Source organism: Aethalodelphis obliquidens, unplaced genomic scaffold (assembly GCF_003676395.1).
Source record: "Aethalodelphis obliquidens isolate GAN/ISIS:26980383/991018 unplaced genomic scaffold, ASM367639v1 scaffold51, whole genome shotgun sequence".
Taxonomy (NCBI): domain Eukaryota; kingdom Metazoa; phylum Chordata; class Mammalia; order Artiodactyla; family Delphinidae; genus Aethalodelphis; species Aethalodelphis obliquidens.
In genome coordinates, this window is record NW_020837995.1 from 2,646,736 (window position 1) to 2,790,914 (window position 144,179).

General features: G+C 40.8%; 2 protein-coding genes across 5 annotated transcripts; both read right to left on the bottom strand.

Moving 5' to 3' along the window:
- Positions 1-19,843: 19,843 nt before the first annotated feature.
- On the bottom strand, positions 19,844-75,009 carry SCG5 (secretogranin V). 2 transcript variants are annotated; one of them, XM_027083798.1, is made up of 5 exons: positions 72,407-75,009; positions 34,578-34,727; positions 30,779-30,888; positions 24,263-24,316; positions 19,844-20,418 (listed from the first exon to the last, which is right to left on the bottom strand). In XM_027083798.1, the coding sequence occupies exons 1-5, from the start codon at positions 72,630-72,632 to the stop codon at positions 20,323-20,325; spliced, it is 636 nt and encodes a 211-aa protein (XP_026939599.1). In that variant the 5' UTR covers positions 72,633-75,009; the 3' UTR covers positions 19,844-20,322. The 2 variants fall into 2 exon arrangements, with proteins under 2 accessions (XP_026939599.1, XP_026939598.1); XM_027083797.1 differs by having other exon boundaries at positions 30,779-30,891; positions 72,407-75,008.
- Positions 75,010-76,873: 1,864 nt separating this feature from the next.
- On the bottom strand, positions 76,874-103,710 carry ARHGAP11A (Rho GTPase activating protein 11A). 3 transcript variants are annotated; one of them, XM_027083800.1, is made up of 12 exons: positions 102,880-103,710; positions 99,091-99,161; positions 97,201-97,297; positions 96,415-96,668; positions 95,578-95,735; positions 95,265-95,411; positions 86,840-86,914; positions 85,878-86,042; positions 83,170-83,299; positions 82,586-82,694; positions 79,809-79,947; positions 76,874-79,405 (listed from the first exon to the last, which is right to left on the bottom strand). In XM_027083800.1, exons 1-12 carry the CDS (start codon positions 103,006-103,008, stop codon positions 77,820-77,822), a joined length of 3,060 nt encoding a protein of 1,019 aa, XP_026939601.1. In that variant the 5' UTR covers positions 103,009-103,710; the 3' UTR covers positions 76,874-77,819. The 3 variants fall into 3 exon arrangements, with proteins under 3 accessions (XP_026939601.1, XP_026939602.1, XP_026939600.1); XM_027083801.1 differs by having other exon boundaries at positions 85,914-86,042; positions 95,578-95,741; XM_027083799.1 differs by having other exon boundaries at positions 95,578-95,741.
- Between the last annotated feature and the right edge of the window lie 40,469 nt (positions 103,711-144,179).

Below are 144,179 nucleotides of genomic sequence, written 5' to 3' on the forward strand. Positions count from 1 at the left end.
CAGGGCATCCATATTTCCAAATGCCTCTTCCTTTACTCTTTTTTTTTTTTTTTTTTGGCTGCATTGGGTCTTTGTTGCTGCACGCAGGCTTCCTTTAGTTGTGGAGAGTGGGGGCTGCTCTTCGTTGTGGTACGCGGGCTTCTCATTCCGGTGGCTACTCTTGTTGCGGAGCACGGGCCCTAGGTCGCGTGGGCTTCAGTCGTTGTGGCGCGTGGGCTCAGTATTTGTGGCAAAATACTCAGTGGCTCAGTAGTTGTGGCGCATGGGCTTAGTTGCTCCACGGCACATGGGATCTTCCTGGACCAGGGCTTGAACCCGTGTCCCCTGCACTGGTAGGCGGATTCTTAACCACTGCACCACCAGGGAAGCCCCCTAATTCATCTTGAGGAGACAGGATATAGTGACAGCATTTTATCATGGTTTCTGTGGCTTCTGAAAGCACAATTCCAAACCACAGGAGTATCCAATTGCCATTTGGAAGGAAGTGGGCTAGTTAGAAAGGCCTGGGGTCTCAGAAATAAATTCAGGTGATGCTAAGGCATACTTTTCAGATCTGGTAGAATTTTGTGAGACTGACTGTGGTTGGGTGTAGTTTTGCTCACTGCTCACACAGCGGTGGAGTGCCTATATTCCACCCCCTCCTCTCCTGGTCTCTTATCTTCAACCATTCTCACACTATCTCTGGTCATAATTGTGGGCATTGTTTCCCCAAATGGAACATGCAGCAGAGTCATTGGAGGGACTTACTTTTTTTTTTTTTTTTTTGATTCTCAGAGCTTGCTCTAGACTATTGAATCAAAATTTCCTGGGCTAAGGCCCAAGAATCTGTATTTTTACAACACTCTTCAATGATTCTGACAAGTAACCTGGGTTGGAAATCACTGGTGTGGCAGAAAGAATTCTATTTGCCCCTAAACCCAACCACCAACTGCCTGACCAACTTCAGACAAGTCACCTCTAGGACTATCAGGAAAACAGAAGAAATGACACCTACATAACCAGGATGCTCAGAATTAAAGGAAATTACAGACGGGATCAATCCTCATGGGTATTTAATAGGCCAAGTTAGTTAATACTCTGCTGGTGACCTAGAGGCTTCCCAGAATCTTTTTTTTGAAATAGTGTTCAGCTTCCTCTTCTGTGTTTAATTCCTTATGGAACTTCATTTCTCCCTTTGTCAGTCACCAAGAATAAGGCCATATGTAGATGAATCATAAGACCATTATGCCATGTGTTCTAAGAGCCTTCCAATTTCATTGATGCAAGAAATGCTCAACATTTAATGCATATTGCTTCTCGCTATCTCTTTCCAAATTGCCACTACAGTTTCCATTTCTGGGAAATTACATAGACATGTCTGGATCCAACTCTTTTATCTTTGCATTTCCAACTGCTCTGTTTTCCTTCTTTCTTCCCATCAAATTCTCATATTTTGACAGTTTTAAGACCAGCTCTTCCTTGATCTTTTCCTTCCTATAATATATTGAATTGAAATGAGCCCATTCTCCTTGGTGTGCATTCTCTCCAAACACAAAATATTCTGAAGTTCAGACTCTCTGTCCGTGAGTGGGTTAACATCACAAAAAGTGTGGTTTCCTCCATCATAAACAAGAGTGTTTTAAATGAACTCTGTTTCTTTCCTTCCAAACATCACAAAAAGGTTGGGACAAAATGAAATGAAGTTTCAGTAAGAAATGTTATGTGTTAAAAATAGTGACAAGAAAAGTATGTAAATTGATTCAGGAGAAAGAATTTGTAAAATGCTTTAACTTAAAAGGAAATACTCTGGTAGACATTCACAATGAATCAGGAGGAAAACACTCTAGCCTCTTGAAAAAAGCTGTTACACTGTTTAGTATTGACAAAATGTATCAAAAAAAAAAAGCCCTTTCCTCTAATGATGTGAGGGAAGAAGACAAACTGCATGTGAGAGCATCTGATCATACATACTTCATTTGGGAACATGTACGCATTTGATCTGAGCATATTAACAAGCATAGTATTAGCTGCTGACAGTGTTTTGTATTGAACACACCCATTTGTAAAAATAAAAGCAATACTCTATTCACATTTTCAATTCTCCTCTTTATTAAAAAAAAAAACTGCAATGTGGTTTGAGTTGTGAATCTATTGAAGACAGCTTTGATGAATCAACAGTCAAGGCATATGTAAAAAGTGATTTGGAAAATTTCTTCTGGGTTATGGGGGGATGGGTAGGACATGGGGGCATCTCTCCACACTCTTTCTGGCTTTTCCATTGGCCCCTTTCACTCTGTAAGTTCATCTGCTGTTACAATAAAAATAACTCCCTCCGATGCTAAACTCAGAGTTTTCTGGGGGTATGATTGACTAATGGAAAAGTAATCTGAGCATTTTGGATAATGGGTGTCACCTGGATATGACGATATTCCCCATCAGGCACTCTAAAATAGCATCATCCAATTTGAAAGCTTCCCAAAGCTGTGGAGGACAAATAAGGTAACAGCCCAATCCAAACCTCAATCAAAAAAAGGACAAAGTATAGTGAAAAATGAAAAAGAAAACCCTCCATTTTTCACTTTTTTTCATTCATACCATTGTACAAATGGGGGAGATAGCTCTTACATCAATACCAATGATAGAGCTTGAGTCTGATTACATCTTTGCTGCAATTACTTATCTTCTTTAGAATACATTTTTAAATTTTATCAAACAAGAATGTTGTTTAAAAAAAAAAGTAGTTGAAAATTCTATGGGCTTCCCTGGTGGCGCAGTGGTTGAGAGTCCGCCTGCCGATGCAGGGTACACGGGTTCGTGCCCTGGTCCGGGAAGATCCCACATGCCACGGAGTGGCTGGGCCCGTGAGCCATGGCCGCTGAGCCTGCGCGTCCAGAGCCTGTGCTCCGCAACGGGAGAGGCCACAACAGGGAGAGGCCCGCGTACCGCCAAAAAAAAAAAAAAAAGAAAAGAAAATTCCACAGTCTACTATTTGGCCAGACTTTCTCCTATGGAGCTATTATAAAATGATGAACTGATGGCTAAACTGAGATCAGATCAATGGGCTCTACTTGGACCTTTGACAGAGCATTCAACAGACCTGTGCTTCAGCCACTCCTAGATGGACAATATAGATTTCCTGATGATTTACTTGACAGAGTGGAACAAGGAAGTGTGATGTGGACTACCTTCACTTCTAAGAATAATAGCTTATGAATGCTGGCCTAAATTTGTATATCTATTAATCATGATGATTAACATTTAAGATCTCTTATGTCAACACTGTGCTAAGTAGTTGAAACATTGGATGTGGTCAACTGGCACACGGTATTTAGTCCCATCACCTTCCATGCGCCTTCTTGTATAGCAGGCACTGGAAAACTCAAAACTGTATTTGCTAACTTGTGGGCAGTGAGAATTCTGGAAGCAAAACAGAACACCAGGTAGATGCACTCCCACAAGTTTTGGAAGACAAGAGAGAACAACTATTTTTCTGCTGCTATTCTACTATGAGAGACAGTAGCTGAAGGCAAACTCGGCACACCTGTGTCAAGACAATTGCTTTGGGGGTGTCATAGCAGGGTGGTGTCGGCAGTTACAACAGTCACCATTCCTGACCTCTGGATCCAGGTTATGCTGTTAACCTTGAACTGGCTAAGCCCAGCCATGGGCTCCTGCCTGGTCCTCCATATCTTCAAATAATTTTGTAAGCACCTAATTCTTTTCATTAAATTGCTTTCATCTGGAGATATCCAGAGTGAGGAATTCCCTGGTGGTCCAGTGATTAGGACTCCATGCTCTCACTGCTGAGGGCCTGGGTTTAATCCCTGGTCAGGGAACAAAGATCCCACAAGCTGCATGGCATGGCCAAAAATAAAAAAAAAAAAAAAAAAGAAAATTAAAAAAATGGAAACATCCAGAGTAAATTCTTTGTTTCTCATACTTTAATCTCACTAATTCTGAATTTGGCACCCAAATCAAGGTTTAATACAGGTGTGGTATCACAAGGAATTTATCCTCACATCAGTTTAATGATCTAAGTATTATATTTCCCATTTGACAGATGAAAGAATTAAAATTCGGTGAGATAAAATAACTTGGTCAAGATTGGTTCAAGACGGCGGAGTAGAAAGATGTGCTCTCACTCCCTCTTGTGTGAGCACGAGAATCACAGCTAACTGCTGAAAAATCATCGACAGGAAGACACTGGAACTCACCAAAAAAATATACCCCACATCCAAAGACAAAGGAGAAGCCACAATGAGACGGTAGGATGGGCACAATCACAGTAAAATCAAATTTCATAACTGCTGGGTGGGTGACTCACAAAATGGAGAACATTTACGTCACAGAAGTCCACCCATGGGAGGGGAGTGAAGGTTCTGAGCCCCACGTCTGGCTTCCCAACCTGGGGCTCTGGCAACAGGAGGAGGAATTCCCAGAGAATCAGACTTTGAAGGCTAGCGGGATTTGATTGCAGGACTTTGACAGGACTGGGGGAAACAGAGACTCCACTCTTAGAGGGCACACACAAAGTAGTATAGCATCGGGACCCAGGGGAAGGAGCAGTGACCCCATAGGAGACTGAACCAGACCTACCTGCTAGTGTCAGAGGGTCTCCTGCAGAGGTGGGGGCGGGGGCTGTGGCTCACCATGGGGACAAGGACACTGGCAGCAGAAGTTCTGGGAAATACTCCTTGGCGTGAGCCCTCCCTGAGTCTGCCATTAGCCCCACCAAAGAGCCCAGGTAGGCTCCAGTGTTGGGTCACCTCAGGCCAAACAACCAACAGGGAGGGAACCCAGCCCCACCCATCAGCAGGCAAGCGGATTAAAGTTTTGCTGAGCTCTGCCCACCAGAGCAACAGCCAGCTCTACCCACCACCAGACCCTCCTATCAGGAAGCTTGCACAAATCTCTTAGGTGGCCTAATCCACCAGAGGGCAGAAAGCAGAAGAACTACAATCCTGCAGCCTGTGGAACAAAAACCACATTCACAGAAAGACAGACAAGATGAAAAGGCAGAGGGCTATGTACCAGATGAAGAAACAAGATAAAACCCCAGAAAAACAACTAAATGAAATGGAGATAGGCAACCTTCCAGAAAAAGAATTCATAATAATGATAGTGAAGATGATCCAGGACCTTGGAAAAAGAATGGAGGCAAAGATTGAGAAGATGCAAGAAATGTTTAGCAAAGACCTAGAAGAATGAAAGAACAAACACCTAGAAGAATGAAAGACAAACACCTAGAAGAATTAAAGAACAAGCAAACAGAGATGAACAATACACTAACTGAAATGAAAACTACACTAGAAGGAATCAATAGCAGAATAACTGAGGCAGAAGAATGGATAAGTGACCTGGAAGACAGAATGGTGGAATTCACTGCCACCGAACAGAATTAAGAAAAAAGAATGGAAAGAAATGAAGACAGCATAAGAGACCATTGGGATAACATTAAACGCAACAACATTTGCATTATAGGGGTCCCAGAAGGAGAAGAGAGAGAGAAAGGACCCAAGAAAATATTTGAAGAGATTATAGTTGAAAACTTCCCTAACATGGGAAAGGAAAGAGCCACCCAAGTTCAGGAAGTGCAGAGAGTCCCAGGCAGGATACACCCAAGGAGAAACATGGCAAGACACATAGTAATCAAATTGACAAAAATTAAAGACAAGCAAAAATTATTGAAAGCAATAAGGGAAAAATGACAACATACACGAGAACTCCCATAATGTTAATAGCTGATTTCTCAGCAGAAACTCTGCAAGCCAGAAAGATGTGGCAGGACATGTTTAAAGTGATGAAAGGGAAGAACCTACAATCAAGGTTACTCTACCTGGCAAGGATCTCATTCAGATTCAACAGAGAAATCAAAAGCTTTACAGACAAGCAAAAGCTAAGAGAATTCAACACCACCAAACCAGCTCTACAACAAATGCTAAAGGAATTTCTCTAGGCAGGAAACACAAGAGAAGAAAAGGACCTACAAAAACAAACACAAAACAATTAAGAAAATGGTAATAGGAACATACATATTGATAATTACCTTAAACGTGAATGCATTAAATGCTCCAGCCAAAAGACACAGGCTCGCTGAATGGATACAAAAACAGGACCCATGTATATGCTGTCTACAAGAGACCCACATCAGACCTAGGGACACATTCAGACTGAAAGTGAGGGGATGGAAAGAGATATTCCATGCAAATGGAAATCAAAAGAAAGCTGGAGTAGCAATACTCATATCAGATAAAATAGACTTTAAAAGAATTTTACAAGAGACAACGAAGGAAACTACATAATGATCAAGGGATCAATCCAAGGAGAAGATATAAGAATTGTAAATATATATGTACCCAACATAGGAGCACCGCAATACATAAGGCAACTGCTAACAGCTATAAAAGAAGAAATTGACAGTAACACAATAATAGTGGGGGACTTTAACATCTCACTTACACCAACGGACAAATCATCCAGAGAGAAAATTAATAAGGAAACAGAAGCTTTAAATGACACAATAGACCAGATAGATTTAATTGATATTTATAGGACATTACATCCAAAAACAGCAGATTACACTTTCTTCCCAAGTGCGCATGGAACGTTCTCCAGGATAGGTCACATCCTGGGTCACAAGTCAAGCCTCAGTAAATTTAAGAAAATTGAAATCATATCAAGCATCTTTTCTGACCACAACGCTATGAGATTAGAAATTAATTAGAGGGAAAAAAAACGTAAGAAACACAAACACATGGAGGCTAAGCAATACATTACTAAATAACCAAGAGATCACTGAAGAAATCAAAGGGGAAATAAAAAAATACCTAGAGAAAAATGACAGTGAAAACACGACAATCCAAAACCTATGGGATGCAGCAAAAGGAGTTCTAAGAGGGAAGTTTATAGCAATACAAGCCTACCTCAAGAAACAAGAAAAATCTCAAATAAACAATCTAACCTTACACCTAAAGGAACTAGAGAGAGAAGAACAAACAAAACCCAAAGTTAGCAGAAGGAAAGAAGTCATAAAGATCAGAGCAGAAATAAATGAAATAGAAACAAAGAAAACAATAGCAAAGATCAATAAAACTAAAAGCTGGTTCTTTGAGAAGATAAACAAAATTGATAAACCATTAACCAGACTCATCAAGAAAAAAAGGGTCAAGACTCAAATCAATAGAATTAGAAATGAAAAAGGAGAAGTAACAACTGACACTGCAGAAATACAAACGATCATGAGAGATTACTACAAGCAACTATATGCCAATAAAATGGACAATCTGGAAGAAATGGACAAATTCTTAGAAAAGCACAACCTTCCAAGACTGAACCAGGAAGAAATAGAAAATATAAACAGACAAATCACAAGCACTGAAATTGAGACTGCGATTAAAAATCTTCCAACAGGGCTTCCCTGGTGGCGCAGTGGTTGAGAGTCCGCCTGCCGATGCAGGGGACACGGGTTCGTGCCCTGGTCCGAGAAGATCCCACATGCCACAGAGCAGCTGGGCCCATGATCCATAGCCGCTGGGCCTGTGCGTCCGGAGCCTGTGCTCCACAACGGGAGAGGCCACAACAGTGAGAGGCCCGCGTACCGCCAAAAAAAAAAAATCTTCCAACAAGCAAAAGCCCAGGACCAGCTGCCTTCACAGGCGAATTCTATCAAACATTTGGAGAAGAGCTAACACCTATCCTTCTCAAACTCTTCCAAAATATAGCAGAGGGAGGAACACTCCCAAACTCATTCTACAAGACCACCATCACCCTGATAAAAACACCACACAAAGATGCCACAAAAAGAAAACTACAGGCCAATATCACTGATGAAAATAGATGCAAAAATCCTCAACAAAATACTAGCAAACAGAATCCAACAACACATGAAAAGGATCATACACCATGATCAAGTGGGATTTATCCCAGGGATGCAAGGATTCTTCAGTATACACAAATCAATCAATGGGATACACCATATTAAAAAATTGAAGAATAAAAACCATATGAGTATCTTAATAGATGCAGAAAAAGCTTCTGACAACATTCAACACTGATTTATGATAAAAACTCTTGGGAAAGTGGGCACAGAGGGAACCTACCTCAACATAATAAATGCCATATATGACAAACCCACAGCAAACATCGTTCTCAATGGTGGAAAAACTGAAAGCATTTCCTCTAAGGTCAGGAACAAGACAAGGATGTCCACTATTATTCAACATAGTTTTGGAAGTCCTAGCCATGGCAATCAGAGAAGAAAAAGGAATATAGATCGGAAAAGAAGAAGTAAAACGGTCACTGTTTGCAGATGACATGATACTCTACATAGAGAATCCTAAAGATGCCACCAGAAAACTTGTAGAGCTAATCAATGAATCTGGTAAAGTTGCAGAATACAAAATTAATGCACAGAAATCTCTTGCATTCCTATACACTAATGATGAAAAATCTGAAAGAGAAATTAAGGAAACACTCCCATTTACCACTGCAACAAAAAGAATAAAGTACCTAGGAATAAACCAACCTAAGGAGACAAAAGACCTGTATGCAGAAAACTATAAGACACTGATGAAAGAAATTAAAGATGATACAAACAGATGGAGAGATATACCATGTTCTTGGATTGGAAGAATCAATATTGTGAAAATGACTATACTACCCAAAGCAATCTACAGATTCAATGCAATCCCTATCAAATTACCAACGGCATTTTTTACAGAACTAGACAAAAAATCTTAAAATTTGTATGGTGACACAAAAAATCCTGAATAGCCAAAGCAGTCTTGAGGGAAAAAAACGGAGCTGTAGGAATCAGACTCCCTGACTTCAGACTATACTACAAAGCTACAGTAATCAAGACAGTATGGTACTGGCACAAAAACAAAAATATAGATCAATGGAACAGGATAGAAAGCCCAGAGATAAACCCATGCACCTTTGGTCAACTAATCTATGACAAAGGAGGCAAGGATATATAATGGAGAAAAGACAGTCTCTTCAATAAGTGGTGCTGGGAAAACTGTATAGCTACATGTAAAAGAATGAAATTAGAACACTCCATAACACCATACACAAAAATAAACTCAGAATGGATTAGAGACCTAAATGTAAGACTGGACACTATAAAACTCTTAGAGGAAACATAGGCAGAACACTCTTTGACATAAATCACAGCAAGATCTTTTTGATCTACCTCCAGTGTAAAAAATAAACAAATGGGACCTAATGAAACTTAAAAGCTTTTGCAAAGCAAAGGAAACTACAAACAAGACAAAAGGCAACCCTCAGAATGGGAGAAAATATTTGCAAACAAATCAATGGACAAAGGATTAATCTCCAAGATATATAAACAGCTCCTGCAGCTCAATATCCAAAAAACAAACAACCCAATCCTAAAATGGGCAGAAAACCTAAATAGACATTTCTCCAAAGAAGACATACAGATGGCCAGGAAGCACATGAAAACCTGCTCAACATCACTAATTATTAGAGAAATGCAAATCAAAACTACAATGAGGTATCACCTCACACCAGTTAGAATGGGCTTCATCAGAAAATCTACAAACAACAAATGCTGGAGAAGGTGTGGAGAAAAGGGAACCCTCCTGCACTGTTGGTGGGAATGTAAATTGTTACAGCCACCATGGAGAACAGTATGGAAGCTCCTTAAAAAACTAAAAATAGAATTACCATATGACTCAGCAATCCCACTACTGAGCATATACCCAGAGAAAACCATAATTCAAAAAGACACATGTACCCCAATGTTCATTGCAGCACTATTTACAATAGCCAGGTCATGGAAGCAACATAAATGCCCATCAACAGATGAATGGATAAAGAAGATGTGGTACATATATACAATGGAATATTACTCAGCCATAAAAAGGAATGAAATTGGGTCATTTGTAGAGTCGTGGATGGATCTAGAGACTGTCATACAGAGTGAACTAAGTCAGAAAGAGTAAGACAAATATCGTATATTTACGCATATATGTGGAACCTAGCAAAATGGTACAGATGAACCAGTTTGCAGGGCAGAAATAGAGACACAGATGTGGAGAACAAACATATGGACACCAAGGGGGGAAAGCGGCGGGGGGTGGGGGTGGTGTGATGAATTGGGAGATTGGGATTGACATGTATACACTGATGTGTATAAAATGGATGACTAATAAGAAGCTGCTGTATAAAAAAGTAAATAAAATAAAATTCAAAAAATAAATAACTTGGTCAAGGTCACTCAATATGGAAGTAGCAGAACCCAAGGTCAAATGTAAATTTAATTACAAAATTTTTGTGCCTAACTACTCTGATGAACTCTGATGGTACAGGGTCAAATACATAGCTGAAGATTTTTTATTATCTGTTTATTTTGCTACAAAGTACGTGAGGGAAGAGTCTACATCTTATACATCTTTGTATAAGAAGACTCCCAAATCCCAGAGTATGGCTCAGTATTTGGCACCTAGAATAGTTCCTTGATAAGTTACTGCTGAAAGAATAAATGAATTAATAAATGAACGGTATTGTGATGAATACTACCAAGGAAAGTGATACTAAAAGATGACATTCATATGATGGCCTGCTTGTGGTTTTATTAAATTGTCAGACTGGTTTTATTAAGATGTTTCTCACTCCTCATGTGTTCAATTGCCTCTACTAAGAGCTATTACAAATATTTTTCTCTTTCCTGTGTGTATATTTTTAGTTTCTGTTGGGAGGGATAGCTAATCGACAAGCTCTCCTGCCTCATCAAAGGCATCAAACAATAGAACATTCAGTCTGTTAGGATGGACTTCCAGGTCTATTTATCTCACCCCATCTTGTAGCAGTTCTTTCCTAAAAAACCTCTTTTCAAGGACCTGTTTCTACTAGAACCTTTGCAAACACCTTGCCTTTGCTTCCGAAGCCAAAGGGTGACATCCACAAATCTCTTGCTAGTTTTCTCCAGTGTTTCCTCTGTGCCCATTAGCAATACAGTTTTCTTTCACTAGTTATGATAATTTTCTGCCTTCTTTTAGGGCTGAGAGCTCCCAGATCTGCTATCTTCTATACATTTTCTTTTCATTGCCAAACCCATGTGTATTGTAGGAGGAAATTTGATCCATCTCTTTCTGATTCATCTACAACTCAGTCACCAAACTGGGGAGAGCAGCCTGACAGCCACGAAGTCCTGGTAGAGTCTCTTTTTTCCTTTAGAAACAGGAAGTTATGGATGTGAAGAGCGAGCACTCCTACTAGGCTCAGGCTGTTGGTAAAACCAAGGTTTCGGGAGGCTTCAGGGAATGATACTTTCTCAAAATATATTCCTCTTTAAGTAGGGCTGGCTTTCATTATTTTTTGTGATGAATGTCTTGGGAGTTGCTTTTGAGGGGTGATGGAACTGACCCACCCTCCTGACTTCACCTTGGGGCTCCTCTGTGTGCTAAGCAAGCTTCCATGGATTGGCCAATGTTTCCCAAGGTCTCACTGTTCTAATTCCAAAAGCAGTTACCGTAGCACTTGATATAGTTAAAGGCTGACATATGCTCTGTGTGCTGTCCACATGGCTACTGGATCTTCCCCTGGTCAGAGGAGCCCTGGCAGTTGAAAGGCCATGGCACAACCTGATGCTGAGGCTGCCCAGAGACCTGCCCTGTGGTAAGCAGGACCACTACACTGGTGTGGTCTATCTCCCTGATGATTAAGCCATGCACAGCCATCGTTTGAGGACAGCAAATAAAGGTGCCTGACGCTCCTCAGCTGTCAACATTTGGGCGGTGACTCAGGGAAGTAGGGAGCAGTCGTATCAGATGATTTTTAAAAGGACCTGACAATCGTATACACAGCTTATTGTCAATCTGTCAACCAATGCAAAGTAAGAGGTAACGCCAGTAATAGCTTTCCTTCTTTTTTTTTTTTTTTTTTTTTTGGCTGTACCAAGCAGCTTGCAGGATTTTAGTTCCCCGACCAGGGATTGAACCTGGGCCCCAGCAGTAAAAGCGCCGAGTCCCAATGACTGGACCACCAGGGAATTCCACCCCCCTTTCCTTCTTTATACATAGTCTAAGATATTCAAACCTATATGAATTTTAAACACATTCCATTATATCCATTCATTCAGCAGTTATTACATTTGTCAACACCTGGGTAAGTACTATGATAGAATGAAAAATAAGACATAGTCCGTGGCCTCAAGGAGTTTATAACCCTGTAGAGTGAGGCAGACACATAATAAGCAAACAAGTATTGGGTAGCCGTGTGGTACAAGGAAAAGAGTGTTAACTGCAGAGATGAAGAGACTAAAATTCAATTTCCAACTCTGTCACTTACTAGTTGTAGAGCTTTGGCTAAGTGATGTAACCTCTCTGCCTCAATTGCTTCATCTAGAAAATGTAAAGCAGAAGAATTAAATGAACCGCGTATACATAAACTGCTCTACATATATAGTAACTCTTACTATTATTATGCCCTGTTATAGGGACTGAGTGGAAGTATGTGTGGGGTCTCCTAGGAACACAAAGGGTTATAAAAGGGTCAATACTACTTGATGTTGGGGGGGAAGAGTGACCTCTGACCTGACTGTATTTCCAGGTGAAAGTTGCTGGGAAGAATAGCTACCCAGTATGTTGGAGTTCATATCCTCTTAGAATGAGCCTTAACTATTCTGACACAGTGAGGTGGAGATGGTACACTAGCCCAGCCCGGAGTCCGCTTAGCTTTACAAATAGCTCCCAGGCATCACAAGACCTGGAATTTCTATTTGCCCTGACATTTCAGTATTTCTAGTTCCCTTACCCCCTTCTCCTGTTTTTTCTTGTCTAGATTATAAACTTGAACAGCCTTTGGCCTGGTCCATACACTATCACAAGTGATCTTTCTAAAACATGAACGTGGTAATGTCCCTACCGCTTATGAAATCCTCCTGGGACTTTTCATCCTTCGGGATGAAATCCATACTCTTTAGTGTGGCCCATATGGCTCTTCATGACTGGCTCTTCCTCCTCACCAGACTCCTCTCTTAGATTTCCCCTCCATGTTACCCTTAAAACTATCAGCAGACTGGGCTCCCTCCACACGCTATTGCCTCTCTCTCCTCTGGAGTTTTGAACATGCGCTCCCTTGCCTGAAATATTCTGCCTTCCATCTCCTTCCTGGTTTGAAGAACTCTTTTGAGACTCAGCTCGGGTGTGACCTTCTGGCTTCCTTTCCCAGTAGCCCACCAGGTGCCCCTTGCAGTTCTGATGCTCTGATGGAGCATCTTTCCCTCTGAAATAGGTGTTCACTGACTCCCAAAGGGCTCCAGGTGAGGTCTGGCTAAACAGGATATAGCTAAACTTAGAGTTCTTAGGTGTCAGAGGAAGCGCAGTATCTATTTTCTTTTGGTTTGCTTTAATTTTGTGGGAATCATGAGATTACTAGAGTCTAGAAGTGAGGGCTTTTGCAGATATGGAATAAACTAGGCTCTGAACTGCAGCTGCTACAACATCCTGCCCAATCTCCCCGCTCCACCCCCAGCCCCAGCTCGGCTCCAAGACTCCATCATCTTTATTCACTATTCCACTTGACTCTGCAATGTCACCCCAATAGGTGGGTGTGGGCTTATCTGAACCTTTGCATTGGCAAACCATGCCTTTGCACTCTGCATTGGCTTTATTGCTTTAGTTTTACTGCTGCTACCTTCCCATCTTTTAGTAGTGTTCCTCTCCACCCCACACACGTTATACCTAGATCGGTATTTTCTGTAAGTCATTTAATGGAGAATCCCCAGAAACAGGGCTTCTCAATCTTTTTCAACCCACACCCACTCCTATGTTTTCTCACTCTTTCTTCTGTGCATGCCCGCCTGCCAAGTAGTAGGTATCTTGCTCTCCTTGTGAGTGTGTAGGGGGAGAGGGTGGGGGTATAAAACCACCTTCCTTTTTATTAAGATCCTTGGTTGAAGCATTGTGGAAAAATTGATAGACCCCAGAGGTGAGGTAAAGACCCTTCCAGCACCCAGAAAATTTAGTATTTCTGCTGTAGATGCAGCCCAAACTCCACCAGGAGGAAATGGCCTTTCTGAGTCTGTCTTTCTGATGGAGGGTCCCTTTCTTTCCTGCCTCAAGTCGTCATCCTCTTTCCAGGAGGATCTCTTCTCCTTCCAGGGACTCTGAGCCCTCACCACCCAGCTCACCGCCACCACCAGATTCTGACTCCTAGGAAACCCCCTGCTACTTCCTTCCCCAGCACCCCAGGAAAACATCAGTCTCTGTTTTTGCTTCCCCACATTTTCCACAGCCTTACCCAGTAAAGCTTTATACCTTGTCTGACATTGCTATTTTACCATTAATTGTGGTTTTATTGTGGAAAATTTCAAATATACCCAAATGTAGAGACAGAAGTTCAATGAACCGCCATGTGCCCATGACCCAGCTTCAACAATTATCAATTTATGGCCAATCTTGATTTATCTATACCCCCAATTCCCTCCTTCACTACCACTATCATTGGATTATTTTAAAGCAACTCCAAGATATCTTATCATTTTATCTGTAAATAATTCAATATTTATCCCTAAGAGAATTATTTTAAAAAAAATATAGCCATATACAGAAGCAGACACATGGAGCAATGGAACAGAGTAGAGAGCCTAGAAAAAAACCCACACACCTACAGTCAATTAATCTATGACAAAGGTGGCAAGAATATACAATGGAGAAAAGACAGCCTCTCTAGCAAGCGGTGTTGGAAAAAGTGGACAGTCACATGTAAATTAATGAAGTTAGAACACTCCTTCTCACTATACACAAAAATAAACTCAAAGTGGCTTAAAGATATGACATGATACCATAAAACTTCTAGAAGAGAACTTAGGCAAAACATTCTATGACGTAAATCGTAGTAATGTTTTCTTAGGTCAGTCTCCCAAGGCAAAAGAAATAAAAGCAAAAATACATTAATGGGACCTAATCAAACTTAAAAGCTTTTTTTACAGCAAAGGAAACCATAAACAAAATGAAAAGACAACCTACAAAATGGGAGAAAATATTTGCAAATGATGTGACCGACAAGGGCTTAATTTCCCAAATATACAAACAGCTCATACAGCTCAATATCAAAAAAACAAACAACCCAATCAAAAAATGGGCAAAAGGCCTAAACAGACATTTCACCAAAGGAGACATACAGATGGCCAACAGGCACATGAAGAAGTGCTCAACATTGCTAATTATATGAGAAATGCAAATCAAAACTACAATGAAGTATGGTATCACCTCACACCAGTCAGAAGGGCTATCATCAAAAAATCTACAAACTGGGCTTCCCTGGTGGCGCAGTGGTTGAGAATCTGCCTGCCAATGCAGGGGACACGGGTTTGAGCCCTGGTCTGGGAAGATCCCACATGCCGCGGAGCAACTGGGCCCGTGAGCCACAACTACTGAGCCTGCGCGTCTGGAGCCTGTGCTCCTCAACAAGAGAGGCCACGACAGTGGGAGGCCCACGCACCACAATGAAGAGTGGCCCGCCCTCGCTGCAACTAGAGAAAGCCCTCACACAGAAACGACGACCCAACACAGCCAAAAATAAAAATTAATTAATTAATTAATTTTAAAAAATCTACAAACAATAAATGCTGGACAGGGTGTGGAGAAAAGGGAACCCTCCTACACTGTTGGTGGGAATGTAAATTTGTACAGCCACTGTGGAGAACAATATGGACGTTCTTTAAAAAACTAAAAATAGAGCTATCATGTGATCCAGCAATTCCACTATTAGGCATATATCCGGAGAAAACCATACTTCGAAAGGATATATGCACCCCAGTGTTCATTGTAGAACTACTTATTATACAATAGCCAAGACATGGAAGCAACCTAAATGTCCATCGACAGACAAATGGATAAAGAAGATGTGGTATACATATACAATGGAATATTATTCAGCCATAAAAAAGAATGCAGTAATGTCATTTGCAGCAACATGAATGGACCTAGAGATTGTCATACTAAGTGAAGTCAGATAGAGAAAGACAAATGTCATATGATTTCACTTATATGTGGAAACTAAAAAAAATGATACAAGTGAACTTATTTGCAAAACAGAAACAGACTCACAAACATAGAAAACAAACATGGTTTCCAAAGTGGGAAAATTAGGGATAATTTTAGGGATAATGAGAGATAATAAAAATTAGGGATAATGAGAGGGATAAATTAGGAGTTTGGGATTAACAGATACACACTATTATATATAAAATAAACCACAAGTTCCTACTGTATAGCCCAGGGAACTATATTCAATACCTTGGAATAACTTATAATGGAAAAGAATCTGAAAAAGAATATATATATATATATATGTATAACCAAATCACTTTGCTGTATACCAGAAAGTAACACAACATTGTAACTCAACTGTACTTCAATAAAATAAATAATAAAAAATTAAAATCTCATAATATCTCATAGCACCTAAATACCACCAAATATCCAGTCATTACTCAAATTTCCCCAGTTGTCTGATCAGTGTCTTTTTCATTTGAGTCAGGATACAATTAAGACTCACACACAGTATTTGGATTGTACGTCTCTTAAGTCTTTCTAAATCTATAATAGTAGTTCCCCATCTATGTTTTTATTCCTGCCATTTATTTGTTGAAAAATGCTGGGTCGCTGGTCCTGTAGAGTCTCTCCGATTCTGGATCTTGGTGATTGCCTCCTAGTGGTGTGTTTAACCTGTTTCTATTAGCAGGGAGTTAAACCCAGTGGTTCAGGTAAGATTGTTTGGGCAAGAGTATTTCATTGACAGTGCTTCATATTAATCACACCAGGAGGCACATAATATTTGTCTCTTGTTTGATCTGATTGACTAGTGGGTTCAGGTGCTGCTGGCCTGGTTGATCTATTAGCAATTAACTCTTTGGTCTTTCACCTGGTGGTTAGAAGCCATTGACGATTATTGGCCACGACAATTTTCTTTTGAAATCCACGTAAGAGAAGTTACTCTACCCTCTTCTTTCTTTCTCAAGGGTCCCTCACGACAAACTTTGCTGTTCCTTGGTGATGACCAACGTGGCTCACACAACTGCTCTCAGCAGTGATTTCTAAACTTTTGTGAGGTCACAGATCCCTTTAAGAATCTGGAACTTCTAAAGAAAAAAAACCCCACCAGGTATGCATGGGTATGCATAGGCACGCAGAATGCCAGTGTCAGAGGCTCTTGGACCTCAGATTCGCCTGCACTCTACAAGCTTGTGGGCAGCTTTGACCTCATACGTAATCTTACTCCCCTGAGCTCCCCCTCTAACTCGAAGACTTTACCTCTCACATTTAAGTGATCCTGTCTTTTGTTCTCTGACTTTACAATTTTTCTACTGCCTCAAGCCCATTGATCTTCAGCTCCACTCAACTATATTTCCTGTAATTGTCACAAAGGAGATGTCATTCATTGTCGCTCGAAATTTTTCCTTTGCCGAGAATCCAGACTCAGCTTCCCTCAGGTAACCAACGCTTTACCTTTCCCTCTTGTTTTCTTTTGTACCTATTGAAGCTTATTTCAAGCCACATCATTTCCGCTAATCTTTTGACCTTTCTCAGATCATTGATCCAACCCGACCCATTACAGAGCCTCATGTCTATAATGGGGCATCTCAGGGTTGCTTTCCCTCATGTTTTAGAATCTTGACTCCTTGGTGTTCTACCATGTGCCAATCTGTGGGGCCCACTCTCACGTCTGCCCTATCTGCCTTTCCTCCCAACATGCTGACAGTGGCTGGAGAAGGTTACTCAACAATGTTGGCAGGGTCCTTACGAATTCAGACTAAGTTATTAACTGGGCTCTCAGAGCAGTTCATGCACTTTCATTCATCCTCTCCTAATTCCCTATTTCTCTGCAACTCAAGATGTTGCCCATGGGCTTCCCTGGTGGCGCGGTGGTTGAGAGTCTGCCTGCCGATGCAGGGGACACGGGTTCGTGCCCCGGTCCGGGAGGATCCCATGTGCCGCGGAGCGGCTGGGCCCGTGAGCCATGGCCGCTGAGCCTTTGCGTCCGGAGCCTGTGCTCCGCAACGGGAGAGGCCACAACAGTGAGAGGCCCGCGTACCGCAAAAAAAAAAAAAAAAAAAGATGTTGCCCACGGACCAGCATCACCAGCATCACCTATGTACTTATAAGAAATGCAAAATCTAAGGCCCTTCCTGGAACTACTGCCTCAGAGCGTGCATGTTTAACAATACCCCCATGTGAATCCTATGACATTAATGATTGAGGACCACTGTCCTCTTTGTTCTCCACAATGCTTGTTCTAAATTTTTCTCAGAATACTTCAACTTATTCCTGATTTCCCCTATGGGTGACGGCATCAGTCAGGGACCAACCAGGAAAACAGAAAACACTCTAAAGATTTCAAACAGAAAAAATTCAATGTAGAAAATGGCTTATACAGGTGATAGAAAGGCCAGGAAGCCAAACAGGAGTTGGTGAGATAACCCAGAAATTAACAATATGACAGAGGCCATGGCCTCCTTAGGCTGCAGGGACCAGTGGAAGAGGTGACACGACTGGGGCCCAGGGGCCAGGCTTACCTGGCAGGAGATGGAGCCTCAGAGAAGATGCAGCTACCGGGAGCGAAAATGAATTACCTTGTTTTCTCCCATTTTCTCACCTTCTACTCCGCCCTCAGGGACCTCACATTAAACCCAGCCAGAAGTCAGCTGACAAGGCAGCCTGTGAAACAGGGGAGGGCAGAAAAGGCATTGGATGGCGAACAGGCCTAACCCAGGCACAATGACCTCCCCTTCTCCTGCTTCACTTCTACTTCCTTCCTCTTGACCTCAAAGCATGTCTTTAGCCATTTTCCTTCCTTCTGTCCAATCTTGGAGAAAGAGATGTCCTTTGTCCTTCTTCTAAGAGGACTGGAACTGGTATAAAATGTAATTAAAATGCCTACAAAACACAGAATCCATAAAGGAGACCCTCGCAGCTCTATACGTCTCTAGGACGTGAGGGAACTCTCTCTTAAAATCAGGTGATAATGATGCTTCTGAAATGACACTACGGGTTGTGGAGAAATTGCCTGGTGAAGCCCTCTAGGAAACATGCCTCCTGCCGTAAAACAGGGGCCAATACCTTTCTTGATTTGTATAAGTAATAACAGACTCACATGCTAACTAAATATGGACAAGCTATTTCTATTAGACAAGTCACTGACATTTGGATTTAATATGCAGTTATTAAAATTAAAATCAAGAATGATCTTTCTTCCCTGAGTCCTTTCTCACTGCTGTCTCCCTCTTACAGACAACGAAATTGAGGCCAATGATATCAAAGCCTGAAACCATCACCTCTTTTACAGTGAGGAGGTATAAAGAGCACGAGAATAATCTCACCAGTGAACCGATTCCTGCCAGCCTTTCACTGATTTTTCTGACTCGGGAGGACTCGGCTGAAAGAAAATTGCCTGCCTCTTCAGAAGCATGCAGGAGAGCACGTCTGCATCTGCCATTCCAAGCTTTGAAAGCAGCATGGAGCTGACTGACCTACTCAGAGCTCATGGATTGGATGCTTTGCTGCCTGAGGACCTGGCTGGTGTCAGTGTGAGTCCCCAGTGTGCCCCCCGCCAGAGCCCAGCCCTGTGCCTGGCACATGGTAGAAACAATGTTTGCTGAATAAAAACTCAGAGTCAGCAGACCTTAGTCCCCGAATACTGACTGTGCCATTTTCAGCTTTTCGTGGAAGCTGAGTCTCAGTCCCACCATCTGTAAAATGGGAATAATAATACCCCCCGCCATTTACTTCACCGTATTATTGTTAAGATCAGATAAGATCATATCTGTGAGTTTGTTCTAGTAAGCAGAGAGTTTTTAGAATGCTCTAAATGAAAAAGAAATGCACATACTCACGCTTGCATACACATTTATTAAGATGCGGCCAAGTGAAATGTGTCAGCTCCTCCTGGGTACAATCTTCTTTATTGGTGTGTAATAATGCCCAAGGGCTGGATTAACTACATAATCAAAATCAAATGCCAGCCTTTTACAGACTTGGCCAAAACAGTGCCACCCGAAACACCATTTTAAACTGTAAGAAATCGGAGGACATTTCATTCATTTGCTTTTTATTGTTATTGACACATACGTTTTAATTTTAATGCTCACTGCAGCTCCACATCTAAAGGAAAAAAGCTCTTATCCTAATTTAGCAGAAAGCAGAGCTATCAGTGTGAAGGACAATAGGATATCAAAATACAGCTGCTTTTCATCCATACTTGTCTAAATTAGAAACATGCTGCCATTCACAGGGGCTCTGACAACGAGTGCACATAAGCAACAAGGAGGTCTGACGGGTCAGGTCGTGTGGGTTTCCACTCAACATCTTCGCTTTACTCTGGGTCCTTATCCTCACCTGAAAAATGAGGGACTGACTTCTTTGCCACAACATTGTCCAGTCTCTGTCCTTGCAGATATGGATTGACACTCTGAAAAAAAATACACGGAGTCATATGTGGACATCGGATACAGACATCGCACAGAAGAAGTGAACAAGAATTGTTTCTGGCCTATTGGGTTAACAAGGTAACAGTGGTGCCTACTACCTACCAGATAATTACTCCGGTGCACTAATCAATACCTCAGTGGCCAGAGAAACATTGACTGACAGAGGTGTCTCTGTCTTTCACACAACTATTTCACACAGCTAAGTAACACATACAATTGGGTTCCATCCCCTGTTTTGGCATAAAGATTTGAAGTGAACCAGCTAAGAAACCCTCACTATTAACTTAGATACAAAGCCTCACGTGAAACAGAATTATTATCCTATGGCCTTATTTTAGGGGAGAGAGAATGTGAACTGCATTAAATCATTTTACAAGAAGAATGTTCTAAAGACGATGACAGAGCAGGGCCAGATGGGAATTAGTATCTGCAGAGTGGTCACAGATCACCTGTTGCTGTGACTGATTCTTTCAAAGCAGTATTCTACTTAAAGAGGACGCATCAGGGGCTCTAGCAATCATTTTCACCTTCCCTCAGTCAAATTCAAAACACGAAGAAAAGAAGGAAGTTACGCAGAAAGCTCCTTTAGTTTTGACTCAAGACTCCACCACCTGAAATCCTTTTCAGCTGTTGGTATTCTGCATCAGTCAAGGTTTTTCCATTCCTTCTCTAATCCGTATCTATGTTTTGAGGTTTGGATTTGAACTAGTAATTGGAGCTTTACAGCACAGTATTTAGCAAGCAGAAAAAATTCAGAAGTTTTGGAAGACATTTGTTTATTGAAGTTGCCTGCCAATAACTGAACAAAAACATAAGAAAGAAGCTGTAGTTACAAATAATCAGCAATCCCATCACACCTCTAGTCCCCATGGATGCATGGAGGCATTTTGCAGGGGCTCTCTCTTGCCCACGGGACATTGTCTGCCATAACTTTCGAAGGGTGAGCAGACATTCTCCAAAAGACAAGGCCTGGAATCTGAGTTTAGTATTTAATGAATGTCCTTCCACATTCTGACAGGTAAAAGCATGAATGATGAAAGGTCCCACACATTGTGCAAAAATGCATCACCAACAAGCTGAGAATTACAAAGTATGCCATGTCCTCATATATCTGAAAAGTGAGATGTCACCAAATAACAGTACTTTGCTGGGAAGCATCTTTAAAATATTTTAAATAACTAAAATACCTTTTTATATCAGGAATTGTCAACTGGAATGGCCTGGCCTATCCCAGGGAATCGTATCAGAATCTCTGGCTAGGTGGAGCATGTGTGAACTGAAAAAGTGTATTCAGGATTATATTTTGATTGTTTTTTCGTAAAAATATATTTTACTAAAAATTCTAATATATTTTAAAAGGATATGAGATATTCATGTTATCAAATATGGGAATAAAGGGTTGATAAACTCTTTAAATAATACTAGATCTCAAATATCAACAAGATACATCTTAAGAGTTAGTTTGCAAAGTCATTTAAAAGGTGAATTGACCTTTTACTCTGAAGCAACTAGGAATTCAACCAGATGTGAGCAAGTATAGAAATTTGCATAAAACCACCTGAGGCTCTGTTGTAACTCTGGGGAGAATCCCTCCTGGCAAGGGACTGTCATGGCAGCAAGTCCTTTGGCCCAGACCCGGAACATGCCAAATGATAGAGGGCAGGGGAAAGTGAAGTAATGAGGAAGTAACAGGAGCAATCACTTGAGCTTTTTTTTTTTTTTTAATTTAAACTACAGTAGTATTTTTTTTTTTAATATTTATTTATTTATTTGGCTGCACTGGGTCTTCGTTGCAGCACACGGGGCTTGAACTTTCTTGATAAATGTCTATGAGTATTGAATCCTACACATAAGAGTAATAATAATGACAAGGCACTTAGATATTTACCTTCTCCCTTGGGTGAGAGACTGTCTAGGTTACACAGAGAACATTATTGCCACTTCACAACCGCAGAACCATTAGGATGGGATCCCTGCTTCTAGTGACCTCTGGAAACCACAGCAGATGCTGAGCTCAGTTGGAGAAAGCCTTGATTTTTCACAAAAGCCCATAATTTCTTTATATTGATTCGCACACTTGAGGGAGTCGTTTCAAATCTTCAGTCAAGGTGGGAACACCACCTGAGGCCTGATGACAGGGGAGGCAAGTTCTGTTTCTCCACCAGACCTGAAAGGCCCCTGGTTAACGGCATGAGCATGGATCTTTGTATCAATAGACGCCTGAGAGTAGGAAGAACTTGGTACCTCTGGGTCAAAGTGATCGTCATTTTCATAAACTCTAAGCCTTTCCTATGTGGAGGAAGTTGAAGCCAAAGTAAAATCCTTTATAACATGTGTTCTAGCCAGAGTCCTGAGGTTTGGTAGTCACTGGTCTCATGGAAAAATGACCTAAATCATGACCCACAGTCATTAACTGAGTCAGGGCAGAAGGAATAGTGAGCGAGGAAGGAGAGGCGATTAAAGCTTCATGCTAAGTTACTCATTTTGGTACGGTCATTGGTCTGATTTGGAAATATCCTTGCTGTGCCATGGGGAGATGCTCAAGCCATCTTACTGGTAAATTACGGGTATCCTGAGCTCTTGGAATAGAATTTCTTGATGTTCTCTCAAGACCGCATTATACCTTTCGGATCCTTCCTGCCATCATCTGCCACTAGAAACTGTAATCACCGAAGAAAAACCCCTAATAACACCGTTAACTTTCTGAAGATCTGCTTACAAGCAAAACTTTGCTTCTCAAATAGACAATTGGCCACGCGTCTTCTGTATTTTGTCAGGCAGCACAGGGGCTTGGAACTTTCTGTTTCAGGGACCTGAGGAATTAATGTTGAGTCCAGAAAATCCACCCCTCTTAAAGCATTCTCTGCCTGGATTCGGCAAAACTATTCAGAATGACCACAGTTACCACTGTCCAGATTCCCAAATTTTGCCAGGATCCAGGCACTTGCTATTCTACATAAACAGTCAGTAGCCTTGGGTATACAGTTTGGTTTGTATATTTGAACTAAAACGGTTACTCCCTGGTAGCACTTTGCTATGTAATAAGCAGGACTTTAACTTTTTCCTCCATCTGATCCAAAACAAATGGCAGGTGGTTTTGTCTAGTAAGGCACCAGCCACCGACCACTTGTTCAGTCTCAACACCATAAAATGCATCGTAAACCCAAAGCAAATTGACATCAGCTTTACAAGAGGCATCACTGTAGTGGGTAAATGCACAGCACCTTGGGCAGCCCAGAGACGGTTAATAACTAAGCCTGCAGTAAATTCACCAGTCAGCGAACAAATAAAATGGATCTAGTGAATTTTTACATCAATCTGGCTAGAGCAAGGGAAAAAAGTATGTAGAAGGAATGAGGTTTGTTCATCTCATTTTCTGCCCCTACATTCCTTCAAAATTACTGCCTGGAGCAGGCAGTTCAACACTTCCTGGCTCCTGTCTCGAGTTTTTATATAATTGATGCAGAGGTGTGAGCAGTTTCCCCCAGTGGCCTACAGACCCTTTGAGGAAAGACATACCCTCCTGTACTCCCCGCGTCCCTATACCCATGGTAGGGATGCAATTGACATTTTGTGAGTGCAATGGAGCTGGTAGAATTGCCACAAAACTTAGCATGCCACTAAAAATCACATGCTAAAGCTTGGGGAGGACATCGCAGAAACCAAGGGCAGACTTTTTAGGCATGGCCCTTGTCACTTGGGACCACTGTTCAGCACGTGAAAGGATTCTGCTACCTTCCAACCACTGAGGCTAACGGCCTGTCAACTGCCCCCGCTCAGAAAGCTCCAGGCATCCCCACAGCCCGCCAGCCAGCCAGGCATTACCCTCCGCTTGCGTCTCTGTCCTCCTTTCATCTTCTCATAAAGGAGCTTCTTGTTCTACAGTGGGGAGAAAAGAAAACACAAATGCAGAAGTATGGATCACATTTGGTCAATGTCTATTTTACACCTGGTGTGTCCCCCTGGATATTTGCATATACATATTTTGGAAACGAAGCCAGATGAAAGGAATGTTGTGGCAGAAAGATAGACCACAAGAGAAAAGCCAGTGGTTGTACAGTTTTTAATAAAGTGCTCTGCAATGCCCCGAGGCACACCAGTGTCATCAACAGTCACATAAACAAGAAAATACGACATTCTAACACACAAGGGGCACTGGAGACCCATCTCCTCACTTTGAACAGGCTTTGTTTAAAACAAACAATTTTATCTTATTTTACTTTGGTATCTAACTCCCTTTTTATGAACTGTACACATAAATCGTTCTCTAGAGTAGGGTCTGACTATTAGTAACAATCCTCTGTGTAAGCAAACGAGACACCTGACTTCTGTGACCCTTCCTCTTGTGGCTTGAGTCAGTGCCCCCAGTCAAGGCAATCGGAAAACCATTCGGTCTATAACATTTTTAATAGAGTGAACCTTTTAAAAACTGCCAAAAAACTTCTTGGCAGAAGGAAAGTTGTGTTGGGGCTGGGCGGTGGGGACAGGCTCCGTTACCACAGTTTGTGTAAGTGTTGCCTCATATTACCAGATTTCAAACACGTAGTGGACTTACATGAGCTCTAGAATATCAGACGCACGCTGAACAGATTTCCATTCTGTTGGGATTACAAGAGACAGAACACTTAACCTGAGGGAGAACGGGAGAAGGGGAATTGGGGGCTTCCTTAGGTGGTTGTTTTATTTGATTTTTTAATCAGAAGGGAGATAATGTATAAAAGAGGTGATTCATCTTACTCTAAATAAAATACCCTGACATTGATTGGAAAAAAAAAAAAAAGGAGACGACAGAGTTCTGGTAAGGAACAAGTTTCTACAATCCTAGTATCTCCTGAGCTGTCTGGATATCAAATTTTTTTTCATGATAGATTTGCAAATGAAAATGACAAACGCCAAGAATGAGCTTCATAGTTTTCATGTTCATTAAAATCTACTCCACCCACAATTTACAACGTGCATCTCTTGCCCAACCTCAGCTATGCACGGAGGCCGTGCCAGGGCGTCAAGGAGCCTCCACAGCCCCAAAGGCCGGCCCTGGCCACAGCCGCCATCTCATGCTCATTTGGAGAACTGATCAGTTTAATCTCAGAAGGGAGAAAAGACGGACTTGCAGATCATTCACTCGAGGAATGAGGATATTGCTGTGAAGCTCATTCCCATTGTCTGGACTTGCCTTTCTGTGGATGAAACAATTCCTGATGCAAGAGAATGTCCTGGGAGTTCGTGCTAAAGCTGGGGAAGGGGGTTGGGAGATAGGGGGCCAGGAAAGAGGCTTCTTCATGTGTAGCACCGGGATCAGCTGCCTGAGCGGGAGGGAGGGCACAGGGGCCCACGAGCTGGTACCATGGGGTGGGACAGACAATCGGCCATGGCAGAGGTCCACTGTGCCGCCAGCAGGGTTAAAGACAGCAGCATTTTAGTTACTCCCCTTTAGAAGGTCGTGGGACAGGTTATACTCATAAGAGGCTTCATTCAAAAAGAAATGCAAAGGTCTGTCAAGTCTTCCTCTCAAAGATGGTCCCTGTGATTCCCTAAGAGCACAGGTTAGGATTAGCAGGATGCTTTCCAACCCCCGCCTGACAGTGGCCTTGGCATTGCCGATTAGCCCCGCTATCATATGGATTTAAAGGCAGGGACTGGCAGGTGGGTGCAAGAAGTATACAAAAACGAATGAGAAGAAACCAGCCCCTCTCCTCACACCCATTCCCTATAGGTGGGGTGGGGAGGGGGGAGCAGTGAGCCTGTTTTCCAGGTGAGTAGCAGGTTTGAGTTCATGGAGAGAGCTTTCCATGGCGTCATCAAGATTTTGGACAACTGCCCAGATCTTGGCTTCAAATTCCATTCCTAAATGGAACCAGAGAGGCTTCTTAGAGAAATGTCTGATTCTAGGGCTAGGGCAGGGAAAGTACAAGGATGAATGAAGTTGGGATATCTAATTGGGCCAGAAAGTACTCAAAAAATTGATGAGACATAGTGAAAGGAAAGAAAAGCCAGCCTGCAGAGACTCCCACTGGCTAAATCTAGGACAGTTTGCACAGCAAAATAAATAATAATAGGAAACAATGAATCTATACTGATAATAAATTTTAAAACAAATAAATAAATGGGGGGAGCAGGGAAAAAATCTTGCTTAGAAGAGAATGCCAACCAAGAAATGCCGAAAGAATAGTAGAGTTTTAAAAAAATCACCATTTACGACTACCATAGTTATCATTGATTCTGGTGAGCGTCATCAATGGATTCTAAAATTGTTAGTTGAAAGTTTAATGGGTACAGAATATTTATACAGTCTTGAAGTAAATCCCCATAGATCAACGATTAATTTCGAAGGGAAAGATACTGATTTTACACTGGAGAAACTTGACAGACACCACGTTGCCCAAGTCACCACCAATTCTGGGACAAACTGGCTTCATGGGCCTCCCGAGGGAAACACTAAGAACACATCAGAAAGGCATAGCTCATGTCTAATGACACGGAAGCATGAGAGAAAGCCAAACTGAAGAGCAGGCGACTCTTCAGACACATTGAGGGCATGAAAGATAAAGAAAGGCAGAGGGTCCTGTGTCTCATTTCTCCCATGGCTCAGGTTCATGGCTCCGTTCAACTGCATCCGATTAAAGACCTGAGCTGCTGATGAAAAGATGTGGAAAGCACTTGGAAAGGAGAAACATTTGCTTTCGAGACAACTTTTTCCTAAGCGAGTAACACTCAGCAATGAATGTGTGGAGGGGGAGATGGCTGACACCTATGGTAGCCAGCCTTTGATATGGCTGCTCAATGCTGTGGATACACACGTCGTCTGAAAGACAACCAGTCCTAGATAGGACTCGACAGGACCACTGTACAGGACACACTATGAAGGATGAGCCAAGAAAAGATAAGGAATGTATCCAGTTTTTACAGAACTCTCAGAGTTGAATGGTCTGGTTCAAATCCCAGCTCTGCCAATCACCAGCTGTTTGGTATTGGGCAGGCTATTCAAACTCCCTAAGCCTGTATTTTCTCATCTATAAAACGAGCATGATAGGGAAGGGCAGACTGAATGAAATAATTCATGTAAAGTATTTAGCATAGTGTCTGCCTCACAGTATGGTGCTCAACAAATAGGACTATTTACTATCTTAGTATAAAATACAATGACTATTATCATCATCTTTGTATTTCCATCACCTAACACAGGGCCTGGAAGGCATATGATGTGCATTTAATAAATGTATCCTGATGTATTAACAAAGAGAGAGGAATGCAGGAAATTAGACAGACACTGATATTTATAATATGTGAATCACTGCTCAAAACCCAGCTGAGCTCCAGCTAATATCGAAGACAGGGAAACATTACTAGCAACTAAGGAATAAGGGTCTTGTGTGCAGGTCTCTTGTGAAAGATAATTCCTTTGTTAACTTAAAGGGTAGTGGAGCTTAAGACAAGCTTGAGACCATCATTCTTTATAAACACTAAGGAAAGCTTCGGGACCCCAGCTTGCAAAAGCAAGACATAGTCAATTCACACTTCCATGCGAAGATCAAGCAAAATCATGTTTGACTGCTGGGTGGTAATGAGAAAATAAATGAAGGAAACTTAAGTTTAAACAGACACATAATTACAGATGAGAAAGGTGTGTAAACATTGTTCCTGGTCATTGATCTGTAATAGTCCTAACTTCTAGTCTTTAGCTCTGATGTAGACAAAGAATGGGAGTGACTGAGAGAAAACAAATCAGTATTTAGAGAAGGAAGCAAGAAAAGAATGAGAGATGGTGGCTGGCCTTGTACTGGAGTGCTGGGAGTGAGTGGAACGTGATGAGGGAAATCTGTAAAGGTTTTCAAGAAGAGATGAGGAAAGTTGGCAACAGAGAAGTTTCCATCTCTCCCACTTCCTCAGTTGGGCTCTCTGCCCTCACTCAGACTGTTCTCCATTTCCCCCTTGCATCTTTTCCCTCATTTCCGGCCTATCAGTCATGCAAGGTAGACATGTCACCCTAGGATTCAGTGCTGCCCTTTTTTAGTGTCTTTGACGTCCTCAATTGTTATCATACAATTGACCACGTGAGTCCTCAGTCCTGGGTCTTCCTCTACCCTTTTATTCCATTTTCCCCCAGTAATTTAACCTGGTATACTCATGGTATAGCTGGATCAGGAAGCTGAACAGTGCTAAGTTGGGTTCATTTTATTTTCATGCAATTCATCACAAGATGGTAAGCTCATCGAAGACCACTACCATGTTGATGACTACTGTATATCAAGCGCCTAGCACAGTGCCTGGAACAAAGCAGGCTCCATCCTGGCCCTTGCTTCAGTTTGGCAATACTTCTGCTCATCTCTTATGGATTGCTTCCCAGTGCTCTGCTGTGGTCTTCTACTTTTTCCTACCCTGTCTCTGCTTCCTTCTTTCTCTGCTACCTCCCTCTCTTCTTCCTTTCTTTTTTTTTTTTTAAATTCCCTCAGAGGAAAAGTTCATACCTTCCATTTCTTATAAACCTGATATAGCTCTTTTTTCCTCCTCATGCTATGTATATGCCATATACCAATTCTAGTCAGTTCCCTGGCCCCCTTTGAAATGTCTTGGATTCTCATTGTGTTGGTGAGATTCACTTAAATTCTCTATGTTCACAGCCTTCATAACTAGAATTACCTTTTCTATTTTTTTCCTGCCTTTAGTCTCTTCTCTATATACTTCATCATTCTCTATGCCACCCTAGTAACTTTTATAGAAGACTTTCATGATTTCAGTCTCCTATTCAAGAACCTATAGATGATTGCCTATGTAACGCAACATATTTAAACACTGCTAGTAAGCTTCAGGATGGCTCTACAAATTCTCCCTAACAGAACTGCTTATGAAAAAGAAGAGAAATAGAATAATGCATAATGGAAAAAGCAAAATTAACTTAGAGCATATTGTTGCTTTGTTGTTTTAAGACAGGAAACATGTGCATGTTGACAGGAGAGGGAATCAAACTGCTTCGATGATGGAAAAATGAAAGTGGTTATTAATGAGGAAGGACTTCTCTCTCTGAAACAATGTAAAAGGAAGTGAGAGAATTTAGTTCTGAGATCACAGTATTCCTAGTAAAGTAGGCAGCAAGCCGGCTGCCAGTAATGAGCTGAGAAGAGACCTATAATTTTAGAGGGGCTTAGGCAATTAGGAGTATCTCCTCATTCCTCATTCACTCACTCCTTCCACAGACGTAATGACCACCTATGTATATGTGAACTAACACTTCTTAGTATTTTTCCACTTTGCTCACATGGCTTCAGCATTTGATTACATCATCCAAGCCACAGGAAGACAGATCTCTCTCCACTCAATTGTGATCTTGTTCAATTCATTGTTCCAGCTTGTTAGGATCTTCTTGAATCCCAACTCTGTCATTCAGTGCTCTCCCTTCCAACTTCGTGTCTTTCTGAAGAATCTGATAAGTTCACGTTCTATAGTTTTTATTACAAACATTTATAAAAATGTGGAGTGCGATAGCGCTAAGACACACAGGATACCATGTGAAATCGCTCTCCCTCTTGACACAGACTCTTTAAGAAACCCCCTTCTGATAATGTTCTCCTGCCTAGGTTGTATCCCTCCACTTCTTCAAACAGGAGATCATGAAAGAGCTGATCAAACACTTTGCTGAAGTCCAATTGCACCATGCTCACTTCATTTCCCTCATCAAGCTGGCAAGTAAATGAATAATGCTGGCAAGTAGAAGAATACAATTAGATTGACAAACCTTGTTTTTTAGCAAACCTACTCCAAATGGTCATGATTTCTCTTCTAAGTGCTTATAAACAATTTCCTTAACTGACAGTTACAGATTCTTGCCTGGTATTGACAGCAAGTCCACTGCTACACATTTTGGAATTTATCTTCTCTTTCCATAGAGCAGGATTACACGTCTGTTTCTCAGCTTCTGGCATGGTCTTCCCTTATTTCTGCAGAGATCACCTCCCTCAGTCTAGAGATAAAACTTGCAAATTTTCTTAGTATCCTTTTTCTTTAAAACAAAAATATCATATACTTCCTATAAGAGCTGCAGGAAACACTGATGAGACTTTAGGACATGTTGTGACACAGGCTATGGAGTAGACCAGAGTAGAAGCCTCTGGGACTACAGCTGATGAGACTGGTTCAGGTCCCTGACTCTTTGGATGGATTGGTGTATTGAGCCCTAGACAGTGAGTGTGGTTTGGAATTAAAGTCCCTCTCAACCAGAGATTTCTGGAAAAAATCAGCTTCTAAGCAATTTTCCTTCTTTCTCCCCACCCATGTTGCTCATCTCTACCATCAGTACCTTCAGAGTACCAGAGTATAAGACCTATTAGCAATTAAGATTGGACTTACCCACTTGCCCAAGCCTGGATAGTCATGTTCTGGATCAAAAAGGTGCTGGTGTAACTGGAATTCTCGACTGAACTCTGCTGTGTCAGGGGTGTTTTCTAGACATCCATCATCTACTGCAAACAACAAAAGGTTTTTGAGGAACAGCCACGACATCTATTGTTATTCTAAGAGTTAATTTATTAAAAACAACTAGGCACCCAAAGGTCAGAATCTATTCACATCAGTCACTCTAAGTCACTTTCCTTCTGGGATTTGCTCATCCCAGACTCCCACTCCTCTCCTACCCATGGCAGAGACTGGTTGGCTGCTCCCCAAACCCGCTTCCTATTCCCTGTTGGCACATGGCTAATTTCCCAGCCTTGCTATGCAATCAGGTGGAGTCATATGCCTGGGTTTGGGCCAATGGAATGTGGGCAGAAGTGATGTACTCCACCTCCAGGCCTGGCCCATAGAAACCTTCTATATGACCCCCTCTCCTTCTCTCCCCAACCCCCCACCTTCTGTCGGTCTGCTTGCTACATGTTGCTGACCAGGGTAACTGTAGATGTCAAGTGCAAAGATGAAAGATGGCAGTCTGCATTGCTGAACCATCCACCCCTACCACACCCTCACCCACCTTTGGCAGGACTTCACACAAACGAGAAATAAACTTCTATTGTGTTAAGCCACTATTATTTTTTAACTGTCATAACGGCAAGTATTTCCTTCACTGGTATACTTCCATTCCACATGACTCACTCTGTTTTCTCTTGGGTGGGCTCTTTAGAAATGATTCTGGCTTCTTGGCAAAAGTCCATTATATAAGAACAATAATTATTAGACAGTACTTGATGTTGTGTGTTGTAGTGGTAACAGGGTAAGCTTGGAGTCAGAAAGCTAGACCCAAGCTCAGGGTTCAAATCCTAACTCATCAGTGATAGATGGGTTTAGTTTCTTGGGAAAGTTAACTTAGTCTAAGTCCATTTATTCATCTATGAGATGGGAATAATCAAATCCTTACCTTATAGGGTAGCTATGAGGAATAGAGATGATCATATATAGAGCATCTGGCACATAATAGGTTTCCTCCATGTTTTAGTTCCCTCCTCACCATCTTTCTTTAAATGACAGTTCATATTATCAATGCTCTTTGAAATAAAGCAGGTCTTCCATTCAAACCCAAGAAAGGTTATCCCTCTTGGCTGCTGCTTTTACCTAAGCCCTATCATTAATAGACACAATACTCTGAAAATAAGCCATTTTTTTTTCTGTCTCTAATGTGTTTTAGACAACAGCTTTAAAAAGGGGGGCTGGGGGGCTTCCCTGGTGGCGCAGTGGTTGAGAGTCCACCTGTCGATGCAGGGGACGCAGGTTCGTGCCCTGGTCCGGGAGGATCCCACATGCCACGGAGCGGCTGGGCCCGTGAGCCATGGCCGCTGAGCCTGCGCGTCCAGAGCCTGTGCTCTGCAGCGGGAGAGGCCTCAACAGTGAGAGGCCCGCGTACCGCAAAAAAAAAAAAGGGGGGGGGGGCGCTGGAGAGGGATGTGAATTTTGTGCAGGACTAGAATGAAAGAGACTTCCTTTCGAAGGGATAGGGAGGCATCAAAGTCAGTACTAAAGGGGGTCTAATACAATCAGTCAGGTAGTCTGGTCTCTTGAGACTGCTCTGACACCTTCCAGCAGCTTTAAGCATCCAGTCTCTCAGCCCTTAACAGCATGAAGCTCCTGAGGAAGGCAGTAGCATTTGGAACAAATCCCAGTGTGGCTCTGGCGTGGCTCCCCACTTCTCACTGAACTATTTATCTAACTTCATCTAGAGCAATTAACATGGAGGAAAGGGATAGCAAAGCAAGAGCGGTCAGGCAGTCTGCACATGGCAGCGTGTGTTAGCTTAATGAAAAGACAGGGAAGGAAATGGCAGGTAATCTCAGACAAGAAAGGTCCTGGGAGCTGGGTCCTTTTATCCAACTCTATCAAACCGCCCTGATTGCTCCATCTCGGAGCTCCTAAGTGCTCCTAATTATTGCTTGATCACATAGATCTACATATTGCTTTTCTTTCAGGATAAGCTAGGACTACACTGAATTTTTTTTAAGGCACTGACTATGTCTTCATTTTACAGATGAAGAAACTGAGGTCCAGGGAAGTAAACTGACATACTATGATTAGGACAAAAACTCAGATCTCTTGGCTCAACCTCTGGTTCTCTTTCCATTCACCAACAACAGTTCTCAAAACTTTGGTATGCTCCAGAATCACATGAAAGGCAGGTTAGAATAAGAATTTCTGGGTCCTATCCCCGGAGCTTTTGATCTAATATGTCTGGAGTAGGGCCTGAAAATCTGCATTTCCAGTAAGTTTCAGGTAATGCTGATATTGCTGGGACTATATATTAAGAACCACTGTATCATATGATATGGAATCAATTTAACCAAATCCCCATGGAGCCTGAACTGGCCTTTCTTCCTTCCCATCCAAAGTCCCACAAGCAAGTAAAAGGTGGCTGATTCAGATTTTCCTGTGGTCCTGGGCCAGCGTCCCTGCACTAGCTTGGCCACATCCAAATACTCTGGTTGTTCCATCCCAGGTTGAAGCCTCTGTCCCGCATGGAAAACAGAGATCTCGCCCTAAATGAAAAGAGGAATATCTTTCAGAGAGAGCCTGTATTGTGTTTTAGAAAAGCTGAGGGGCCAATACTGACAGAATTTTCAGAGCAAGACATCATGACATGGTGGTTGCATGCACAGTCCTGAATCAGGTAGATCCGGGTTTGAGCCTTGGCTCAACTACTTGCTACATGGATAACCTTGGTGAAGTTACTTTCTAAGTTTCCTTATATGTAAAGTAGGGATAATAAATACTACCTAGTATTACTATTAGGTTGTGGGGAAAAGACTACTCTGTTGCTGGAAGCGAGTACAAGCCCAAGGAAAGAGATTCATTTCTTACTAGTGGCAAAGCTATTTATAATCAGGATGGCATTTAATGAGTCCTTACTCTGTGCTGGGTGCTGTACCAAGTGTTTAACATGGATAATTTCATGTAATTCCCCAATAACCCCCATTTTGCAAATAAGGAAACTGAGGTGCAAGTGGTTCACTAACTTGTTCGAGGTCACATATCTTGACCTTGGGTTTGAATTCCAGTAGTCGCCAGTCTAGAGCCACTACTCTGAACCACCAAGGTAAACCGCTCAAAGCCCAGCATAAGTGTAGCACACTCACCATTCATTCTCTTTGGAATTGGGTGGTAGGAAAGTGGGAGCGATACATGAGGAGCAAGGAAAGTTTCAACCTTCTCCCTTAACCAACTTCTTCCCTTCCAGGGCCCCCTCTCTCTCATGCCGCCTCCCAGCCCCCAAAGAAATATTTCAGGATAGATGCTCACTGGTTACAACATAGTTGAGATATCGATTGTCAAGAGAAGGTAAGGAAAACAAATGAGCATGGATCATCCACATACTAAAAAGTTCCAGACACTAAAAGTGGGCAGCGATTGTATCATAGAAGAGGCAAAAAAAGAAAATCCGTCTCCCTTTTTATTAAAATTGGAGCCAGTGCAGAAAAGAGCATCAACTCCCAAAGAGGGAGAGAGACAGAAGATAAAGCCTTGGCTAGGGGAGTCCTCTGTGGGTGTATCGGAACACCAGAACTCACCAAGGGTTCTAGAATCAACTTCCCTTTCCAACCCACATACAGATACACAGGGGCTCATCGGAATAGAAATACTATTTCTCTGAACGTGTGCAGCCAATGTTAGAATTTTTAATTTCCTCCCAAAGGCTCTACCTTTCATGAGAACCCAAGGGCATGCCCACTACCTGTTTTTCCAACTGGACAGGGATTTGGAGGGTCTGGGTAGCCCTGGTCTTCACTGAAGTCCTTGGGAATGTTGTCACCGGTCAACTCTGCCACAATGTTTGGGATGTTGCCAAAGGGACCCAAGTGCTGAAGACCTTCATGAGCTCCACCTGCCAGGGAATCAGAAGTAGTTCATTTCAGTGCAATGACATTCATTTCAACTAACATTTATTCGCGCATACCATACAGACAAAGCACTGTGCCCTATGCTGTGGAGAGAAAAAAGGAAATCCAACAGTTCCTACCCTCTAGGGGGTTAAAATTTTAGTTGTGGAAACAGACACATACTGCACATATATCATTTCCACACAGGGCACACTGTATATGTGCTATAATAGACATGTTAAAATATAGCATTGGGAGCAGAGTAAAGGGAGTGTTTCATTTGGCTGATAGGACGGGGAAGGCTTCTTGAACGAGTTGGAGCTTGAGTGGCACTGACACAGATGGGCTGGGGTTTGGAAGCTGGGCATGGAGCTCAGGGAAGAGAAGAGGATGCCACTGGCATCCAGGTAAAAGAACAGGCTGAATGACAACCAATGACCACAAAAAAGGGAGATGAAGGAAAAGGTCTTTGTCCTCCCACCATTCTAGATCAACCACTTAAAACTGGGTGCATTTGCTTCAATTTTCTTCTCTGCACATCTTTTTATATCTAAGTGTTTATTGGGTTTCCACTTACTATTAAAGCATGTGGCTGCATGGTCTCTATGCCCTTGATTATAAATGAATATGTAGTCTTCTACCCAGTGGCTCTACCACAACATTTTAATCATTCCCACTTTGTGGGATGTTTAGTGTTTCCCAATTTACTCTTGGGCATTTAATTTTTTCCATATTTTGGATTCGTTTTCCTCAGGAGAGACTCCCAGAAGTCAAATTACTGGGTCAAAGGCTATAAATATTTTATGGCTCTTTATATTGCCAAACTGTTTTCCAAAAAGGAGGTATCAATAAATAAAATATCATCAACAAAATCTGAGAATACCATTTTTATAACATCTTAACCAGCACTGGGTTCTACAAAAATAAATTTTTATGTTGTCTTTGCTAATTTAAAATCTTTTAGAAAAATGACTGCTTTATTTTGAATGTCTTTGATTACTAGCTCAAATATTTTTCCATGTGTTTATTTACTAGCTTTAATTTCTTTTCTGTGAGTTGTCTGTTTATGCTTTTGGAATTTTAGTGTTTCTCTTATCAATTTGCATGAACATTTTACATAATAAAGATATCAGGCCTTTGGCCATTACATTTCCTGCAAACACTTCCCCATGTTGTCTGACTGAATTCTGGTTATTAAATTTGTAATATCGATAGTTTGCTAACATAAGTTTTTAATATTTATTCACTCAGACTTGTTGTTATCCTTTGTGATTTCTCCTCACCTTCTAAACTTACAAAACTATTGCCACTTCAAAAGTACTATCAACATTTAGATATTTCTTTCAGTTTTTCTATTTTTAAAATTAACTCTTTGGTATAGCCACCATGAAAACAGGGTGGAGGTTCCTCAAAAAATGAAAAATAGAACTATCATATGATCCAACAATTCCACTCCTGGGTATTTATCCAAAGAAACTGAAAACACTAATTCAAAAATATATATGCAGCCCAATATTCATTGCAGCTTTATTTACAACAGCCAAGATATGAAAGCAACCTAAGTGTCCATCAACAGATGAATGGATAAAGAAGATATATATATCTTTATGTATATATATATATATATACACATATATATATAAAGAATATATCTATCTATCTATATCTATCTATCTATCTATTGAGAGAGTCAGTGGAATATTACTCAGCCATAAAAAAGAACGAAACCTTGCCACTTATGACAACATGGATGGACCTGGAGGGTATTAAGCTAAGTGAAATACTGTATGTTTTCACTTATATATGGCATCTAAAAAACAAAACAAATGAACAAATATAACAAAACAGAAACAGATTTGCAGATACAGAGAACAAACTAGTAGTTGCCAGAAAGGAATGGGGGTGGCAGGGGGTTGGGTGAAATAAATGAAGGGGATTAAGAGGCACAAGCTTGAGGTTATAAAATAAAAAAGTCACAGCGATGTAACAGGCAGCATAGGGAATATACTCAATGATATTATAATAAATTTGTACATTGCATAATCTATAAAAATATTGAACCACTGGGACTCCCCTGGAGGTCCAGTGGTAAAGAATCTCCCTTCCAATGCAGGGGATGCGGTTTCGATCCCTGGTCGGGGAACTAAGATCCCATATGCCTCAGGGCAACTAAGCCCATGTGCAAACAACAGAACCCATGTGTTCTGGAGCCCATGCCACAACTAGAGAGAAACTCAAGCAGACTGCATGCTGTAATGAAAAAGATCATACATGCCTCAACAAAATTTCCGTGTGCCGCAACTAAGACCCAACGCAGCCAAAAAAAAAAAGGAAAATAAATAAATATTTTTAAAAAACATCGAATCACTACGCTGTGCACCTGGAACTAATATAATATTGCAAGTCAACTAAACTTCAAAAAAAAGAAAAGAAAGAATTAACTCTGTAATCTATACGCTATGTGTTTTAGTGCATGTAAAATAATTAACCATTTTCCCATTTGTTAAGTGATTCTGTTCTTCCCCACATATTTCATTCCTTCAGCAAATATTTAGGTGCCCCATAGATACCAAAACCTGCTCTGAATACCAAGGCACAGCAGTGAATAAGAGCAACTTATGTTGTGTAACTTGCTTTACTTAAATATAATGCATATCAACTTCCGGACTCTCCTCTTGTAGCCTTAATATCCTATAAGGTTCAGGAACCTTACTTTTCCAACCCTAGAGCAGCCATTTCAGGAATGAATTCCTATTTATTAACCATATTGTGACACAGCTCCCTTGATGCACAATCACCCTGTACATAGACCTATACACAAAGGGCCAAATCAAAAGGTTCTTGTTTGATGTGCATGAAATTAGAACAAAATCAGGCTAAGGTAACCATACTTCCACCTTCATGAGAAGAATGGTCTTGCCAATAGTTTATATTACCTAAGTCTAGCTGGGTGAGGCTCTATTTTCCCCTGGATGAGCTGAGCCAAGGTGTGCCCTCTGACACTTGCTTTATATTTTTCTCTTTTTTGGTTGAACTAGCTCCCCTTTGGATCAACACAATTTTTCTTTGGAAATATTAATATATTCAGTAGGATCATGGCTAGCTCTTAGTGTCCTGGGAATCATATGGTCTCTTTGAAGTGACATTGCATCTTTTTGTCTTAATTTATTATGTTTGATTAACATTTATTCTTTTTTGTTTGTTTCTTCGTTTTTTTGACCTCACAGCGTGGCACGTGGGATCTTAGCTCCCCAACCAGGGATCGAACCTGCGTCCCCTGCAGTGGAAGTGCGGAGTCTTAACCACTGGATCATCGGGGAAGTCCAGATTAACATTTATTCTTAAAAGGATAATTGTATCTCCTTTAATTCCAAATTCCTCTATCTTCCAAATATAGACACTGTAAAGTAACTGGGTTGTTTTGTGAGCAAGCCTGCAAAATTTCTACATTTAAAGAAAAAGATATTATTTTTATAAATTTTCCTTGTGAGTATTTAAGATGTATTTTTATATAATCCATAAACATCTAAATACAGCCAAGGGCTTCCCTGGTGGCACAGTATTTAAGAATCTGCCTGCCAATGCAGGGTACATGCGTTCAAGCCCTGGTCTGGGAAGATCCCACATGCCACGGAGCAACTAAATCTGTGCGCCACAACTACTGAGCCTGCGAGCCACAACTACTGAAGCCCACGCACCTAGAGCCTTGCTCTGCAAGAGAGAAGCCACCGCAATGAGAAGCCTGCGCACCGCAACAAAGAGTAGCCCTCACTAGCTGCAACTACAGAAAGCCTGCGCACAGCAACGAAGACCCAACACAGCCAAAAATAAATATAAAAAGTAAATATGTTAAAAAATATATAGCCAATTATTCAACATTCTTAATCATATTCTTTTATGTCCTTATTCATATTTTATCTCTTTATCATAATCTGATGGCTATGTGTTAAAATCTATTACTACCAATAAGTGTCTGTCAGTATCTTTTATTTCTCACCGTTTTTACTTTAGCATTTTGATGCTATGCTACTTGGCCTGTCCAAGAGTATAAATTCTTCATTTTAATTGTGTTATTAATTGGCAAAGTAAAAAATTAATGGACAAATCATATTTTTTTTAAAACATCTTTATTGGAGTATAATTGGTATACAATGGTGTGTTAGTTTCTGCTTTATAACAAAGTGAATCAGCTATACATATATCTCCATATCTCCTCCCTCTTGCGTCTCCCTGCCAGCCTCCCTATCCCACCCCTCTAGGTGGTCACAAAGCACCGAGCTGATCTCCCTGTGCTATGTGGCTGCTTCCCACTAGCTATCTATTTTACATTTGGTAGTGTATATATGTCCATGCCACTCTCTCACTTCATCCCAGCTTACCCTCCCCCCTCCCTGTGTCCTCGAGTCCATTCTCTGCATCCGGGTCTTTATTCCTGTCCTGCCCCTAGGTTCTTCATAACCATTTAATTAATTTATTTATATTTAGATTCCATATATATGTGTTAGCATACGGTATTTGTTTTTCTCTTTCTGACTTACTTCACTCTGTATGACAGTCTCTAGGTCCATCCCCCTCACTACAAATAACTCAATTTCATTTCTTTTTATGGCTGAGTACAATTCCAATGTATATATGTGCCACATCTTCTTTATCCATTCATCTGTCGATGGACACTTAGGTTTCTTCCATGTCCTGACTATTGTAAATAGAGCTACAATGAACATTGTGGTATATGACTCTTCTTGAATTATGGTTTTCTCAGGGTTTATGCCCAGTAGTGGGATTTATGGGTAGTATGGTAGTTCTATTTTTAGTTTCTTAAGGAACCTCCATACTGTTCTCCATAGTGGCTGTATTAATTTACATTCCCACCAACAGTGCAAGAGGGTTCCCTTTTCTCCACACCCTCTCCAGCATTTATTGTTTGTAGATTTTTTGATGATGGCCATTCTGACTGGTGTGAGGTGATACCTCATTGTAGTTTTGATTTGCATTTCTCTAATGACTAGTGATGTTGAGCATCCTTTCATGTGTTTGTTGGCAATCTGTATATCTTCTTTGGAGAAGTGTCTATTTAGGTCTTCTGCCCATTTTTGGATTGGGTTGTTTGCTTTTTTGTTATTGAGCTGCATGAGCTGCTTGTAAATTTTGGAGATTAATCCTTTGTCAGTTGCTTCATTTGCAAATATTTTCTCCCATTCTGAGGGTTGTCTTTTCCTCTTGTTTATGGTTTCCGTTGCTGTGCAAAAGCTTTTAAGTTTCATTAGGTCCCATTTGTTTATTTTTGTTTTTATTTCCATTTCTCTAGGAGGTGGGTCAAAAAGGATCTTGCTGTGATTTATGTCATAGTGTTCTGCCTATGTTTTGCTCTAAGAATTTTATAGTGTGTGGCCTTACATTTAGGTCTTTAATCCATTTTGAGTTTATTTGTGTGTATGGTGTTAGGGAGTGTTCTAATTTCATTCTTTTACATGTAGCTCTCCAGTTTTTCCAGCACCACTTATTGAAGAGGCTGTCCTTTCTCCATTTATATTCTTGTCTCCTTTATCAAAACTAAGGTGACCATATGTGCGTGGGTTTACCTCTGGGCTTTCTATCCTGTTCCATTGATCTATATTTCTGTTTTTGTGCCAGTACCATACTGTCCTGATTACTGTAGCTTTGTAGTATAGTCTGAAGTCTGGGAGCCTGATTCCTCCAGCTCTGTGACAAATCATATCTTGATACATATTTCTTCTATTAGCTTTGCCACTCTCATTCTGTTGTTTTGTCTGGTGAATCTTTGATCATTCTTTTATTTTTAACCTTTCTTTATCTCTCTGATGACTTTTCCAATTCACACTGAGGTGCCTGCCTTCAGAGACATTTTAGAAATTCACATTTATTAACTCACATTAACCCAAGACCTGCAAAACATTAGAGAGACAGATCAGTACACTTGGTATTGATATATTCGAAGTTCTGTACAATCTTGACATTAGAGCCACCACTGCGCTTGCTATAGGGCATGCCTTCTGGTGTGTCAATACATGTCTCAACTTTTGAAAGCACCCTAGCCTTAAGTGCCAGGAATTATCCAACTTGGCTTCAGGAAGAGTGCATGTCTTAATGCTCCATTAGTAATTAATGAAAGAAGCAAACACAGTTTCCTTTATGGAAGACCTGCCAAGGCTCTGTTTACCTCTGTGTACCAGTGCCATTAGAATGAATGGCACTCTTGTTAGGAAGCAACAGATGTTTAGCACCAGGCAGATACATTATAACACAGGCTCTTTTAAAACTATATTTAATGACATCAAATCAAGAAATACTGAGGAACTATGGGAGATAGATGGAAGTAAAACCAAAAAAACCTATCCTTTGCTCTCCAAGAGCTTGAATTTTATAGACAAGTAACCACATATAGAAAATAATTAGAAAAAGATATAATTGAGTATACAATCAAATGCTAGTTATCTGGTTCAGTATAATGTTTAGATTATGCTGATCTATTGCACCTGAAACCAAGTCAACCAAACTGTTAGGATGCCATGGATGCTATTTGGTCCATTTGTCTCATACTCAACCAAACATATTTTTAAATCATTATCCAGTCAGCTTAAAAAAATATGTACTGAGTACATACTACACATCAAGACGTGGACTAGAGGGTCAGTGATGAACCAGGTAAATATGGGCCCTGCTCTCACAGAGCTTACAGTCTGTAAGAGATACATAATGAAACACATATTTAATGATACAGATGAACTTATTTACAGAACAGAAATAGACTCACAGACATAGAAAACAAACTTATAGTTACCAAAGGGGAAAGGGTTAAAAGGGGGAGGGATAAATTAGGAGTTTGGGATTAACATATACACACTAATATATATAAAATAGGCTACTCTATAGCACAGGAAACTATACTCGATATTTCGTAATAACCTATAATGGAAAAGAATCTGAAAAAGAATGTAGCTGAAAGAATATATCTGAAAAGAATCTGAAAAAGAATATACATATATTATATATATATAGGTGTATAACTGAGTCACTTTGCTATACACTTGAAATTAACACAACATTGTAAATTAACTATAACTCAATAAAAAAAGAAGCGCAGATTTAAGATGCAGAGTTGTGATGCACTTATAGTGTAACTGGGATACAGTGAGATGTCACAGGTGTGTAGAGAAGAAACATCTAACCCAGATCTAAGATGTGGAGGATTGCCTGCAAGAAGAATGTGCCAATGATTATGTGCAGTGCTGTAGAAGACACAAACATAAAAGACACGATTCCTGCTCTCTACTTGGTTCTTCATTCTAGTTGGCTGTTTAACACCAACACAATAAGCCAGTGGTACGTGATAAGATACATTCCCTGACATAATTCATTATGGCATAGACTATAAATGATGTAGACATTCAGGAAATAGGGAACCTTCCAGGAAAACTTCCATGGAAGAGGTGACACTTAAGTTGAATTATGAAAGGCAGGATCCATCCTTACAGGTGGCAACGAAAAAACCACACGCGAGGGCACAGAGGTAGGTGTGAGCATGGGATATTTGAGCACCAGCGATGAGCACTGCTGGGGAAGGGAGAAGCTGGATGGGAGAGGAGAAGGCCAATGCCAAGCCGAAAAGTATGAATTGATATAACAAATAGCAACCAAAGCTTTCTGGGCAGGAGAGTGATATAATAATTGGATGTTGTATAGAACATTAATTTATCAACAGTTTAAAGCCCCCTTTCCTACCTCGGGGTGCACATCAGTATCACTTGTGGAGTTTTTCAAAATTCCAATGCCCTCTACTCCAGATCCACTGCACCCTGAAGACCACTGTACATAGGTAAATTGGAAGGAAGTTAAGAAGACCTAATAAAAGGCTATTGCTAACAACTCAGGGGAGAAGCGATAAGGATTGGGGTTGGGGTGGCCACAGCATGAGTAGAAATAAGAGAAATTTCAAACAGTGCACAAGGGAGAGATGAGTCAAGAGTCCATGAGGTTTCCAAAGTCTAGAGCCCCCTTGATTTGGGAAAATAATGCCATTGGCAAAGACAGGATCTTTCATTACAGCTTTTAAATTATTTCAGGCAATTAATTATTTCTATCCTGTGATGATACTTTGTTTGTTTCCGTCACACCCACATGTTTCTAGAATAGACAGAAAATATTTAATTCTTGCCAAATAAGTTATAAGCCCTTTTGCTTATATAAACCTTGCTTTATACAATAAAACTGGGACCACCCAGCTGTTTATTTTCAAATTCTAGATATCAAATCATTGGTAGGTTTTCTCTGCATTGTTGTGGCAATAAAATGCCAGTCAGTTGTGATGTTCAGAGGCAAGGGAGAGCAGGGAAGGGGAAGAAGGGAAAGGGACCTGGGTTGGTCTGACCTAGGCCAAGGCCCTTAAATCTCCTTCTTGGCCTGCACTGGAGCCCTCCATAAAAATCTGCCAAGGCTGTTTCCACATCTTGGGGAATTTCTCCAACATCTCTCAGCTCTTTCCCGCACTCCCATCCCTGCTTTGTGCTGGGATTCTCCCTCCTCTGCGTGTCCTTTTAGTTTGGCAATTCTAATGGGTGGTTGATCTTGTTGGTTTCAGACAGCTATCTGGTCAGCCTCAGCTCCATGCTTTGCCACCTGTAGCCTTGGCTGGTCTCAACATGGCAGCTCCCAGCAAGACTCCAGAGGACCACCAGCCGGGAGCCAGCACTACCAATAATCACTTATCCAGAAAAAGGCACTCACTCTTCTAGTTAATTAAAAACTCCATTCAGTTTCAAATCCATTTTCCTGCCTTAGTGATTCTGAAGATCAGTTGTCATTATCTAGTAAATGAAAATATGAAAACTGAATACTACTTACTGACCCCTAAAATTTTACCCGGCTCTGGACAGTCATGGGTTTTTTTTTGTTATAACAGTTGAATTTTTTAGCTGTTTAGTTATGCAGTAAATCTTCTGTATCGCACCTTATCTTGATGTCATCTAACTCTCCTAAATGTAGTGCATAAAAAACAAAATCTGAATAAGAACTTGCTGTATAAAAGAATAAATAAAATTCAAAACAAAAACAATAAAATCTGAGCGAACTGGGGTTTCCATTTATAGTAACGTCTCACTTATCTCTTTACTGGAGAATGTGGTTTTCCACATAGTATCCAGATAACTGAAACATCCCCATTAACATGAATATTCATGTATTTAACCACTTTAAGGGAAAATTTTCACCATGAATTTTAGGTAAATACTCTACACAGCAGCTTTGAAATATGGCTTTACCTCTTCTTGATAACTTGGGCCTAGTATTGGGAATATCCGTGACTGTGTAGTTTTGTAGCAGTGTGTTCTCAGAGCATTAAAATGCATACAGCAATACAACTGTATTAAGCGGTCCCAGCTGCTAGGGCTTTTAAAGTTCTTTGTCTCCTCCCTCTTTGTAAGCTATTAATCCCAGTCATCCCCAGTGCTTTTCATAATAAAGCTCAGTGCATAAATAAATAAACGGAGTGGGTCAAGGCCCTGTAAGTCCTGTCTTCAAATTTGCTTCACCACACACATATGCATCACACGAGGATCTCGTCAAAATGCAGAGTCTGATCAAAAGATGGGGTGGACCTGCCTCTGCATTTCTTACGAGCCCCCAGGTGATGCCGATGCTATTGCTCCATTAACCACACCTTCAGCCGCGAGGGCTCGAAAACCAGAGGGCCAGACTTATTCGAATTATACGCAAAATAAGAGTCAGCACTGAGAGAGACCTTGGAGTGACCACCTTGGTTCATGGAGTTTGTGACATTCAGCACGGCTGCTGAGAGGCTTTTTAAAAGTCACTTGAGGTTTCAGATAAGGGAGCTCTAGCTACAGCTGAAGTCCCTTTATTTAAGGTTGTATTTTAATTATAGAGGCACTCGCACACATTTCACAAGAAAAGGAGCCCACTGCACCCTTTCCCATTCTAATTAATTCCGTGGGCACTGGAAGTAAAGACCTGCTCATGAAGCACGAAGGTTATGTTCTCAGGGAATAAGCGACGTCCTCCGCGGAGCCCATTGCTTCGCGCCACGATGCAAGAGCCCGGGGCTGAGGGGGCTAGTTTTGGTAGAAGTCAAGGTTGGTCAGAAAAGAAAAAAATGAACAGGGGCTGCACCACTCCCCCGCCTTTTTGTAACGCTCTGATTTCAACACTTTCAAAGTACTTTCATCTCCTTATTAAAACCATTTTCGTGAGGTCAGTGGGACGAGAGTTACTACTCATAACTGTGAGAAAGGGAGTCCTAGGAGATCGTTACTTGCCTAAAGCCGCTCAGCGAGTCAGTGCTTTTGGGAGCCTGGGATCCCAGCGCTGTTTCCAGGCACCAGGAGAGCCCTCCCGGGGCCTCCTGCCGTCCATCATCCACAGATCAGCTCGTGCTCCCGAGCAATAGTTGGTAGCACGGCCTATCCGCATGAAAGGGGCCTCTCTCGTATTTTCTAGCTCACTCCGAGGCTCCAGAGTGTCAGCGACCAGGGCGGGGGTCGACGGCCCCCCTCGAGCCAGGCACCAGCGAGGTGACTCTAAGACAGGGCTGCAGCCGCGGGCCTCCCCACCGTGGGTCCCGCGTGTCTGAGCGCCAGCCTCACGCCAGACGGCTGAGAGTGGCCAGGCACAGCCCCTGCCCTGCAGACTCGGCTTCACAATCCGGCAACACCCTGCCAAGCTCGCAGCCAGGAGTCTCACCCGCAGCCCCGCGCTGGGGCCGCCGGGGGGACCGTGCGACGGGGCAGCCTGGTGCCAGGGAGCCGGTCACCTTCCTCCTAAAGAAGGAGTTCCGTGAGGAGAGTTTGGCAGGCAGCGGGCACACTCGCCTGAATACCAGCCATTCGGCTGAAGGGAACGGATCCAGCAGTTTTCACTTATGTTACCACAAACAGCAGATGCTAAAAATACACTGCGGTCTGGGCCTTCATTCCAACCGCGTGTCTCCATACATCATTTATAAAGCGATGTCCAGCTTTCCTTTTGTTCACGGTCTGGGAGACTGAAGCAGCCAGAGAGGTGATCCCAACTAATGCTGCCCTCTTTTGGTTTGTCCCTTTGAAGGGGCAAAGGAGGGGGCAGCTGAGAAAGGGGAAAGAAAGCCGAAAGACAGCAAAGGCCCCCAGCGGGGGCTGAGGAGGAAAGAAAAGTGAAGCAGGCGGGGCCCCTCATATTGGTTTCCGAGGCCACAGGGCAGGTGTGGGTGCTGTGATCAGGCAGCCCCGGCTAGACATGAGGGGACAGAGGGGGCTTAAGGAGGAAGGGCTGGCTGGCCCCAAAAGCTTGCGGGTTTTTTCCCACAACCTATAAACACACTTTTACAAAAAGTGCCGTCACTTCTCAGCTTGGAGGACAACAAGCGGGCCTTGGGGATGTGGCGGGTTCAGTTTCAGACCACCACAATCAAGCAAATATCACAATAAAGCCAGTCCCACAAATGTGTGGGTTTCCCAGCGCATATAAAAGTTATGTTCCCACTATACTGTAGTCTGTTAGGTGTGCAATAGCATCACGCCTAAAACAAAATGCACATACCTTCATTAAAAAATACCGTCTTGGGTTTCCCTGGTGGCGCAGTGGTTGAGAGTCCGCCTGCCGATGCAGGGGACACGGGTTCGTGCCCCGGTCCGGGAAGATCCCACATGCCGCGGAGCGGCTGGGCCCGTGAGCCGTGGCCGCTGAGCCTTTGCGTCCGGAGCCTGTGCTCCGCAACGGGAGAGGCCGCAACAGTGAGAGGCCCGCGTACCGCAAAAAACAAAACAAACAAACAAAAAAAGTCTAGCTAAAAAGTGCTAACCATCCTCCGAGCCTTCAGCAAGGCGTAGTAGTAACATCAAAGATCACTGATCACAGATCACCATAACAAATACAATAACAATGAAAAAGTTTGACTTATTGAGAGAATTACCAAAATGTGACACAGACACAAAGTGAGCAAATGCTGTTGGGAAAATGGCACCGATAGACTTGCTTATCACAGGGTTGCCACAGACCTTCAATTTGTCAAAAACGCAACATCTGTGCAGTGCAATAAAATGAGATATGACTGTAACCTGTCACCTCCCGTACAGCCATGGGTTTCTCCTTAGCGCAGCGTTCAGGCAAGTTTCAGGCAAGCACACGACTGTCTGCACTGGAGCAAAGACAGAAGCAAGGAGAAAGGGCTGGAAAGAGACAAACAACTTAGCCCTTATTAACGGGGGAAAAATACCTGAAAGAAATGGCCCACTTAATGGGTGAGATTTTAAAATTTTTGATGTCTGACATTTGTTTCTTCTTCCTTCAAGCCCAATAATTTAAGTGGGATAAAAGGAAGAAATGAAAACAATTAAGAGTAGTTTCTGCAGATTCACAGACATAGAGAACAGACTTGTGGTTGCCAAGGAGGAGGTGGGGTGGGGGAGGGAAGAACTGGGAGTTTGGGGTTAGCAGATGCAAACTATTATACATAGGATGGATAAACAACAAGGTCCTACTGTATAGCACAGGGAACTATATTCAATATCCAATGATAAACCATAATGGAAAAGAATAGGAAAAAGAATATATATGTATATGTATAACTGAATCACTTTGCTGCATAGAGGAAATTAACACAACATAGTAAATCAGCTATACTTCAATAAAATTTTCTTTTAAAAGTAGCTTTCTGTACATGTCCATTCTCAAAACTAACTCTGTGCATTAAGGCCTTTTTTGCTTTGATTCCTGGTGAGAAATGAGTCCTAAAATTCAAACATAGTTATGAAAAGCAACTAATTTTCATTTACTAAGACCCACAGACAAGAGAGCACCTTTTATATAAAGAACCTTTATAGCCTCCCTTTTTTCGGGCCCTGGGTTCAAATCCACATGCTCTCGCACATCTGATGACATCCCAAACCCTTTTTCACTTGGGCATAATTTGCTAATTGCATAGCTAAGTGCCTGAAATGTAGTAAGAACTCAATAAATGTTAACTGCTTTCATTATCCAATCCATGTTTCCTAACAGCACAATTAACAGAGGCCAAATTCACTATCCTACTTATTTTTCATTCTGATGCCCACAGTTCTGTATTTGGGGCAGTGAGAAACAGGGGCTCAAAAACAGTTGAACTTTTTACTTACAGCAGCGCCTCCTCATCCACTAAAAACTAAAAAATTAATGCTTGAACTCATTCTACTCATTTTTTTCAGGGCAAGCACCCCTCTGCCTCAACCAGGCAGCATAATCTCTTTCTCAAGGCTTTGCCATCTACTTACAGGGGACAAAACACATCCACATAAACACATTTAAGTGCCAATTTCATGAAACAGACCATGAGCACAGTGGGGGAAAAGAAACATGTATCCTAGAATGAGAAAATGAGCATCTCATCACCTACAATTAGAGATGGATGTTATGTCCTCAACTCTCCTCCCTAGTAACAGAATGTAGTTTAGGCTGTTTAGAACGGTGAGGACTTATGTTGCAACATTCACATTCTCTAAACTCATGACAAGTGACCCCAAAGCACACAACATTTGGTAATTGAGAAAAACAAAGGAATGATTCTATCTATGCTGAACTGGCTTATTCATCGATTTGCCCCAGGGCAGGGGGCTGGTCCAGGCAGCTTGCTAAAGCTATCTTAACGCTCTGAGTGCGAGCCTGGTCCCTCAACAGGGACTTACCCACGTAGCCTGCATCACTGGCCAATGCACCCCATTTCAGCGGCATCATCCTATACATACTGGACAGATCTGAATTGAGTTGCGCCTGTTGGCAGGGAAGCAAAAATGCAACTCACTGTTGATATTTTGTCTTGAAAGGCATTTGTTTTCATGGCTTTTCTTTCTTCTTTTGCTTCCTCCCTCATCCTAGGATCTAAAAGACTCAGGCTCCTTTGGGACCAAAGGCAACATTATCAGCTTCTACTGGGAGGCACGCAAACAGTGAAGGCAGAAAGTCGGGGTTGAAGTGTACTGCGTTTGTAGCTTTCACATCTCCATATGGTCCCAATTTAGGATCACAAGCAGAGTTGTTTATTTTAGAAAAGCTTTTTAGTTCACTTTTAAGGTATTTTGCTTAGGCATTGCTTGCTTTTCAAAAGGAGAAAATGTGTATTTTTTTCCAAAGTGGTGTTTGTTTTGGCTATTTACTCATTTGCAAAAGTTCAGATTCTATTATGTGAATTTAACTCATTTTCCTGCAGCCACAAGCCCCGCCCCTGCCCAACACATACACCGCAAAACTCCAAATTAAAGCAAAATACATTAATTTGAAAATGAGGCATTTTTAGGGTAGCTGTGAATTTTGTGGGTTTTGAAAACATCATTTTAACAGGTAATTTACAGTAGCATTTTCAGTCCCTTCATGTAACTTCATTTGCTGCCTGAAATGAAGTCTCTATTTGGCAATTTGTATGGAGGCCAGGTATGTTTTTGTACTGAGGTTAAAACCCATTTAGGGTCCTTTAAAACCTGTAGGCTATGATTCTTGCTGAAATTATATGACTTAACTGGGAGGCAGTGGAGCTTAAGTTGAGGTATCAACTAATGTTGAAAAAATGGGACTACAGACAAAATTGTGGGGGGATTGGTAGTAGGTGAGGATATTGGTAAAAAAGTCAAACTATGAACTTGGACCCCCTAGCACCTGGTTCCATCCAGGAGTCCTGCTGTCTCCAACTATTCAAAGCCCCCAACCGCATCTTCCTTTCTGAAACTTCACTTACTGATGACATCCTCTGTCCAGAGCCTGGGTGTCATTCCTGACACAAATCCTGGGTGTCATTCCTCTACTAAGAAGTATGAATTAACCCGTGGTACTCTGCTCCTGTATAATATATTTGCACCTTAGAGAATTCTTGGGATAATTATTTTAACTTAAAGTCATGACTCCACTAACAGGAGTTCCAGTCCCCCTGGTGTACCAGCTAAAGAGACAAGCAGGCTATGTCAGGTTCTCAGGTCAGGAGGAAGGACAATGGCAGTGACGATCCTGATAGGCAGGCAGAAATAAACGTAAGGAGGACATCAGAGGCCAAACCGGAGCCAAGTAAATGGCTGCAAGGTTCATGATTAGTGATTAAGCATCCAAGGAAATAGCTTCCAACACAAAGGAAAAAGAAGTAGGGCTGCAGAAGTGTAGAAAATAGGGAAAAAATGACTGCGTGAGCCGACAGGTGACGTCAACGACAAGCCATTTGGGATCGTGGAGGTGGTCCCCTGCTCCAGAGTTAAAGCTCTTTGATAATTTCTTTCCCACCAGCTTGAGTGTTACAGGGGCAGCAGGTCACTAGGAACACAGAGCTGAGAAGGAGGCGTGAATAAAGGGTAGCAGAGGCCATGGCGGGTCCATTCTGGATGGGATGGAGATGGGAGGTGACAGGGCTTAGCAGTCATGTGCTTGGTGTCAAGAGTCTCCTTTGTGAGGTTCTGTACTGGCCAGAGGAGCAGCAACCTAGCCCAGAAGGTACATGCCCAGGAATGCAATCATTTCCTATGGCAGTCCCCTTGTCTGTAGATTAAGACAAAGGGACTCAATTCCGGTCAGGGAAGGCCTCTGGGCCATGACAAAGAACGATCCCACCTGGTCTTACCAATTGGTATCTGCATTATCGATCCCCTGTTTCCCTTTCTCCATCCAAAGCTGCTATAAGTAACTAAGCATCTTATAAAGAGCTAGCATAAACATTTGTTTTGGACAAACAGTGATCTCCTTATAGGACATTCTTTTCTGAGTTTCTAGCAGTTATTACCTTTCTTCTTTCTTTCTTTTTTGTTTTTGAATTGCAGCCTCGGGAGGAGAGGGCAGGTGGTGTGTGTGTAGGAGGGTTGGTGGGCAGGGGTGGGCACCGGGACTAAATCCTCCGCAAACATTTGGTATAGTTTTTCTGGCCTGTAGTTTTCCCATCTCACACACATATTCCCAACTTCTTCCTTTTGTAGCCATGTAATCCCTGCCTGGCGACGTTATTAAGAATAAAACAACATCGTCACACACTGTGGATGGGAATGTACTAGGATACAGCTGCTTCAGGACACAATCTGGCAGCTCTTCAAACGGTTCAACAGAGCTATCATATGACCCAGCAATTCCAGGTCTAGGTATATACCCAAGAGAAATTAAAACATACACCCACCCAAAACTCGTACTCAATGTTCATAGCAACATTATCCATCATAGCCAAAAAGTGGAAATAAACTAAATGTCCATCAATTTTAAAAAGGAATAAGACAATGTCAAAAACAACAAAAAATGCTTAGCTACTTACTGAGTATAAAATAAGTGCCAGGCACCATACCTGGAGCTAGGGGCTCATGGCATGCTGGAGGAGACACAAAGTTGGTTGTCACAAAGCTGTGTGGAAAGTGGAAGCAGCTCCCACAAGGGAGGACAGAAGAAGGGTATACGCCATGCAACACTGAAGTGATAACTCACGCGTTTCTTCTGAACCTTAAAAATGGCAATCTTTCTTACCCACAAATGGTAATGGGAGTGAAGAAAGCAGAATTCAAATTCATTCATAAATCCAGACTTACATTTTAAAATAGCCTTAAAAAATAATTTAAAAGATTTTTAAATGGCTTCAGCCTCCCCACCCACCTTACCAACCAAAATTTTAACTAGAACTACTGATGAGAAACAATTAAATTTCATAGTCTCTCTTTACTTGCAATAGTAGATAGCAGCTCTGTCCTATAGAAATATAATGAAAGCTACATAGGTAATTTAAAATTGTCTAGTAGTCTCATTTCAAAAAAATAAATAGGAACAGATGAAGTTAAATTTAATAACTAGAAAAATGTATTCCAAATGATGCAAATTGCTATATCAACATGTGATCAATATAAAAAATGACCTATATATTTTGCATTCTTTCTTTCTTTCTTTTTTTTTTTTGGTACTGCCTTCAAAATCTGGGTTGTAGTTTAGAGTACATCGCAATTCCAACCAGCCATATGTCAAGTGTGTAGTAGTCACCCATGGCTGGGGTCTGTGTGGACAGCTCAAGTTCACAGAGGAGGTGAGGCATGCTAGGCAAAAGTGGAGGCTCTGCAGTCTGAATGCTTGAGTTTGAATCTTGGCTCCATCACACTACTGTATGACCTCATCTGTAAAATGAGAATACAAATAATGCCAATTTGAAGGGGTTGGTATGAGGATAAAATTAAAAAAAAAATAATATAAATCAATCAATCAAATAAATTTTAAAATAATAAAATAATTTAACAAATTTAATTTAAAAATAAAAAATAAAACAAATAATAAAAATATAAAAACTAAAAAAATAAAATAAAATAGACCTTGTGAGGTTTTTTGCATGGATCTTGGCAAATATTAAGTTGTTGTAATTTTACAATACATGTGCTGCATACTTAAAAACTTAATGTGATCCTGGACAAGTTACCTTACCCCTTTAAATATTCATTTTCCTTTTCTGTAAAACAGAGGTGATAATAATACTTCATTAAGAAGATTAACTTGTACAAACATAGCACTTAATAAATGTTCGTTTCTTTCCCTTTGGATTCAGGTGTCAACAAACAGAGAAATAGCCAAAGGGCCAGCACAGTTGGAACAGAGGTAAATGGGCCTGGGAATTGGCAAACTGATCGTCACAAGGTAACTGTGCGACAGGCAAGCATCTAGATGGTTCCAACCTACCTCGGGCAGTTTGAGAGTGCCCACGAGATGTGCTTCTTTTGTAGTCCCTGTACTAGAAGCCATCTAACAACAAGCAGGCTCACTGTTTCATAGGCTGATGGAGGATGGATTTGCATCTTATATGATACGTCGCTATGTATGCCCAATTCAATAGACAGCCATTCGATATTTTAAAGCTACAGCCATGACTTGGTTCTCTTGGTGTTAATAAGAAGAAAAACAAATAAACTATTTAGTTACTATATAATTCAAAATCTCTATTGGTAATGGCCTTGACTGCTTTCCTACTCCGAGGCTTGTTTTTTTCATATTTAATGTCTTATACAAGATTTTGAGAAGGAAAACTTAAAAATTTTAATTAGAACCATATCCTAAATATCCTTCTGCTCCTCTGCATATTTGTTTATTTTTTCTTAGGATTGATTTGTTAAGAGTTTTGGAATTACCGGAGAAGAGCTTTTGAGGATGTTTGAAATCCATGATTCAAAACAGGGAAGGTCACAAGAGTGATGGGATTGGTTATGACACCAGAAGGATCCAGCCATTCCTCAAACCAGGGGCTCAGAACACTCCACCCTGCACTTCAAGGAGATGTTGTAAACCCTCCCAAGGTTTTAATGCCCCTTCGTGCTTTAACGTTCCAGAAGGCTCATTTCTGAATAATAATAAAACTGCCACGAAAAACAAAGTGAGCTTTGGATGATACCAAGGGCTCAGCCATTCCTCCCACCAATGGAAGGGAAATTTCGATAAGACACGAACAGTACTTGATTTTACCTAATGGGACTCACAGCTCTGACTCCTTACTTCTCCAAGGAATTCAATAAAACTAAGTGTAACAATACAAAATGAAATAAAACAAACATCACAAAAACACCCTCCACTAAACTAGGTCCCCTCGTGACCCTAGATTTATCTCTGTAGCCGTGTTACATCTTTCCGAAAGTGACAAAAACCACTCTTTTTTTTTTAAAATACAGGAGTTAATGCTGATATGATCAATTAAATAAAACAGAATTGGGCACAGACAGATGCCTTACCAAAATGGAAATAAATATCCTGAAAATCTGCATAGAGGTTATTCAGGATACTCATGGTATTCCAACTACTTCAGTGGCATCAGGCACAGTTTTAGGGAAAAGGGGCCCTGATGAATAAATGTACTTTTAATTCATTTAAAGGCAGTGATTTGAGATTTAAGGGACTTTGGGGTGAGTTGGGGAGGGTTGCGCAACCACAGAAATGTCATTTAAACCATGAAAAGTTTTTCATCCAGAAATCCTAAGGGTTTTACTTATGTTGACGTCTATTCCCCACCTGAGAGAGGCAGAAGAATGATTATGAGAGGAAGAAGGGTCTCTGAGACCCAAATTGGAGGCACAGATAGAGGTTGGGTTTCCTTAGGCATCCCTGGCCCAGCCCACAGTTGTGAAGAAATTATTATGGATTTATTATTATGCTTTGGAGCCTCATCTCCTAAGTGAGACTGTAGCCCTCCTGACCTCTCTCTGTCCCCTTCAGTATTTTCTTTTTTTTTTTTTTTGGCCGTACAGCTTGTGGGATCTCAGTTCCCTGACCAGGGTTTGAACCCAGGCCATAGCAGTGAAAGCCCAGAATCCTAACCACTAAGCCACCAGGGAACTCCCCCCTTCAGTATTCTTTACGTACAGCAGCTATTCAAGACATATTCGTTGATGGAATGGCCTCCGTTCTGTGAGACTGGAGGTAACTAAACGGTTCTCAGCAGGTTATGTGTTATTTATACAAACAAAAAATTCTAGCAGAACACACATGACTAGTTGCTATAACTGCTCCTAGAGGTGGATTTACAGTGAAGTGAATGAAGCTGAAGATTCAGAACCTCACATTTTCATAGACTGCTTCCAAGGCCCTGGACCTAATTTTGTAATTTGCTGTTATTTGCCTTAAAGAGGTTTCCAAATTACATAAGCTTCAGGCCTCACAAAGCTTGGATCTGCTCTGAGCTGTTCTTAAAAGCCTTCCATGAATACCATCGTGGAGTTTTTATCTGCCATTATTTTAACTCCTACTTATCCAAAGCAAATATAAATCAATTAGCTCTGGAACCATGGACAAATTAGGCCTGGGTTTCCTCGCTTCCGAAAATGACAAGCAACTGCATAGGATTCCTCAAGTCTCAAAAGAGAGAGATGTGGAGAAGATACAGTGGGAAAAGAAAGCAGCAAAGGACCCCCAGCCCCAGTCCCGGCTGCACTGCTAACAGCTGGTATGTGACCTTCAGTGAGGAACTTCACCTCTCCAGACCACAATTTTCTCTACTGTGAAACGCGTCAGGTGGACAAGATGCTCTCTGAAGCCCCATCTCGTCCTGTGCTTCCAATACCCTAATTTATGCTGTAGGCCACACCTCTCACCTACTCTCACCAGATGCTCACAAGAGCCCCAGGGAGTATTCAGCGGGGTATTCTGGTGAGCTTCTGGCTTCTAATTCAGTGTTCTTTTTGCTACACCCCACTGCAGACATTTGCCAGCCGAACAGTAAATAAGGCTGATGTCACCGGCTTTGATGGCCTTCAAAAAATGCGCTGTTGTCATGCCGAGTCAAAGATGACGCTCTGACATGAACCAGGCTTGTAGCGTGTGGACGTGGTGATCACGAGCGTGCAGCTCCCTTCCCACGAGAGGCAGTGGATTTGAAGCTGCAGCTGGTACAGCTGGTCTGCAGGGAAACGTCATTTTTTTTTCCTCATGCCTCCATTCCAAACCAGGTTTCCTTTTCTCCATTACTTGACTGTCCATTGCTGACAGCTGGACAATCACTGGAATCACCTGGGGCACCCAAAAAAAAAAAACAATCCTCAGCAGCCCCAACTCCCCAGAACTCCCAAATTTACATTCCTGGAGATACTGGGGGCCAGGGATCTTTAATTCTAAAAGCTTCCCAGCTGATTCTGATTACCCAGCGGGTGAGAATATCGCTGTTCTCGGTAGTTTTCTCTATCTTAACAGGCCTGGAAATGCCACAGCACTTGAAACCGTCTATCCCGCTACTCTGATGCCTCTTGTTACAAAATCAGCTGGGGCAGTGTTGGCTGGGACAAGTAACAGCAGCCAGAGGACACCTCTATCACAAAAGACCACGCATTGTACGATCCCGTTATATGAAGTGTCCAGAGTAGACAACTCCATAGAGTAGATTACTGGTTGCCAGGGGCTGGGAAAGGGGAATAGGAAGTAAAGGGAGGGGACGAGGCGGGCAGAGATGGAAGGAGTGGTGATGGCTAAGGGGAATGGGGTTTCTTCTGGGGATGATAAAAATGGTCTAAAATTGACTGTGGTGATGTGAATATGCTGAAAACCATTAAAATGTATGCCATAAATGGGTGAATTGTATGGTATGTGAATTATATCTCAATAAATATATCAGTAAATAACCAGCCCTGGGCTTCCCTGGTGGCGCAGTGGTGGAGAATCTGCCTGCTAATGCAGGGACATGGGTTCGAGCCCTGGTCTGGGAAGATCCCACATGCCGCGGAGCAACTAGGCCCATGAGCCACAACTACTGAGCCTGCGCGCCTGCAGCCTGTGCTCCGCAACAAGAGAGGCCACGACAGTGAGAGCCCCGCGCACCGCGATGAAGAGTGGCCCCCGCTTGCCACGACTAGAGAAAGCCCTTGCACGGAAACGAAGACCCAACACAGCCAAAAATAATAAAATAAATTAAAAGAAGGCTCAACATTTAAAATAAAATAAAATAAAATAACCAGCCCTAACCTTCTCTTCCTCCTCTGCACACACACATAAACACACACCCACACACGTACCATGCCAACTTGTGATCACTGGCAGGTTAATCACAAACACCCAACAGGTGAATGTCCTCCGTGTTTGGCATTCAGCCTCCTTATCACCTCACTCACCTGTGACCACTTGTTATGACCCTCCTCCCACCCTCCCAAACCAGATCCCAAATTGTCCCAGGACAATGGCACCACCTGGTGGCCAACCCAGGAAATCTCTGACTAGGTATTCCTGCGCTACCTCCTCTCTCATTGTCTGAGGACCTCAGGCATAAGCCATTCTCTCGTTTTCTTCTGCCAACTTCAGGGTTCAGTTAATTCTCATTTAGGTAATCTCCAATTTATACACAAGCATTCCCTTCCATCTCTTCTCCCAATCCTTTCCCAGAGTCCAACCCTTCAACTGCTGCTAAAAAGCTTAAGGAACTTCAGTTATAAGCCTGCACTGTGAAGAAGGCAAAATCTGAAAGTGGTTAGTCACAATCCGATCTAATAAAGAACAACGCACCTTATTAACAAATATTTTGGAGAATATGAAAAGCAAACAGCTACATAATAGATGGAAAGATGGTCAGTTTTGCTGGTAATCAAATAAATACAAGCTGAAACAATGAGTGTCATTTTTGCCTGTCAAAAGATTTAAAAAGGTAATACTAATAGTTAACAAGGGAGACAAGATTCCCACAAACAGAGGAAGAGAGAGCAGCCCTATTACTCCAACATTTACAGAAATCAATCTAACAGTAGGTAGGAAATGGAGCCTAAAAATATGCATGGAGCTTGACCCAATTTTTCTTTTCATAGAAATATATACCCTAGAGAATTTATCAGGAGTCTACACAAAGATTCATATGCAAATATGATCACTGAAGCAATGTTTTTGATGGGGACAAACTGGAACAACTCTAAATGTCCTGTATTTGGGGAATACTTAACTGAACGTGGGATAAACATATAATAGAATATAATTCAGTTACTAAGAATAATTACAGTGATTTTTAAAAATGATAAACAAAAAGGCTCTTGATATCATATTAAGTATAAAAATCCAGATTAAAATATTTACAGTATGGGGGGGAGGGATAAATTAGGAGGTTAGAATTAATGCATACACACTATTACATATTAAATAGATAACCAACAAGTACCTGCTGTACAGCACAGGGAACTATACTCAGTATTTTGTAATAACCTATAAGGGAAAAGAATCTGGAAAAAAATATATATGTATGTATAACTGAATCACTGTGCTGTACACCTGAAACTAACACGACATTGTAAATCAACTATACTTCAATAAAAAAAATTTACAGTATGATTTTTTTTTAATTACATTTATGTGCATAGAAAAAGAGACTGGAAAGAAGCACAATAAATGTTGAAAGTAGGTATCTCTCAGTGGTAAGACTGTAAATAATTTATTGTCCAAATCATCCACAGTGGCCTTTATTACTTTTTTAAATTACTTTTATAATAAGAAAAATTACTATAAATATAAGTAGTCCATACCACCTAGAGAGTCTTTAAAGGTACCCCAAATTTCCTTCTGAAATGTGCTGCACCAGGAAAAATAAAGCCTGCAGAGAAGTGGTTCTCCACAGGGGGCGATGTTGACCCACAGATGACATTAGTTCTGGTTGTCACAAGTCAGGGAGTTCTGCCGGCATGTAGAGGGCAGGTGCCAGAGATGGAGCCCTCACAGCAGAGAAGTCTCTGGCCCAATGTCACGGGTGCTGAGAGTGAAAACTCTGCTCTCAAGTCAAACTCACACGATTTGAATCCAGACCTGTATCTGTATCCCCCTTAGCTGGTCAGTCCTGGTCAACTACTCACCAACTCTGTACATCAACTTGCCCTTGTGAGAGAGCAGCATCTGCATAGGATTCCTGAGGGCAAAAGTAACCATAGGATTTCTGAGGGCAAAAGTAAGCATATATATATATATGGTGTCTGGCACATAGTAGATGCAAAATAAACATTAGTTCTCTTCCCCTAGAACCACATTTAAAGGAAAAATACTATTACGTATTCAATTTTGTGTTTCCTTTTGTTAGGTATTATAAAAAGAGAGCTTCTTAACCTTTTAACTAACCTCAATTACCTTTTTCAAACGTATATTTGGAGTCAAGTCAGCTTTGATGTGCTCTCCCCAGATTCTAGAGCTTTAATATCAGGTTGATAGGATGAAAAAAAGTGAATTCTTGAATCTACCAAAAACTCATGGAGGCAAATGTTCTAAGTACTGGGGCTAATATAGGTGAAAAGCTGATCTTCTGTCCTGACACTGCCCACTGGGTCCACCCTGGGGTCTGGAGGGGGACACAGGGTACCAAAGGACACACAGGTGTTGTGTGTGCATCTCTGCTTAAATCGGAGGGAGGCTGACGGTCATCACGTGCTCTCCTTGGTGCTCTAAGTGGGGGTGAGGGATGAGATCTGACTCGTCTTGGACCACAGATGAAGGCTCTGAAGCAGGGTGGGGAGGCCTGGGTGGGTAGGCGGGCTGCAGAGAGAGTTGCGTGGGTACCAGGTACCGATCGCTTACTCTGCTCAAGGCCTGGATCTGGAGAGCTGGGAGGAGCTGACCACTCCCTGCCTGCAGGCACGTCTTGCACAGCCCAGACCTCCAGGCTCCACAACTCTGCCTGTAAAAAGAAGCCAGAGGCGCTGACCTGGCTCCAGAGTGCTGTATACAGACCCAGTTCAATGAGAACCAACTGCCAAAAATCCTCTTCACTGACCCCATGCGAAAACAAAGAATCCTTCTGATATTAGTAAAATGCACCATTTACCGTCAGAAGAACTGCTCTTTTACCCATCCCTTCGGAAACATTTTCAGGCAATAGCACCTGCACTGTTGCCATATTTTTGCACACTCCAGCGACCAAGGGCTATTCAGAGTCTGGACAAACCCACAAGTGGTCCTTCCCGTCAAATGCTGAAGGATTAAAAAAAGAAGGCAGGCAAGCAAGAGACAGGAGAAGCGACCTGCTGGTTCAGTTCAGGAGACGGGTGTCTGCGGTAGTTTACAGCAAAGGGACTCCTCCCAGCAGGCCCATCCAATCTTGCTGCTCAGGTGGAGAACGTGAGTCACTCACATCTCGTCCAAACCGTGCCGGGCTTGTTGACACAGGCCTGCTGAGCTCTCGGACCAGGAAGGTCCCCTGGGCCTCTACAGGGCAGGCCACTCTACTGGACTGACCATCTCCCCAGCCACAATCTGTCTCATGCAGATAACCTCGGACAGGCCTCCGGGGGAGATGGCCAGTAGTGCCCCGAGCCTGTCACCTTGGTTGTTTCCAGCCCTGGGGGGAGTATCACCCTGCTTTGCTCAGGCCAAACACCATGCCAAAGTTCTCACTGCACGGTGTTGCCACACCTACTGGGCACCAGCGTCCTCTGAAGTGCTGGGAGGGGTCAGCCTCTGGCCCCCTGAGAGCTTACGATCCAGTGTGTCCAACACGGAACAGGTGGAGCAGCTAGAGGAAAGAGCTGGTCCACAGACCATCCAGCCTGTGCTGAGCACGGCGGGAGGCACGCTCCCTCGATTCTCTGACATCCACACGCGCTGAGTGACTGAAGCCACGCCCACCTCCGTCCCCCGAGATCCCAATGGTGTTGGTGCCTAATGCGCACGTATCTGACCAAGACACAAAGAAATACCCCATCCACCTCCCACCTAAAACCACCACCGCCGCCGTTGCCAGCCAGGCTCGGGGCAGCCTTTTTATCTGCAAGGGGACAGAGGAGGGTGCAGGACACTCTGCAGAGAAGGGGGACAGGCAGGGTCACACGCACCATGTACCCCTGTCCCCGGATGTTCTTAAGTAGAAAAACTCGGTGACAACCCTCAAAGTGACCAGCTTTCCTGTCACCTCCCCTCCACCCCTAACCACCCTGCACTCAACACATTCTGGATACAATGTCTATTTCTTCCCGCCTCCTCCTGCCTGAACCTGAGTCCCCATGATCCACAAGATCCTTCCTCAAGGAAGCCCGGCTCAAGTTCAACTGACCTGCAGTGTTTTTGTGTTTTTTTTTTTTGCGGGGTTGGGGGGTGCGTAGGGCAACGCCTTACCTCCCCTCAGAGCTCCTGCGTGGTGACTGTGAGAGCCACATTCTGGACTCTCAGCTCCTATCCCAGCGTGTGGAAAGTGTGCATTTCTATTTTTATGTCCCTTTCCCTCACCTAGACTTCAAGCTCCTCAGACAAGGGCTGCTACAGTCACAGTTAAGAGAACACGGGCCCGGCCGCTCCCCTGCAGCTCCGCGGATACCAGTCTGTATCACACCCATTTAACTGACCCACTCCACTGGAGCGAGGGGGTGTATGAAAATACAGTTTATCATTCCTGATCTTGCGTGTGTTTTCTCATTCTCACCCCTCTGGAGCACCAATGGAAAACGCATCCGGGGATGGGGTGAGGGGAAAGGCAGTCCAGTCCTGTTCTGTCCCCGATCCTCAGGAAAACTACCCAATTCCTCGGGTCAGAGTTTAACTTTTACTAACAGGCTAAGAGAAGATAATGACTGACTCTTATTTCACAAAGATCCTATGTAAAAAAATTAGATGTGTGTTGGTTGGTTTGAAAATGTATCAAGGTTACAGCACCTGGCATGCGGTAGGCACCCAGTAATTACTTATGGAGTCAGTAAAAATGGAAATGTGTTAGATGATATTTTGATAGGATGCATGGTTCAGGGGAAGCATACTGATCATGGCCTGCTAGTCACGCCAGCACGTGGACAGTCTGCTCTCAAGCGACTGAGAACACGCTTTCCAACCCATCTGCACACCATTCTCACACCAGCATCTCCTACATGCACATGAGCATGCTTCGCTCTTGGCTCCGCAGCTGACTAAACAGTCAGTCTTCTTGACTTTTAAAAGATGTTTCTATAACCCATGTCATGGCCAAACACAGGACATATAGTTATAAGGATAAGAAATAGAACAGAGCATGGTTGGGTACGGAAAAATTGCTATTTACTGGTTTTCAGGAAGCATCTCTCTTCACTATAGTCATATGTTCCTAACTCTTAAGGTCAACACTAGTAGAGCACTTCATAGGACTGGGGGTGGGGGGATTGGGAGGGATGGGTACAGTACTGGTTTCTCCAAAGTCTTACATGCAGCTATGGCGGGCAGTTTCCCCAGGCCAAGCCTAGGAGGACACAGGGAACAGGGAACATAGGATATGACCGTAGACATGACCACCTTCCAGCCCTGAAGCCATTTATACCTAGAAATACATATGGTAGAATGAAACAGGTAATGACCATGACAACAATGCTTCCCATATGAGTAATATCTCATATTGTCCCAAACACTTTTATATGTATCATTTAACCTGACTGCTATATCAACCCTGTGAGATGGCCTGGGTAGCTTACCTCCATCTTCAGACTGGGAAACTAAACTTCATAGAGTTTAAGGGACTTGCTTAGTGCCACAATGGCGGGTCTGAGCCAGGACTCAAACCCCCGGGCTTCGAGCCTCGGTGCTTTTCCTGCTACGCCCCGTGATGATCACCTCCCCCACCATCCACACCACGTGCCCCTTCTGCCACTCCAGTCCCATGGCACACCATGGGTAAAAGCCACACTTAGTTTTAATCGTGGTGCCAAGCTGTGGTCTGCTAAACCCTCCCAGCCGGCTTTCACAGCTTTCTTTATGAACCGTGGTGCCCAAGGTATTTGCACCAATTTGTTCCAAGAGGGCAGTCTGTCGGAAAATTTGCTTTCTGAAGCTTCACGTCCCTGAAACACCATCTGCCCCAACCCGCCTGTGGTTTACCACGACTCCCAGCATCATTACAGCTTCTCAGCTAAATATCACAGGATTAGCCAAGTCTACGGGGATGGAAGACAGCTGGTTGGAGAAATTCAGTCAAACCTAACACAGCTGGCTTGCCAGCTAGATCGAAAAGCTCAAGCTGTGTGATTGTGGGCAACTTGACACTTTTTTTTCACTGTTAGAAAGGTTATATCAAACGAGACAGGGTTTGGGAAAGTAGTTTTGCAAACCATAAAGTATTATATAAGATTTTGTTACCACTATTCCATTTCCCACATGTGTGTGATCTGCTTTGTCCATTATCTGTGGAAATCATGTCCTGTGGTGACTCAGAACGCTGCTGTTGCCGTGCCCTGTCTCCAGATGGCAAGTCTCAGGTGACGAGGTCCCAGCTTGAACCTGCTCTGGGCTTCAGATAGGACAGCTGTGTCTGGGAGGACACCAGCCAGAAGCTATTTGCATGAGGAACTGAGATGCCTCCTGGGGAGAAGCTCAAACCAAAGGAAGGAGGAGTCTGGCGGGCAGACCCTGAGGCAGGGATAAGTCCTGCCTTTGTGGTTAGTGGGCAGGGGGCGGGGAGGGATTGTTAACCCCTACGGTGCCTGATGCCTAGTTAGGTTTCTCTCCCTGTGCAACCTCTCCTGTGATCTACGGAGAGCAAGGTGGGGGGCTGGGTGTTGCTGGGAACAGTGAGAAATACAATGGAAAGCTCTGTTTTCCTAAAACTCTCCAGGGTTTAGGGGCACACTGACGGGGTACACTGACGGGGCTCCCCATGCCCTCGCCACCCAACACTTTACGACAGGCTCCCTGAGGTTGTAACAGCTCAATGCTCTGTGTTCAGAATCATACGTGGATTTAGGGCACTTTGCAGGAGCTGAGGTCCTAAGTGAGTAGGTGGAAGAAGAGCCAGTGAATTTTGAATTTTAGGGTTAAAATGCTCGAAATAGGGAGTTCCTGGCGGTCCCGTGCATCCACTGCAGAGGGCAGGGGTTCAATCTCTGGCTGGGGAACTAAGATCCCACAAGCCGCGTGGTGCGGCCAAAGAAATAAAAAATAAAAATAAAATGCTTGAAATATAGTTACAGGCTGGATGATCTTGACTGATCTAACATTAGTTTCACCTGCTGGCATCTCAGAGGTCAATGTTGTTTCCAAAGAGCAAATACAGTGAGAGGTTCTTTCAAAAGATATTTTGTGAGTATCTATTATGTGCCTGGCCCTGTCTAGGCTCTGCAGATACAAAAAGCAGGGCAGACATTGTGTCTGCTCCTGCAGATCTTACAGTCTGGTGAAGAAGGCAAGCAGCAACCTCATCATAAATGCCAATTCACAGGCAGTCTATATAGAGCAGCAAATTCAAAGAAAGATCAATAATGAGCCCAGGAACAAGGATCATCCTTAAAGATAAACCTACTTCCCCAGTTTGGTCCAAGATCAAGCCTGTCCTCAACCACACCATTAATCAACTAGCGTAAGAAGGGTACGCCAGGGTCCAGCTCAGGCTCTGAAACACATTCAAATACTAGCTGCAACCCTGGACAAGTCACTTCTCTGACCTTCTGCTTCCACAACTGTAAAATGTGGCAAAGAATACCTGCTCTCCTTGCCTGAATCAAGGAAGCAAGTGTGAACTTGCTTGCAAGCATGAACTTCACAGCATCCCGACATACTTCTGCCTCTTCCCTTTTTTCCCAGCTGAGGAAAGATCTAAATCCAGACCTCCATCTGAGCTCCCGGTTTCATCTCCCACCTCCCCAGGAAGGTTCACCCCTCAGTCATCTGCTCTTCATCCCACATCTTTAACTCTCTATTGGGTCTTGCCAATTAGCACTTCAACAAGTGCAAATCTCTAAAACAACCACCTACACAAAAACCTTCCTCATCTCTACATCACCATCATCTCTACATCATCATCCTTCCACAGCTGTTACTCAGTCTTCTCCCCACTACCCGACATTCTGGAACAGATGTTTACATCGTGTCTTCTCTCCTGTTTCCTGCACTGTGGTTTCTGGCCCCACTACTCCGCAGAACCCGTTCTGCCCAAAGACCCCCGGGAACTTCAGTGTTGCTACACACAGTATACACTTTACACCCAATGGTCCTTATTTCACACGACCTCTCTGCTGATTTTGACAAAGGTGACCACTGCCCCTTCCTGAAACACTCTTTCCTTGTTTACACCGCACCTTACTGGTCCTCCCTAATGCCCAATCTTTCTTGGTTTCCTTCACAGATCCTTCTACCTGGCCCTGTAGACTGAGTAGTCCGGGCCTTTTCTCAGGTGTCTGCTCTTCTTTTATTTATTTATTTTTTTTTTGCGGTACGTGGGCCTCTCACTGTTGTGGCCTCTCCCGTTGCAGAGCACAGGCTCCGGACGCGCAGGCCCAGCGGCTACGGCTCACGGGCCCAGCCACTTCACGGCATGTGGGATCTTCCCGGACCGGGGCACAAACCTGCGTCCCCTCCCTGCATCGGCAGGCGGACTCTCAACCACTGTGCCACCAGGGAAGCCCCTGCTCTTCTTACTTGATACCCACCCAGGTAATCTCATCCATTTCTATGGCATGAGCTGCCACTAATATGGGGTGACTCCCAAACTCCTTCCTTTACCCAGACAGCTCTCCTGTGTCAGATACATCTGAGTGTGCTTTCTGCACACCTGCACCTGGATGTCCCAGGGCACCTTAAACACAACAAAATCATCATTTTCATCTCCTTATCCTCCCCGCTCCACCAGAAAAAAAACGCAGACCTCCTCCTATTCCTTTTCAATTTCTTATCACTATCCATGCAATTGCCTAACACAAAACACTGGAAATCATCCAGGGAAATTTTAAGGATTTGAGTTCAGGGTGGTCTCAATGGAACCCCAAAGGACATGGGCCAAACTGGAGGCCCTGGTCCACTGAAAGACAACCCTTCAAGCCCATTGCTCTCATTGGCTCTCCCAGGATGAGGATAACCTAGAAAGAGATTTTAGTCAGGATACCTGGGTCAAGACTCAGCCCCACCCCTTCCTCCAAATGCCGAGAGAGGCTAGCCTGAAACTTTGAGAGGCCCAGGTCGGTTGTTCAATGTTAACAACTCTTCCCTCCAACCTTCAAATGGGAAGCAACTATTGCCACCCTGTGGCCAAGTGGAGGCACTACGGCTCCTTTACGAGGCCAAAGGTTGGCCAAGTAGAGACTCCTTAGGAGATGAAGCCCAAAATTTAGTGTTATAAAAAGGAATTTTGATATTTTTAGGTTTGGCAATACTGGTTTAAATTTAATCGGGATCCATCAAGTGGCTTGGTATCTGGGGTTATCATGTGGTCTAGAATGGTGGGGAAAATGAACCAGTGGCATTGAGGAGACCCTCTTTTACCTGAGGCTCCTATTCTGAAGACTGAAGCACATTTTCCGGTTGGATTCATCAAAAGCTAACATTAGTGTCAGCTGGCAGAGCCACTTCTGATTCCCACGCATCTCTATCCCATAGCTAATGGCTCTCTGAATCAATCCCTTGGACAGCTGGTGGCTTTATTTGTTTCTGGGGATAATATAACAACAGTAGCCATTTAGCTATGTCATAGGGACCAATGAGCCACTTTGAGCTTGGAGGGAGGTGGGCACTGCTGAGATACAAGGTGCACTGAAACGCAGCTGAACTGTACTGCTCACTGGGGGAGTCATCCAAAATAATATCAGGGAAAGCCATTAAAGACTGGAAGTGTGTTCCTGATATCCACAGAGTGAGAGGAGGCAGGCCTACATTCAGTTACTAACGGAACCCACTGTGAGAGCGGGCTGAAGCCCCACTATGAGAAAACCAGGTTTCAGAACAGTCGCTGAGATCACACACAGCTAATAAATAGTATGGTTAAGATTCTGGGCTTCCCTGGTGGCGCAGTGGTTGAGGGTCCGCCTGCTGATGCAGGGGACACGGGTTCGTGCCCCGGTCCGGGAGGATCCCACGTGCCGCGGAGCGGCTGGGTCCGTGAGCCATGGCCGCTGAGTCTGCGCGTCCAGAGCCTGTGCTCCGCAACGGGAGAGGCCACAACAGTGTGAAGGCCCGCGTACCGCAAAAAAAAAAAAAAAAAAAAAAGATTCAACCCGTGACCACCTAGAGGGGTGGGGTAGGGAGGGTGGGAGGGAGACGCAAGAGGGAGGAGACGTGGGGATATATGTATATGTATAGCTGATTCACTTTGTTATAAAGCAGAAACTAACACACCATTGTAAAGCAATTATACTCCAATAAAGATGTATTTAAAAAAAAAAAGACTCAACCCCGCTTTTCCTTACCATCAAAGCGTGTTTTCTTCTCTATAAAACAAGTTGGTGCCTGTTTGTCTTTACTTTATATTTTTGTTTTGCTTTGGGTTAAGAATTTACACATTTGATGACCATCCTTTAATAATATAGTCTCTCTCTTTTTTTTTTTTTGCGGTACACGGGCCTCTCACTGTTGTGGCCTCTCCCGTTGCGGAGCACAGGCTCTGAGGCCACGGCTCACGGGCCCAGCCGCTCCGCGGCATGCAGGATCCTCCCGGACCAGGGCACGAACCCGTGTCCCCTGCATTGGCAGGCGGACTCTCAACCACTGTGCCACCAGGGAAGCCCTATAGTCTCTCTTTTTCCCCAGACAGAAGATGAGCACAAATCACAACTCTCCATTAATTACTTAATGGTTAGCAATTCTCATGCTAGAAGATGTTTCTCATACAAATTTTTAAACTCCATGGTTATTTTCTCTACACTATATGCAAAGCTATGTAAAATCAGTTAATTTGGGGGCAAAGTATGATTAATCCTCACAATGTTTATAACATCATCAAAAATCTTTACAATTGTAATTAAAGGAATACATTTATTTATGAAGTTTCAAAAAAACAAAAAAATAGAATTTACACATTTGAAAGATGCTCCTTACCAAGTCATGTTTAACATACCTACGGAGAAGTGAAAAATAACCTCCAACCTCTTAGGATGTTTTGGGCAAATGTTTCCTCCCCAGGGACCACTTAGAGCAGGTCAACCAGAAGTCTGGCTTAACAACGAGTGACTTAACAACCAGGAGGCTGCGTACCAGGTTTCAGGAATCCTCTATTGCCTCAAGTCTAGTTGGCCCCCTGCTGGTTTCATTCCATAACTGCAAAAAGCCTTTCCCATTTCTCAATAGGCCCCTGTACAGAAGGTTCAAACCTTGCACCCTGGTGATCAGTCATAGTCAAAGTAAATAGACCTTTTGCCAAGCACATTATCACTGAGTTCCTGGCAAAAACCTCTAGGTAGATTTTTTGAAACACAGAACAGAAATGGAATATTTTCCTTGAACTGAAAGGAATAGAGTCTCAAAAGATCCAGAAGTCAAACAGAATTTATGTACTTATTGCTGCCAGATATACTTATTTTTTAAATATTTATTCAAATATACATTCATTCTTCAAATATTTACCAAGTGCCTACTATGTGTCTGGGTATAAAGCAGTAAATAAAATAGCTATTGCCTCATGGAACTGCCGTTCCAGTGGGGAGACGGACAATAAATAAGCACGGAAACAAACATTCATTATAAATTTTTAAAATGCTATAAAGTTTTAAAAAAACAAAAGGGCTCTGTGGCAGAGAAGGGGGGCCACTCAGAGAAGCTGGGTAGGCCTCTCTGAGCAGATGACTTTGAAGCCGAGCCCTGCAGAGGAGGACAGGTATACGCAGAGTGGAAAGAACAGGTGAGAGCCTGGAGGAGGGAAGACACTGGTGTGGGTGTGGGGCTGCAGGGAGGTTGGGAGGGATGAAGGCAGAGTGCAGGTGAAACGGGCAAGGAAGTTGTTGGCCTTCACAAGCACAGCCTAAAAGGCATCTCAACATTAACCTGTGCAGGGCTTCCCTGGTGGTGCAGTGGTTAAGAATCCGCCTGCCAATGCAGGGAACACGGTTTCAATCCCTGGTCCAGGAAGATCCCACATGCCGCGAAGCAACTAAGCCCGTGCGCCACAACTACTGAGCCTGTTCTCTAAAGCCTGCAAGCCACAACTACTGAGCCCGTGTGCCACAACTAATGAAGCCCACGCGCCTAGAGCCCGTGCTCCACAACAAGAGAAGCCACTGCAATGAGAAGCCCGCGCACCGCAATGAAGAGTAGCCCCCGCTCGCTTCAAGCCCGCGCACAGCAATGAAGACCCAACGCAGCCAAAAATAAGAAACAAAAAAAACAAAGAAAGTTCCTTTCCAGGATATCATGCCAATATCCTGGCGTCACCCCTGGCTCCTCTCTGTTTTTCAGTTCCTACCTCTAACCCACTGGCAAATCCTATTGGCTCCAACTTCAAATATATCCATCCTCCGACCATGCCTCGCCACTTCTCTAGCTGCCATGCTAGTACACCCCTCACCTGGATTATTACCTTAGTCTCCTAACTCATCTCCCCCATTGCAGTCCTCCCTCCCTACAGAGTATTTTCAAGACAGCAGTTGGAGTGGTCCTTTTCAAAGGAAGGCTGATCACATCACTGTCCAGAGTCTCCAGCGGCTTCAGATACACGCTCAAAGGAAAAGCCAAAGCCGCTGTAGGACTGTAAGACCCTATGACATGATCTGTCCCCACACACCACCTCCCACCTCCCCTTCCTGCCCTTACCCCAGTCTCATCTCTTCCTGCGCTCCTGAGTCCTGGGCTACAGCCATACTAGCCTCCTTGCTCTAACCTTATGGCTTTCGCATTTGCAGCCCTCTCCACCTAGGACATGGATCACACAGCTGACTCTCTCAACTCTTATTTTTGCCTGTCTTCCCAGTGAGGAGTCCCCTGCCCCTATTTTGTTTCCTCCATCCCCCTCTTCTGCTTTATATTTTTATAGCACTTATGACCATTTGGCTTATTACATATTTTACTTATTTCTTTATGTAATGACTCTATCTCCCCTGTCCTGCCAATCTTTCAGGTTCATGTTCATTTCTTCAGTACCTAAAACAGTGCCTAGCATTCAAAAAATGCTTGTTGACTTGACAAATGAGTGGTGAGAACAGTGGGCTACAATGGACTAGGAGAGGACAGGAGGTGAGGAAGTACATTAGCATGTGTGGAAAGGTTGCTGTGGAAGAAAAATGGTAGAGTAACTCGAAGGGATATGGGATCAAAGGAGGAAATTTTTTTTTAGTGGGATATATGACCCCAGTGACCTAATAGTAATTTACACTGATACTACATCCTATTTTAAAAGGAGAGTTTATTATGCTATGTTTGAGAGCTTATATACATCTTCAATAGTGAGATTAATCTAAGGATTATACAACTAATTAATCAGAGTAGACACAATAAGAGGAAATTGTCTTCCATGTGCCACTTATTAGACAATGAACAGCGCTGCATGCAAAGAATTGAAGAGTCCAGTAATTGTCACCTAAAATGACAATGATGATTCATTTAGAAATGATTTCATGGTAGAATAGTTGGAGTATGCTAAAACTTTACTTTTGTTTCTCTGAACTGGAATATTACCTGCTTGCAGGTGAATAAATTTAAATCCTACCCCCAAGCTAAATGGAAGCTTCAAGAAGTAATTCACTCAAGGTCACATTACTGATAAATGATGGAGCTGCCGGTTAAATCCAGATATCTTTGGGAACAGTTTATGTTAAATGTGCATTAAAATTCACACCAGAATATATGTATGTATGTGTATGTGTGTGTGTGTGTGTGTATGTATATATATATATATATATATATATATATATATATATATATATCGTATTCTTTCTATAAAAATTAGAAAGAAAAACTTTCTAACTTGGTCCTTCATAACAAAATACTAAAATAAATGTTGAAGGGATATGGAAGATACCCCATGTATCTGTCAGACCCCTGGGAATTAGCATGAATGAATGTCAGCAGAGACAATGCAAATAAACGGATGAGTTGAAACAATCCTACACTCACATGAGAAAATATTAGACCACCCAATAAATTAAATGCCAAACTCCAGGACAGGGAAAAATCCCAGGCTTATTTTGTTTCCCTGTTAGCTTGCACCCAGCTGGCAGAATTCTAAGATGACCCCCAAGATTCCCACCTACCGGTGTACATGCCCTGCATAATCCTCTGCCTTTGAGTGTGGGTAGGACCTGTGGGCTATCACTCCCTTGATAAATGACAAAAGTAATGAGATAGTCACTCCTATAATTATATTGTATTATGATTAGCAGACTAAAGGGATATTCTCCCTCCAGATTTGAGGAAGTAAGCTGCCATGTTGTGAGCGGGTCAGTGGCTTACAACCAACCTGAGAGTGGCCTCTGAGAGCTGAAAGGGACCCTGCTGACAGCCAGCAAGAGAAAGGGGACTTTGATCCCACAACAGCAAAAAACTGAATTCTGCCAACAACCTAGATGAGTTTGGAAGAGGACCCCAAGCTCCAGCCAAGACTGCATCTCCTGTCAACACTGTGATTTCAGCCTGATGAGACTGAGCAGGGGGCCCAGCTAACCCACGCCTGACTCCTGACCAAAGGAAACTGTGAGCTGATCAATGGGTGTTGTGTTAAGCTGCTAAATGTGTGGTAATAGAAAACCAAAACACAAGCCGATATTCATCCCTTCCACAGACACTGAGGAGACCCAGCATGGTTATGACGTCACATTACCCCAAGGGTAATAATGAAAGCAGTTTTTAATTCTGAATTGTTCTAATCCATGCTCTTTCACACCTCCAATGCCTTTTCACTTGACATTACCTGATGAATTCCTATTCAAACTACAAAACCCAGGTCAAATGTTGCTTCTTCAAAACAGCATTTCCTTACAGACACCCCCATCCCCTCCCAAGCAGAATAAATTACTGTGTTCTTTACTTCCATGGCAGCAGCTTGCCTGTCCATCTATCAAAACACTGGCCATGATACACTGTAATAACTTCTCCCGGCTCCCACCCCACAAGACTGAGAAACTTTTAGGGCAGAGCTGCCTCAGTCTCCTGCACGGTGGCCGGCACAGAGCCGGTGCTGAACAGCTGGCTACTGAGTAAAGGAAAGGAGGCTGTGGATACACATAGGCTGTTGATGCCCAGGGAGTTGCTGTTTCTTTTCCACACAGATGATCAGGCCTCCAGTATTAATGGAAACCTAGAAAGCCGTCTCCATGACAACAGCTGGGTGACTAATCAAGCACTTTTACTGGTCAAAAGGGCAGATATTTACTGTCTTGAAAGAGCTGGTCTGAAATGGGTAGGTGTACTTGAAGCCAGAGTTGGTAGCAGACGCTGGAAAGGATTTAGATTCACCCCAGAAGGGGTGGTGCGAAGCTCTGTCTGATTTGTTCTGCCTCAAGCCCTGTGCTAGATTTGCATGCTTCTGATTCAAATCATCTGTGTTAATCCATTCCTGAAATCAAATGTCAGCCTAAATAGACAACAACTCCACGGAGTTAGTTTTACTCAATGGTTTAAAACTATGGGTAACAAGACAGAAATGAGAATCATATATCAACAATATCCATGGCATTCCCAGGACCCCCAAAGCAGATAGCTGTTTTAGGAAATTATAGACTCAGACAAAATTATACAAAATCATTGCACAGGAAATAGTATTTTCTGGGTGTGTGTTTTGACAAAACTCAGAGAAAGAACTCATGTTTTTCCTTAGGACCCACTCCTGTGGGCAAACACTTGAAGTGCTCTTTTGTGTTCAGACTAAATTGACCATGCTACTGCTTTAGGGCTCCACCTCGGTGGAGAAAGAGAGCATTCAGAATCAGAGGGATACAAAGCAAGGCATGGAAATAAGGCACCTGCTCTTAAGAGCTGCTCATCACCACCTCATAAGAGCGAGATTCCAATTCTCTCTATAAGTAAATCACTAAACAAAAAAAGTGTCACTTTCTAATAAAAGTATTACAATCATATTGCCAGAAACTTAGAGGAATTCAGGTGGGAAATGGTCTTATCACCCTAAAACAGTTAAATTAACATCTGTTATATTAAAAAACTTTTTTTAAAGTTATTGACATAAACTCTTAACATCAGTACCTCTTTTGGCTCCCTTGGGCTTATCTGACATCATCCCTAAGAATCAAATCAGATCTTTTAGGTCCTATATTTTGAAGATCTTTTACAAATACTGGCTGGCAGTGGCTCAGAGGCAGCCAGCTGGGGACACAATTTCCCAAAGATCAGTTTGGGAGAAGACATGGGGTCTGGGTTCTAATCTTTTTTTTAGTGATAATGCTAGATGCTCCTTCATTCACTTACTAAATATTAATGTGCCAGATTTTGTGCTAGATGCTAGGGCTACAGCTGTGAATTAGATAAGGTCCCTGACCTCACAGGACTTATATTCTCATGTGTATGTATGTATCTATATACTGTGTAGCATAAGAAGAAAGGGAAAACAGAAGGAGGAAGTAGAGTTTCTTCAATATGCATTAATTATTTTACTGCTAATGGAAACTGCAAACTGGCAGAACACAGTAAATACCTTCAATGCTCTGTGGGCCCACAAGGTTCATGGCCTGGTGAGCTGGATACTCTACCCGTGGCCTGGCAATGCCCAGCTGCTCCATCACACCATGGAGCAGCCTCTGGATATCTGTTTCTGAGACCCGGTCAGGGGTTCTCGGGCTATAAGCAGCTGTTGCAGTCCATCCAAATGTCAGCCAAAACACTAGGCCAGACAGCATGGTAGAAACCATCCTGGCAACCATTTTTAACCTGCAGAAAAAAGACCAAACATATATCGATTGGCCACAACTGGCAATTGTGATGATGTAATCATGTAATCACTCCAGGGAGTGATTCAAGGACCTCCCAGGAAGGGACTGCAATGAAAAATTCTTAAGGATTTGCTTAGGCCTTATGTGTCCACCCTAGCCAGGACATCAGCTGTGAGAAGGTATTAAAGAAACAGAACAGTCTGTCTGAGATAGCCAGTTCCCTCTGTCCTCACATTCTTGGGAAGACTAGACTATAATGGCACTTCTCACTCATTTTTTATTGTCCTTACAGCTCCCTGGAAGCTCTGCATTATGCCTACCCCACCACTCTCTCCCTCCCTTAAACCAACAAAAACAAACAACAAAAAAATTTGCCTCAATTTTGAGGAAGGGAGAGGGAGGGTGACATCTTGACTTTTCTAGTCCTGGTGAAGAAAAGGCTCAGGGGAAGGAGTTGGAAGACACAAATGGTAAAGAAGCATAGAAAGCTTAGGAGTGGTACAAGGGAACATCAATACACACAGCTCAGGCCTGCCCTCTAATCTGGGAAGGATTCTTGCTGCACCACATGCTAGCAGGGCGAACTTGGGCAAATGCCTCAACTTCCTTCTCTGCAAAAAGGGATGAGAAAAGCATCCGTCTTATAGGGTTACTCTGAGGTTAAGTGTGAGGGCACATGTAAGAGGACTGAAAACAATGCCAGACACACAGCCCCCCAGATTGCTATTATTATGTTGGCAATATTGCCTTACTGTTCCAGAGGTTCGAATTTGGGGAATCGAAGGGTGATGAGAGAGAAAACAGAACAGGTGAAGGAGACTGGAGAAACCTAGTCTGGGGAGTCAACCTGTCCTGAATGTTGGCTTCCACGCAACCAGAAGCCTGCAGAACAAGAGAACAAATATTCACGCAAATTCCCTCTGCAGCTGCTGAACGTTAGGGTGGAGACTGCAGGCAGTGGCCATGCAAAACCTCTTTTGACCATCCTTCTATGGGCGCGGGGGGGGGGGGGGGGAGAAGGTGGTGGCGGCATGCATTTCTTCCCTGAAACTGAAATATTCATTATCCCCAATATCTACTTCTGTAAAGGAAAGAATTTTTAAAAAGCCACTCAGATGTAAAACCCTGTACTACAAAGAGCTGAGACAGCAAAGCCCGCAAAATCTGACGAAAAAGGCCAGAGGCAGACACCAGCCTCTCCGGCCATCTCCATCTTTCCCTCCTCCGCTCTGAATGCAGGATGTCTTTGTTTCATTTACACCCCCAGCCAACAGCGTTCTGACTTGATCTCCTTCCTCGGTACTCTTTCCCTCTTATTTAGAGCCGAACCTCCGGTTCCCCCACCCATCCTTTGTCTGCCCCCAGCCTCCAGCTCAAGGATTTCAGCCTGACGCCCTCCCCCACTCCCGATCGTGAAGAGCCCGTTGGTCTGGGTGGGCGTCAGGAGGTCGAGCCGGCCTCAGCGCAGCACTCACCGAGCGGCAGCCGGAGGAGCCTGCTGCGGTCTGGGCCTCGGTGGGGGTCGGGCGCGAAGCCGGGAGATCTGGGTCTCTGGTGCGTCACCTCCCTCCTCGTCTTAGCCCCGCCCCGTCCCTCCTCCAGCAGGTGGAGGTCGCCTGGCCAGGACTCCCCAGAACTCAAACTCAGATGCTGGGGCCTTCCGTCCACGCATTCCACATACACATCTCACAGAGACCCTCTTCCTCTATCGACCCCTGTGTAAGTAATTAACCTTTCCTCAAGCAATTATCCAAACAGTGTGCCAGATCGCCTCGCCATTTCTGTCTTCCGTTCTCAATAGCACACCTTCCAGTTTTTTAGAAGTGTTTTAGCTTGAAGAGAAAAGCAGCACTGGGGCAATAGAAGAGACAAAAGTTGAAGAGGCCTTAAGAGCTTTTAATGATGGCAATGATTAGGTAAATCATGAGTGCTTTCAGAAGCCTCTTCATTGAGCAGGAAACCTATGGGGATATTTAATACAAGCTGATAGAAATTTCTGTTAAAGTGATAAACCAAAACCACGTGAAAACCGCTAGGAATATTAGTTCTGAGAGCTACTTCTAAACTTCCACACCAACTATCAAGTAAGATTCCTTTTGCCGGAAGAGAAACCATACTCCCTGCACATTGCGGAAATGTATCCAGGTAGATCCAGAATACCTTCTGTAAAAGATTTATAGGGCAACTTTAACATTTGAATTTTGTTCAAACACAAGAATTGAAATGGAAAACCATACAATGAATATAAGTACTTAAATTTCTTTCGTCAAGACTGAGGATTGAGGGACTTCCCTGGCGGTCCAGCAGTTAAGACTCCCCCTTCCAATGCAGAGGCTGCGGGGTTCAATCCCTGGTTGGGGAGCCAAGATCCCACACGTCTCTGTGGCCAAAAAACCAAAACATAAAACAGAAGCAATATTGTAACAAATTCAACAAAAGACTTTAAAAATGGTCCACATCAAAGAAAAAATCTTTAAAAAAAAAAAAAAAAAGACTGGGGATGAGTAAAGTACCTGGAGGTCCAAGAATAAGTACCTTGAGGAGGTTAGAATCCAGAACTCTGTACATACCCCAGCTCTGTTCCCCAGATCCGTTATCATCTACAGCAATTTTATGCAATGAAGAGGGGGCCTGCAAAATTCATCCATGGCCTTTTGGTTTGAAGCCAACCTCCTTCCTGGCACCTTTTCTTCCATGGATGCTCTTCGGTTTCCAGCTTTTTGTTTCAGTGCATGCTAAATCAGCTGGACAAATATTGTCTATTGGTTCTAGGCTCAAAAGACCATGCTGGGGTTTAATATTTATTATTCACACATACTGAAGTTTTATTCAATTCTGAATTTTACATTAATGTTGTTTCACTGTTATCTTCATTTTGTGCTTGGAAAAATGGAGAAGCCGTTATTACAATTTACCGCCTTCGTGCTGAATGGAAATTTGACTGAAATACACTAAATTGTTTATGCTTCATATGAAATTTGATTTTCTAAAAACATCTATTATATGTCCTGGGCTTGATGATTTTCAAAATCCTATATCAAGTTTTTAGTGATTTTAGAATATTGCCAAGCAGTCTATTAAGTTCTATGTATAACTGTATTGTTTGTTGCTCATAATAATCAAATTAATATTAATTTATTTACTTGTAAGAACAAAGTAAAAATAGTTTTTGGAGTTACTACACATGTCCAGACATTTTAACTTCGTTAAGTATGTTTGTATATCATTTGATCAAATATCCCCATGAGATTGGTAACATTATCTCTATTTTTTATAAGAAAAAAATAAAAGCAGGAATATTAAATCAAGTCTAAAACTCAGCTTTCACAACTCTCCAATTACCTCATCTCCAAGGTTTGCACCTTCATAATCCTTTAATCTGTATTGAAGCTTTCAGCTAACAAAAAATGGGAGTGATATATATGGGTAGTTTTCTTTTTAAAATAAATATCTTTCATTATTGATTAATGATTAATCTCTCAGAAAATCCACTAATTCAGGTGATTTGTACAGTTAATTTCCTATGACTTCTTATTGAATTAGTCTTCCAATTCAACATTTCACCTACCCCCATGGATATAAAAGGACACTGATGTATTTTTAAAACTTTAAAAGCAAAGTTTAAAAAAACTGCTTTGAACCAGACAACAAACATCTCAGAATTTATAAATATTTTCTATATCCACTTACTCTTATACCATAAACATCTGAAATGCATACCCAGTCTACATTAAAAACCTGTTTTCATGTCAGATAAACATGATCTTTATATCTACAGATTTTTAGTCTTTATATAAGTAAATACTTACTAATTCTGAGAAAGGGTCGATTCCTAGGTAGTGAATATAGAAACAGGAAATAGCTTTGAAATAAAACAGATGTACTGCTATTAGGGAGAACTTGGTAAAGCAAACCTCTGATGACTTTAAATTCCTCACACAAATTCATGCTGCCTGGTTGCTCCGAATGGTGTGCAGTGTGGTTCTATTCTGCCCCAAGCTTGAATGTGGCACCCTAACAACTGACCTGCAAAACTGTCTTTAGTGGTTGAGTCTGCATGCATATTCCTTCCTCTAAAACTCAGAGAATACCCTCTACTGTTGATATTATTCTTTCCTTAAAGTTTTGTTATTTCTAATAATTTAAAATATAAATTTAGATAGATTTGCTTGACAATTTGGGTCAAATTCTAAAAGGTTATTTTGAATTTCATTAGAGTCTCAGGCAAGTCATTTTCCAGAAAGTTATCTTTAATGTCTTTGCTAAATAAATAACATTTACACACACGACAAAACCATCACAGGCTCCTGTAGGAAGCCAAAGTGTAAGAATCCAAGGTAAATGTACAGAGGTGCATCAACTATTTCAAAGTCTAAAATCAAGCATCTGTATATAAGCAATCACTTTGATTAAAATCTTCCAAGCTTAATTACTCCCTCTTAAAACATTTTAAATTCTATATTGGACAAAACAGATATAAATGTACTTGTGCAAATTAACTTTAAAAAACATAGTATGGCTTTAAAGTCACAGTTACTTCTGCAGCATCATACTATATGAGCACACTTGAGTCGTCATTCTGCATTAGCCATTATTCTTAGTTCAAGTGAACACACTGTCACATCTATTGACAATATATGTCTAATTACTCTGCACCCAAAAGGAATAAAGGATTAAGATGCTATTGAAACAAATTAATGTCTAGGGACTTTGATAAAGACAATAAACATTAACGGAATTTGGGAAATAAGATTTGCAGGGCTTATCTCTCTCTCTGTGTTAGACATTTCTTAGAGAAACCTCATCTGATTTAGGAGTAACAGGAAATAGGCACAACTCATTCCATTCTTCTATCGCATGTTAAAAAATAAAATTCATGCAATTTTCAAAAATTAATTTCTTATAAACCCAGTCAACAATTTCTTTAAAAAAGTAAAGTGTAACCTCTGCTTTGAGAGATGACAATAAAATTAGTAAGTTTAAATATTGCCATAATTAAGAAAAACAAAGTCATCATTTATACAAGCTTAAGAATTCAAGTTGCTTGTGCAATGAAATTAAAATTGATCACACACCAATCATTCTGAGCTACAAACTAACACGTAGATTACCTTGCAAGTCATATCGCCAATTGCTAATTTTATTTACATTAATGACAAGTAGTATAACATTTACCAATTACAAGTCTACAGGTCTACTTGTTGGTAGTAGTTGAGCTTTTCCAATAGGATTTTTTGGAGAACCTTTATACCAGACCCTCTCTTTATCTGATGGTCTTCTAAGGACCCTGTTATTTATGCCACGAGAAAAGCCCATATCATTATTTACAACAGATTTTACTATATCATGATTTGTCAGATCATCCAAGGGAACCTTAATTTGGCCATTAGATATCACTTCCTGCTTACAAACTCTGGTGGACCCAAGAGAAGCATTTCCAGTGTTTGGGTGCCTCTTCATTTGTGAGAAAGATGTAGAAGTTACCTCCATGCTTGATTTTGAAATCGCATCAACATTCGACTGTTTGCATGATGTAGCCTTCTGTTCTTTAGGACTTGATCTGGTACATGGAATAGAGGAATCTTTTGATGTACATTCTACACGAGAGGGAAGAGCACTATCACAGCTCACTGATTTAACCAGAGGAGAAGCAGCATCACCAAGACTTGCTAGTTTATGTCTTGGAGGTTGTCCACCATACAACAACAAAGAATTAATTCTTCTGACAGACTGACGGACAGGCATACGCTGAAACTTAAGAGGTGACTTAACTTTTGTCCTATTTGGTTCATTTAAAGAAAGATTGTTAAACCACTGTATGTGGTCTGAAACCTTTCCATGCTCTGTCATTTGTAAATGTTCAGAAACCGTTTTATCACATGTTTCCACCAGTGACTGCTGTTTAACAATTCTCACAGGCCTAGGTTTTGACAGGTTTGCACTATCACACGTAATCTGCTCTGAGGAAGAGGCGCTAGCCACGTCCTCTCTAGAAGCTGCACATTTCAGTAAGTTCTCTTCAATCATATTTTCATTCTCCTTTAATTTAGTATTTAGTGTATCCCTTGGGGACTCTTGTTTCTTTATTTGTTCATCACTGGACAATTCCTGCTTGCTTAAATAATCTTTTGGTATATTTGAATGAATGTTGTCTTCTAGTTCTATCTTCATCTGAGTTGAGTAACATTTTATAGGGGCTTCTCTACCCAATTTTTGAGTTTGATGTAGTGAGAAGTCTCTTTCTGAAAAACTAATTTCATCTTTACTAGTGTGGTGTTCATTGGATTCTATCACAGTGAAATTATTAATTTCAAATAGATTTTTTTCTGTGCTACATTTAATAGAAGATGCTTCATTAAATTTTACTTTCCCTACATTAGTTAATGATGACTGCCTGTGATTTATCAATGCATGAAGATTACTTCCAGATTCAGAAAATGCTTTCTGAATTTTCACCACAGTCTCTGTGGTCAGGTTATTTTCATCCCCACTAAGAGAGCTGCCAGTTACGTTGCTATTATGCCTACTGTGTACATTAGAAGGGGTAAGCTCATATGACCTAACAGGTGACTTTTCAACCATCATATCGGGCTCCAAGGAAGAGTTTTCCACCTCAAGAACTGCATCTATTGGAGAAGCTTCATTTCCATCTATTTCTTGAAAACTTGAATTACTAGGTCCTGTCCAAGACATCCGGTAATTTCTTCCACCTAGTCGCTCTGGAGTTAATAAGTTTTCCTCAGACTTACTGATCTTTTTTGAACCTAAAATAAAGCAGTTCAGTGTTTTTAATCATTTATGTCTGACCTAGTTTTGAAATGTTATTCAAATACATGACAAATTAAATACTAAGCATTTAATTCCGATAAACTAGATTTGTGTTAAAAGAGATAATTTTTACCTATAAATATGTCAAACATCTTTATATTTACATTTTTAAAGATCCTCCAATTATTCATAGACAAATACATTGCAATTCCAATATTTTCATTATTCAAACACGAATTTTCAATTTCTAGAATAGTAAATTACTTAATATATTTTATCATTAAAAACAACTAAAGGTTATATGTCAATTATATCTCACTAAAATGGGAAGAAAATTTTTTAAAAAACAACGGAAGTAGGCTTTTGGGATAAAACTCTAACAATATCATGTAAATATACCTTTTTTTGTTAATCTTTCATCAATATATGGGCTAAAAAGCAGACCTGTTTTTACAGATTCAATCCTATTTTTTAAACTTTGTTGATTTGCAAGTCGTCGACCAACATTTTCAGATCTATCGACACCAGAACACACATTCTGTACAGAACAAATTGAAAAAGTTTTGGTTAAGAAATAAACCCAGTTAATTCAAAATATTACATTGTAGTTATGAAAATCCTCTACAGCTGATTTTAAAAGGTGTGTATATAATTGAGGAACAATTTTATAGCAAACACAATATACTTGCATGCATGCTGATGAAAATTATAAGCATTTGACTTGGCTATTAGTGGATATTTTATGATCTAAAATAAAAACAGCCTCACACATTAACTTAAAAAACTTTTTGTGTGTGTGATGACTGTGCCAGTACCTGTTCACAAGAGTGAAAGAAAACAGAACAAAATCTTACCTCATGGAATTTACATTCTTGATGGGCAGATTTAGACCAGAAGAAGACAGACAATAAACTATAAAGTATAATATACAGTACATAAGGTGAAAAGTGCTAAGGACAAAAGCAAAGCAGGGTAAGGAGGATACGGAGTGGTGAAGGTGGGTTATAATTTTAAACACAGTGAACGGAAGATGATTTGTGAGTAAAGAAAAATGAGAGCGACAGTCATGAAGGTATGAGGGGGAAGAACATTCCAGAACAGGAAAATGCCAGTGCAGCCTCTAAGGCTGAAGCAAGGTCTGGCACACTTGAGAAACTGCAGGAGGCAAAAGTGAATGAAGCCGAGAGAGCAAGGGAGGGTGGCAGGAGGAGAGCTCCAAGAGGGAGGCCAGGAACAGATCATGCGGGGCACTGCAGATCAGTGTAAGAACTTTGGCTTCTCTTTTTTTCCCCTCAGAGTGAAGCAAGGAGTCACTGAAGGGTTCTGAGCAGAGGAGTGGCATGAGTGACATGATTTAACTCTGGTTTTTAGAGGATAATTTTGGCTCTAGTACTGCAGCAAGGTAGAAGCAGGTAGACCTACTAGTAGGAACTTGTAGTAATCCAAGTTCCAGATGACATAACTTAGAGGTTAGAAATGTAGTACTGGTGAGAAATAGTCAGCCTGGATAGACTGAAAGCAGAAGTTAGACAGGATTCCCTAATGGTTTCGACGGTACATGTGAGAGAAAGTGAGGGGTCAAGAATGTCTGCATGCTGTTGATGGGAATGTAAATTGATACAGTCACTATGGAGAACAGTATGGAGGTTCCTTAAAAAACTAAAAATAGAACTACCATATGGTCCAGCAATCCCACTACTGGGCATATACCCAGAGAAAACCATTATTCAAAAAGAGACAGGTACCACAATGTTCACTGCAGCACTATTTACAATAGCCAGGACATGGAAGCCACCTAAGTATCCATGGACAGTTGAATAGATAAAGAAGATGTGGTACATATATACCATGGAGTATTACTCAGCCATAAAAAGAAACGAAATTGAGTTATTTGTAGTGAGGTGGATGGACCTAGAGTCTGTCATACAGAGTGAAGTAAGAAAGAGAAAAACAAATACCATATGCTAACACATACATATGGAATCTAAAAAAAAAGTGGTTCTGAAGAACCTAGGGGCAAGACAGGAATAAAGATGCAGATGTAGAGAACGGACTTGAGGACCATTTCCTCTCCTTGGGGAGAGGAAAGTGTAAGCTGGGACAAAGTGAGAGAGCATGGACATATACATGGCATGGACATATACACACTACCAAATGTAAAATAAATAGCTAGTGGGAAGCAGCCGCATAGCACAGGGAGATCAGCTCAGTGCTTTGTGACCACCTAGAGGGGTGGGATAGGGAGGGTGGGAGGGAGACGCAAGAGGGAGGGGATATGGGGATACATGTATACGTATAGCTGATTCACTTGGTTATATAGCAGCAACTAACACAACAATGTAAAGCAATTATACTCCAATAAAGATGTTAAAAAAAAAAAAAGAATGCCTCCATGGTTTTTGGCCTAAGTGATTAGAAGAATGAGTTGCCATAAGTGAGATGGTGAAGACTACAGGTAGAATAGAAGTGTGGGTGGAGGAGACGGGGAGGAGTGGAGAAATACCAACAGTGGAGAAGTGCATCTTGGGAGCTCTATTTGGGGCAGGTTACACTTGAGATGTCAACACCTCCCTACTTGGGATCAACACCCAAGTAGGGAGGTCAAGTAGGTAGGTCGGTTAAACAGTCAAGTTGTTCAGGAGAGCATTTGGGGCTAGAGATATAAACTTGAAGTCGTAAGTATATACATGATGTTTAGAGCTGATGATCACCCTGAGTGAGTGGAGTGAGAAAAGAAAAACCCAAGGGCAAAGTTTTGGGCACTCCAATGTAAAGGAATTAGAAAATTAACTGACAAAGAAGGAAGAAAATCATGAGACTATATGTCCTTGAAGCAAGGAAAGAAAGTATGCCAGAGAGGAGCAAGTCATCAGCCAGGTTACATGCTGCTGACATATCAAGGCTAACAAGGACTGGTCTGAGCAATGCTCAATTCATGAGTGATCTTATGAGAACTGTTTCAGTGAGTGTTGGGGATGAAAGCTTCACTGGAATTGATTTCAGCAGAATAGAAAAGGAGGAACTGGAGATAACAACTCAAGTGTAAGGGCTGGTATAAAGAAGAGCAGAGAATGGGACAGTAGATGGAAGAGAGGCAGGGTTGAGAGAGTCTTTTAGCATCAAGTCTTCAGCTTTATCCTAATATAAACTTCAATGAAATGGTGAAAGACACTTACTCCATCTTTGCTACTTTTCCCTAGATTAAATTTCAAACGAAGAGATCTTCGAACCTTTTCTTTACGGCTGATTTTAGGAGAGAAGCAGTCTGCTTTTCCGGATTCCACCCTAGAAAGAGTCAAATTAAAAACATCAGTTTATAGCATAAGAACTGGAATTCCTACGAAATAAAGTTTGAAAGTTCAGAGCAAATCACATTGTTAGTAATTGAATAGAGTAATAATTTTTTAGGTTTAAGATACCATATAGGAACACATTGTATTTGCATAAAAAATACAAGTATTTTATAAAATAAACTTTCCTGTTTATCACCAGAGTTTAGTCACTTATAAACCAGAATAATTAGGGTAGACTAGCTTTTTATATTAAAAGGAAATTTAAAAATTACACACATCAACATAAAATAGGATTTTAAGCAAGTAAAATGGATTCAAATTAGGAATCTTTCTCTAGAGGATATGCACTTGATTAATAAGACTATAAAGGCAAAGGGCATTTTTAAAAATTATGATTCTCAGTAGAAAGACACAAAATATTTTATTAACTGTATATACCAAATTTTTATCCAACCTGGATAAATTACCTGCAAACTTTTTTGCTTGCAAGCCTTTTACTTCGCCTTAGCACACCTGTACTGATCAAATGGTTTCCATTGACGGCGACAGGAGAGAGTGAACTCTTAGATGACCCTTCTGGGCTTGTATCAAAGTGAACTATAAAAATAACCACACGTGATAGACCACACATACTCATTTTCTTTTCAAAGTATAAAATATTCATAGCAATTAGATTTGAAGTCTTAATTTCCACCCCTAAACAACCACAAAATCACATAATTTCTGGTTAGAATCTTCAGGGGTCAAATAACCCAAGTCAACTGAAAAAAAAAATCTATTTCTTACTTTTTAGTTACCAATTAAAGGTCAGATTAAACATTATTTTTATATTAGAGTTTTGCTCTAAACTCTTTTAATACTACAAGGGAGGGGTGGGCACTGTTGCAGATTGGAGAAGGAGCAAGCTTTCGAGACAGACTTGAGTTTGTCCACCACTTACTAAATGGCTTTAGGCTCTAAAACTGTACTTCTATGGTCAATATAAATATTACTGTAACGTATATAAGATGTCTAGCACAGTACCTGGTACATAAGATTAATTAATGCTGTTATCAAAAATAAACTACTGAAAAACAATTTAGTATCTGAGTATCCAGTATGCACCTGCTAGCCAACTTGCTGTCTACCTGACTCTGGAGTGCAATTTGTCCAAAATTTTTGGCAAACAAACAAAAACTGATGATCTATAACATACACCTAACCACTTGGCTACTGCCATGTTCCATGATAACAACTGGAGGTTACAACAGCTCATTTTGATTAAGTTATTTAACACTATACCATGAAACCAACTATAATAAAAAATTAGGGAAAAGTATAATAGTTATGAGCAAAGGCTCCATATACATTTGATTTGTATTTGAATATTGCCCAGGATACACTCAACAAACATGAACCCTCTCAACTTATCATTGGTATCGATAAAGAATTCACAGGTCCCCAAGCAGAAATAACCATGTTTTTTCAATTACAAAACCAGAAAATAATACAACCATTACAGTGACTTTTTGGGTGCATTTGGCTAAAAAGAAAGCTTGGAGGCAATATGATACATCCAATGTGACATAGGTAGCTTTATTCTAGGGCTGCAGTCTAGTTATCTAGAAAATATATCAGTGGTGACAAGGAGGCACAGTCAGAATAGATGGAATAACACACAGTTACAACACATATTAGAAAAAAATTAAAAATAAGTACACTATGGATTGTAGATTAATATTGTTGCCTACATATATTAAAGAAAAGCATCATATCTGTTATAATCCAAACTTAGAAACCAACTCATTTTCAATTTTGCAGATGCAATTTACTGAATTGTGGCTGAGAAAGGGTCAAAGAAAAATGGTGAGTTAAAATAATAGAATTACTGATGCTGAACTTGTTAATTTTTTTATAAAAAGTTTCGCTAATGTTACAGTAACATAATGTTTAATCTATTTTGGGGGAACTTGGAGAGAAGGAATCTGCAGGTTCATTTCTTGGGGAAGATGATGTATTGCTAATAAACAAAGGCAGGTAGAACTATGATTCACATCTGTCACTTGGAAGTAGTCCTCCAAAGCAGAAAGCCTTTAAATACTAAAAACACACTAAGTTACTTTAAAGGAGTTTAAGTCTCCAGCCTGCGAATACAGATAGAACTACAGACATAGCTTCAGAGTTCTTATCATTACACTTTAATGAACCACAGAGAACCTGAAGGACCATAGAGAACAAGTTGCTATTCTGTTCACCTTTTTAATAAAACAAACAAGGAAAATGTAAACCTTTCCGATAACAAAAGCGAAAGAGAGGCTTTTGGGAAGAAAACCTCATAACCCAGCTAACAAATTCAAATTGAAACTCTTAACATTGTCTGAAACCAAAGAAAATCTAAAAGAATCAGAGGCTACTCACATTTTGTCTAAATGTGACACAAATATGAGATGGAAGACTCTGGGCTTAGAGTTTCAATTCATTTTGGGTTGACCACAGGTTAATACGAGCCAACTTGTATTCTACACATGCTAAAGGAGCCGACTCAATCCAAGATCACACTAACAAAAATTTGGTATTCAAATTAGCATGATTATATTTTTCTCTGAAGGCTCTGGTTGGCCACATTAGGAACTTGTATTTCATTTGGAATAAAATGGCTGGGCTGGTAGGGGATGTGGAAACCATGCCATAAGGATGGCTTTTTATAAAGGCCACTTGAGTATAAAACTTTAAAAATACTGCCCCCCAAATTAACCCACAATGGTACTTCAGTGGTAACACCCCTACTCTGGATTCAGAGATGCTCAAACGCTGGTGACCTCAACTCAACAAAAGACAGCAATCCAGCCACAGCTACAGATCCAGAAGTAACTAAAGTAGAATTTAGGATGTTCAATCACGTAAAACCTGAGCACAAGTGCTATCCTATCCACAGTGAGCCATAACTTTCAATAGGCATGGCAGTAAAACACACACACACACACACACACACACACACACACACACACAAACACAAATTATACTGAACCACTGTCTATTTTAAAAGTTAGGGGACTTTATAAAATTCAGAGATCTCATAAAACAGAGAATAAAACTCTGGCTCCTAAAGGGTCATATTAATATGAAATAGCACTTTGCCCAGAATAGGCACTCATGTTAATGTTTATAACCCAATTATATAAATTCTATTTGTTACCTGATACTGGTGTAGAAGTGCTACTGAAGAGATTACCTGGCAACAACTCAAAGTTACAATTGTGCTTGATGGACTTCCTTTTCTTACTTGAGAAACCATGGGAATCTACCGGTAGTTTACGCTTAGCATTTGGTGTAAGAATCATTGGTGAAATGGATAGCTGGGCTGAAAAAAAGAAAACTTGTTTTTTCTCCCACAAAGTTGATAAAATACAAACACTTTATATAATTTCTTCTTATAAAGCTATTTCTTAGAACCAAAAATGGGGGGGATATGTTTACATTAACATTATCAAATATATATTATAAAACTACATTAACACTATGCAATTATTTAAAATAAAAACAGTGAAGTTGCAAAGAGGCCAGACTCTTAGTAACTTCAACACCAAGTAGACTAAAAGATGCATATAATTCACATTAAAGAGTATTAAATAGGCAAGAAAAATTATAATCAAGGTGTTGAAACAAAAACTGATCTAAATATTTTTGATTTTCATCATAACTGAGTATTAACCAGTTAATGTCTTCAATCTAGAAAACAAAACAAGTAATCAAATTTTCTATTACTGGGTTGAATAATTTCAGCCACAAGCAAACCAAAAAAAAAAAAAATTGGAACAAATATTAATAAACTTCTGGTTCTAAAATAAAAATGAGATTTATTTTCACATGTTCAATATCATCCAACTTACAAATGGAAGAACATGATTCAGAAGATCAAAGATATAACAATAAACTAAAATAAATTCATACCTACAATTTTAGGTTCATTATATCCAATGTAATTATATATTATGTATTACATAAATATATCCAATGTCATAATATTATAGTACAATATCTCCACTGAAAATTACATTTGGAATTGATTAAACAAAATAAGTTAGGTAATCATTATCGTAATTAATTTTTGTATAATATATATAAATGTCCACTTAAATAAATATATATAATACCTACCAGTTCTTTCCTGTTGAGGTGTAATAGAGGGTGTCCTGTTAGATTTAAGTTTATTTAATGCTCCACTAACAAAATCTGAAATGCAAGGCATATTTATAATCATATAATCAATTATAACAACATTTACCTAACTTTTATCAATAATTCATATTGCTATTTGTGGTCTTTTAGCATCTAAGTTTATATCAGCTTATATGTTTTAAAGTCACTTAAGGTCATGTAAAAGGAATTATTTCAAAATAGGGGAAAAATACTAAAGGATATATTTGTATTCCATTCCCCTCTTATACTCCCATACCTCTCAAAAAATAAATAAATAAATAAATAGATAAATAGGAAGACATTAAATACAGAATGAGAGACTTCCCTGGTGGTCCAGTGGTTAAGACTTTGCCTTCCAATGCAGGGGGTGTGGGTTCGATCCCAGGTCAGGGAGCTAAGATCCCACATGTCTCACAGTCAAAAAACTAAAAACATAACTTTAAAAATGGTCCACATCAAAAACAAAAAACATACAAATAAATAAATACAGAATGAACTGTAAAACAAGTATCTATAATGTATAGAAAGAGTATGGAAGAGGAAATCATTACCTTTTGAGGAAGGAAAGAAATGGCATTAAGAGAGGAATCTTTGCAAGGGAAATAAAACCTGGACAGTGTTCTGAAGGATTTGTAGGTGTTGATTAGGGTGGAAGGTAGAATTCAGGCAAGGTGACTAGTATATGCAAAGGTATGTAAGAAAAAAGAGAATTTATGTATACTAGAAACCAGGAGTTTGATACTGCTAGAGCAAATAGTGAACAGTGGATACGGTAAGAGATAAGTCTTGTGTATTAGGCAGAACAGGGCTGTGTATCATTTTGAAGAACTTGAACTTCTCCAAAGGCAAAAAGGAACAAAGTCATCATTTCTGCACTTTAGGAAAATCACTAAATCTGCAGCAGTATGACAGATTTATTGGGGGGTAAGCCTCCTTGGATGGAGACAGGCAAACTAGCTAAAGTTTCTTCTAAGTATGCTATTCAGTCATTCAACAAATATCTATTTTGTACCTATTATGTGTCAGACACAATGAAGATACAACAGTGGCCAAAATATGAAACAGTGACCTTTACAAAACTTACTCTATTGGAGGAAACAAACATTAAATATACTAAGGGAATAAATACCTATTGACAAATGGGTAAATAGTGTGAAGTACAAATATAACAATGGATTTAGACTGTGGAGTTAGAGGAGGTATCCTTGAGGAACCGGTATTTAAGCTGAGACCTGAAGGAAGAGTGGGAATTAGCCAGGCAAGAGAAAAAGGTCTTAACTGAGGTAGCAGCTATGGAAATGGAGGCATTATTAAAGGTATTTAAGAGATCAAAGTGATAAGACTTGGTAGACTTAGTGGGATGTGCGAATGAGGAAAGAGCAGATAAGGACGTCTAGAATTCTGACTTTGATGACTGAGTAGACAATGGCGCCATCCAAAGAAACTCAACAGGCCAGGAAAGAATGGAATGACATACTCATATATTTAAAGATAAAAACTGTCAGCTATATCATTCAGATATGAAGGAGAAATAAAGGGTTTCCCAGATGAACAGAAGCTGACAGACTTCATCAGTGCTAGACCTGCCTTACAAGAAATGCTGGAAGGAACTCTTCTACCAGAAAACAAAAAGGCAAAAGTAAACAAAATTTTGAGTAAGATGATAAACAGAATCAGAAAATTGCAACTCTATATCAAAATAAGCTGTCAAACAATTCTATAATAAAGGTTAAAGGGAAAAAAGCAGTAAAACTATAGCTACTTCAATTTGGTAGAGAACACAAAACATAAAGAGACAATTTCAGGCAACAGAAAGGTAAAAGGAAAAGGATGAAACTCATATAGGCAAATGAAGGTAGTAAGATGCTATTGGCAGAAAAAGGACTTTTATCTGTAAGACAATTTACACAAACCTCACAGTAATCAGAAAATATAAATCTAGGGGGACTTCCCTGGTGGTGCAGTGGTTAAGAATCCGCCTGCCAATGAAGGGTACATGGGTTCGAGCCCTGGTCTGGGAAGATCCCACATGCTGTGGAGTAACTAAGCCTGTGCACCACAACTACTGAGGCTGTGCTCTAGAGCCCACATGCCACACTACTGAAGCCCGCATGCCTAGAGCCTGTGCTCTGCAACAAGAGAAGCCACCGCAATGAGAAGCCCGCACACCACAACGAAGAGTAGCCCCTGCTTGCTACAACTAGAGAAAGCCCTCGTGCAACAATGAAGACCCAACACAGCCAAAAATAAACAAACAAAATAAATAAATTTATTTAAAATATGTGTATATATATATATATATATACACATATATATAAATCTAGAGCAGAGACACAGAACATAAAAGAGAAAACTCAGAAAAACATCATAGAAAACCATCGAACCAAAATGGCAGACAGAAACACAAAGAAAAAGAAACAATGGAGATACAGAACAGTCAGAAAACAGAAGAAAAAATGGCAGTACTAAGTCTTCATCTATCAATAATCATCCTAAATGTAAATGGATTGAATTCACCAATCGAAAGACAGAGTGGCTGGATGGATTAAAAAACAAGACCCAACGATATGCTGCCTCCAGGAGACTTACTTCAGATCTAAAGACAAACATAGGCTCAAAGCAAAGGGATGGAAGATGATACTCCAAGCAAATGGCAGCCAAAAGAAAATGGGTATAGCCATACTCATATTAGACAAAAATGACTTCAAGCTAAAAAAGTTAACAAGAGACAAAGGTGGACATTATATAATGATAAAGGGGACAATTCACTAAGAAGAAACAACAGTTAATATATATGCACCTAATATATGAGTGCCCAAATATATAAAGCAAGTATTAACAAACCTAAAGGGAGAAACTGACAACACGATAACAGTACGGACTTTAACACCCCACTTACATCAATGGATAGTTCATCCAGAAAGAAAGTCAACAAGGAAGTAGCAGTTTTAAATGAAACATCAGACCAGATGAACTCAATAGATTTATACAGAACATCCCATCCAAATACAGCAGCACACATTCTTCTCAAGAGCACATGGAACATTCTTATGGATTGACTTGCGACACAAGCCTCAATAAGTTTAAGAAGACTGACATCATATCAAGCATCTTTTCCGATCATAATGGTATGAAACTAGAAATCAATTACAAGAAGAAAGCTTGAAAAATCAGAAATACGTGAAGACTAAACAACATGCTACTGAACTACTGGGTCAATCAAGAAATCAAAGGCGAAAAACAAAACAAAACAGGTGAATCCTACCAAACATTCAAAACAGATTTAATACCTATCCTTCTCGAATGCTTCCAAAAGACTGAAGAGGAGGGAGCACGTGCTAACTCATTTTATGAGGCCAAATTTCCCTGACACCGAAACCAGGCATGACAATGCAAAAAAAGAAAATTATAGGCCAGTATCTCTGATGAACATAGATGCAAAAATCCTCAACAAAATATTGACAAACTGAATACAACACTACATTAAAAGGATCAAATACCCGCAAATCAATCAACATGATACACTGCATTAATAAAATGAAAGATAAAAATCATATGATCATCTCAACAGATGTAAAAAGCATTTGACAAGATTCAACACCCATCTGTGACAAAAACTTTCAATAAAATGGGTATAAAAGGGAAGTACCTCAACATAATAAAGGCCATATATGATAAACCCACAGTCAACCTTATACTCAATAGCAAAAAGGTGAACACTTTCCCTCTAATATCAGGAAGAAGATAAGGATGCCCACTCTCACCCCTCTTATTCAATACAGTATGGAAAGTCCTAACCAGAGCAAACAGAAAAGGAAAAAATAAATAAATAAAAGATATCCAAATTGAAAGGAAGAAGTAAAACTGTCACTATTTGCAGAGGACATAGTTTTTATATATATATATATATAAAAATAAAAAACCCTGAAGACTCCACTAAAAACCTATTTGAAATAATAAGAAAACAATCCCATTTTACAATCACAACAAAAGGAATAAAGTACCTAGGAGCAAATTTAACCAAGGAAGTAAAAGACCTGTACATTGAAAATGCTAAGGCACTGTTGAAAGAAACTGAAGAAGACACAAAGAAATGGAAAGATACTCTGTGTTCATACATTATTAGAATTAACACTATTAAAATGTCCATAGTACCTAAAGCAACCTAAAGACTCAATGCAATCCCTGTCAAAATCCCAATGACATTTTTCATGTCAACAGAATTAAAAATCCTAAACTTTATATGGAAACACAAAAATTCCTGAAAAGCCAAAGCAATCCTGAGAAAAAAGAACAAAGCTGAAGGTATCACACTCCCAGATTTCAAATTATATTACAAAGCTATATAGTATTCAAAACAGTCTGGTATTGGCAGAAAAACAGACACATATCAATGGAACAAAATTCAAAGCCCAGAAATAAATCCATACATATATGGACAATTAATTTATGACAAAGATGGCCAACAGGCATATGAAAAGATGTCCAACATTACTAATTATTAGGGAAATGCAAATCCAAACCACAATGAGATACCATCTTACACCTGTTAGAATGGCTATTATCAAAAAGGCAAGAAATAACAAGTGTTGGAGAGGGTGTGGAGAAAATGGAACCCCCATACACTGTTGGTGGGAATGTAAATTGGTGCAGCCACTGTGGAAAACATTATGGAGATTCCTCGAAAATTTAAGACTAGAACCACCTTATGATCCAACCATTCCATATGAGGGTATTTATTCAAAGAGTATGAAAACACTAATTTGAGAAGACACACGCATCCCTATGTTCATCGCAGAATTATTTTCAATAACCACGATAAGGAAACAACCTAAGTGTGCATCATCGGATGAATGGATAAAGAAGATGTGGCACATATATACAATGGAATATTACTCAGCCATAAAAAGAAACGAAATTGAGCTATTTGTAATGAGGTGGATAGACCTAGAGTCTGTCATACAGAGTGAAGTAAGTCAGAAACAGAAAGACAAATACCGTATGCTAACACATATATATGGAATTTAAGAAAAAAAAAATGTCATGAAGAACCTAGGGGTAAGACAGGAATAAAGACACAAACCTACTAGAGAATGGACTTGAGGATATGGGGAGGGGGAAGGGTAAGCTGTGACAAAGCAAAGGAGAGGCATGGACATATGTACACTACCAAATGTAAGGTAGATAGCTAGTGGGAAGCAGCCGCATAGCACAGGGAGATCAGCTCAGTGCTTTGTGACCGCCTGGAGGGGTGGGATAGGGAGGGTGGGAGGGAGGGAGACGCAAGAGGGAAGAGATATGGGGATATATGTATAACTGATTCACTTTGTTATACAGCAGAAACTAACACACTATTGTAAAGCAATTATACTCCAATAAAGATGTAAAAATAAATAAATAAATAAAATGGGGCAGGGGGAGGAAACAACCTAAGTGTCCATCAATGGATGAATAGATAAAGAAGATGTGGTATATATATACACAAGAATACTACTCAGCCATAAAAAAGGACAAAATCTTGCCATTTGTGACAATATGGGTGGACCTTGAGGGTATTATGCTAAGTGAAATAAGTCAGACAAAGACAAACACCGCATGCTTCCACTCATATGTGGAATAAAAATCCCAAACAAACTAAAACAACCAAAATAAATGAACAAACCAAATAAACCAAAATAAACACATAGATACAGAGAACTGAGTTATGGTTACCAGAGGGAAAGAGAGGTGTGGGAAGGGCGAAATGGGTAAAGGGGGTCAACTGTATGGTGATGGATAGAAATGAAACTTTTGGTGGTGAGCACACCATAGTGTATATGTAAGTCGAAATTTAATGTCCACACGAAACTTACAATAATGTTACAGACCAATGTCAGATCAATAAAAATACATAAACAGTAAATTTTTAAAAGGGAGGGGGGAAGCTTGCTGGATAAGACATTTAGGCTGGGTTTTGACAAGTGGATATTATTTGAACAGTAGAGGTAGATGGAAGTAAAACATTATATCAAAAAGTATAAGCAAAAGAACAAAGTGTCTAAAAATAATGAATAAAGAAAGCAGTTTGACTAAAGTATAGACTGCATAAAGGAGAGATAGGATACAGTAGAAAGGCATGGTAAAGCAATCCTATGAAAGATCTTTAATGTCAGGCTACAGATATCAGTATTAATGAAAGTTTTTGAAGGGTATGCATGTGAGATACATGATTAGAATTATATATTAAGAATATCGCCTTGACAGCAATAAGCAGGGCAGATTCAAGGAGGAGGCACAAAGACCAAGAAGGAAATTCTTACAGTAAACATGCAGTAAACACTGCAGATAGTATCTTACAGAACCTGAAAACTCTGTGAATACAGATGGTAAAGTAATAGTTAGGCACCTACGGCTTAAAGCTGTGACTAGAGAATGGTGGTACCATTAATAGAAAAAAGAATTAGAGAAGAACCAGTTTAAAGAAGGTGAAGATGATCATTTCAAAATGCTGAGCTCAAGCACCAAGGAAAAGCAGAAGTGTGATGTCTGCCTAGTAGAGACTTTTACTAAAGTGGTTTGACATTTGTGAGATAACAGTGGTAGAGATTTAAGTGTTCATCTATTTAGATGCAATAAGTGAAACTTACAGGAGTGAATGAAATCACAAAGGGAAAAGGGTAATAAAGATGATCTGTATCCAAGAATATCTGAATTTGGGGTAGGAAGTTTTGTGGGTTGAATTGTGTGCTCCAAAAAGATATGTTTAAGTCCTAACTCCCAGTACTTGTGAATGTGACCTCATTTAGAATTAGGGTCTATGCAGATGAACTCAAGTTAAGATGAGGTCATTAGTACACCCACTGGTGCCATGACAGTTCAGAGGCCGATCATAAGAGGCCAAAAAAGTGGGTGGTACTCCAACTTCTGGAAATCCCCACCCCTCCTCCAAGATAGTTAGAATATTCCTCCCACTTGTTAGCCTATGAAATTACCAGCCCATAAAAACTAACGACCCTCACACCTCAGGGCCACTCGCCCTTCAAGACAGTCTACCTATCGCCTTCTGAGATGGCCCACACTCTGTCTGTGGAGTGTGTATCTCTAAAATAAACCTGCTTTCACTTAAAAAAAAGAAAAAAAAAAGATGAGGTCATTAGGGTAGGCCCTAATTCAATGTGATTGGTGTCACAGAGAAACACCTAGGGAGTTTGCCATATGACAACACAGGCAGAGATTGAAGTGATGCAGCTGCAAATAAAAGAATGGCAAGAATCGATAGCCACCACCAGAAGCCCGAAGAGGCATGAAAAGATTCTCCCTTAAAGGTTTCAGGGAAGCATGGCCCAGACAACACCTTGATTTCAGACTTCTAGCTTCCAGAACTGTGAGACAATAAATTTTGGTTGTTTTAAGCCACCCAGTTTGTGGTACTTTGTGGTACTTTGTTACAGAACAAAGAAGGCATAAGGGAAATCTACAAAGGAGGCAAAAAAAAAAAAACCAGGAGGAGGCAAAACCATATCAGCCAAAAGATTCAAAAAGGCGTCGGACAGTTAACAGAAATTGGTTCTGATACGCAAAAGATAAGAAATTTCCTAAGGCAACTGGAGGAATAGTCTGTCTCCCCAATCAAGAAGATTAAGAAGTCTTATGATTGATTCCACCAAGAGGAAACTTTGGTTCTTTTTGATTCTTCCTTGGTAATGTTTCCTTCATTATTTAGTTCATACTGCTAATTTATATTATTGTTTCAAGTCATGATCTCACACATGGACTACTGCCACACATTTTTGACTATTCTCCCTACCTCCAAGTCTCAATTCTCCAAACCAGATGATTTTCTAAAATACTGTAATCATGTTATGCCTCTCTCCAAACCTTCAATGGTTCTCCAATACCCAGTTTAATGTTCTAATTCTTTAGTGTGAGTTCAAGCTTATCATAATACCATCCTAATCCCTAGGCTGAGCCACTCAAGTCATGCAGACATAGATTACTTCTACCTTACAGACACAGACATAGATTACTTCTAGTTTACACAAATCTTTCTTCATAGCATCCTCGAATAGGATACAAATATTCTGACCCTCCACCCAGTTCTCCTAGATTCTACCCATTCTTCAAGAAGGTTCAGTTTAACTTTCTTTTTATAGTGTCCCTGGTCATTACAATCAGGGAACTTTTCTCCCTGGAATGCAGTTTATATTTGTCCTAAACATCTAGCACATAAATATTAGATTATATTGTCATTTTTATTTTTCACATGCATATGTCATGCCTCTCCAACTATGCTGTAAGCACCAAAAAGGCATACACCATAGCTTATGCTTTTTTATGTTCAAACACATTTCAGGCAAAAGCAAATTGCTGTACATCCACAAACAGGACTGCCATGACCGCTTACCTCCTACACTTTGTCTTCGCTTTCTCTTACAGTCACCAGGAGTTTCATAATCACCTTCTTCAAAGCCTTCTAGTGATGGAGTAGCACAGAGTTCATCAATACCCAACATAGCTGGTATCTTTTCTAGGATAAAATCTGGAACATGTCCTAAACGAAAATGTTCACAATTAAGATTGTTCCTCTACTCCCCCTCAAAACATTTCAATAGTATATAGCCACTTTCTAACAGTTGTCTTCATAGTTCACTTAGAAAAAGCTGGGATCTCCCTCATTTAAACAAATCCCATTATTTAATAAAGCAACTACATCTTACCAATATCTGATGCATAATCAATAAGAGTTTGTACTACTGCAGCCTGTAATCGTAGCTTTTTTTCTGTGTTAGCAGACATCTTCTCATGCCCTTCACTTGTCTGAAGAAGATTTGGTGCAAATATCACAGCAAGATTGCTGCTATCCATCTTATTCTCACTGCACCTTAAAGGAAAAAAGGTTTTATGAGATGGAGCTAAAGATAAAAATACAGAGTTAAAATAACATATTGGGCACATTTTGCAGACCTCTTATTTTATCAGTTAAACACGAATCAAGATACAGTTATCCTTCGTCTACCATCTACATGACTGGCGTGAAATAAGACAGAACCAGAAATACACAGCCTCTCTGTGCTTAAATATATGTCATAAAAACATTGCTACCCATAGAGTTCACGCTTTGTTTTTCCACACAAATTGAACACATTTCTTTTATTTTTCAAACCCACACACAGAAAATTCAAAGTACTGAAGGCAGCCAAGTATGTCTAAAACAAGCAGTCTCAATGACAGCAGGGAGAAGGGAAAAATTTGAAAAGCAAATCGCAAATATTGTAGAAACACAATAATCTGAAGCCATTCAATGGACTAAGAAGCCTATAAACACCAATAAGCCATTAAGGCATCCACCATGACAACCCTAAGACAGCAAGGAAATATTATATTTGGTATATTGTTTTTTTAAATGATACAGGGTATACCTCTTATAGTAAGGAAAAATATAATATTTTTAAGAAAAATTTCCATGCCAAATGAAATTTAATTTATCATAAGGGTAAATCTAGCTAGTTGAGAAATTAAACTACCATCTCCCAAAACTTTTAATTACTACTCACCTAAGAGAAACTTTCCTGAGAAAGTTAAAGAAGTATCTTAATATATCAATTGTGTGGTCAGCCATAAGACAGGAAAGCAACAATGTAGCTTTATTCTTCTCCTCTGTTCTTAATTGTTGAGCTTTGAAAAGTGCTTCATGCAAATCAGCTGGGAGAATGGGCTCTGGCAATTCCCTAAAAAACTGCTTAAGAAGCCCTGCAATATCACAAGGAGGTGCAGAAGACAGGCATCTTTCACCATGATCCAGTTTATTCTGAAATAAATACAACAATCTTGAGCGTTCGGGGGCTTAAGGGTTTAATGCAAATAAAGTATCCTTTCTTATACTCTAAAGAGCTTTCTTTAATAAATTTCTCTTAACTCTTGTTTTAGTATTTATCACTTCTCTTTAGAAGGCTAAAAACAAAATTTTAAAAAATTTTCATTTCATATAGTACATTATAGGAACAAGGACCATGAATCTGAAAGTACTCTGTAAACTTTTAAAGCATTATATAATATAAATAGCTTGATTATGACAATCATTTCACAACATATACATATATCAAAACATCAGGTTGTACACCTTAAATGTATTTGTCAATTATACCTCAATTTTTAAAAAAAGCATTATATAAATGATATACATTTTGGAAAAAAGAAAAAGGTTCTTCTGCCATGAAAAAAAGCTTTCTGCAAACTCAATTTCTGTCCATAATTCATGTAATAGTTCTAAATATTTCAATCCTAAAAACCAAATTAAAAAGTGGTACAAATGAAAAATTATAGTTCAAGAATATGCTTACCTTTAGTGCTTTTAGACGAATAACAGATCCTGATTTCCTAAAAAGCCCTTCTGTATGAATATGCTCTTCTAAAGATGTGCAAGCATCAACAAGAAAACTGAAAGAGAGAACTCTTTTTAGGTGGTAAGACACACATCTCTCTAAATCCTATTCTCCTGCCAGAGACTACACCCCCTTCAGCTCTGATGCTACAAATCCCTTTAATCTCTGTGATAGAAGGTTACTTTTAGTTTTCCTTCTTGCTTCCTAAATTCTTCTCTAAAGCCCATCTTTTTACCCATGACAACTTCAGTGAGCCTGCTCAATCCCCGATCCTTGCCAATCTTAATCCATTTCTCTGCTTCAGCTCAGAGCACAAGATTTGTCTTTTTTTTACTGCCTTCACTTCTTCATATCCCAGTCTTTGCTCAACCCTCTGCAATCAGACTCATCCCCATTACTCCATCAAGATCACTAATGGCCTCTGCCTTGCCAAATCCATGGTCAATTCACTGTCTTTATCTTGCTTGTCCTACCAGCAGTTGATACACTCGACCACTCCACCACTCTGTGATGGCCCTGAAAATACTCTTCTTCACTACACTTTTGGAATTTCTGCTGTCTCCCTGACTGCTCTTTCTCAAACTTTTTCTGGCTCCTCTTTTTCTGCCAGACTTCTCCATCCTAGGATCAACCAGGGCTCTAAGGCCTTCTCCATTTCTTTACCTATTCTCTCTCCACAGGTGATCTTGCACAGCACACATAGCTTAAAAAACCTACCATCAACTACATTTGCCCAAAAATAAGGCAAGGCTTTTTTTTTTTCTCACCAACATTACCTGTCAGAAAGTCAGATATATCCATCCCAGTCCTTACAATCCTTCACACATTTAGAGGTGTGTGCTCAATTTCTTTATACTGAATAATTTTTAACAATCAATATTGGCTTTAGATGCTTAGGTAACAGCTGGTAACAAAAAATTTGAATGGATGTCAGCTGCAAGTAAATGAAAGCATTGTACTGGTGCATAGTGGCTGAATGTTGCAGAGTAACTGACAGAAAAACTTTCTTTTTAAAAAAGCAGACAAAGAAACGACAACAAAGATTTAGTCATTATTACTAGAGATATGACTGCAATTCTAAACGCTGAAAATCATCATTAAAAAAAACCTTTCATAGGCCATTTAAAAAGCAAAATAGTAAGTGGTTACCTCATGAAGATTGTGAATCTGTATCTATAGGGTGAGTGAGGGAAAATTGTTCTAAGGCAGCAAGATGTTCAACAAATACTTTTGGACAATGCACCGATTAAAAACCTAAGTTATTAGACTAGAGTAGCCAGAATGAACCTTACTTTGGATAGAGAGGAAATGAATTAGTAAGAGCTAAGGTAGTATCTTTCTACTACGCATTTTTAAACTATTTTCTTAAGCCGTAAACTTCCCTAGCAACTTCTGATGCAGTTAGTCCAAAAGGTTATTTACAAATAGTGACACAGAAAAGCTCAAGTGTTAAATAATTTATATTCACAAATACTCCGATAGTTAAATATTCTTTTGTCCAACATTTCTAAGATAAAAAATTATAAATGAATTGGTAGTTTAGTATATTACTGAGTATCATCAAAACAGCAATGAAAACATCGGTACAGAACGGAAAACTCTGCCTTAGAACAAAAATAATTTGCTTTCTAACATTTATTCATTACTAAATCTTACAATTCAATCCTGAAAATGAGTACAAATTAAAAAGTTAAAATATGCAAAAGTTTAAAAAACAACTTTTAACATTAGTTGAGAAATAAAATCATTTGCTAGTTCCAACTAATTTTGTATGCCATTCAACTATTTATTGTTAAACATTCCAATACCAGTTTGAAATATTTACTCTTCATTTCAAAGTTTGCTCACCTTGGAATATGTCCATATTCTGGAACAACAGACTGGGGCAATGCATTAAAAGGTACTCCAAATATTTTACCCTAAAATGACAAAGTCAGTTACTCTAACACAAATATTAGGCTCAATATAAGTTTTCTTAAACATTAGGCAAATTAAAAACCTCACAAAATAAAACAAGATAGCAGAAATAAACTATTGGTCGAGACACAGAAAACAATTACATCAAGTATATTTGTTAAAAAATAACTACTTTATACTAGATATTATGCTAGATGCTGGAGTACAAAAATGGTCAAGATAGAGTCATTGCCCTTAAGCAATGCAGCAAATTCCCTCAGTTTCCAATCCCACAACAGAAAATCAATCCATTTAGTGTTCAGTAAGGAAATTCTTAAACAGAATTTGGCCCAATATGCTAACATTTCTGGAAAATACTACAAGCTCCTTTAGTAACTATATAAATACTGACCTTAAACTTTCTGTTGGTCACCTTATAAATACTAACTTGAACAAAAGGCCAAATTGGCCTATAACAGTAATTCCTGTCACTCAGTACTTCCTAAAATTTTATCAGGGTGGTTCCTTTTATACCTGATTATCTTTTCCACACTCTATGGGAGAGTGCTAATCAAACTGTTCTGAGGTATCCAAGGAAGGGATTCTGCAAACAATTTAAATTTCACATCGTACTTTCAAAACCAATTTTAAAAAGTCAGAGTGGAATGTATTACTCGCATTCAAATTTTAATACATTTGAAGATCCCAAGAGCACATTTGTATGTTGGTTAACTTGAGTGTTTGTGCACACCTCTGAATAAAGAATCTGCCACTATCTTTGGGCATATATTCAAACTTCTTAAAAACGAGTCACTGATTAAGAAGGTTGTAGCTTTGCCTTGGACTTAAACGTAAATTCAAGGGATTTCCCTGGTGGCTCAATGGTTAAGAATCCGCCTGCCAATGCAGAGGACACAGGTTCGAGCCCTGGTCCGGGAAGATCCCACATGCCCGCAAGTGGAGCAACTAAGCCTGTGCGCCACAGCTACGAGCCTGTGTTCTAGAACCCGCGAGCCACAACTACTGAGCCCGTGTGCCACAACTACTGAAGCCCGAGCGCCTAGAGCCCGTGCTCTGCAACAAGAGAAGCCACCGCAATGAGAAGCCTGCGCACCGCAGCGAAGAGTAGCCCCTTCTTGCCACAACTAGAGAAAGCACGTGCCCAGCAACAAAGACCCAATGCAGCCAAAAATAAATTAATTAATTAAAAAAAAATTCAAGCCTGTATATGTCTGCTTATATGAAATTAGATTAAGTGGGCATACCTAATCACTCATATGTGATTTAGTTTAGATCATATGTGATTTAATTTAGTTTAGATACATCTGCTCTCCATGAATGCTCTTGAAGCACTTGTGTTGTAAGAGTACCTTATTTAACCTGTTATTTATAATAAGAAATCATTCAGGGAATTATCTGGTGGTCCACTGGTTAGGACTCCACGCTTTCACTGCTGTGAGCCTGGGTTCCATCCCTGGTCGGGGAACTAAGATCCCACAAACCACGGTGCAGCCAAAATCATTCAGTATTCTTAATGATCTGACAAAATCTTACTAGTCCTTTTTCAAGTAGCTGGCACAATTTAACTGACGAATATAGAAAAGACTGTGTAGCATAGTGCTTAAGTGAGCAGCCTCCTAGAGGCAGGACTGCCAAGTTTTAAATCCTGGCTCTTCCACTTATTAGCTGAGTGACCATGATTAAATGGTCATTCTCTGTGCCTCAGTATCCTTATATAGGTTCTAAGTCATAGAGTTGCAGAGAGAATTAAATGAATTAAAAGATGTAAAACATCAGTGTTTGACAAAGCAAACATTCAAAGAATATTTGTTGCTGTTACAATTATTTCAAGGTGAGCTAGTAAAAAAAAAAAGTTAGGGGGACTTCCCTGGTGGTCCAGTAGTTAAGACTCCGTGCTTTCATTGCAGGGGGCACGGGTTCCATCCCGGGTTGGGGAACTAAGATCCCGCATGCTGCATGGTGCAGTCAAAAAAAAAATTAAATAAAAAAAAAAAACTTAGTATGGGCAACCCCTTATTTGGGTAAATCAGAATTTTCTTGATACTGTGCAACCAAACAAAATGCAAAAATAAATCAGATGCTGAAGCTGATTGTAAGTTTACAAATGTCTTACATAACCAGAATTCAGGGTTTTTTTTTTCAAGTCTCGTTATGCTCAATAACTGGCTTCAGTTAAGTAAGTGCTATAATTTAATCTCATAAAATAAAACTAATAACATGCTTTTAAAATTTTATGTATTAGAACATCACTTACAATATCATCTTTAAAAAGATGTCTAGCAAGTTTCTTAAAGAGCTCAAAACTATCATTAGATAACAAACACCAAAGAGCCAAAGAAATCTAGTATTCAAATAATTACCTAACATGTTAGATCTCGTTCGTGTTAACACAATGATCTTCTGTATTTCTCTATTAGAATATTTTTATTAGGGTTTCTAGCATGATTACCAATTAGGATGAGGACCTCTGATTATCATAACAACTAGTGGCATGTGACAGGCATTGTGTGCTAGTCTCATCTACAGATCTTATAATTTTTTTAAATCCCCTAAACAACTCAACGAGAGATACCATTCCCATTTTATAGAGTAGGAAACTAAAGCTTAGGACAAGCAGCCCAAGATCACACCCCAGGTAGGGGTAGAGCAGGAATCAAACTCAGGTCTATCTGACTCTAAAAGCCAAGTGTCAGTTTTTCTTGAGGGGTAAGAAAAAAATCTGCATACAAATTCTTTCATATACGTACAAAACCTACTATATTTGAGATCTTGGAAAGCCAGTTTTACAATCAGAAGAAACCACTTAGTTTTTAAATATAAACAAATATGTTGCCAATAAGTTGCAAACAACAAAAATAATTTCTCCAGAATTTATAAGCTGTTAAGAGGAATATAAATTATTTGTCAGTTTTCTTCTCCAAGTACTTATTTTCTTTCAGAAACTATAAACTAATAAGAGTTATGAAAATTAATTTTTAGTTTTCATCTGTATTTAGAAAGCACCATATAATTAGGCAAGTAAATCTAAAACAAAATGCTTTATATTCAACTTATTTTTCACAATGAAATTCTTGACGATTCTGTAGAGATATTAAAATCTAATTCGAAATCCCCTAACCTCAACCACCCAAAAATCAACAGCTTCTGAATCATTCCACTGTGGTTTCTCAATTTACTCATTAATTAAAAAAAAACCTTTATGGCTCAAAAATATGATATAGCCAAGCAGCAAGCATGTTCTTTTCAAATAGGTGAATATAAAGTTATTATCTAAAGCCTATTTCTAATACTGTCACACCTCATCTACTGATTCATTTAAAAAAAGATACTGGTAGCCCTTGTTCCTCTCCAAATATTACTCAAACAGTGGTGGTGGGGTAGTGTTTGTCTCCTTTCCCACGTGCAACTTGTTCAAAATACAATAACTTAGCAGTATCTGGAGACATTTTTATTTGTCACAATTGGGACACGCTACGCGCATCTAGTGCATAGAAGCCAGAGATGCTGCTAAACATCCTATAATGCACAGAACAGCTAACCCCAATACCCCCCAAAGAATTATCTAGTTCAAAATGTCAGTGTTGCTAAAGTTGACACACTTAAACATATTCTCTTTTGGATCCATATAGAATGAACATTTTAGCATGACCCGGTAATAAGTGATGGTAGGGAATACGCCCCCCTCCTTTTTTAACCTAAATCTCATTCCCCAGAACTTACCACGATTTCCGTGGCTGCTGTCTCCTGTCTCCTGCGATCGCACTGCCCACGGCCACCCTTGACCTTAACGCCATAAACAGCCCGAAGCTGCTGTACAACGGCCAACCGCACCAGCCTCTGATCCCACATCCCGGACACGTCGCCCACTCTCCGAGGTGGGATCTGAGTCCTGACCCTCTTTCGCCACCAAGTCTTCCAATTTCCGAACACTCTCAGTTTTGCGCTCAGCTCCGCTGCCTTCCGGCCACGTCTGGCACTCTTCCGGCCCCGGACCCCAGCCACTTCCACGGCTTTTTCCTTGCTCCACCGACCGTCTTCTCTTAGCCCTTTGACCTAGCCACACCTCACGTTTCCTTCACTTACACCGGCATTCTTTCTAGTCACTTAATCCTTTCGGCTACTTACACAGACCTCCCTTCTTTCTTCCATATCCTTTCGGTTCCCTGTACCACGCCCGTTACCAGCTTCTATTTCAGGCCACCTTCCTCCAAACCTCCCTTTGCCCTCGTCTCTCTCCGAACTGTAAAGACAACCCTTCTCCTCGCCCCTCCTGCCCCACCCCCCGCAGACTCAGCTGGGCGTTAGTCCCTGCGGCCCCGAGTCCCCCACCCTAGCCCAGTCGCCGGACCAGCCGGCTGTTCAGGGGCCTCTTCCAGTCCCGGTCCCCGCCCGGGCTGGTGGCCGCCGTCACCGTTTCACAGGCTACTCCCTCCCTCCTCCATCAACCTGCCTGCCGCCCCCGGCCAGCACATCCGGGTGCGCTCACTGAAAGTCAAGTGTCCCTCCTCATGCCTCCGCCCCACCGCCTCGACAGACAACCGGAGCCACCTCGGCCGGCCCACCTTCTGTTCCAGTCCAGCCTCAAACGGCAGCGCCAAAAAACGTTCCACACTCTGATTGGTCCGCTCCTCTTTTCAAAATCAGGACCCCGGAAGGTGGCCAGAAACTGCCTGTCTAGTGAGTTAAGGGCAAAGGGGCGGGACCACGAAGGGTGTGGCGGGCAAAACTAAGAAACACGAAAAGACGAGTTACACTTACTCCTTCTTAGCCATATTTTGGAGGAAAATACTTTTTATCGTGTATTTTAAAACACCCGGCCTGCGCCTGAGACAATATATTCGGGGATATGTAATAGACACCTCATTCTCATTTTTTTCAGAACTTGGCCGAGGCTGAAGGCCCTTTTACAGAGAAACCTGTTCTACGGAACCGGAGGGGAGACAATTTGGGTCAGAATTCACAAACGCTGATCTTAGTAACCCTCAGCTTGGGCGTTTGGTGGGAACTTCGGCTATGGGAACTGGTCCATACTTGGCGTGGGGGCTGATGGTGACGCCGAAATCTTAGCTCTTAGGTAGTTAAATACAACAAAGAAAACCCGTCATGAGAGAGTATAGAGTGCGGGAGGAATGCGAAGTCCGCGGAAGGCGGCAGCTGCAGAAGCTTCATTTGGTGGAATATGGATTTAGGACACCAGGGAGGAGCCTGGCTCCGGGCCCACACAATGCAGAAACCTTGCTTATCTTGTTGACAGACAAGATTACACATACTAGGCCCTAGTTCCCGGGCTGCTTTTCCATTCTCAAACATCAGCAATCCCATCAGGGTGTTTTCTGTTTTTGGGGGATGTAATTTGTTTAGGGCTGGAGACTTGGACTCAAATACTGCAGACAATACAGCATACATTTACTACCACCCTTGCCTCACTCCCACGTAAACTTGGTAAGAGTATCAACAGAACTTTATCTGCATTATCCACTTGTGTGCCTATTACCTAACTGTGCCAGGGGCCAAATGCATATTTGCGGACGTGAACGGATTTAAGTGGGAAACAGTTTTCTTAGAACCATTTTGCTCCTTTTGGAGTTCAGGTCTTTAGGTGTGCTACCCTTCCCAATCTAAAGAGGATTCTCTGAAGAAGTGGGAACAAAATGGAAGTTAAACATTTTGCTTTATCTTACCAGTTGTTTGTTGAGCCCCTATCATGCAGTTTGGTATAGGATGATGAGCAAAACCAGACACAATTTTGGCCCTCGAAGGGAGCGGGGAAGAATATCAACCAAGTAACTTACGAATGGGGGCATAATTATTAACTGAGAGGCGTGCACTAGGAAAGGAATATTATTCCATGACAGGGTACAATGAAAGATCCTTGATGGGGGAGGGGCAGTGTACCAATTGACTGATCTGAAGAATCAGCAGAAATTAACTTAGTAAAACGTGAAGGTGGGATGGTGGACTGGGACCAGCATTTAGGAGACAAAAGGCACTGCAGAAAAAGCCATCAGTTTTAACAGGAGCCAGTACATCAGAGGCTATGCTGAACCCATTTCTCCTCTTTTCCTTCAGACATAACTATAAATAATTATTTATGTTATCTTTAGCCTCCTCCCGTCCCCAAACTTCACATTGTTTTGGGCTTTAGGACCCCCTATGTCTCTTAATATTAATTTTTCTAACTATGTATTAATGCTTTTTTAAAGCTGAGCTCTTTGATTTTGTTTTGTCCTTTAAGATGAAAATATTAATTCTTAATGATATTAACATAATTACTTAAATTTGCTTTATCCATGTATATAAATATATACACACATATACATATATATATAAAAAACAGAATAGGAATAGCAATATTGCTAACGTAAGGCTGCTGAATGAAGTTTAAATTTGTGTTTGTTTTTTTTCCCTTCACATTATATCCCATTGGAAATGTACAGACAAAATATTGTGTTTTAAATGAACGTACATTCATTTACGTACATCTTCTCTGGAAGAGACATCTTCTCTGGACGTACATCTTCTCTTTGGTTATTATGGATGTACCGTAGTTTAATCAACCAGACCTATATTGATGGATACGTGGGCTGTTTCCAGTCTTTGCTATCACAAAAAGTTACTTGCTAATGGATCTTTAGCATAGATTGGGACGAATGGGATTACTAGGTTAGAAAGTAAAAGAATGTTATTTTCTTTATTATTCCCAAATTCACCTTCACAGAAGTGGTGTGATTTTGTATTCATACCAGTAATATATGAGTTCCTATTTCCCCACATCCTCTCCCATAGAATGGATTGTCAAACTCCTAGATTCTTGCTAATATGATAGCTGAGAAATGGTATCTCAGTATAGTTTTGCATTTATCTTTTTATGAATGATATGCAGCATCTTTCTGAATGGTGCATGAATAAAATGAATACATATAATGAAATGCAAGGATGAATCTGTTAAGGAATATGGAAGATATACAGCTATGATGTGGAAAAAGCAAGGCACGGAAGACCGTGTGCAGTATGTACGTAAGAAGGGGTAGGAATACATACACAAATGTAAACTTGCTTACATTTTTAAAAATAAACAATGGAGGGGACTTCCCCAGCAGTCCAGTGATTAAGACTCCACGCTTCCACTGCAGGGGCCACAGGTTTGATCCCTGGTCAGGGAACTAAGATCCCACATGATCCCACATGCTGCATGGTGCAGCCCAAAAAAAAAAAAAAGATTAAAAAAATGGAAACGTAAATCAAAATCTAATAAAAATGGGAACCAATAGGGGAAGAGCAAGGGGAGGGAGAAAGCAGGAATGGAAGCTAGATTTCTGAATATATCTTGTTTTATAGTTTGACCTTGGAGTCATGTAAATGGTTAACATGTTTAAAATACAAAATAAAGTTTAAAAGCAACCACTGAGTGGAAAACAAACTGAAATAAGTGAATCAATCTTTTCATCTGTTTCTTTTTATCTGAATTTTATTTCTTTTTATTTGACTTGTCAATCCATTACCTATTTTCCATCAAGATGGCCTTCTTTTTAAAAAAAAAATTTAGAAACTTTTTATATATTAGCCCTATGTGATATGGGTTGCACTTTTAAAAACTAACCTTTATTGGACTTTCTGCTTTGCTTGTTTGTTTAAATTATAGTTAAGATAATCAACCTTGTCCCTGAGACTCTGAATGATAGGAATGTTTTCTCTACTCCCAAGTTACAAAATAATTTATTCTTTTTTAAAAAATGCCAGTTTTTAAATGCCAGGTTTGTTTGTTTCTTTCTTTTAAAATATTTAGATCTCTGATCCACTTGGAATTTATCCAGTGTAGAATAAAGAATAGATCAAATTTTATCATTTTCCATATGGCTACCCAGTCCTAGACATTTTAATTTTATCTCACTTCAGCAACCCCTGACACCTGCCGCTGAAAGTAGCAGAACACTACTACTGAATGCCCATAGAGTACCTTGACTGGGTAAGGGGAAATTGCTTTCACTTGAACATTGGATTATGCTTTTATTATTTTATTTTCATTTTTATTTTTGGCTGTGCTGCGTGGCTTACAGGATCTTAGTTCCCCTACAAGGTATCGAACCTGGGCCCCCAGCAGTGGCAGGATGGAGGCCTAACTACTGGACCACCAGGGAATTACCTAGACTTTGCTTTCAGTTAGTGCCACTAGATGGCACACATCTTTTTCTTTAGATATTTCACTGAGCTCTCTTTACCGTGACATAGATCACATATCTGCCAAAGGGCTTCCCTAGATTTTCTTCTTGCACCCCTGCTTGGGAAAAGGTGACTCAGGTAGTTTTCAAGGTAGATACAGAGCGTTTCTCTGTAAATCTAAAGTGATTGTCCTTGAAATCACTGCCTCCAAGGCCTGGCACATTGCACAGACACAATTTCAAAATCCAAAACATTTGGGGAAATGTCTAAAATTCAGACTTGACTAAAATAGAAAATAATACAATGATTTTCTCAGGTCACTGGAGCTCTCACCAGAATAATGGACACAGCGATGCTTCACCTAGATCCCCCTCCAGGGCTGAGGTGCTTGCTTTCCCTGCTCGCAGGAATTTTGGCTTACAGATGGCTCACAGCCAAGTCCCCTGTGAGAAGTGAGAACTGCTCTCACAGAAGGGAGCTGCCCCACCCCACATGATGCCTCCTGGGGGCGGTCTGCAGTGTGCTTACCGTGTCTGGTTTATATGGGGGTCCATAGGCTTGGCCCCTTGCCTCAATTCAGGGCAACTGAAGGGCCTCCCGGCTCCAGAGCTTCCTGTGGGATGGGCTGAGGCCTATGTGGCAATCGTATCACAGCTCAGCCTTCCCATCTGTCCAATCCTACTATCTTCACTCCTTTACTCTTGTTATTCCAAGAGTTTGACCCAGTAAGACTCCTGCTCACGAATCTCCACCTCAGTGTCTGTTATTCAGGCAGCCCAACTTAAGATACAGGGTTGATGGTTTTCCCTAACCAGTGCTCTCAACTAGAGTCTTGCTACCAAAATGTGGTCCATGGACCAGCAGCATTGTTGTCAACACGGAGAAGTTAGAAAAGGAGTAACTCAGGTCTCACTCAGACCTACTGAATCAGAATCTGCCTTTTGATAAGGTTCCCAGATGACTTGTCTGTACACTAAAGTTTAAGAACCTGTGGACCAGGTTCAAAGGACAATGGTCTAAGTTCAAAAATGTTTCTTACTCTGGGTTGTTAGGTGGGAAAACCAAAGAAAATGTTTTGTTGTATTTTATATTACACAAATTAAACAAATAAAAGTGGGGGGCACCCAGAGAGTAAATGTCATCACCTGACTAGTCAATTTTAGGTCTTTTAGTCTCAGGTCACAAGGTTTTCTCTTGCCTTTAAGGTTGCCTTGTATGGTGTTCCAATATCCAAAAGAATAGTCCAGGACTTGTGCCAACTCTGAAACGACTGACAAAAAATGTCAAACAGAGAATAATAGCCTTCTGAGACTTGTGAGTGGAAGAGACACATACAAATTTCTGTTCTGTTCTAGAGCAAGAAATTCAAGCTGCTTTTTTGGGGGGGAATGGGGAGCATGGGGGAAGGTAGGAAAAATGAGATGGAAAAAGATAATGATAGATAAGCCAAAATGATTAAATAAAAACTGTAAGTACAGAAAAGCTTAAGAATTTTTCTGTCTTTGACAAAACTACGAAATGGACAGTTTAATAGTGCTGCCAACCACAGTACAGGCTTGATTAGATAAGTTATTGTGTACCAATTACATAGATATACTTATTGATTTGGAGGGTATCCAGGATATAATTTGAGAAAAGGAAGTCACAAAGTTGTGTGTATAATGACTGCTGTGCTTTATGTGTGTATATGCAAAGAAAAATGGAAAGATATTAACAGCAGTTATGTCTGAGTGGTAACTTTGCAAGTGACTTTTTTTTTGCATTCTTCTTTGTGCTTTTCTGTTATTATCATTTTAATATTTCATAATGGGTTTATTGTTAGGGGTTGAATTGTGTCCCCCCAAAAGATGTGTTGATTTCTTAACCCCCAGTATCTCAAAATGTGACCTTATTAGCGGATGTACTTAGTTGAGGTCATACCAAAGTAGGGTGGCCCCTTAATCCAATATAACTAATATCCTTATAAGAAAAGGAGAGACACAGCCATGTGAGGTGAGAACGCATTTGATGATGGAGAGAGAGACTAAAGTGCTGCATCTGCACACCAAGAAACACCAAAGATTGGTGGCCATCGCCAGAAGCTAGGAGGAGGCGAAGAAGGGTTCTCCCCTACGAGGAGCACTGCCCTACCAACCTTGACTGCTAGTTTCCAGAATTGTGAGAAAATAAGCTTCCGTTGTTTGAAGGCACCCAGCTTGTGGTACCTCGTTAAGGTAGCCCTAAGTGACTAATACACATGTTACTTGATAATCATTAAAAAGTAAAGTCACTGCCATTTTGAAAATTTAATGGAGCTATAATTGACGTGAAGGAAGATGACACTTGTCAGCCAGCACAAAGGTGACTTCTCTCACAAAACCTTCCCTGACAGTTCAGAGGGCAACACTAGAGTCCTTGTCGGGAGCAGCTATTTGCACGCCTTACATCTTCTCCTCCGGGTCTAAGTCCCACAAGTGGGCAGGGGCCAGGTTCATGTTCACTTCCCATGAAGTGTCGCCCTGAATTCTGAATAAAGATCTCAATGAATCCTTTTTGAATTATTGAATGAGGAATTCCTATTAGCAAGAAAAGCTTTCCCTCCTACTCTTACAGAGTAGGATAAACAAACAAAAGCAACAAAATACCTAAAGGATGAAAATTGAAAGACTCTAGATTTGGGAATAGAGGAAGGCAGGGGAACCAACATGTCTATGGGCACAGACTCCAGATTCCCAGTTGTGTGGAATGTTAAAAAGATCTCCTGTCAAATAAGCGTGGGGATTTAAACCAGTTTCCTTACCATAGGGTCTCTAGAGGCCTTTAATACACCATTGTGCACTGGGACTTTCCAATAAGAGGAGGGAGTTGGACTGCACTTCTTAGTATTTCACTGTTAAATTATTCTTTTTCTCATTATTTCAAAGCACTTGGTGGTTAGTGTTTGAGGAGTGAGCTTTGGTGCCCTGTGCACCGTGTTCATGTAAACCCACTGAGACACCCTTCAGCAATGCTCTTCTCATTATTGGTGGGCTTTCCTATCTCTATACCCACACTGGGTCTGCAAGCTTTAGTCAAATGTTTATGTGGTCTCTCAGATCTAAGAAGTTTGGACATAGTTGTAGATCATATACGTTTCCCATTAAAGGAAGGAGAAAATAGAGTGGGTATGAGGAAAGTAACAGTTTGAAATCATCAAAAGCCTTTCAAACACAGATGTTCCATCAATCTAAATATCCCTGGCAATTCTTTTTTTTTTTTTTTTTGCGATACGCGGGCCTCTCATTGTTGTGGCCTCTCCCGTTGTGGAGTACAGGCTCCGGATGCGCAGGCTCAGTGGCCATGGCTCATGGGCCCAGCCGCTCCACAGCATGTGGGATCTTCCCAGACCATGTCCCCTGCATTGGCAGGTGGATTCCTAACCACTGTACCACCAAGGAAGCCAGTGCCTTTGGTTTTTAAACAAAAATGAAAGACACATTTTTCATTTTCACCAAGAACTTTATTGAACAACGTATTCATCCTTTTGTTCCACTACCTTCTGCCATTTTTCAGGCAACTTCATAATTCTATCTTCCCAAAACTTTTTATCTTTTTGAGCAAAGAACTGTTCCAGGTGCCTTTTACCGTCTTCCAGGGAATTGAAATTTTTTCCATTAAGAGAATTTTTTCCATTAAAGACCGAAATAAATGGAAATCCGAAGGTGCAATGTCTGGGGGGTACGGCAGATGAATCAGAACTTCCCAGCCAAGCTGTTAACAGTTTTTGCCTGGTCATCAAAGAAACATGCGGTCTTGCGTTTTCCTGAAGGAAGGTGATGCGTTTTCTGTTGACTAATTCTGGATACTTTTCATTGATCGCTGATTTCAGTTGGTCGAATTGGGAGCAGTACTTGTTGGAATTAATCGTTTGGTTTTCCGGAAGGAGCTCATAATAGAGAACTCCCTTCTAATCCCACCATATACACAACATCACCTTCTTTGGATGAAGACCGGCCTCTGGTGTGGTTGGTGATGTTTCATTTCGCTTGCCCCACGATCTCTTCCATTCTACACCGTTGTACAGTATCCACTTTTCATCGCCCATCACAATTTGTTTTAAAAACGGAACATTTTCGTTATGTTTAAGTAGAGAATCGCATGTGGAAATACGGTCAAGAAGGTTTTTTTCACTTAACTTATGTGGAACCCAAACGTCAAAGCGATTTACATAAACAAGCTGGTGCAAATGATTTTCAGTGCTTGATTTGCATATTTTGAATATGTCAGCTATCTCCCGCGTGGTATAACACTGATTGTTCTCAATGAATGTCTCAATTTGATCGCTATGAACTTCAACTGGTCTACTCGACTTTGGAGCATCATCCAGAGAGAAATCTCCAGCATGAAATTCAAACTGAAAGAATTGCATTGTAGAAACTCTTTTCATGATTTTCAACATTATCTTCTCTTACAGTTTTAAAAACACAATGTTTCTACCAACTTTTTAAAAATTAAGCACTATATTAGAACTCACCAGCAGAGGGGAGTAAAGGAACACAAAACACCTTTCAGTTTTAGGCTAATTTTTGTGCATAAACTGGGCAGAAAAGTCCTCAAATCCATGCTTTTCTTTTATTAGCCAGTGGATCCACATGAACACATTAAATTTTATGAACAGCCCAGTCTTTGACAAACAGATCTGTAGGCCACAAAGGCATTGACTTTTGATCAAAAGTTATGGTTGATGAGAAGAATGAGCTACCTTAGTGCATTTTTATGGCCAAGTTTGCCAAGTGTGAAGTTTTATTTTCCAAGTTTCTTAGAACTATGGTGAAATCAATTTTACTGTATTAAAATCAATTTCTTTTCTTAATTTTGCATGCCTGGTTTTGAATACTCATTTAGAATGAAATTCCAGTGAAATGTACTTTTCAAGGCAGGTCTGTGTTATTGTGGGTGGAAATCTGACTCTCACAGACTGTATCTCAGACATATACAGTCTTTATTCAGATGAAGAGGGGATGTGGGAACACAATCTGATGCCTGTTCAAAATGTATCAGAAGCACATACGCAGACACACCTTTAAGAAGCCAGTTATTTACCTCTAGATGGATGGTAGTTAATGTTCCAAAATCTCTTTCTCTGGATCTTGAAGGAAGGTGACTATAGATTAGAAGGTTTGAACCCTTTCCTAGAGGGAAGAGATCTCAGGGATCATTGTCAGCAACCCGACATATACATTGAGCGATTCCCGTGCTAGGCATTAGAGACACAGCAACATTGAAGAGGCCATTACCTTGAGAGGGAACATCTAGTTGAGGAGGCAGACCAGAGTATATTTTGCAGTGAGATATCCCTTGAAGGAAAGAGAAGACCAATCATCAATAGGTTAGAATTGCAAAAGCAAACCAAGGTATTATTCACCAAGTTTTCCCCTCACATTCATTCAGTCCATAGTTTTCATAGAGTGGTGTTAACAGATAAACTGAGGCGTATTAAAAAAAAACTTAAGAGTTTATCTGAGCAAAAATATATTTGAATCAGACAGTGCCAAACCAGAAGTGGTTAGGAGTGCTCCACTAACAGGAGCTCAGGGAAAGACTTTTATAGAGAAAGGGCGGAGCAAAGCAAGGAAATTATTGATCAGGTATATAGTTGAAGCCTAGTTGGCTGTCTGTGATTAGCTGTCCTTAGGCTTCAATTTTGTAACCTGGAGGCATTTATAGCTAAGACTGCAGTTTGCTTATGTGGGCCACAACAGCAGTATAGCCACCTTGGCCTCATGGTCTCCTTGTTCAATTAATTTAACAGTGGTAACCAGAGTTTTGTGCTCTTACCAGAGAGTTCCAATCTGGTAGGTGAGAGAAGGAAAGTGATAGCTTTAGATTTCATCTCAAGAAGTGTCCACTCATCAGTTTCATCTTCATTGGTTATTTTTTTATACAGGATCTAGAAGTACTACCATCCTCTTGCCTTTAATGAGTATACGGTACACACTGTTATTTACCTGTTTAGCAGCTTTGAAGTTCTTCTATTCATATTGATATTTTCCAGTCCCAGAACATCAAGTATTGATAGAGGTCTCGATAGAAGACTTGATATCTAATGATCCATCATAGTCCCAGCACGTGTTGTCAGTTGATAAGATAAGCTTGATTTGTTAGTGGCCTTAGTGAGGGCCTAAGTCAGCACACCAGACAATCAAAGAGTTCTGGGACTGTTGGGGAGGTCCTGATAAGAAAAGGGAATGATAGCAGGCTTCAAAGATAAGGTAAGGATAAAGAGCATTAAAGGGGGAATAAAACACTCAGTCCAGGGAGGAGAGTGCTTGGTAAGTAAGAAAGCAGTTATATATCAGGTGAGTTATAAAAAATGATGAGTTTGAGAGGGTTCAAGTAGTAGAGATCACTTAGTCTTCTGGAGTTTAAGAGACGCCCCACCTGGAAAAGAGAGAGGAGACTGTCCTGGATCTAACACATAAACCTGAGAGCAACTCCAGTAGATGGCGGTTCCTCAAGTAGATAAGGATAATAACTATTTCACAGGTTTGGGAGATAAATGAGATTATGTGCCCAAGGTTCCCAGCCTACGAGTGGGACCTAATCAATATTAGCTCCCTTTCCATTCTCCCAGTCATCATAATTCATCTTAGAAATACAATTCTCCTCAAAAAATGACAGTGGGTAAGCATTAAATGTTATCTCAGTATTACACAAAATACATTATTATCAAGAATTTTAATAATAAATACAAGCATAAATAAGAAATATTGTATTCCTCTACCACCTTCTTATGCTCTATGCTCAAGAAAATAGTACCTTGAAGCTCATAAAAAATGTTCATACTCAAATCCTATCTATAATTCTTTATGGCAGATCTTTTCTATTTTTCCCTAGCAGCAAACATGATGCAACTGTACAATGGATGGGAGTGTTTCTAAATGAAGTCACTAACAACTCTTAAGGATTTCCCTGATTTCTGTTCTGGAATGGACATAGGCACTATTTTTGCATCGTGGGCTAAATGAATGCTGAAATTCCAGTTAAGGAAACAAATGCCCTTTGTGTTTTATGGCAAATATTCCCTTTCAATAAAGACCACCAAATTTATGGGGGAGGGGGAGACAGCAAAATGAAGTAGGGAGTTACATTCACACTTAAAGTCAGGTTATTTTCTGTGTCAGGCCATTGTGGTAGATAATATTAGATAGTGACATGGTAGCTTAGCAACCTTGACATCAATGAACTTGGGATCCCTCTTTGCTGGGAATTCCTAAAGAGTAATGCCTAGGAGAGTCCTTCTATTGTTTTTGGATCACTCAAACCAAAGGTGATTTTTACAAAAGATTTAACTATAGTTCAAATGACTAAGAGAGGAGTAGAAATTATAATGGAGAAAGGTATTGATCCATTTTCCATCTTTGCTGAGAATTAAGAGACTTGCTGTAAAGAATAAGGAATGAGCTCACTTACATATAGAGGTGTGTACCCCAGAACATCTTTTTTCATTTTCTTGTAAAGAAGGGACCCTTCTTTTGTCCAATGCTAATGTCTTCACTTGCACTTTTGAGCCCAACCAACTTTTAACTTTAGCATCTTGTTCCATCAGTTTTCCCCCTTCTCTTCCATTGCCAATTTTTCTTTCTCCACTGGTTCCTTTCTCCCAGCCTAAGAACATATTCATCTCAGAAAAACAACAAAAAAAAGTGAAAAATAAAAACTTTCTTTCAGTTCTCCAGCTATGCCTCCTACCCTCTCCTCTTCTTTTTACAAAAACCTTGAAAGAGTATTCTACATTTATGGCTTTCAGTCCTCACCTCCCTCAGGTCACTGTAATCTGAGTTCTATGGCTATTAATCCACTGAAAATGCTCTTGCCAAGGTGACAATAACCTGGTTGCCAAATTCACTGGACAATTTTCAGTCATTATGTCACTTCTCTGGCCAACCAGAGAACCCTTTTCTTCTGGCTCTTCTAAAGTCCTCCCATGTCTCTCACCCTGTGAAGACTGGGCTCCCCGGAGTTTTGTACTCAACCTTCTCCTGTTCTGCGTGGTCTGCCTGAATAATGGCATCCCTTCCCATGGCTTTACTAATTTATCAGTGGTGACTTCCAAATGTATGCTATTCTGGCTCAGACCTCATTCTGGGACTCCAGGCTCATTTTTCCAATTACCCCTTTAAACATCTCTCTATCTGTATCCTACAGGTGTTTCTTACCTCTCTATCTCCTTGTCATCCTCCTAGAGTCCCACCCCAACAAACACCAAACAACCTGCTTGGCCTTCTTCCTATATTCTCATCTCAGTTAATGCCATCACCATCCACCCAAATCAGAAATATGAGCCATCCTAGATTCCTCACCTTCCATTATGTACCACATCAAGAGACTCATCAGAGCCCATATATTCAGCCAATAAGTATCTTTTGAATCTGGTCCAACATTAACATCTCTACTTAATTTAACCTGTATAGGACAATTGAAGTTTCTAAATTGTCTTCCTTATCTTCAGTCTTATCCTCCCCACTGGTCCTCCAACTCCATTACATTTTGCATCCATGTCACTTCCCTGCTCGTGGAAGTGACATCCTCTTCTAGAGCATGACACACAAGACTCTTCACATCTGGCTCTTGCCTACATTTTAGCATCAACTCTGCCATTTCCTTTGTCACACTCCTTTGTGCCTTTGTCACATTCCACAACATATCCTATGCTCTTACCATATCCAGAGAAACAACTGGTGGTTTCCTAAACTTGAATATTCTTCCATTGCTTTGTACCTCTGCAAACGCAAACTCCCTAAGCCTTTCCTTTCTCGTTCTCTGTCCAATGCTTCAAGAATCAGCTCAACCATCATTTCCTTGGGGTTCTCTTCCAAGTAGTTAAGTACTCACTCCTTAGTACTGTCTTGAAACATTGTACCTGAGTGTATTTTGACACTTACCACATTGCTTATGTGATATAAATATAACATGTTGTATCACATGTAAATACATGATTATCTACAGGTCTGTCCCTGATGAGACTGTCAGCTCTCTGATGGCATGCAAGATGTCTTTTTAAAAAGTCTTTGTATCCCCTATCCCTAGCACAAAGTAGGCACTAAATAAAGGCTGAGTGAACAATTGTAAACCAAGGTATGTCAATAGTGAAGATTACAGGACACTGAAATAGGCTCTAATAGAAGTTATGGAACCTCTTAGTCAAAAGTCAGTAAGACTCATACCCATTAGCATGGCTACTATCAGAAAAACAGGAAAAAATGAGTGTTGATGAGCATGTGGAGAAGCTGGAACCCTTGTGCACTGTTGGGTAGTACTGTAAAAAGGTTCAATCACTACGGAAAACAGTATGGTGGTTCCTCAAAAAATTAAAAATACAACTACAGTATGATACAGCATTCTCTCTTCTAGGTATGTATCCAAAAGAATTGATATCAGGATCTCAAAGAGATATCTGCATGCCTATGTTCATAGAAGCGCTATTTATAACAGCCAAGAGTAGAAGCATTCAAATGTCCATGATGAATGAATGGATAAACAAAATGTGATATATACATTCAATGGAATACTATTCAGCCTTAAAAAAGGAAGGAGGGCTTCCCTGGTGGCACAGTGGTTGAGAGTCCACCTGCCGATACAGGTTCGTGCCCCAGTCTGGGAAGATCCAACATGCCACGGAGCGGCTGGGCCCGTGAGCCATGGCCACTGAGCCTGTGCGTCCGGAGCCTGTGCTCCACAATGGGAGAGCCACAACAGTGAGAGGCCCGCGTACCGCAAAAAAAAAAAAAAAAGAAAAGGAAAGAAATCCTGTCAGATGCTGTGACATTTGAGAACATTATGCTAAATGAAATAAGCCGGCCACAAAAAAGACAAATATTGTATTATTCCACTTATATATCTAAAGTAGTCAAATTCTTAGAAATAGAAAGTAGAATGGTAGTTACCAGGGGCTGAGGAAAAGGGGAAAGGGGGATTGTTGTTTAATGGGTATAGAATTTCAATTCTACAAGATGAAAAAGTTCTTCAGATCCTTTGCACAACAATGGGAATATACTTAACCCAACTAAACTGTACACTTAAAAATGGTTAACATGGTAAATTTTATGTTTTGTGGTTTTTGCCACAATAAAACAAATCAATAAAAACACAATAGACAGTGCATCTGACATGAAATAGATGCTGCCTGGAGGCCAAGTGTTTGATAGGAAGACCAAACATTCATGACTTCTGTTTTTATAGGTCACATCAGGCTGACTGTCTTTATCTCATCTATCCTGAATGCATTTTTTTTTTTTGGCAAAAAAGGCAATACTAAAAAAACATAATATTTTAATATAATAATAAAATATGACAATGTGCATTGCTAATACGAATTATAATATGATATGAATAACCCAAAAATTCCAATTCCCTTTTCAGGAAAGGTCCTCTGTCTTACACTATCTCTATTATGCTTATGTTTTAAGCACCATATAATAATATAATTCAATACTCACAGACCTAGAAGTAGTCCTCTTAGAGCTTATGATTCAAAGAATATGATCCCAATGCAGACAATTATCTAGAAAACTTAGAGAGTTGTCCAAAGAGAGCACATGAAAATATACACACGTGCATGTGAGCGTGCATGCACGTGCGTGCACACACACACACACCACTTGCTGGCTGTAGCTCATGAAGCATTCATGAGTCAGGTTTTTGAATAATTAAGTAATGTTGAGAAACTAATTAAAGAATTCCATAAAAGGCAGATGTTGAAAAAATGTTTCCAAAGAAGAAAGTAGAGCTGGAACTTCAAAATGTCTCTATCAATCTTCATTGACTTAAACAGGTTGACATAAAGTCTCTAAGTAGCAATCACCAGTCAACCAAAAGGTGGACCTCAGTTTGAGCTGATTCTTTAGTCTTTAACAATCCATTAGCAGCAGGAAACATCTCAAACTTTCCCATTAGGGTTTCAGAAATTTCCTTTTTGTGAACATACACATTTTAATCTCTCCCATGGAAAACATAAACACCAGGGGTGAAATGGAATTTAGGATTCTGAAATGGTCCTCTACTCTAATATGGCTCATTTTCCATCATTGAACCTCTGGGGTTACTTTAATAAAAAAGCCTATTAGCCACTGAAATTGGGTAGCTGATTCAAACTGGTTAAACTGACAAGGAGAAGATCTGTGAAAATTGCCACGTGTCTAGGGTGCAGTAGAAAATCCCTGATATAATACTACTTTCCTCTATATCTACTGACTGGAGACTCAGCAAAACCCCCAGGCCTGGCTTCTCACCCCTTCCAAATCTGCACGAAGTGCATCTCTGCTAGTCTGAGCCCTGCCATTTCTGAGTTGCCTGGGAGCTATAGGAAAACATCATTAACTCAATCTGTGTTAACCTGAAATGCTGAAAATAAAAATAGCGTCTAGGAGGCCACTTCCCTAGATTCCTATCATTTCATATAAAGGTTTTATTTTTCCTTAAGCTACTGTTGCTTGCTATCTTCCTCGTTATAGCTACTCTTTTATTTTTCCAGCTTTATTGAGATATAATTGACATACAACATTGTGTAAATTTAAGATGTACAAGGGGACGATTTGATACAAGTATATATTATGAAATGATTACCACACTAAGGTTAATTAACACATCCATAATTGCAATTGTGTGTGTGTGTGTGCACTGAGAACATTTATGATCTACTTTCTTTGCAGCTACTCTTTTAAAATTTCATTTGCCTCCAATTCTGCCTGTAAGTAAATTTACTTGGGAGAAGGGGAGGTATCCTTCCTCTCTCTGTGCAGAGGCAGGAAGTGGAGGGGGATGCCGGGCCACTACACTGTGGGATCTCCTCTACAGGCTCACATATATTTATGCAGACGGAGCAAGTAAAATTCAATTCCTTTAAAAAGCAGGTTTAATGGGAGAAATCACCAAAGCTAAAATCCTTTAGAAACCCTTTGAAAGAACATGGAGGAAGAGAGGTCAGGTGTGATACAACCCCAGGCACTTGGACCCAGGGATGGTGGACGTTTTCTAGGCTGATGCTGTCTGTGTGTTTGCGTGTGGTACAGAGACCTATAACAATGTACTAAATCTTGCTTTTTATTTGTTAGCGTGCTCATTTGTTGTGTGCTATGCGCTTGCCACACTGCCGCGGATGCCTGGCTCCTTTTCTCCTTCAGCAAATCATCCAGGGAAACTGTTGCTTGATTTTCTGATCCCAGCTCAAAGAGGTTTCTTGTAGAGATGCACGTTACCCCAACTTACCTATAAAGATGACTATATCACTTCTCATATAAGTCAGGACACATTTCAAAGTTAAAGTGGGCACTAAAAAGAATGAAAAGACAGTAACTGATCTACAATAGGTGAAAACATATGGTCAGTAGTTTACCACTAGGCACCTGGGTAGTGGCAGTAATCCAGATCCAGAATCAGCCCGATTCAGTCTCTAAGAGGGCTTATGGGTGATACTGTCTTCCTCCAAACACCCTAAAACAAGGGTGAAACTGTAGGATCATTGGGTCATTTTATTTCTGCTTCACCCTGTAGCCTCAAAAAGAAGTCTCTTATTTTATTTGTTTAAATGCTTATTAATAATTATTAATATATGTATTAATTTGCTAGGGCTGTATTGGGGTGCACCCCACAGGCCTTCAAGCCTTCCAATTGCCCAGCTGCAAGACCAAAGAAAGAGCCCAGAGACAGCAATAGGAGACATCAATGGTTTGTTGAATAGGGAATCTTACAAGTCTGAAGCAAAAGGTCCTGGAGCAACACCCCACTGTGAACAGCAGACAGCAGGCAGGACAGTCAGCAATCTTTACTACTCAGGGGGAATTAATGTCAGGTAGGCTCATCGGTTACCAGGGAAACCAGTGGCTGGGGCAGGGAGCAAGCACGTAGGCAGTTACTGATTAAGCTGCATAATTAAGTGGATTGGATGTCATGTGAGTGAAGGGACTAGTCGAGCAGGGGAGGCACAGAGAGCAAGAGAACAGCCATCTTGAATGGCCTGACCATACAGGCTGCCATAACAAAATACCACAGACTGGGTGGCTTAAAACACAGAAATTAATTTCCTCATATTTCTGGAAGCTAGAAGTCCAAAATCAAGATGTTGGCAGGATGTTTCTTCTGAGGCCTGTTTTTTGCAGACGGCTACCTTCTCTCTGTGTCCTCACACGGTCATTCCATGTGCATCCCTAGTGTCTCTCTGTGTGTCCTAATCTCCTCTTCTCATAAGGACATCAATCAGATTGGATTAGGGCTGACCCTAAAGTCCTCAACTTAATCACTCTTTAAAGACCCTATCTCCAAACACAGTCATTCTGAGGTACGGGGGGCAGCGGGGTAAGGGCTTCAACATATGAATCTGGGGGGGGGACATAATTCAGTCCATAATACTGTCTCTTCTCAATCTAACTCTCCAACACGTGAGGACACAGCAGTAAGGCATTCATTTACAAACCAGGAAGAGGACGCACCAGTCCCCAGATCTGCTGGCACCTTGGTCTTGGACTTCTCAGCCTCCAGACTGTGAGAAATAAATGTTGGTTGTTTAGATCCCCCAAGTCTATAGTATTTCTGTTATAGTAGTCCAAACAGCTAAGACACAATCTGATCATTTTGCAAACTGCAAATACGTGGATTTACCGAGAAATATGGATGAGGTGGCAAGGTGTTGTGACAGGCCTCCAGTGACAGTGGTGACACCACCAAAACTGAGCCAGGCGCTGCAATACGATAAAATGTGAACTGCGGGACTAAAATCATCTCAAAATGCTACAGTCAAGTTTCTTGGATGTCAGGTGCCTACTGAAATCAGAAAGTCTGTTTTCGTTATAACCCAGAATGAGGGAGCCCCATGCAAGCATTCTAGGCTGATGATGCCTTGATACTAGTCAGTGTAACAGCATTTATTATCCTCAGGGGGTGGCAGCAGGGGAGCTCCTGGTGACATTTCATTCTTTCTATGAGAGAGATTGTAAACACGGTCTCCTCTGACACAGAAAAGTGATTCTATGGGATCAGAAATTTGAAAAGAAATCGTTCAAAAAGTATTGTTTAGCTTTCATTGTTGGCATTTATGGGCTACAAATAATTAACTCTAGTGATAAAACCATGAAGTCATGAGAACTGGAAGAACTTTGATAGATTCCAAATGTGTTTTCCTGTCTTCAAGAAGGACTATACCAAACCACGACTGATGAAGGATGGGGGAATGGCTGATAATGAGACCTTTTGGCCTAAATGGCCAAATGTGACTGATTAGTGGGTTTGATGTATGTTTTCTAACATCACCAAGCAATTCTCCAGTTCTCAGTGGACACTGACTGCGTGTCCTGAAAATTTAACTCAACTCTGACACTACGTACCTGGAGATTGTCAGATCCCACAGGCTGAGGTCTCAGTCCTACAAGACTGTCCCACTTCAGATGGCATTCACAAGGGCAAGCTGTTACCTGTGCTTCTGACCTACTGGCTATAAACTGGTGGTTCCTGTGATTCCCTCCTCAGATTCAAGTATTTTACTAGAGCAGCTTACAGAAGTCAAACATTTACTTACTTTTATCAGTTTATTATAAAGGATATGATAGAAGATAAAGATGAACAGCCAGATGAAGAGGTACATAGGGTAAAGCTCAGAAGGACCCTGGGCACAGGAGTTTCTGTCCCCATGAAATTGCGGTACATCACCCTACCAGCACGTGGATACATTCACCAATGTGGAGGCCCATCAACTGTTGTGGTTCAAGAGTTTTTATAGGGCTTAATCTGCAGCCACCCGCTTCTAATTCCCAGAGGTCAGCGGGTGGGGCTAAAAATTCCAGTCCTCTAATCGCCTAGGCTTTCTGGTGACCAGTCCCTTCCTGAGGCTCCCTATGGGTCTCTAAGTCACCTCATTAGCATAAAATCAGGTGGGCTCAAAAGGGGCTCCTATCACTCAGGAAATCCCGAGGGTTTTAGCACCTTTGTGCCAGGGACTGGGGACAAAGACCAAATATATTTCTTACTGTACCACAGTGGGGAAAGGATGGCACATAGTTTTCAGTCAATTGTGTTTTAAGACACAACAAAGCAAAACAAAAAAATCTTTTATTCAAATAGGTAAGCAAAGGCATTTGTAGTTTGTGTCATGGGCTGAAAAGAATGTCCAAAATAAAAGCTTGGTTGGAGAAGTGGATATGAAAGGTACAGACGTGAGGTATGCACAAAAGGAATCATCTGAAAATCTCCATTTTAAGGAGGGATCTGGATGTGCCTTTTAGCTGAAGAGAAGCAGATTCAGAGTTGGCAAGCTGGAAACAAAGCCTAAAGTGTCTGCCAAATAGGCGGTAACAGGCACACTGGGGGAATGGACCAAAGTTTGAATCCAGTGAGTCTAAACAAATTGGCTCAGATTAGCTCCAGAGGACCAGGGAACCCAAGGAGATGGCCAGGGAACAGACAGGCCAAGCCTCAGTACAGAAGGGTAAGCTCCATGCTGCCAGTTTAACAGTTATCTGATCAATGATCAGACTAGCTGCCTTCTCCTCATGTGTCATGTTTTGCCCAGGTATGGGTAGACAAGGCATCTGTGAGCTGGTCTGCAGCCACTCATCGATGACAGCCTCATCTCCCAGCCTGCAGTCTCTGCTTCAGCAGGATCTACCTTCTTTTTCCTCAGGGCCTCTCTACTGCTGAAGTGCTGTTTATTCTGACTTAAACGTCCTCACCCTTCTTATCCACCTGGAACACTCATCCCTCAAGACTCAGCTCAGGAGTTACCTTCTGAGTGAAGCCTTCACACACACATGCACACACACATGTCACACCTACCACACACATGAACACTTACACATACCACACACTCATGCACCAATCACACACTCAAACACACACCCACATACACACACCTCACACAGCCCCACCACCATCGCAAAGCTAGACACCCTTTCCTCAGTGCTAGCAGTGTAAGTTGACATACCCCTATTGTTACACATATCATACATTTTAAACAATAATTTCCTTATAATTATATTTAAAAACAATTAGAGCATTTCAAGTGTTATGAATTCCAAAGTGGTTTGCAACCACTGCTTAATCCTACCCCAACCCCCCACCCCGACTACCCTAGAACTGTAATAGTTTTAGGACCCTAATCCGATGTCAGTTCAAAATCTGTTATAGATGGGTAGAAAGAAGCCACAAAGTACTGACAGCTCATGATTTAATCAGAAAAATTTGCTTTCAAATTCCCTTGGTTCAAGTAAAAAGAGAAAGATCTCAAGCACATGAAAAAAGCATATCATTTTCTTCTTAGAGGAGGAATATGCCATGATTTCACTTTCCTGTTAGAGAAGAGGTGCTTGGCTTCTGATTTACTTCTCTTCACCTTAGCTCTTTACCCCTGAAGCTTTGTTATTTTCAACATGACACCAAGTATCTCCTTAGCAACTATCTCAAATAGGATCAGATATAACTCTTGTCTGATGAAGATTACTTCTTTCTTTAAAAAAGAAGAAAAGCATTCCTTTTATAGTTTAAAACCCAAGCCCTAATAGAACATGCTTTTTAAAAAGCAAACAAAAGTAAAATGTAGTTTTATAACAGAAGACCCTGCAAACAGAGGTCTAATTATACCATACAAGATATAATTAGCCTAGGGATGAAGTCAGCTATGAAATAGCCGTGAAAGGGCCAAAAAGCAGACCGCGAGGAGGAGTAGACAACGAAAGAAAAACAAGAAGGCTTGGTAATTGGTCCATGAATCATCTAAAAAGCTGAGCCTTTCCACATTAATGTGGAATTTTAGTGTTTCTGCTGGAAGGAAAATGAAGATATTACATCCTCTAATTCCATTTAGCGTCGCCCTGAATACAAGCTCTTTCTAAGGGTGATGTTACACACCTTAAAGGGCAGAACAAGGTTTTACAGTTGTGGGTTTGGAGAAGGGCTGGGTGTTCCATCTTCCAATTCATTACCACACATTATCTATGGCTTTTGGGTAATTGAGCAAATAATGCCCTTGACAACAATTCTCCCTCTTTAACTCCAAAGCAAGGTAATTAATTAGGGCCAGAAGGGGATTGTTAACGGTCGTTAATGAACCACAGTTGAGGGAATTACTTAGAAGAGCACTCTTAGAGACTATAAAAGTACATGAACAAGAGTAGCTTGGGTGTCTAATGTTCTCTGTCCTTCCCATCACTGTTCAGTCATGGAAGGACAAAATAAATGTGAAACAACTGGGGAATTTCCACAACATAGCCCTGTCTGATTGTGCTTGTACAATTTTGAGTGGCTATTTATTTTCAAACCCCATGATAATTTCTGAATAAACTTTTCTAGGACACACACGTCATGTGTAGCACACACCAAAATATAATAACACAGACAATTAACTGATTAACCCGTACTGATTCACTGCTGTGTGATATGATTTGAGCATCACACACACATATTAAAAAGGATGTGAGGGGAGGACCTTCAAGATGGCAGAGGAGTAAAACGTGGAGATGACCTTCCTCCCCACAAATACATCAGAAATAGATATACATGTGGAACAACTCCTACAGAGCACCTACTGAACGCTGGCAGAAGACCTCAGACCTCCCAAAAGGCAAGAAACTCCCCACGTACCTGCAGGGTAGGGCAAATGAAATAAGGAAAAACAGAGACAAAGAATAGGGACGGGACCTGCACCAGTGGGAGGGAGCTGTGAAGGAGGAAAGGTTTCCACACACTAGGAAGCCCCTTCGCGGGCGGAGACTGCGGGTGGCAGAGGGGGGAGTTTCGGAGCCTCGGAGGAGAGCACAGCAACAGGGGTGCGGAGGGCAAAGCGGAGAGATTCCCGCACAGAGGATTGGTGCCGGCCAGCACTCACCAGCCAGAGAGGCTTGTCAGCTCACCCGCCGGGCCAGGCGGGGCTGGGAGCTGAGGCTCGGGCTTCGGTCAGAGCGCCGGGAGAGGACTGGGGTTGGCGGCGTGAACACAGCCTGAAGGGGTTAGTGCGCCACGGCTAGCAGGGATGGAGTCCGGGAAAAAGTCTGGACCTGCCGAAGAGACAAGAGACTTTTTCTTCCCTCTTTGTTTCCTGGTGCGCAAGGAGAGGGGATTAAGAGGGCTGCTTAAAGGAGCTCCACAGACGGGCGCAAGCCACGGCTATCAGCGCGGACCCCAGAGACAAGCATGAGACGCTAAGGCTGCTGCTGCCGCCACCAAGAAGCCTGTGTGCGAGCACAGGTCACTATCCACACCCCCCTTCCAGGGAGCCTGTGCAGCCCGCCACTGCCAGGGTCCTGGGATCCAGGGACAACTCCCCCGGAAGAATGCACGGCGCGCCCGCCTCTGCCGACGCAGGCCCACCCCGCACTCCGTGCCCCTCCCTCTGCCCCACCTGAGTGAGCCAGAGCCCCTGAATCAGCGGCTCCTTTAACCCCGTCCTGTCTGAGCAAAGAACAGACGCCCTCCGGAGACCTACACGAAGAGGCGGGGCCAAATCCAAAGCTAAGCCCCTGGGAGCTGTGAGAACAAAGAAGAGAAAGGGAAATCTCTCCCAGAAGCCTCAGAAGCAGAGGATTAAAGCTCCACAATCAACTTGATGTACCCTGCATCTGTGGAATACATGAATAGACAACAAATCAGCCCAAAATTGAGGCAGTAGACTTTGGGAGCAACTGTAGACTTGGGGTTTGCTGTATGTGACTGACCAGTTTCTGATTTTTATGTTTATCTGTTTAGTTTTTAATTTTTTTTTTTTTTGCGGTACACGGGCCTCTCACTGCTGTGGCCTCTCCCGTTGCGGAGCACAGGCTCCGGACATGCAGGCTCAGCGGCCATGGCTCACGGGCCCAGCTGCTCCACGGCATGTGGGATCTTTCTGGACTGGGGCACGAACCCATGTTCTCTGCATCGGGAGGCGGACTCTCAACCACTGCGCCACCAGGGAAGCCCCCTATTGGTTTAGTTTTTAGCGCTTATCATTGGCAGACTTGTTTATTGGTTTGGTTGCTCTCTTTTTTTATTACTTTATATATGTGTGTGTGTGTGTGTGTGTGTGTGTGTGTATGTATATTACTTTTTATATTTTAATAATTAAAAAATTTTATTTTAATAACTTTATTTTATTTATTTTTCTTTCTTTTCATTCCTCCCTTTTCTTCCGAGCCATGTGGCTGAGAGGGTCTTGGTGCTCCAGCCAGGTGTCAGGCCTCAGCCTCTGAGGTGGGAGAGCTGAGTTCAGGACATTGGACCACCAGAGATCACCCGGCCCCACGTAATATCAATCGGTGAGACCTCTTCCAGAGATCTCCATCTCAGCACTAAGACCCAGCTCCACTCAACGACCAGCAAGCTACAGTGCTGGACACCATATGCCAAACAACTAGCAAGACAGGAACACAACCCCACCCATTAGCAGATAGGCTGCCTAAAATCACAGTAAGTTCACAGACACCCCCAAACACACCACCGGACGCGGTTCTGCCCACCAGAAAGACAAGATCCAGCCTCATCCATCAGAACACAGGCACCAGTCCCCTCCACCAGGAAGCCTACACAACCCACTGAACCAACCTTAGCCACTGGGGGCAGACACCAAAAACAACAGGAACTATGAACATGCAGCTTGTGAAAAGGAGACCCCAAACACAGTAAGTTAAGCAAAATGAGAAGACAGAGAAATATGCAGCAGATGAAGGAGCAAGGTAAAAACCCACCAGACCAAACAAATGAGGAGGAAATAGGCAGCCTACCTGAAAAAGAATTCAGAGTAATTATAGTAACGATGATCCAAAATCTTGGAAACAGAATGGAGAAAACACAAGAATCATTTAACAAGGACCTAGAAGAACTAAAGAGCAAACAAACAATGATGAACAACACAATAAATGAAATTAAAAATTCTCTAGAAGGAATCAATAGCAGAATAACTGAGGCAGAAGAACAGAAGTGACCTGGAAGATAAAAAGTAGAAATAACTACCACAGAGCAGAATAAAGAAAAAAGAATGAAAGAATTGAGAACAGTCTCAGAGACCTCTGGGACAACATTAAACACACCAACCTTCGAATTATAGGGGTCCCAGAAGAAGAAGAGAAAAAGAAAGGGACTGAGAAAATATTTGAAGAGATTATAGCTGAAAACTTCCCTAATATGGGAAAAGAAATAGTCAATCAAGTCCAGGAAGCACAGAGAGTCCCATACAGGATAAATCTAAGGAGAAACATACCAAGACACATTAATCGAACTATCAAAAATTAAATTCAAAGAAAAAATGTTGAAAGCAGCAAGGGAAAAGCAACAAATAACACAAGGGAATCCCCATAAGATTAACAGCTGATCTTTCAGCGGAAACTATCCAGGCCAGAAGGGAGTGGCAGGACATATTTAAAGTGATGAAAGGGAAAAACCTGCAACCAAGATACTCTACCCAGCAGGGATCTCATTCAGATTGGATGGAGAAATTAAAACCTGTACAGAGAAACAAAAGCTAAGTGAATTCAGCACCACCAAACCAGCTTTACAATAAATGCTAAAGGAACTTCTCTAGGCAGGAAACACAAGAGAAGGAAAAGACCTACAATAACAAACCTAAAACAATTAAGATAATGGTAATAGGAACATACATATCGATAATTGCCTTAAATGTAAATGGATTAAATGCTCCAACCAAAAGACATAGGCTGGCTGAATGGATACAAAAACAAGACCCGTATATATGCTATCTACAAGAGACCCACTTCAGACCTAGGGACACATACAGACTGAAAGTTAGGGGATGGAAAAAGATATTCCAAGCAAATGGAAAACAAAAGAAAGCTGGAGTAGTAATTCTCATATCAGACAAAATAGACTTTAAAACAAAGACTATTACAAGAGACAAAGAAGGAAACTACATAAGGATCAAGGGATCAATCCAAGAAGAAGATATAACAATTGTAAGTATTTATGCACCCAACACAGGAGCACTTCAATACATAAGGCAAATGCTAACAGACAGAAAAGAGGAAATCGACAGTAACACAATAGTGGGGGACTTTAACACCCCACTTTCACCAATGGACAGATCATCCAAAATGAAAATAAATAAGGAAACACAAGCTTTTTATTTATTTATTTATATATTTTTAAGATCGCTATTGGAGTATAATTGCTTTACAATGATGTGTTAGTTTCTGCTTTATAACAAAGTGAATCAGCTATACATATACATATATCCCCGTATCTCCTCCCTCTTGCGTCTCCCACCAACCCTCCCTATCCCACCCCTCTAGGTGGTCACAAATCACCTAGCTGATCTCCCTGTGCTACGCACTGCTTCGACTAGCTATGTATTTTATATTTGGTAGTGTATATATAGGTCCATGCCACTCTCTCACTTTGTCCCAGCTTACCCTTCCCCCTCCCCGTGTCCTCAAGTCCATTCTCTACCTCTGCGTCTTAATTTCTGTCCTGCCCCTAGGTTCTTCAGAAACATTTTTTTTTTAGATTCCATATATATGTGTTAGCATACAGTATTTGTTTTTCTCTTTCTGACTTACTTCACTCTATATGACAGACTCTAGGTCCATCCACCTCACTACAAATAACTCAATTTTGTTTCTTTTTATGGCTGAGTAATATTCCATTGTACATATGTGCCACATCTTTTCTTTTTTTTTGCTTTTTTAGATTCCACATATAAGTGAGATCATAGGGATAATACAATATTTGTCTTTCTCTGTATGACTTATTTCACTTAGCATAATGCCCTCAAGGTCCATCCATGTTCTTGCAAATGGCAGGATTTCCTTCTTTCTCATGGCTCAGTAATATTCCATTGTATATGTGTCATTCACATATATACATATACATATACATATATATATAACTCATATGTCATTCGTGTGTATACACACACACACACACACCATGATTCTTTATCCATTAATTTGTTGACAGACACTTAGGTTGTTTCCATATCTTGGCTATTGTCAGTAATTCTGCAGTGAACATGAGGGTGCAGATATCTCTTTGAGATAGTGATTTTGTTTCCTTCAGATATATACCCAGAAGTAGAATTGCTGGATCATTTGGTAGTTCTACTTTTAATTTTTTGAGGAAACTCCATACTGTTTTCCACAGTAACTATACAAATTTACTTTCCAACCAACTGTCCACAAGGGTTCCCTTTTCTCCACATCCTTACCAACACTTGTTATCTCTGGTCTTTTTTTCTTTTAAATTTTTAAATTTAATTTTATTTATTTCTTTATACAGCAGGTTCTTATTAGTCATCAATTTTATACACATCAGTGTATACATGTCAATCCTAATCTCCCAATTCATCACACCACCACCACCACCCCTCCATCACTTACCCCGCTTGGTGTCCATGTTTGTTCTCTACATCTGCGTCTCTATTTCTGCCCTGCAAACCGGTTCATCTGTATCATTTTTCTAGGTTCCACATATATGCGTTAATATATGGTATTTGTTTTTCTCTTTCTGACTTACTTCACTCTGTATGACAGTCTCTAGGTCCATCCACGTCACTACGAATGCCCCAATTTTGTTTCTTTTTATGGCTGAGAAATATTCCATTGTATGTATGTGCCACATCTTTAGTCGTTCATCTGTCGATGGACACTTAGGTTGCTTCCATGTCCTGACTATTGTAAATAGAGCTGCAAAGAACACTGTGGTACATGACCCTTTCTGAAATACGGTTTTCTCAGGGTATATGCCCAGTAGTGGGATTGCTGGGTCATATGGTAGTTCTATTTTTAGTTTTATAAGGAACCTCCATACTGTTCTCCATAGTGGCTGTATCAATTTACATTCCCACCAACAGTGAAAGAGGGTTCCCTCTTCTCCAGCACCCTCTCTAGCATTTATTGTTTGTAGATGTTTTGATGATGGCCATTCTGACTGGTGTGAGGTGATACCTCATTGTAGTTCTGATCTGCATTTTTCTAATGATTAGTGATGTTGAGCATCCTTTCATGTGTTTGTTGGCAATCTGTATGTCTTCTTTGGAGAAATGTCTATGTAGGTCTTCTGCCCATTTTTGGATTGGGTTGTTTGATTTTTTTTGATATTGAGCTGCATGAGATGCTTGTAAATTTTGGAGATTAATCCTTTGTCAGTTGCTTCATTTGCAAATATTTTCTCCCATTCTGAGGGTTTTCTTTTGGTCTTGTTTATGGTTTCCTTTGCTGTGCAAAAGCTTTTAAGTTTCATTAGGTCCCATTTGTTTATTTTTGTTTTTATCTCCATTTCTCTAGGACGTGGGTCAAAAAGGATCTTGCTGTGATTTATGTCATAGAGTGTTCTGCCTATGTTTTCCTCTAAGAATTTTATAGTGTGTGGCCTTACATTTAGGTCTTTAATCCATTTTGAGTTTATTTTTGTGTATGGTGGTAGGCAGTGTTCTAACTTCATTCTTTTACATGTAGCTGTCTAGTTTTCCCAGCACCACTTATTGAAGAGGCTGTCTTTTCTCAATTGTATATTCTTGCCTCGTTTATCAAAGATAAGGTGACCATATGTGTGTGGTTTTGTCTCTGTGCTTTCTATCCTGTTCCATTGATCTATATTTCTGTTTTTGTGCTGGTACCATACTGTCTTGACTACTGTAGCTTTGTAGTAGAATCTGAAGTCTGGGAGCCTGATTCCTCCAGCTCCATTTTTCTTTCTCAAGATTGGTTTGGCGATTCAGGGTCTTTTGTGTTTCCATACAAATTGTGAAATTTTTTGTTCTAGTTCTGTGAAAAATGCCATTGGTAGTTTGATAGGGATTGCACTGAATCTGTAGATTGCTTTGGGTAGTATAGTCATTTGCACAATGTTGATTCTTCCAATCCAAGAACATGGTGTATCTCTCCATCTCTTTGTATCATCTTTAATTTCTTTCATCAGTTTCTTAGAGTTTTCTGCATACAGGTCATTTGTCTCATTAAGTAGGTTTATTCCTAGGTATTTTATTCTTTTTGTTGCAATGGTAAATGGGAGTGCTTCCTTCATTTCTCTTTCAGATTTTTCATCATTAGTGTATAGGAATGCAAGAGATTTCTGTGCATTAATTCTGTATCTTGCTACTTTACCAAATTCACTGGTTTGCTCTAGTAGTTTTCTGGTAGCATCTTTAGGATTCTGTATGTATAGTATCATGTCATCTGCAAAGAGTGAAGACTTTACTTCTTTTCCGATCTGGATTCCTTTTATTTCTTTTGCTTCTCTGATTTCTATGGCTAAAAATCCCAAAATTATGTTGAATAACAGTGGTGAGAGTGGACAACCTTGTGCTGTTCCTGGTCTTAGAGGAAATGGTTTCAGTTTTTCACCACTGAGAACGATGTTGGCTGTGGGTTTGTCATATATGGACTTTATTATCTTGAGGTAAGTTCCCTCTATGCCTACTTTCTGGAGGGTTTTTTTTCATAAATCGGTGTTGAATTTTGTCAAAAGCTTTTTCTGCATCTATTGAGATGATCATTTGGTTTTTATCCTTCAGTTTGTTAATATAGTATATCACATTGATTGACCTGTGTATACTGAAGAATCCTTGCATTCCCTGGATAAACCTCACTTGATCATGGTTTATGATCCTTTTAATGTGTTATTGGATTCTGTTTGCTAGTATTTTGTTGAGGATTTTTGCATCTATGTTCATCAGTGATATTGGCTTGTAGTTTTCTTTCTTTGTGACATCTTTTTCTGGTTTTGGTATCAGGATAATGGTGGCCTCGTAGAATGAGTTTGGGAGTGTTCCTCCCTCTGCTATATTTTGGAAGAGTTTAAGAAGCATAGGTGTTAGCTCTTCTCTAAATGTTTGATAGAATTCGCCTGTGAAGCCATCTGGTCCTGGGCTTTTGTTTGTTGGAAGATTTTTAATCACAGTCTCAATTTCAGTGCTGGAAACACAAGCTTTAAATAACACATTAAACAAGATGGACTTAATTGATATTTACAGGACATTCCATCCAAAAACAACAGAATACACTTTCTTCTCAAGTGCTCATGTAACATTCTCCAGGATAGATCACACCTTGGGTCACAAATCAAGCCTTGGTACATTTAAGAACATTGAAATCGTATCAAGTATCTTTTCTGAACACAACGCTATGAGACTAGATATCAGTTACAGGAAAAAAACTAAAAAATACAAACACATGGAGGCTAAACAATAAATAACAAACTGATAAATAACCAAGGGATCACTGAAGAACTGAAAGAGGAAATCAAAAGATATCTAGAACCAAATGACAATTAAAACACAATGACCCAAAACCTATGGAATACCCCAAATGCAGTTCTAAGAGGGAAGTTTATAGCAATACAATCTTACCTCAAGAAACAAGAAAAAGCTCAAATAAATAAGCTAACCTTACACCTGAAGCAATTAGAGAAAGAAGAAAAAAAACCCCAAAGTTAGCAGAAGGAAAGGAATCATAAAGATCAGATCAGAAATAAATGAAAAAGAAATGAAGAAAATGATAGCAAAGATCAATAAAACTAAAAGCTGGTTCTTTGAGAAGATAAACAAAATTGATAAACCATTAGCCAGACTCATCAAGAAAAAAAGGGAGAAGACTCAAATCAACAGAATTAGAAATGAAAAAGGAGAAGTAACAACTGACACTGTAGAAATACAAAGGATCATAAGAGATTACTACAAGCAACTATATGCCAATAAAATGGACAACCTGGAAGAAATGGGCAAATTCTTAGAAAAGCAAAACCTTCTGAGACTGAACCAGGAAGAAATAGAAAATATAAACAGACCAATCACAAGCACTGAAATTGAAACGGTGATTAAGTCTTCCAAGCGGGGCTTCCTTGGTGGTGCAGCAGTTAAGAATCTGCCTGCCAGTGCAGCAGACATGGGTTCGAGTCCTGGTCCGGGAAGATCCCACTTGCCACGAAACAACTAAGCCCATGTACCACAACTACTGAGCCTGTGCTCTAGAGCTTGTGAGCCACAACTCCTGAGCCTGCATGCTGCAACTGTTGAAACCTGCACACCTAGAGTCCGTGCTCTGCAACAAGAGAAGCCACCCTCAATGAGAAGCCTATGTACCGCAATGAAGAGTAGCCCCCACTCGCTGCAACTACAGAAAGTCTGTGTACAGCAACGAAGACCCAATGCAGCCAAAAATAAATAAGTAAATAAATAAATAAATTTATTTTTAAAAAAATCTTCCTACAAATAAAAGCCCAGGGCCAGATAGCTTCACAGGCAAATTCTATCAAACATTTAGAGAAGAGCTAACACCTATGCTTCTCAAACTCTTCCAAAATATAGCAGAGGGAGGAACACTCTCAAACTCATTCTATGAGGCCACCATCACTCTGATACCAAAACCAGAAAAAGATGTCACAAAGAAAGAAAACTACAAGCCAATAACACTCATGAAAATAGATGCAAAAATCTTCAACAAAATACTAGCAAACAGAATCCAACAACACATTAAAAGGATCATAAACCATGATCAAGTGAGGTTTATCCAGGGAATGCAAGGATTCTTCAATATACGCAAATCAATCAATGTGATAAACCATATTAACAAACTGAAGGATAAAACAATATGATCATCTCAATAGATGCAGAAAAAGCTTTTGACAAAATTCAACACCAGTTTATGATAAAAACCCTCCAGAAAGCAAGCATAGAGGAAACTTTCCTCAACATAATAAAGTCCATATATGACAAACCCACAGCCAACATCGTTCTCAATGGTGAAAAACTGAAACCATTTCCTCTAAGATCAGGAAGAAGACAAGGTTGCCCACTCTCACCACTATTATTCAACATAATGTTGGAAGTTTTAGCCACAGAAATCAGAGAAGAAAAAGAAGTAAAAGGAATCCAAATTGGAAAAGAAGAGGTCAAACTGTTACTCTAAGATCAGGAACAAGACAAGGTTGTTCACTCTCACCACTATTATTCAACATAGTGTTGGAAGTTTTAGCCACAGAAATCAGAGAAGAAAAAGAAATAAAAGGAAGCCAAATCGGAAAAGAAGAAGTAAAACTGTCACTGTTTGCAGATGACATGATACTATACATACAGAATCCTAAAGATGCTACAAGAAAACTACTGGAGTTAATCAATGAATTTGGTAGAGTAGCAGGATACAAAATTAATGCACAGAAATCTCTTGCATTCCTATACACTAATGATGAATAATTAAGGAAACACTCCCATTTACCACTGCAACAAAAAGAATAAAATACCTAGGAATAAACCTACCTAAGGTGACAAAAGACCTGTATACAGATAACTATAAGACACTGATGAAAGAAATTAAAGATGATACAAAGAGATGGAGAGATACACCATGTTCTTGGATTTGAAGAATCAACACTGTGCAAATGACTATACTACCCAAAGCAATCTATAGATTCAGTGCAATCCCTATCAAACTACCAATAGCATTTTTCACAGAAGTAGATCAAAAACCTTCACAATTTGTATGGAAACACAAAAGACCCCGTATAGCCAAAGCAATCTTGAGAAAGAAAAATGGAGCTGGAGGAATCAGGCTTCCTGAATTCAGACTATAGTACAAAGCTACAGTAATCAAGACAGCATGGTACTGGCAGAAAAACCAAAATACAGATCAATGGAACAGCATAGAAAGCACAGAGATAAACCCACACACATATGGTCACCTTATCTTTGATAAAGGAGGGAAGAATATACAATGGAGAAAATACAGCCTCTTCAATAAGTGGTGCTGGGGAAACTGGACAGCTACACATAAAAGAATGAAATTAGAACACTCCTTAAAGCATACATTAAAACTCAAAAAGGATTAAATACCTAAATGTAAGGCCACACACTATAAAATTCTTAGAGGAAAACATAGGCAGAACACTCTATGACATAAATCACAGCAAGATCCTTTTTGACCCACCTCCTAGAGAAATGAAAATAAACACAAAAATAAACAAATGGGACCTAATGAAACTTAAAAGCTTTTGCACAGCAAAGGAAACCATAAACAAGACCAAAAGAAAACCCTCAGAATGGGAGAAAATATTTGCAAATGAAGCAACTGACAAAGGATTAATCTCCAAAATTTACAAGCATCTCATGCAGCTCAATATCAAAAAAACAAACAACCCAATCCAAAAATGGGCAGAAGACCTAAATTGACATTTCTCCAAAGAAGATACACAGATTGCCAGCAAACACATGAAAGGATGCTCAACATCACTAATCATTAGAGAAATGCAAATCAGAACTACAATGAGGTATCACCTCACACCAGTCAGAATGGCCATCATCAAAAAATCTACAAACAATAAATGCGGGTGTGGAGAAGAAGGAACCCTCTTGCACTGTTGGTGGGAATGTAAATTGATACAGCCACTATGGAGAACAGTATGGAGGTTCCTTAAGAAACTAAAAATAGAACTACCATACAACCCAGCAATCCCACTACTGGGCATATACCCTGAGAAAACCATAATTCAAGAACAGTCAGGTACACAATGTTCATTGCAGCACTATTTACAATAGCTAGGATATGGAAGCAACATAAGTGTCCATCAGGAGACTAATGGATAAAGATGTGGCACATATATACAATGGAATATTACTCAGCCATAAAAAGAAACGAAATTGAGGTATCTGTAGTGAGGTGGATGGACCTAGAGTCTGTCATACAGAGTGAAGTAAGTCAGAAAGAGAAAAACAAATACCGTATGCGAACACATATATGTGGAATCTAAAAAAAAAAAAGTTTCTGAAGAACGTAGGGGCAGGACAGGAATAAAGACGCAGATGGAGAGAATGGACTTGAGGACACGGGGAGGGGGAAGGGTAAGCTGGGACGAAGTGAGAGTGGCATGGACATATATACACTACCAAATGTAAAATAGATAGCTAGTGGGAAGCAGCCGCATAGCACGGAGATAAGCTCGGTGCTTTGTGACCACCTAGACGGGTGGGATAGGGAGGGTGGGAGCGAGACGCAAGAGGGAGGGGATATGGGGATATATGTATATGTATAGTGGTTCACTTTGTTATACAGCAGAAACTAACACAACAATGTAAAGCAATATACTCCAATAAAGATGTTAAAAAAAGAAAAGATTAAATAGGATGTGAGGCACTCTTTGCCCTACGTAAGTCATCTCAATGGGGTCATATGACAGACACAAGACATAAAGGGAGACCATTGAGAATTGATGGTATATAATTAAGTGCTACACTTAATTAGTTTACAGACCACAAGTGCTACAGGAGTTTAGAGAAGTGAGAGACAGCTGTGTGAGCTGGGTGAGCAGGGCAGGGTTAGAAGAGGTGGAATGTAAGCTGCCCTGAGGGAATCAGAAGAGCAGAGAGGAGCAGGGATAACACGAATAAAGGCAGGGAGTCTGGCCTGTTAAGAGAATAGAGTCCTGCCTTAGGAAAAGAATTTCCTGCCACAGTCTACAGCATTCTCCTTCTTTCTTCTTCTTCCTCTTCTTTTCCTTTCCCCCTCCTCTTTCTGAAGTTTAAAGAGACAATTTGAGATTACCAAGTCTTGCTACACACCTCCCAACACACACTGACACACACATATACACACAGAAAGACACACACGCACAGGCTCACACAGGTCTTTAGTGACAGAACCGGGAACTAGACTCAGACAAGAAATCAGACTGCATCATGTTGAGTCTGATGTGCAATGCTTTCCTCACTAGGGCATAAGGCTAGCTAGATAGTGTGGGGACAGATTATAAAAGGCATGAATATCAGCCAGAGGAGTTCAGGCAGATGATGCTGTAGACGAGTAGCCTCTGTAGGGAAGTACATACTGAAGAGGTGCTGGGAGTAACTACTTAATAATGTCTAAGACTTATTAACAGATTACTGTGTGTCAGGTTCTCCTAAGGCTCTCACATGAATATTCTTATCTAAGGCTCACAACAACTCTCTGGAGCGGTAATAAAGTTTATTCTCAGTTACAGGTGAAGAGATGGGTTTAGAGAAATTAGCTATCTTGCCCAAGGTGAGGAACAGTAGGACCAGAAGTTCTAAAACCTGAGTTCCTAACGATCATTCTTTATTGCGTCTCATATAAGTCTAGCTTGTGGTTTTTATAACTTTTTGCTTAAATACCCTGAAAACAATGGTTCTCAACTGGGGGTGTTTTGCCAACCACCCCCCCCCAACACATTTGGCAATATCTAGAAACATTTCTGGTTGTCACAATGTGGGGAAAATAGTACTGGCATTAGTGGAAAGAGGCCAGGGCTGTTGCTAATAAGCATCTTACCATATCGGGTAGCCCTTCACAGCAAAGACCTATACAGCCACAAATGCCAATGGTGCTAAAGTTGAGAAGCCCTGCCCTAAAAGAATTTTGAAAAATATGACCCTTTTACACATAGGCTGACATGTAAATATTTCATCATAAGTTTAAACAGTGGCAAAGGATTGTAATGGCTGGTATATTATTAAGTCTGATATTTAAAAATAAATATTTAACAATACAAGTTATATCATTGTTTTAAAGATATCCAATGATATTTAAGCACCATATCAAATTGATATCTAACATCATCTTTTTTAAAAGATACATAAAAAAGGGTATTTCCATTCCACTTCCTCTGTGGAATATTATTGCAACATAGTATAGTTTATGCTTGTAAGACTTATGACACAACCATTTTCTCTACAACAAAATAAATAAATTGAGATTTAAAAAATTATTTCCTGTGAACCTGAGACTCTAAGTCTGCTACTCCCCAACTATTTACCCAGGTGTGCCAGGGGCTCTTCAGTGAATCCGCAGGGGAACTGTGGGGTACTTTAAATTTGCAAGGGAAACACGGTGTCAACAGTTTAGAAGTAGTTTATAGCTTCTCCGTTAGATTGAACTACATTCCTTTGATGAGGTTATATTTTTGCAAAGCTGGTTTTTCGGCAGTTGCTGTGATTCGAAAGCATGTCAGCGCGAAAGATGGCGTGGGACAGGAAATGAGGGTGTGGTGCCCAATCTGATCCCCAGGTTTGAGAAGCTGTGCAGAGTACAACAGGTGCACACATCTCCTTAAGTAACTGTGATTGTTTAAGAATGAAATTAAAAAATATTAATTTTTCTTCCACTTTACGTGTTTTATTGTTGCCAATGGCTACTATGTTGTTAGGATATAAATACTTATTACGTTGTTGGGATCTAAGCAGTTAACAAATGGAACCGATAGGTAATTCTTTTAGTCTGGGGACACTGGAAATATTGCTGGCTCATTAAGGGTGCCGTGAAACAAGAAAGTTTGAGAACCTTTGGTCTAAGTTTTAAAAACAGTCTTCTGGGTTGAGATGTTATCAAAATGACTATTGGTATGTAATATATCAAAACAATATAATTATATTATAACCTTTGATGATTATTAAAGATAAAAGTAGATTCCACATATAAGCGATATCATATGATATTTGTCTTTCTCTGTCTGGCTTACTTAAAAAAAAAAAAAAAAAAAGATTCGATGAGTTTATTTCCAAAACAGAAAGAGACTCACAGACATAGAAAACAAACTTACGGTTACCAAATGGGGAAGGGAGTGGGGAATAAATTAGGAGATTGGGATTAACATATACACAGTACTATATATAAAATAGATAACAAGGACCTACTGTACAGCACAGGGAACTCTACTCAATACACTGTAATAACTTATATGGGGAAAGAATCTGAAAAAGAATATATGTGTGTGTGTGTGTGTGTGTGTGTGTGTGTGTGTGTGTGTGTGTGTGTGTGTGTATAACTGAATCACTGTGCTGTACACCTGAAACTAACATGATATTGTAAATCAAATATACCTCAATAAAAAAACATAAAAGTAAAAAATTTTGGAAATACATCTCTAGTGGGTGTCACCCCCAGCCCCCCAATTAATCATATATCTGTGGGTAAACAGTATTATATATCCATGGATGAATATTACAAATGAAGGTACAATTATATTCCTAGTTCCATTTTAACAGATGTAAGCACTAAATAATCTTGTTCACATACACATCTGAAGAGTTTTTTTTTATAGCAATGTCATTCAGTTCTCAGACTCCTGAATCATATGCTACAGTCAAGTGGTACTCTAGCATCAACAATTATTTTTAATGATCCATCATCTCTATTAGGTAGTGTTTCAGTTTTGTTGAAACATTGATTTTCTAAAGAATATGTTATCCAATCATTAGAGTTATTCACTTTCTCAGCTCCAGAATTGAGGCCCTAGATGTTTACAACCTGGGACAATGAACCGTATCAATATTTGGGAAGGTTGAGAGGTGTGCTCTTCTGTTAATTGGAAGAAGGGCTACTATGGAGGGGAGATGGGAGGGAGAGCCTGCCTGTCCATGCTGGTAAGTTCTGAAGAAGATCCATTTTAGGAAAGAACACATGGAAGGTGGGGACATGGAAATCAGTCCCCTTAAAACTGACTGCACCCACATTACCCTGGAAAGCCTCTGCATATGCCTAGGGGCACTCATTCCCAGGTGTGAAGACCACTGCTGACCTTGGGGAAGAGAAGTTTTACTCCAAGACATGGACACCATGATGTACTCAGACATACCCATATGGACGGTGGCGCTAATAGGCAAAGCATTTTTGGATCACTTCCTTCTTTCCTTTTCCTTTCTTGAGGGGCAGGTGAACGTGGCCTCTGAAGTCAGATTCCAGGGTTTAAGTCCTGATTTTCCTACTTGTCAGTTTTCTTTGCACAGGTTACATAATTTTGTGTTTCAGCTTGCTAATGTGTAAAATGTGGATTATAATAGCATTTAGCCCATAGAATGGATGAGAGAGTTAAATTAATTCAGGAAATAAAGCTCTCAAGAATAGGGCCTGGCATATGATAAGTACTCCATGTCAACTGTTGCAGAGGTTCAACTGTACCCCTTTGGGGGAGTCCTGTCCTCCATCCTGGAAGGCCTAGCAGGGCCAGGGTGCGGTCCGAGGGAAAGGGAGCCTTTGTGGTCAGTTCTTAAGGGGAAGACTCTAGTTTCTATACCTGAAGCCCATAAAGTACAGAGATCAAGAAAACAGACTTACTATAGACTCAGAGGAAAGGAGTCAAGGAACAAGCCACTTGAATTTCCTCTGTTCTAGACAAAAGGAGCCTTCATGAGTTTACAGGAATTTGGAGCCAAACTGCTGATCTATAACAAACAGTGGGCATTAGCTTATGTTGAATGTGTTTCAAATAGAAGTGGGGAGTCTACACTGGACTCAATTAAGCTGACAAGACTGGAACTAAAATGGCAGAAACTAAGAATCTAAGTTCTAAAAAAAACCTAAATGTTTCTTCTCTTTTGTTCTCCAGCATTAAGCACATCTGTACATCATCCTGCATCTCCTTATCTGCTCAACAAAGCAAACTGTCTGGTTTTGTCTCTTTTTCCTTAGAATAGTTTGCTAGGTATTGTCTAGTTAATACTCAGCATTTAGGTAAAGTCTGCATTTCTCTGATCTGCTGGAGCTGGGCACTGGGGAGGACAGAAGAGATAACCTTGATGCCAGAAGATGAGTTAGGCTGAAAAATCCATAAAACAATGTCATAAGATGCTGAGGGTTCCCAAGGAGAAGGCTTTGTGAAGACAGACATCTCCAAATTGGTGGCAAAGATTGTATTGCTAGGCTGACTCTTTCATTTTCATTTGCTATTTCCCCTGCCGCTCTACTTGGTAAATAGGCAGTTAGGGTAATGAAAAAGCGTTGAAACTGGGAAGGAATTAGGAATATTTGCAATCAGAGAAGGGCTTTGGTGATTTATACAAACCTGAGTCAAAATAGTCGCCTTTGAGCAAGGAGGGAGACATTCATGCTTTGTTTCCATACCAACAGGAATCAGTAAGATTAAGATTTGGAAGCTTAACATGTTATTTTCTTCCTTATGTTACCCCAGGACCCTAAGAAGCCATGCCGACCAGCTGTAGGAAACAGAAAAAAATCCCCAAATCAGTACTTGGAGAGTCAATGGGGGTGAAGTGATAAGCGTGGTAGATAATGAGATAGTAGTCAAGAATTTGGAAATATTGGTTCTGATCCTCTTCATCATGGCTAAAAGATAACTCTGTGAGAGTGTCATCAACTACTGCAAGTCCTGATGGCAGAGGGACTTGAGGGGATCTGGTGCATCAAATGTATGTAGGGTAGCTTGGAGGCATCATAACTAGAGAAAGGCTAGCTGTGGAAATGAGCACCTGGAGGAGACCCATGAGTGTGAATATGATGGTTTTAAATCCACTGGGTGGTGAGGCAGTCCAATGAAGTTGCCTCTAAATTTAAAGCAAAATACAATGGTGGCTAGGAGGTTTGGTGCTCATTCTCTAGACAAAGGGTAGGCTGTCAATACACTCCAGCCAGAGAACACCAGGAAAACACTTGCAGTTGAACAAGTTGGGCTTATTACTCATTGCAGTGAGAGGCAACACACACCACAGAGAGCCTTAGGGCATCTCAGTAAGAGGGTATAGAAAGAACCAGTTATGAGATTTGGGTTTTTGTTGGGTTACTCAGGGGACGGTCTAAGCTCGTAAAAGATTTGCTCTAGCTTGGATGCTGTCAGTGGGGGCAATTCTTTAATTGGGTATCTCAGTAAGTCTTATCTACAGAGAAGGAAGACTAGAATAAGTATAAAGTTGTAATTGGTAAAGAGGTAACGGTTGCTCATTTTGGCTGAGAGAAAGGTATTTGGTATTTTGTAGTTGGCATGGTGACCTTGTTTTTGTCTGTGCTTAGGCAAAACTATGACATGGCCTTGTTTATCATGATCTCAGAGTGACCTTGTCTGAAGCTGGAGTTCTGTGAGATTTTCAGATCTAAGAGGAGAGCCACACGGCTCAGCTGTGAGTACCAGCCACCTCTGAACGTCACGGGCTATCCCCTCTCGTGCCCCCGTCCCCACTCATTTTAGACCGGATCCAGCCACTATTCTGGATTAGGTTGGGAGCTTAGGGAACTAGGAAGGGGCTATTTGAAGAGTCAGGTTAGAAACTGTAGAACGCAGAGCTAGGCAGGCACCAGATAAATTCCAGATGTAGCAGAGATAGGCAGCTCACACAGGTGACAGCCAGAAGGGCTAGTGAGTATGCCTGAGCCAAGGCAGTTACGCATCGGGGGACACTGCATATGGGGCTCCAGCAGAGGCCGTGTTTCCTAGGTCTTCCATCCATGGCTATCCTGGCTTCCTGAGGTGTGCCCTGTTCTCACAGCAGAACACTTTGAACATTAAAAAGCATGAAACATGCATTTGACTTCTGATCCTTTGGTGTGCAGAATCCTTCTTATCCCTTCAAGACAGCCACGTTCATATTGACTTATGGAAGACTAGAACTGGAAAGCATTATACAGGTGTTCTTTCTATCACAATACTGCCTGTCAATTGTTTGACTGTAGTAGATTTACAAAGATCTTTATTTGGTTAAGTGAAAACCGTCTGTCCTGTAATTTTAACAAATGGTCCTTGTTTTGCCTGTTGGAACCACATAGTCTACTCTGTCTCTCATGTGACAGCCTTCCAAACATTAGAGGATGGCTATCACACCCCACTCCACCCTGCCTTGTAGTGTCTCCTCATGAGTCCTAGGGAAGCACTGGGATTGCTTCCCAGGGCTGAGTCAGGCCTTATGTAGAGGCACCAAGCTCCTCCTGGGGCAGTTTGTCTGTCAAACTCCCCCCTTTGAGGCAGGGATGGAGGCCCTATTAATTTCATTCATGATACAACAAGACATTTCAAAATTACTTTTTAAAAAATCCACTTCTGCTCTGGGGTTTCTCTAAACCTGACTGAAAAACCAAATGCTTCCCTGCTGCCTCCATTCACCCTTAGGCTTCAATCCATTCATTTCAGCAGATGTCAGGATGGACGTGCAGGCTTGCGGTCAGCCTCTGCGTGCTCTGAGGCAGCCCCAGCTTCCTGAGCTGCAGAGCCGCTGCACCCTTGGTCTTCGTGCTCAGGTCCAGCACTGGGCTCCCTCTGGAAGTGCCCAACGTGCTGTGCTTCAAGAAAAGGGTGTGAGGCTGGGGTATGCATGTGAACTCAGCCCCCCAGGATAGCAGCACTTAAGTGGGGACTGTTCACTGCAGATCTAGCTGGTACTGACTCCTAGAAGCCTACATACAACAGGCTCTGCACTGGGCCAGATAATTCCCCAAAGTCAGTTGTCCTATGTCTCAAGGACTATTTTTTTGAAGTTTTCTTATGATAAGAATCATTTAATGAGTGTTTTCTAGTGGTTGGCATTGTGCTAAACATTTCTTTAACCCACACAATGGACCTATGATGCAGGTTCTATTATGATACCCATGTGGAAGCTCATTGAGGTCAGGCGATTTATCCAGTAAGGAGCAGAACCTGAGAGGCCACCATACTGTGGCAGGAAGGCTCATAGTCAGTTCTATAGGCTAGTTATGCTTTTGTGTCAGAGACAACAGAGTAAAGGGTGTGGGCACTGTGAGGGCGCTCACTCAAAGGACAGGATGTGACGGTGATGGACTGTGATTCTTGAAATGGAGATTCTGGAGGGGTGTAATTATTGCCATAAGATCTATAGTATTTGAAAAGCCTCCAAGCTTATGAAGACCTTCATATCCTTTCAGGATGATCTCTTGAAACGTGAACCTTGGATGCCAGGTACACGTGACCAAAGAAGTCATCGATGACATTTCTAATTCCTTTCTTAATTTACAGGATAGAATCATTGCAGGTGAGCATTTTTGCTTTAGCTTGGGAAAGGAAGTAGAAAGAGAAGGAAAGAGTGAATGAAAAAAAACAATAGGGAGTATCCTGGACTGATCTGTAGGCTTCAGCAGTGAAAGAGGAAAATTAAAATCATTCTCCCTATCACAAAAAGAAAACCCAATATCACGAGCACTTTGGTTACAGAGTACACTAAGCATAGCCTCCAGAATCCAGCTCCATTTGACAAT

Excerpts from the sequence above, each read along its gene's own strand:
- SCG5 (XM_027083797.1), bottom strand. The coding sequence starts at position 72,632 with ATGGTTGCCAGGATGGTTTCTACCATGCTGTCTGGCCTAGTGTTTTGG. Across the intron at positions 34,728-72,406 it reads GGGCCCACAGAGCATTGAAG|GTGGAGCTCATGAAGGTCTT; the intron begins GTATTTACTGTG and ends ATTCCCTGGCAG. Across the intron at positions 30,892-34,577 it reads CTGTCCAGTTGGAAAAACAG|TAGATGATGGATGTCTAGAA; the intron begins GTAGTGGGCATG and ends TGTTGTTTGCAG.
- ARHGAP11A (XM_027083799.1), bottom strand. The coding sequence starts at position 103,008 with ATGTGGGATCAGAGGCTGGTGCGGTTGGCCGTTGTACAGCAGCTTCGG. Across the intron at positions 96,669-97,200 it reads TTCGTCTAAAAGCACTAAAG|AATAAACTGGATCATGGTGA; the intron begins GTAAGCATATTC and ends TATTTATTTCAG. Across the intron at positions 79,406-79,808 it reads TGAAAGATTAACAAAAAAAG|GTTCAAAAAAGATCAGTAAG; the intron begins GTATATTTACAT and ends GCTTTATTTTAG.